Source organism: Rhinolophus hipposideros, assembly GCF_964194185.1.
Source record: "Rhinolophus hipposideros genome assembly, chromosome: 2".
Taxonomy (NCBI): domain Eukaryota; kingdom Metazoa; phylum Chordata; class Mammalia; order Chiroptera; family Rhinolophidae; genus Rhinolophus; species Rhinolophus hipposideros.
Window position 1 is genome coordinate 97,229,771 of NC_138048.1, and position 126,921 is coordinate 97,356,691.

The window sequence follows — 126,921 nt, forward strand, 5'->3', positions numbered from 1 at the left end:
TCTTAACTTATACAAATGTCTAACCACTATGCTGTACACTTGAAAATAATATAAAATAATATTTAATATCAACTGTAATTGAAAAATATAAAAGGGGGGAAAGGTGAAGGGGAATAAGGGGTCCAAATTTCCAGGTATAAAACAAATAAGTCCTGGGGATGTAATGTACAGCATGGGGAATATAGTCAATAATATTGTGATAGCGTGGTATGGTGTCAGATGGTTGCTGGATGTATCATGGTCATCACTTCTTTAGGTATATAAATGTTGAATAACTATGGTGTACCCCTGAAACTAATATAATATTGTATGTTAGTTATATATATTTCTTTTAAACTTTTTTTTTTTTTTATTTCAGTGTGTTTTTCCAGAACCCATCAGCTCCAAGTCAAGTAGTTGTTTTAATCTAGTTGTGGAGGGCGCAGCTCACAGTGGCCCATGTGGGGATCGAACTGGCAACCTTATTGTTAAGAGCAGGGCAGTTAGCTATATTTTTAATAAAAATATTTTAAATCATCAGAAACAAAAAAATGGATTTAATAGTTTTTAGATATCTGCATAGCAAAAAATATTGTAAACAAAAGTAAAGGCAATAACAAACTGGAGGAAAATAATTACCAACCATATATGAGAAATTTCCATGTAGTAGACATTTTGTGTTCTTTGACCAGCACTCATGTCAGCACCGTAGTTTTGCTCTGGGGGTACCCTTCTGGCTGTCTGGTTGTGGAGAGGCCCCATCCCAGACCTCAAGATCATGTTAGCTGTCTGGGTACAGGATGGATTTAAATATGAGCACGTGATCCATTTGAGTCCAATAAGAAAGAGTGAATGATAGGACTTTCGTGCAAGCAACTGAAAAAGACTATTCCACAGAATTTGGTGGTGTGAAGCAATAATAATGCAGGCATCTTGGTAGCAGAAGGAAGGCTAGCCTAAGGATGGAACTGAAGAGGCAAAACCAAGGGATGAACCCCACAGACATATACTGGTCCCTAAATAGATTAAATAGAAATAATCAGAATGGTCAGTGTCTATTAATGTTCCGTGTATTGGAGTAGTGGGTGGGCAAGGGGTAAACAATTAGAAGAAATTTGGGGAATTCCAAACTGTGATATACAAAAACTATGCAAATGAAAAAGTAGTTATTAATAGGTTTTGTGCGTTAAATTGTATTCCTCAAAAAGATATGCTGATGGGGGGAGGGAGATGAGGGTAAGGGGGATCAAATATATGTTGATGGAAGGAGAACTGACTCTGGGTGGTGAACACACAATGGGATTTATAGATAATACAGAATTGACACCTGAAATTATGTAATTTCATTAACAATGGTCACCCCAATAAATAAATTAAAAAAAAAAAAAAGATATGCTGAAATCCTAAAATCCCCATCCCTATACATATGTGTCTTCTTTGTAATTAGGGTCTTTGCAGATGTAACCCTAAAAAGTTAAAATGAGCTCATACTGAATTAGGGTGGGCCCTAAATTCAATGACTAGTGTGCTTGTAAGAGATTTGGAGATACACAGACATGAAGAAGGCCATTTGTGGACTAAGGCAGAGACAGGAGTTATGCTGTAGCAGGCCAAGGAAGGCCAAGGATTGCTGGTGACCACCAGATGCGAGAAGACGCAAGAAAAAATTCTTCCCTAGCGCCTTTATAAGGAGCATAGCCGTTCTGACACCTTGATTTCAGACTTCTAGCCTCCAGAACTATGAGAGAATAAATTTCTATTGTTTTCAGGCAACCAGTTTGTAGTAATTTGTTATGGCAGGCCTAAGAAACTAATACACTAGGTAATTATTAACCACCAGGTGATGAAAGTGAACTGGCATCTTAAGATGCTTAACCATAGAGCTGGGAGGACTATGGGTGGAGCTGGGCTCCGTGTTAACTCTCTAGTCCTAACTTCCTGTTAAAACTTTGTAACTATTGGGGGAGAGATACTAATAAATAACATAGCCTTCTTGGAATTGGGGCTTTTCTTTTTCACATGGGGGCAGCTGGTTGGAGTGCAGGTCGGAAGTGTGCATTTGGAACTGTCATCCTGGGGTGACTTCGTTTTCTTTTTTCTTTTTCCAAATAAACCGTTCTTTTGGTGAATTTTCTAGTTATTTTTTGCCAGCCAACAAAGGAAAAGGAAAAAGTTGTATAAGAAAGCAAACGTAACTGGCATAATACGCAGATCAGTTTTGAATAGCATTTATATAGACTGAATAATGTAAAAAAACATTGGGAAGATGAGGTGAGGGGGACTGGCAATTACACTTATTTATTGGAAGCAGGAGAATTAAATTCTTGCCTTCTCTCATGAGAAGGTTATCTTCTATCATGGGAACTCAACAGATAATGCTAAAGTTAAGAAATCAAGTAATATAATAACCTTGGTATACAGAGATATAGAAAAAAATGGCTGGAGAAACAGCTAAAAATTGAAAATGATCACCTCTGGAGAATGAGACATAAGAAATAGAGTGGACTATTTTTCCAAAACAAATCATCTATTACTGTTTGGCTTATTAAACTCAAATGATATCAACTTTGATGAAAATAAAAAAATTTAAAAAGAAAAATAAGCAAAATTGAACAGACAATTCACAAAGGAAGAAACTCAAATGATGAACATACGAACACATGCCTAATCTCAATTAGCAATTAAACAGTAAAGTTAAAATTGTGTAACACTACAATCCTGCTGATCTATTCTGGGTTGAATCCCAGAAAAATTTTGTACAAGATTAGATAAAAACACATTTAAGAAAGTTAATTACAGTGTTGTTCATGATAGTGAAAATGGATATTTATCTATTCCAGATAGAAAAATGTTTTATATTTTATAAGACTAAAATACTATATGGCAATTAAAATAAGTAAACTAACTTCATATATGTGTATATATATATATATATATATATATAAACATAAATCTCATAAATCTCATATAATGTTGAATGAAAAAGTTTAAAGAACAGTATGTCCAACCAGGTACCAGTTATACAAATTTGAAAACACATAAACTACATGTTATTTATGAATATGTGATTGTAAAAGCATAAAAACATGGGTTAGATGGATACACACCAAATCTATGAGAGAAGTTACTTTGGAGTGAGGGTTACAAAATGGAACTGAAGGTGAGTACAGAAAGAACGTCCATTTCATTCGTAATATTATAGTTCTGATATTTAAAAACTGTTTTAAGGGAACATGAAAATACTAATAATTGTTGATTCTAGATGGTGGGTACTAAGGACTTTAAAAAATGTAATCCAAATACTTTTCTGTATTTTTATTTCTCAAATTAAAAAAAAAAACAAACTAGATGTAAACATGTTTTACTGGGAAAGAAATTTCAGAAATTGACTAAAAAAGAATGCAAATACCTGAATAGTCTAATAACTTATAGACAATAACCCAAAACATCTGACGACCGACCACCCATGAACAATGGTACCAAACCCAGCCAGTTTTATGGCTGAATTGTATCAAACGTCCTAGAAACACTGTCCTAACTCATCCTCCGAAGATAGCATAATCCTGATACAAAATAGAGCTAGATTATTAGCGTTTGAAATTCAGCAGTGTATTAAAAGAAAAACGCATCATCTTGCTTGAGTGAGGTTTCTAAAGAGAGTGCATTGATGCGAAAATCATAGAGTGGAATGGTAGTTTGCAGGGGCTGAGGGGAGGCGGTGTGGGGCGTTCTTCATCTGAATGAGATGAATAAGCGCTAGAGATCTGCTGTACTACACCGTACCTACAGTCAACAATAATGGCTTGTGCAGTTCCTATTTGTTAAGAGGATAGAGCCCATGTTAAGTGTTTTTATCGCAAAAAAAAAAAAATTGTTAAAAGAAAAAAATAAACAAGGCAATTTTTTTGTAATATACTAAACTAAAAAAATGAGAAAAAAAATTTAATCTTAAACCTCAAAGTATGACGTTTAATGGTGTAAAAAATAAATAAAAAGTACAATTTAGTAACCATTATATATTTTTTCAATTCGTTTAAAGTAGGAACAGAAGAAAACTGTACCATAAACATTCCCCTTAGTCAAAAACAATTGACGCATTCTGTCAGGTACTGACCCACAAACTGAATTTAAATAGTCTAAAGAAGAAAGCAAATGTCAGTCCTGTAACAGCTTATACAGGTGTTGACTTAGAAATTCAAGGAGCATCAACTGACAAACCGTTAGAAGCCAGCAGGCCGGAGGCCACTCTCCCCCGGGCGCCCCGCCCCTACTGCCAGGCGAGCGTCCGAACACTTGCGCATGCGCGGTGTTGACGCATGTGCGTGGGATGGAGACAAGAAAAATGGCGGCGCCCAGCATCCCCACGCCACTGTACGGGCACGTGGGCCATGGCGCCTTCAGCGACGTGTACGAGCCTGCGGAGGATACGTTCCTGCTTCTGGACGCTCTCGAGGCGGCGATGGCCGAGCTCAAGGGGTGCGAGGAGGGCGAGCGTCCCCGCGGGGGAAGGCTTGAGCGTCCTGGAGAGGCGGCGGCTGCAGGGTCTAGGAAAGGACTGTCGCGTTCCGCCCGGAGAGGAGGCGGTGTCAGCCCACTTAGCAAAGATTGACAGGAGATTGCCGTCACTGAGGATTTTCCTGTAGACACGCGTAATGAGTGTGCCAGGGCTCTATCTGCTTTTTCCGAAGTATTGTTTTGGTCTCAGGAGCTTCATACCTCCTTGTCATGGCAGGGTGCACATACTTCTAAGAGCAGCAATATAATACATTTTAAAACAAAAATATTTCAGAAATATTGCGTATTAATATAATCAAGAAATATTAAAAGCATTGTGACGTTATTTAACTTACTCAGTGCACAAAAGCACCCTCTAGCAACGGCAGGGCGCAAAAATGAAGTGAGGTTGTAAGATACTGGAATGGGGAAGTATTTTTAAAGCCACTGAGTAGCCCCTTACTCGAGTCTGTAGCAACAGCCATGAGCCACAAATGGACACTGGGCACTTGAAATGGGGCTAATGCGACAGCAGAACCGAGTTTTTCATTTAATTGTAAAAAATTTAAATAGATGCAGCAAGTAGCCTAGACAATTTTCCCTAGCACCCTACAAATAATAAAATTGATTTGTTGGAATGCTTGCTATAAATTTTAATAACATGAAAAGAATGAATACCTACATTGTAATTTTTTTTTGATGAAAGGAATTTGGGTAATTAGATGTACTTAAAGATCAAGACTTGAAACGGATTTTCTCAGGATGAAAAAAAAAAGCTGTCGGACGCCAAAGATCTATCTTGTGTGTTTTTATCCCTTTTAAACTCGCTCAGATTTTTCCATGTATAAAATGTCCCAACTCTTACTAGTTTTTCATTGTAAATGATGGAACCTTTGGATTTACTGGAATATAGAATGGGACAGCACTGTTTTATTTGTCTTTTATTGTCAAGATATCCCAGAACGATTTACAAGCACAAATTGCATTGCAAAGTATGCTGTAAAAGGAGCTGCTTTTGTTATCAAGTTTGGGATATTTCTGGTCTAGGAATTTTAATTATTTTTGAGACTATGATAAGTTATTTTCAAGTAGAAGCCACCTGGTAAAGATTCAGCAGGCCTTTGAACAGCATAATAAAAGCTTGTCAGATGTGTGAACTGGTCCCAAAAGTTAGAAACCCAAATAGTTTGTTGTTGGATAGTTTGGGGAGTTAGGTGTTAAGAAACCCCTAAATCCCATCAAACTTTGTAATGGGGATAATTGGTGCTTTTGATGTAAGATTATAAGCAAGGAAATTAATTGAAGGACAAAAATACAGTAGAATGAAGAATATATTCAGTAGCATTCTTAAAATTACTAATATTCTGAGATCAAATACTTCAGTATTTTCCAAATTCAGTGCATACGTAGCTGTACAAATATGAAATTTCTTTGATGCTCTAAATCTATTATCCATAGAATGGGGGAACTTTCTTTCCCTCACATATAATGATGGGTTATTGTTATATACTTTTAAATGACAGAGAAATGTCTTTCGTAAATAAGTATTGTAATAATACTAACCCTATCATTTTAAGAGATACTAAACTAGGATCTCTTTGTGGAAAAGGCTGATGGCTTTCATATTGAAATTTCCAACCCTAAATTAACATCATTCCATAGTTTTTATGTAATGTTTTGTAGAAATTAATTGAAAGCCATCTATTATATTACTATTTTATGGACTTAAATTACCCCAAATTTTAACAATTTTGAATGAATGCAATATTAAATGAACATAAAGTAGTGAGACATTAGCTTATTTATACATTTATATTTCCATAGATTGCAGGTGATTGATAGGTGAGTGATAATGCTGGAGAAATATAGATTACAAATAGCATGAGAGTTATTTTCCGTGATGTGTATTTTAATCCTACTGTACTAATATTATTTTGTTTTGTTTTTTTTTAGAGTGGAAATATGCCTTGAAGTAGGTTCAGGGTCTGGAGTGGTATCTGCATTCCTGGCCTCTATGATAGGTCCTCAAGCTTTGTACATGTACGTGTAAGAATATCAAATGCATCTACCTCTTCCAGAGATACAAGTACTATAAGTATTGCTTGAATGAAATCATTTTTGTAAGTAGATATTATGTATCTGATAGTGTCGAAGTATAGTAAGGACTCAAGACTATGTAATTATAGAAGCAGCATAAGAATTTTAGGTCAATCTCTAAGTTTGAATTATTTTATGTAAATAGTTTATCAGAAAAAATTGAAAGTTATTAAAATTAATTTTTAGAAAATTTGGGAATATAGAAATTATAAAGATAAAAATCACCTATAAATTTTACCCCACATGATCCAACTAGTTGCCTTCAGTTTTATTTTTCATTTCCTGTTTTTCATTTAATAGTATCATGAATATTTTCCTTTCAAAGATTCCTTTTAAATTTCATTGTTGATGGCTGCATAGTATTCCTTCATTAGATTCATAATTTAATAAATTCTTTCAGATGTGTGTGCAGTTATATGTATTCTACTCTTGCACATCATATAACAACAGTCCTTTTCATCAATATAACAGATCTTTTTTTATTTGCCATTAAAACATTTAATTTTTTTTTTCTAAATCTGCTTTATGTAAAAGGAATGGAACATTCCTTGAATTTTTCAGTAACAGATTTGTCTCTTCTTTCTTTTCTGTTTATAGCTGCACTGACATCAACCCTAAGGCAGCTGCTTGTACCCTGGAGACAGCACGTTGTAACAAAGTTCACATTCAACCCATAGTTACAGATTTGGTGAGTCATGAATCTTTGCCCAATAATAATTAATTTCCTTTTCAAATAAGGTCAAAATGATTTAGGTCAAAGAAACTCGAGTGGTTAATTAACTTTTAACCCACTAAACAGTATACCCCATAATTTATAAAGTAAATTCTTGACTGATGTAATCCTTCTTGTTTACAATTCACAGGGAATGTCTATTGGCTTGTATAGATCAGACATCTTTCTGTCAGAAGTGACAGAGAATCCAGTTCAAACTGGCTTAAATAAAGAGTGGGTGGCTTTAGGCACAGCTGGCTCTAGGAACTCAAATGATGTTACAGGCATCTTTTTCTTAGGTCTGAATTTCTCTCTAGTGGCTCTATTCCTAGGCCGTCTTTCCTTTCCTGGTAACAAGATACTTGCATGTCTGTATCTTATTCCTCAGCAGCCCCCCACCCCCCACCCCATGGAAAGAAACTTTCTACTCAGTTAATCTAGCAGAAGCCCCAGAATGTGTATAGTTTGGATCAATTTGGGTAACGTGCCTATGTCTCTCAGTCTCCCACTTTGGCCAATGGGGGTTGGAATGTGGAAGAGATTGCCTTAGGCCTGTGCCATGGTCCCCCCAACCCCTGGGTTGGATGAAACCTTCTCCAAACCACTTGGATTGAGAATGAAAGAGGTAGAGCTTCCCCAATGAAAAAGTGAAGGAGAAGTAATCAGAAGAAATGGGGAGTGGGCCCTAGGCTGGTGACAGCAACAAATGACAACTACAGAATCGTCATTTTATTTTAAGTTATATATCATACATTTTTCAGTTGCATATAAAATGTCTTCAGCATTTCTTGACCTGTAGTCTAACACTGATAAATGTTTTTGTTTAGCTTTTCTGCTTTATTAAATTCACAAATGGTTTTGCAGCTTAAAAGAAATTAGGCCAAAGATGTAAGAAATTCTTTACATATTACTAGAAGTTGCTACTACTGTTAAAAACTAGATTATCAAGAAAGGTATTCAAGTGACTGACATGAGACCAATTCGGTGATTTTGCTGTTTAAATTTTTTAACTGGTTTCTTTAATATAGCTGTAATTAGTATTCACTGTTTTTGATAGAACCATAAAACTTTAGAGATAGAAGAAATTCAGAATTTTTTAACAGAGGTGGAAGCTTACGTAAGGTACGTTTTTGAAAGACATATAGTTAAATGAAAAATCCAGAATTTAAGGCGAGACCATATGAATCTAGAGGTCCATGGTGTCGTTCATGCCAGAATCAGTTCTTTCATAGTAAAAATTGGCCATGATTCTATTGATTTAGGGCAGAGAAAAAGCAGCCATAGCCTGCAGTGCTTTGGAGCTTTTATTTTCTCTTTGTCTATCTTGTCACTTGCTCTATGGTGTCTGTGGTGTCATAATTCCCCTAACCTGTTGATAGCACTTCCTCTCTCTCTTTTCATGTGCTGTGTGCTAGAATAACAAACAATTAATTTAGATTTGTATTTAAACTAAGAGTTAAGGGACTGAATAAGTGCCTCTCATATGAGTCAAGTATATGCGTTTTGCTGTGTGGATTTTAAACTTTCTTGTCAGAGGCCTGTTGTGCTTACTTCTCAGTTCCTGGACATGTTCCAGTGCTCTGAGACGATCCAAACGCTGAGTATGGACGATTCATATTCGGGTGAGGGATGCCTGTAATCAGGCTTTATATCCAGTCCACTGTGACTTTCTTCTTTAAATCCATTTTCTTTATAACTCCAAAATTTTCTATTTGTTTTAACGTCAATTTTTTTCTGTATTTAAAATCCAATGCCACAGTGATTATACAGTATATAGTACCTCAGGGCCATCACAAAGTTACAAAGCAAATTATTTTCTAGTTTGCTGTCAAGATTTCTGCAAAATTACATTTTGGATTTCTTTTTATAATTTGAGAAACTTAGTATCTTTACGATTGAAAACAAAGCTTTTTTTTTTTTCCCCTCAAATATATTTCCTTACTTTCCAATGTCGTTACTAGCAGATTACCTAGTCACCTTTCTACTTATATACATCTGAATTACTTCTCCCCCAAATGGTTATCTTTTCTCTTTTTAAATGAGTAGAGAAAGAAGATTTACCTTTGTAAACATCTCTTCAGAAGTAGTACTCCTGTGTTCTCTTTGATCTGCATAGTTAGCAGGCTTCTGAAGATAATAAAAATGGAATTGCTTTTTAGAAAACTAGGTAAAATGGAAATTCAAAGGCAGTTTCACAATATTTGTAAGTGGCTCCACGATATGCCCAATACTTAGATGCTATGGCTGAGTATTAAATAACTTTTAATCACGTAATGTGAAAGCTATTCCCTCTTTAATTTTGTTTTGGCCAGTCCGATTGCATCAATGAGGTCTACTTGGTGTTATTCTTTAACATCTTTTATAAGCTTAGAAACGCCCTTTTGACAAAGAGAAAACGGGTCTGGGTCACTCTTAGATTGGCAACAGTAACTGTAACAGTATCCTTTTTTCATTTATATTGCATTTATTCTTGTAGTCCAGAATGTAATAGTGATTTTCCATAGTAAGTCTCCCTTTAAAGCAAATTCATTTAGCAAATAAAGGTCCATTTAAAGAAAAATATCCAGCAAATAATGGTATGTAACTGTGCAGATGGTGAAGAATTATGAAAATGTTAATAGTTTTGGACACTGCCTTGAGATATGTCAATATTCCATCTCAAGATACAGGCTCAAAATTCATGGGTAAGAGTCAGTATCAAGAGGTAACTGAAGGAAATAGCTTTAAGGTGAGAACTCATCCTGACACAGTATTTTCACTTTATAGTGCTTGTGAAGGTATAGGATAATAATCAAACATGATTTTTAAAATATTTAGTTATTTAACTCAATCAAAGGAATACTTTAAATGGCATTTTACCCTAAATATACTTTAAGACATTTTTCTTCTTGTTCAATAGAAAATTGTACTCAGTTTAAAGATTTATAAAATGACAAAAAAAAAAAACCCTGATGTTTTCAGTGTCTCCTCTCAGTATTTCCAATTCTTTCTTTGATATCTCATTGTTTTCAGTCAATACAATTTGCAAATAGTTAAATAGAAATTTTAAAAAATCCATCTTCTGATGTTTTCTGTCATCTCATGAAACATTTCTCTTGGTTAAAGAAAATAAATGTTTAAGTTAGAGGCTGTAGCTTTAAAGTTGTACACAGATTTGTGTAGAACATGTGCTACAAAATGAGAGCTGGCCTCCTTATTTTATCTTCTACAAGTGAAACCAGAGTATAAACATATGAGCTGTTGGAGAGAGGAGACTTTCCTGAGCATTTTATTTTCATTCTGATAGTATATTTTTAGGTAAATTCATATCTTTATCTGCATGAAAAGTAAGAATATTTATCTCTATTTCCGTTTATTAGTGTGGCCTTTTAACACATTTTTTTTTCTAAAAACATGAGAGATATTTTTAAAGATTGATTGAATGTGTATTCTGGCTTAAAAGTCTGACTGTGGTTGAACATTTAGGTCAAAGGCTTGCTGCCAAGATTGAAGGAAAAAGTCGATCTGCTGGTGTTTAATCCCCCCTATGTGGTGACTCCACCTGAAGAGGTACATAGAACTAAACTTGTTAATATTTTCTGTTTTCTTTCTGAAGTCAAATGAATTTCATCGTATGACACATCAGTAAGCTGCTGATTAAAACAAATTGCTCTGATTTTACTCCGAATTGTGATTGGGTACTACTGGTAGATGTAGGAAAGGAACCTAAAATGGAAATCCAAGCTGACCCAAATCTATCCTTAAAAATCCCATCCAAATCAGGCCATGGTATTTAAATCCGTGCGCGTGCACTTGTATCCTGCATTATAAATGACAAATTTGCAAAACAAAATATTTTTAATCAACCATAGACCTTAAATTGACAAAGGAATTCTTTCTGAAAGTCTCAGGTTCCCTCCTTTCATGGGTTTTATCAGGAGTGGGGGTGGGGAACGAATTCCCATTTCAGGTGGGGGAAAGATTCACCTTGAAGTGTATGATTTTTAAAATCTCGTATTAAAGAGGTAAAGCATATGAACCATTTTCCAATTTAAAGAGAGAATGGTCAAGGCAGACATTTTAATAATGGACTAAGGCTAACTTTCCTTTGAATTGTACGTATTTTATTCTTCGTTGATCATTCTCTGGCAAGGCTGATAAGCATTGTATTCCTGTCTACCCAAGATGGGGCAGGCCTATTTAGCTGCTGTTGCTACTAATGGCTGTTAAGCAGCTAAGAACTCTGCTGACTCGTGAACTCATATGAGAAGGAAAGTCATTGTCATAATGTGAACAGCAGTTGAGGGAAATGAAACTTAATACAACTCTCTACAAGCACCATGGGAATAAGTCTCAAGAATGATAAAAAATGTTGCAGTCCAAATCTCAGTACTTGAGATCTGATTTAAGGAAATCATTGAACAATAGAATATTGGAATTCACAAAATTGTTTATTGCTTCTTTATTGAAGGTGGCATATAATATGAACCTATATATGCAACAGAAGAGAAACAGTTAAGTAAATCATGGCCTATCAGTTCTACAAACTACTGGGAAGACTAGTGGGTGAAGAGGAGTCTCTGGGGACATGGGGACACGGGTGGGCTTCCCTTCTCCCATATGCTGGGTACTAAGCTCTGTGCCTGCGTCTCCTGAGCCTTACCGGGGCCAAGGCTCCGGAGATGACTGAGTGTGGGCGGCCTGGGCTCTGTCCCTGTCCCAACAGGGACAGTGAGTATCACAATTCCTGTGAGCCGAGTAATTAGCTGTAGAGCAGGGTCCAACTGCAGCACAACAGAGATTTCCTGGAGCTTAAAAACATGTTTTACAAAGTAAAACCTAAGGAAATGAATGAAAAGAGAATGTGGTCTCTGTCAAGACTTGAATCAGTGGTCTGAAAACCAAATGCAAAGAAATATTTTAGTGCATAGGGCATGAAGAAAATCAGAAGGAAATCATGAAGGTAAAAGAAGAGACTCAGAGGATAGATGCAGGAAGCGCAAAACATAGTAGGAGTTTGTACATAGAGTTGTGTTTGTACTCACGAGAATATCCAGAAACAGGTTAGGTGCTCGTGGTTTGTGCTTGTGACCTACGAAGGGTCAGGAGCTGACACAGCAGTCAACCAACACGACCCCTCCCTCACGAGGGTAGAAACCTCCTTTCTGTGGCCTGTGAGAATGTGGCTGGTGCCAGCCCATCTTCCTGGAAGGGCATCTCTGGCTGAGCCTCACTGGGGCGGCGTGTAAACAGGGTCCAGCACACGGGTCCTGGTCCATACTGGAGCAGAATGCGAGACAGGCTTTCAAAAGCTGCCATTGCCATACGCTCTCTCCACAGACCACTTTCCCTGATGAAACATCCAGAGAATGGGGGAGTAAACCAAGGAAGAGGAAGACAAGTACCCCAGAGAAAGAAGGAATTATAAGAATGCCAGAAATGGGAAGTCTGCTAGAGGAAAGTCTTGACAAAAACAGGAACTGATACATTTCCTAATATGACTCATTTTGTGGAAAGTTGTATTGAGAAACCTATGATAAGTATAGGAATAACTTAAATAGATACAAAAATTGTGCTCACTTCGGCAGTACATATACTAAAATAGATACAAAAATTTAAGCAAATGACACATTGAATGCCCATCAGTAGCTAAATAAGATTTGATAATTTTCCACCAAAAAATATTATAGTTATTAAAAGAGCAAATTAGAACTATGCTAGATGAAGAGATTTCCATAAAGTATTGTGTGAGAAAAGCAAAATATAGGTAGGAAAGTACAATATAATCCTATCTTTGTAAAACATGAAAAAGAAAAATGTGTGTGTGTGTGTATGTATGTACATGGGGGAGGAGCTCACTAGCAAAGCACTAAAAGGGAAAAGTGCAGTTTTTTTTAAAGCTAGTCTATAAACATTTCTCTTATTTGTAAAATTTATATGGTTATAAGTATAAGGAAGCAAATACCACGTTAAATGAATAAAAGCAGAATTTATGATTGTATGTAAATCATAAGAAGTCATGATTGTATATAAATAATTTAAAGTACGGACAAAAACCATTGAAGGAAATAAAGAAAATACTTGTGTTAGGGTTAGTTATTTTTGAGTGATTTCTTCAAAATATTCTTTAGTTTTGAAAACAATATACAATGGTAAGGATCTAAAGATTTTTTAATACTGTATACTCTCAGGGGTTTGTGTCTACAAAATAATTAGATTGTTATCGGAAAAAATGTGATAAATGGGTTCCTAAAAATGGTCTATGTGTTTCATACTTTAAGTAATCTAGAGACATCCAGGTGCAGTGGTACGTTTTGAAACTTTGTTTCTGCAAAGTAAATCTCTTACAATACAAGCTATTTTCTTCCAGTTGTTCTATGTTAAGAATTACCTGTCTCTCAATATATGCATTGTATTAATAGTAACTATTATTAAGCCCTTAATAATATGTATAGGGCACTGTTTTAGAACTATATTTCCTCACTTTTTTCTAACAGTGGACAAAGTAATTTTTTATCATTTTTCTAATTTTACAGATAGTTGGAAACTATTGTTTTTTCTAATTTTACAGATAAGGGAGGGAGTTAATTCACAAAGATAAAGTTACACAAGATCACAAGCCAAGAAACGGTGCGGCTCAGATGAAATTTCACTGCCTCCTGGACAGCAGTAATAAAAAATACATACTTGTTTGGTGAATGTTATGGTGAACGTTACTTGTCAATGAACGTAACTTGAGTCAAAACATTCTTTCTTACTGGTCACAGGTAGGAAGTCACGGAATTGAGGCAGCTTGGGCTGGTGGCAGAAAAGGTCGTGAGGTCATGGACAGATTCTTCCCACTGGTTCCGGATCTCCTCTCACAAAGAGGGTTATTCTATTTAGTTACCATTAAAGAAAACAATCCAGGTAATACAGGCCAGTTTATCTTTTAATCACTTACTTTGCTAAAATCAGAAGTTAATAATGTCAAAGATCGTAATTTATAAAGTAACCTGGGATGTTATGAATATAATCACTGACGACTAATATAGACAACACATGTTGAAAGAGAGGGATTTTTTTAGATTTGGGTTTTTTGTAAAGTATTGTCTTGGGGGGGCAGTTTCCCCAATTCATAAACTAATATTCAAATGCAAAATCTACAATTTCTTCTTCCAGCACCTCACCCTCAATATTGTGAATTTTTTTCTCCATCTCATGCCCTTGACAATTCTGCTATATCCTCTTTAGTCCATCTGAAGTTTTATCATGAAAGCTATCTCATGGTATAGACTGTTGTATCTTAGTTTTCAGATTCCTTTGTAACTAAATTGACCATAGTCTGTCTTCTCTTTTTCTATATACCTCAGTTTGATTTTTATCTTACACTGTATATTATCCCCAGCCCCTCAAAATCACATCATGATTACTAGGTTTGGGGTGTTTTTTTTTGCAACTCCATTTTCTTAGTTCAGTCATTTTAGTGTTGTTTATAAAAAGAAAGGTTTTGCCTTTTTCAGTACTCCTGAAATGAGCTACTTTATATTTACTACCACTGTGCAGTGTTACTGTACAATTTGCCCATACCTTCACTGATACTTTTATCCAAAAAGGAGGATATAAATCAGAGGTTGCAGCCAAGCAACTAAAAAACTAATTACCTGCTGTAATAATAAGTAAGTATAATTGATGTTTCTATTGAGTCCAGAGTGGGCTACCACTACAAAGCAGGCCATTCTATCTGATTAGAATTCTCAGCAACACCTTGAAAATACAAAGTGCTCCCGTCTGACACCCAAGTTCATGTTAGTAGAAACTTAACTTGGTATTCGTTGTTTACTCAGATGAACAGTTTGTACACTCTATGTTTATCATTTATTAAATTGTTTAGTGATTATACACACTTCACCAAATGATTTAATTGGATTTTACCTTTTGCTATAATTTTCATTTTAGAAGAAATTTTGAAAACGATGAAGATGGAAGGTCTACATGGGACTACAGTACTTTCCAGGCAAGCAGGACAAGAAATCCTTTCAGTCCTAAAGTTCACCAAGTGCTAATATACAGTGTGTGCTCTATATTATATGGAATGTCTACATATTGAATATATTATATTGAATATACATGTGAACACATATTATCTTGAGTACACGTGAACAGTATAGATATATAGATATATATAGGTATAGATATAGAAACTGAATGTATTCAGCATATTTCAAAACTGAAGTCATTTCTTGGTTAACAAGTAAAATTGTCGGAAATAAAGTTACATAAAATGGTGGAAGGGTTGGGCATTCTCTTTTCCTCAGGAATTAAACCTACAGAAATACTTGCATAAATGCTAGTAAATACATATATTTTATATCTATAATTCCATTTTATATATGAAAGGTATTTACATATGAAAGAATATTCATTTCAGCATTGTCTGTAATAGCAAAACAAGGACGTCAACCTAACCACCTATCAGTAAAAGGACTGGTAAAATAGATTACAATATATCCACGTCACTGAATGGGAGTGACATCCAGCTATTAAATATGAGTAGGATTTGTGTACACTGAACCATAAGGGGGCCATGATGTACTTTTCAGACAGACACACACGAAAAACAAGTTGCAAAACAATATTATCCTATGTGTATATTTTTGAAGGTAGGTTTGTATGTGTATATAAGAGGTTTCAGAAGATACCAGATGGGAATGGAGGAATTTTCACTCTTTTGTGGTACCATTTGCTACCACAAAATAATGTTATTACTTGTATGATTTTTTAAACTTTTTTATTAAAAAATTTTTTATTTACTTTCACTTGCTTATTGTCTTCATTCTATTACTTAGTATGCCTTCTGCGTCCATTCTTCTCCCGGGTGAGATTTTTTCCCTACGTTTTATCCTTTAGCGTATATTTCTGTTTTCTTCTTGCATATATGTTGTAAACTGCTGTACATTTTTCTTACATCGAGAATTGTATATAAACTCACCACTTTTAAGTTAATCACCTTTTTAAAAACTTTGCATGTGTCTTTCAAGACATGTCAAATTACCTTTACTAAATTTAGAAACCTCTTCTTCCGTAACTTCCGTACCATTCAAAATCAATGAGCAGGACTGTGTAGGACCAGAGTGAGAGGAATCCAAAATTTACTTTGTATTTGGCTACCAGAATCACTTGTGGATCACTTTCAGAATCACTTGTGGAAGCTTTGGAGGATTATAAACTCCTAAATCCCACCATAGACACATGGAGTCTTCTGCTGAACAGATACAAAAACTGTGTTTTTAAAAACATACTTCCCAATATTTCTTAAGCCTGCCAAATTGTATGTAGAACTATTGCTTTCAATAGCACTGTCATTTAACCCTTTGGACAATCTAAAGAAAGAGTGGAATTATCTTTCTTTGATGTTCAGAAAGGTTAAATAACTTGTTGAAAGCAGCACAGTAATAAAAGGTAAAGCCAGTATGGCAGCATTCATACACAGATCTGACTTCAAAAGCTTTTTATCCATTTGCTTATGCTTCTTTCAGCAGCAAAAGTGTCAAAATTAGTATTTACTTGAATGTGATACCTGTAAATGGATTCCCCTTCCCAGAAATAGATTTCTCTGAAATCTTCAATAACCTCTTATATCCCAGGGAGGAAAAAAAAAGATAAAAAAATCTTAGAATGTTATTAATGGGCTTTCAGTCATAATTTGGAATAGGGTCTTGAATACTTTTCAGTAACTGTTTGAAACACTTTAAAATTAGCATAGAGTACTTCTAGTGACATAGGAGACTAAAAAGCAGAGAAATGATACATGAAAGGTACCCAAAAACTTCACGTACTATAACTGTCATGGACTGAATTGTGAACTCCCCAGATTCCTATGTTGAAGCCCTAACCCCCAGTAGCTCAGAATGTGACTGTACAGGAGACAGAGACTTTAAAGAGATAATTAAGCTCCAGTGACGTTACTAAGGTGGGCCTTGATCCAGTCTGACTGGTGTCTTTATAAGAAAAGGAGATAGGACGGAAAGGGACACACCAGGGCTGCTTGCACACAGGAAAGACCATGTGAAACAGGAAGCTATCTGCAAGCCAAGGAGAGGCCTCGGGAAAAGATGGACTGGCAACACCTTGATCTTGGACTTGCAGCCTCCAGCACTGTAAGAAAATAAGTGTCTTGTTTAAGCCACCCAGCCTATGGTATTTTGTCATGGTAGCACTAGCAAACTAAAACAGTGGCCAAAGACAGGGGTGTAGCACATTACAAACCAAGGAAAGAATACTAGTGTGAAAAGTAGATGCTAATGCCCTGGTGATCCATGAGAACTGTGGCCAGGAGCCTTACGCAAGAGAGCAGCAAATACAGCTCCTTCACTGTTAAAAAGAGCTGTTAAATATTTTAAACAGAGGGCCTGTAAAACATCATTTCGCCCAAGGAAAGCAGCAAAAAATTAACTTTGGACCTTGAATGGAAAGAAAAAGTAACAATCTGTGAGAAATAAAATCCCTCATCTATGCTACACTCTGTTGTAGGATTTATATTATCTGTGTGGAGTAAAAACATTAACACGAAAAAATTAACATTAAAAGTATCTAGACACATTGATCACCAAGAAGTAAAACTACAATCAGTAAGAACAGAAGAAAAAACAACAGAATTGGACACCTAAGGAATATAAATAGAACTGTTATATTCAGATTACAAATTGTTGGAAATGTTTGAACAATTAACAATCATAAAGCACACAAGAAGATACTATCTGGAAAGAACAAATTCAAGGCAATTTTTAAAAATGAGAACTAGAATTCCCCAAATCAAAAACCACAAAGGACAGAGTAAACAGATCTAAGAAGAGACTTAATGATCATGAAGGATAGAATGACAAGGTGTAGCAAAACAAGAGTCCCAGAAAGAATATAAGGAAACATTTCGAAAGATAATGGCTAATACTTTTTCCTGAATTGACTTTATACAAAGACGATACTCACAGATTCTGGAAGCATAAACAGATAAAGGGAAATCCACCCCTAAACATACAGTAAAACCGCAAAACACCAAAAGCAAAGATCTTAAAAGGCAAAGGGAAATCACTGCTAAGCAGGGGCTGGCAACCTTTCTGTAACTATAATGTCAGAACACGGCCCTCCCCACTCACTGACTAGATCGCCTAGGGCTGCTTGGCTTACGCTGGCAGGGCTGAGTAGTTGCACCAGAGACCACAGAAACCACATGGCCCACAAACCACAAAATACCATTTGTCCCTTTAATACAAAGAAATGATACTTAAAATAACAGATTCCCAAACAGCAACAATGGAAACTAGAAGCCAGTGGAAAAACATCTTCAAAATGTTGAGAATAATGGTCGACCTGTTGTGTTCTGAGAAAAACCCACAAATGAGGTTTTAAAAAGTAACATTTACAGATACAAATGAGGAAGTTTACCAATAAGAGATCGACAATAAATTAAGTTTTAAAAGATGTATTTCAGGAAAAAGGAAAAACATCTCAGGAGGTAAAGATATCACTTAAGTATGTGCATGTGGTAGGCTGAGCAATAGCTCCTAAAGATAGTCACGTTCTAATCCTCTCAACCCTGTGAAACTTGACAAATGCAAAAGGAACCTGGCAGAGGTGAGTAAATTGAGAATCTTGAAATGGGGAGAATATCATGGATTATTCAAGTGGTCCTAGAAGTAATCACAAATGTTGTATAAGAGGGAGCCAGAGGGAGATCGTAGTATTATTAGTAAGGGTAAGATAACTGCTGTAACAACCCCAAGAGGTCCATTGCTTAAGGAAATAAAAGTTATTGTTTGCTTAGGTCATGGTCCAGAATGGTTGTGGGGAGGGGGTTGAAAGGAGGGGCTGTATTCCATGGAGTTTGGCAGGAACCCAGAACCCTGCCATCTTGCGATGCTGCCATCTCCAACATTAACTTCTGAGGATGGGAGATTTTTAGGGGCTGGTTTTATGAATGGCTTCCCTCACTTCATGCTTTATTACATTGACCAGAACTCTGACATAAGACCTCAACCTAATTGCCAAGGTCTGCACAATTAATTCAGCCATTTCAGGAAGGAGAAGAAATAAGAGGATGCTGTAGAGCACTAGCAGCTTGTGGTCTCTGGGAACAATTCTCAATCATTGTTCTCTGGGATTCAGTTCTGCCTTGTCTACTTTTCCCCTTGGCCACGTTTGAGATGGGTGTTATCTGGTGCCACCACGACATACAGCATCGAACCTCTAAGTCAGCAAGGAAAGGAAAAGAGAATGGAGGTCCGTGCATGGGAGAGTTTTATGGGCCAGTCTTGGAAGCAGCAAACATCACTTCTGTCCACATTCCAATGGCTAGAGCATCTTGGGAACTGGAAAATTTTTGCTGTCGGTCTCCTGACCAAGGGTTGTTTTAAGATACATTCAAGAGTCACAAGGTCTGTTTTGGGGGGGGTTAGGCTCTGGGTTTCTTTGACAATAGATTTCCTTAAAAATTTAGTAGGCTTCTGATACGTTTGCTGACAGTCTCATATGCCAATCACTACATCAAGTTTATTTTATCCTAAACAAGGTCTCAAAAGAGCTTTGTATCTTTACTTTTTCATACTCATGCCTTTCTCTCAAAAAAAAAAAAAAGGGTGGAATTGGATGGAAGATAGCATTCTTAATCTGATTTTAATAAGTCTATTTATTCTACATTTGGGATCTAGAAGCTGTCAGATTTTTCATTCATTCGTCACCTTACGTTTTTACACTCTGACTTCCCATGATTGTTAATAAACTGGTCCATTTTTTCCTGTTAACACCTTGCCAAATACAGTCAATACTACTCAACATCCACTGCAACCTCTTTCCTTAAAGCTCAGCTGGTACTTAAATATTACTGGTTACAGTTTTACTAATTGTTTTGTCAATGTTTAACATAGGTTACATTGTTTAATGTAACCTAACCTAATGTAACATAGGTTACATTAATGAAATATTTCCAGTTTCTGGTCTCAGTTTCCTCACTTCTTCCCATTACCCAAAAGACTAAACCAAAACCATATGTTTTATCAAAACACTTCGATATACTAAGTTCTTTATTAGACACAGTTTAAGTTTTTTTTTTTTTATTGCTTACTTATTTTATAGTCCAATGTGTTTCTCTAGTGGGTGAAGAGTACTCTGTGCCATTCAATCCTTTAGAGTCAGGCAAGATTCTTCTATTTTATACCACCATCACATTCAGCTTCTAAGTCTACATGGTTATGGGGGATGGGGGGGACGACAAACAAATGGTGGATCATGCATGGGAGATTTTTATGAGCCAGTCCTGGAAGTAGCATAAATCATTTCACATTCCACTGGCCATATTTCAGTCAGATGTTACTAATATAGTTGAACAGTATGCCCAAGAAGAGACAATTCTTCCCCCAACTAATTGTATGAGGCAAGTATAACCTTAATAACAGAACCAAATAAGAATTTTATAAGAAAGGAAAATTGCAAGCCAATCACATCAACATAGAGGAAAAAAATAGAAGCTTCAACAAACTAAATCTAGCAGTCTGTATTAAATCGTGATACACCATGACCAAGTTGAATTTATCTCAGGAATATAAGCATGATTTAATACAAAAATCTGTAAATTCCATTTATCATTCTAATAGATTACAGTAGAAAACACATTATCACCTTCAATAGATGCGGGAAAAACATTTGTGAAAATTCAATATACTTAGAAAAGTTGGATGAGGAAGAACTTCCTTAACCTGATGGTGGCCTATGTACCAAAAACTATGGCAAATATTCTTAAAGGAGAAACTCTGGAAGCAGTCTCTTTACAAATCAGAAACAAGACAAAGATACCACATATCACCACTCCTTTTTAACTTTTTCAGTGGAAGATCTGGCCAGCAATTAAGAAAAATAAAAGGATAGGAAGGATGAACAAAATTGAGATTAACAGATGATATAATTTACTAGGAACACCCAAAAGACTCTATAGTGAGAGCTATAAGATCAACATTCAAAAATTATTATTTCTATGCACCAGTCCCCCCAAATGAGGAAAATGTACTTTAATACCATTTACAATAATAACAAGTAATAAGTCACTGGAATGATTCTAACATATGAAGAAGACTGGCACACTTCAAGTTTTAGAATTTGATTAAAAACATTTTAGAGACCTAAATAAATGAAGAGTTACTTCATGTTCAAGAATAGGAAGACTTGTTATTATAAAGATAACAATTTTTCCTATACAGTATAATTCCAGTCAAAATCCCAATAGTTTTTAATGAAACTTGAACAAATGGCCAAGAACAGCCAAGACACACCCAAATAATTAGAGGAGCATAGAGGAGCTTGAACTACCCAGATGTCAAATATTTATCATTAAACAACAAAGACAGTTTTGTATTGGCCCAAAGATAGACAAATTGACACAGAACAGAACACCCATAAAGAAACGTGTACATATATAGAAACTTATGTATGATGGAGATGACACTGCAGATCAAATGGCATATTCTGTAACTAGTACTGTTATAAGTGACTATATGCGAATATGAATATATATATATATATATATATATATATATATATATATATATATATATATATAAATTTGGATCCCTAACCTCACACCATATACAAAAGTCCACTAAATGGATTAAGGAATAAACGTGAAAGGCTGATTTTTTTTAAGTTTTAGGAAAATATAGATGAATATCTTTATGACATCAGAGCAGAAAAAGTATTTCCATAAAATGATTAGAACACATATCCTAAAGGAAAAGATTGATAAATTCAGCTACATTAAAGAGTCCTGTTCATTAAAAAGCACAATAAAGAAAATGAAGGCGTTCACAAAGTAGAGGTTTTCAACATGTGGAGAGATTAATAGCCAGAACAAATAAAGAATTCTTGTAAATTACCAAGTACAAAAACAAACAGTAGAAATCCAATATAAAAATGCTTAAATGACGAGAAAAATATGAATGTCTAATAAATACATGGAAATCCCAACCATATTGTTAATTAGGAAAATGCAAATCAAGACTAAATGAGATAGCATTTTAGACCCACTAAATTGGCAAAAATGAAGTCTGACAATCCCAAGCACTAGTGAAGATATGCTGCTGAGCATCTCACTACAGTTCACAGCAGTCAGAGAGCTGAGGGGGGGGCGCCAGCCTCTACTCACAGGAGGTATGACCGGTGCTGATGGACCAAGTCAGTCCTTGAGCACCCACTGGACCTATTTACTTAAGGTGCAAGTGATCAGATGTACGCTCATAAAAGGTGCAAGATGCAGCGGATTGGGTGTCACATGGCACTGGTGCAGAGTGGGGGGCTAAACCTGCCACAGCTAGGAGTGCTAACAACTCAAAAGTGATGTACTTTTGAGAGAGGGTCATGAGAGGAATTAGAGCTGTCTTACTGTCCTGAAACACTCACTGGAGGAATCCAGATGCCATGTCTAAGGACACTTAAGCAGGTCCATGGGCCCATCCACGTGGTGAGGGACAGCATTCTCCTACCCAAAGCCATGCACGAGAACCATCTGGAAGAGGATTCTCTAGCTCCCATCAAGCCTACAATGAGTGCAGGCACAGCCAGCATCTTGACCTCACCTTCACGACAGACCCCAGTACAGAACCACCAGATAAGCCCTCCTCAAATTCCCAGCCCACAGAAACAGTTAGACAATATATGTTTGTTGTTTTAAACTGCTAAGCTTTGGGGTGATAATAAAACCATAAACCTTAACAGCTTTCTAGTAAGTGTTAAGTTTAAACTTAATTTGTACCATGTACAATATTGTCAGATGTATCTTCAACAGACTGAATTTCCAAAAGGTTTATTTAGTTCCTTAAATATTAAAAATTTTGTATCAATTGTGGCATTGACTTCACTGATTTCTTTTGAAGTACCTGATAACACTGATATAAAACTGGCATCATTTAACTGTAACATTCTGCTATTGAAATGCATCAGTAATTATTTCTTTGCTTTTTATGTGTGAAATAAAATATTCGAGCAGGAAATGAATGAAACTATTTCACAGTAATCACTGATTTAAAGTCAAAGCTTCAGTGACACATAAATGCACTCTTTGCAGTGGCATGTGGTAAAACCACTGTCTTTGAGCACAGATATCTAAAATAATTACGAATTCTGGAAGCAGACGGGGCTACTTGTTTAGCAGAGCCGGCTACCAGGTGTGACAATTAAGTTCACGAACTTGTTGCAACAATGTTGCTTGCTAACCTTTTTCGATATCAGAGGGATTATTCATTATGAATTCCTACCAACTGGACAAACAGTTAACCAAGTTTATTATTTGAAGTGATGAAAAGGCTGCATAAAAGTTAGACAACCTGAACTTTTTGCCAGCAATTCATGCCTCTTGCATCAAGACAATGCACCAGCTCACACGGCACTGTCTGTGAGGGAGTTTTTAGCCAGTTAACAAATAACTGTATTGAAACACCTCCCCATTCACCTGATCTGGCCCCCAATGACTTCTTTCTTTACCTGAAGATAAAGGCAATATCGAAAGGAAGACATTTTGATGACATTCAGGACATCAAGGGTAATACGACGACAGCTCTGATGGCCATTCCAGAAAGAGTTCCAAAATTGCTTTGAAGGGTGGACTAGGCCCTGGCGTCAGAGCATAGCTTCCCAAGGGGAGTACTAGGAAGGTGCCCGTAGAGATATTCAGCGATGAGGTATGTAGTACTTTTTCAGGACAAGTTTGCAAACTTAATTGTCGCGCCTCGTATGTGCTGATCCCTCCCTTGTTCCTATGGTGTAGAGTAAATGTTACTTTCTTTCATTAAATTTTTCCGACTGAGTTTAAGCAGAATACAACCAAAATGTAGAGGACTTCTTGGAAAAGGTTTGATGCTGTTGCAGCACACTGTTAAATTACACAATAAGCTCCAAAGGTTCAGTGTAGCTGAACTCCATTTATGATAGGCAGCAAGAGTAGAAGAATGCATTGCTTTGCTGAAGTGTAATTTTATTTTAATATCAGCTTAAGTATATCAGTTAGTATAAAGTGGGTGTGTGTAAATGGACTATTTGGTAGAATATCACAGTTACAGTTTCAAATCCATGTGGCTTCATACTCTTCTTATATTAGAAAGAACATTGTTTTTAGCACAACACTGCGCTCCACTAAAACCTGTAGGTGCATTATCTCCATTGTGGGGATTTGAAGTGTGTCTACAAACTCACTGATGCTCCTCCTTTCAAAGGTAGAGCCTCCTTCTCTACCTGACTATGAGCTGGACTAAGGGTTTCATGTCTGAGGATTAGGGTATGCAAGGGGAAAAGCAACCACAGTGAAGCAGAAATCATACCCACAGTGCCATACAGGTAGAAAAGTATGTCCGAAAGTGAAAATAAAAATGATAGCCAAAATGCTTCATATATTTTGTGAAACAAACGATTAAAAAAAAAACCAAAACACCTCACTTTTAGATAACTGGGTCAAACTGGGTCAATCACATTAAAAATTAGGAAATGAAAAAGCACCACATATCAACACTTGTGGAATATGGTTCAAGAAGTATAGAGAAATACATTCCTCAAAGGCATCTATCTATTAGATGCCTAGAAAACAAAAAAGGAAAATTAATTAGTAAACATTCAACTCAAGAAGTTGTAATAAGAATAAACTATCAGAAAGTATAAAGAAATAATACAAGAAATTAATGAAACATAAAGCTGAAGAATCTTAAGTGGTTAATGAAATAAAAACCTGTTATCTGAAAAGATTAATTAGATAGACCTCTAGCAAGGTTGATAAAAAAAGAGAAACATCGCACAAACAATATTAAAGACGAAAAGATCATATACACAAATGGAGTATAAATATTAAAAACCGTAAGAAAATACCATGAATAACTTTATACCAATAAATTTGAAAAAAATGAAATGGATAATTGCCTAAGAAAATGAAACTTGCCCACTCATGAAAAAAGTAGAGCTTAAAGAGTCTATGACCATTAAAGAAACTGAAGGGCCGGCCCGGTGGCTCAGGTGGCTGGAGCTCAGTTCTCCTAACTCCGAAGGCTGCCGGTTCGATTCCCACATGGACCAGTGGGCTCTCAACCACAAGGTTTCCGGTTCGATGCCTAGATTCTCCCAAGGGATGGTGGACAGCGCCACCTGCAACTAAGATTGAACACAGCACCTTGAGCTGAGCTGCCACTGAGCTCCCAAGATGGCTCAGTTGATTGGAGCGTGTCTCCTCAACCACAAGGTTGCCAGTTCGACTCCCACAAGGGATGGTGGGCTGCACCCCCTGCAACTAGCAGCGGCGACTGGACCTGGAGTTGGGCTGCGCCCTCCACAACTAGGACTGAAGGGACAACAACTTGAGGCTGGGCGGCACACTCCATGGCTAAGATTGAAAGGACAGCAACTTGACTTGGAAAAAAGTCCTGGAGGTGCATACTGTTCCCCAATAAAGGTCCTGTTCCCTTACCCAATAAAAAAATTTTTTTAAAAATGTTAAAAAAAAAAAAAAAGAAAGAAACTGAATTAGCTGGCATCTGCCAATTCCATCCTCACCCCACAAAATAAAAGCACCAGGTCCAGGTGATTTTACAGTTGAGTTTTACCAAACATTCAAGAACCCTAACTCATTTTATGATACTAGCATATCATTGATACCAAAACCAAACAGAAACGATACAAAAAAATTATAGGTTAATCTCATTTATGAATATACCATACAATCTTATCATAGGTTGATTTCATTTGTGAACAAAGATGAAAAACTTGAAAAAATATTTTGAAATCCCTAAATACATTATTAGTTATAATAGTATTGATCATGACAGAGTAGGGTTTATCACAAGAACGCAAGAATGATTAAACAGTAGAAAAATCTATGTAATCCACCATGAGGATAAAGAGAGGGGAAAATACTTGTTATTTAAATAGATGGAGAGAAGCATTTGACTTTAAAATATAAGCAAATAATAGACAGCAACTTCTTAATACAGAGTATATACCCCAATTCTATAAATATATATCACATTTAGCACTTAAAATATTCCATTTCAAAGTCAATCGGAAAACAAGCAAGACTGATTATTGGGAAGTCTGGTCAGCATGGTAAGCTGAGAAAACAAAACGTGAAATTCCATGGGCACTGTCCTCAGAATTATTGTCCAGCACGCTATGACCAAGCTCGCATCGGAGGGTATTAAATTAAGAAAATGCTTCCCAAAAAAATGTAACTATTTTAATTGTGACAATTAACTACAAAACCATTTCTAGTATTTCCAGTAAGATGTCAAAGTATATATTCATTTGTTGATAGAAAATGTAACCTTCCCACTTTGTAAAAGCTGTCAGTTCTATTATGAGAGAAAAATCAGACTTTGACTACATAGAGTTTTGTTTGATTTCTCTTTTCCGGAAATGGCTAGAATCCGAATCACCGCCTTTGGAAGATCTGACCTAAGCAGTGAAGCCGTTTCTTCAACATCTGTAGCACCATGACTTGGCCGGCTCACTGGAAGAAAGAGTGTGACATACTATTCACAACAGACCCTCTAGCACCAAATCTAAAGTTAAGAAATACTTTTAAATCTCTATAAAACTATCAGTAAAGATCTGTCTGTGTGGGTCTATTTAACTCTGGTCTGGAAACCTGCCAGCCACCTTTTCGCTTACCATCTGCCAGAACAGTGTCTTCAAACTTTATTGTTTGCATACCTCCTAAACAAATTTTGGGAAAGTACTCATATGTAACACTTCACACGTTTTTAAATTGATAACTAACATTTATCATGATAAATTTAAGTAAACGTAAAAAAGACAATTTCCACTGGCATACTATGAATACTTACATTAAAAAAAAAAAGAAAACAACAGAAACTGTTCTTTTAAGGTACCCAACAGAATCTAAATAGTATAGCAATTTGATTTCCACAATCATCAGTATAATAAACTGAGGATAACTGGGTTGTAACAACCTAAGGATAAGATCTGGCAAAGCCAGAAGAGGCCCTGGTCACACAATAAAACCTAAGATGGACACTGGCCAAATTCTTCCATAAGACAACTCATTCCAGTAAGGATAAATTGGCCGTGCCAATGAACAAGCAGGGGAAAGGGAGTTGCTAGGTAGCAGAGGATGTGCTATCCAAGGAAAGTCTTGAGAAGAACAAGAGAGGAGGACTAGTCATCTACTCTTCAATATTAATTATAAAGCTATTTTTTAAAGAAAAACAAAAAAAACTGTGTAGAATTAACACAGATAAACAGATCAATGGAATAGAAGGAAAGCCCCCAAACCAATCACACATACGGGAGGCACTACAAAGTTAACGGGGAATGGGCGTACTATTTAATCAACGATGCTATGAGCACTGGCTATCAATGTGGGTTAAGATCTTTACCTTACAACAGTCACAAAATTTAATTCAGATGAATTAGGCATATTTTGAAATTTATAACTTCAGACAAAATTGAGTATACCATTTTTTAAACGTCAGGGAAGGAAAAAAATTTGAAGGAAAATGATGAATTTGACTGAATTTAATTAACTGGAAAATTCTGTATAATTAAAGACAGCGACAGACCACATTAAAGTCAAGCCACACACCAGAAGCCCTGTAACAGATGAAGCATTATGATCAGTAAGAATTTAAGTAATCCAAGAGAAAAACAGGCATATAGGAAATAAATTCACAAAATAATGACCAAAAAATATATGAAATGAAGTGAAGATTCTTGGTAGCCAGGTAAATATAAATTAAAACAAAGACCTACTATCTCACAGTTCTGACTGGAAAACTTAAAAAGTCTGATATGACTAAGTGTTGGTGATGAGACAGGAAACCCAGATTCTCTTACTCTGCTGCCACAGGGAGTGCACACCACTTTGGAGAGCAATTTGACACCATCTAAAGTCACGGAGTATAGCTATCAACTACCTGAAATTCCATCTTAGGGCGTATGTCCAGAATATCTAGCACATTTGCATGAGAAAGCATTATCAAGAACGTTCATTTGAGCACTGTTCAAAATGGCAAAAAATAACAATTGAAATGACCATTAGTGGGGGAATTGTAAGTAAATTGATATAAAGTGATATTACACAGCAATTATGTTGAGAGAAAAAGCAAGTTACAAGATTACATACAATAGGATATCAGAAATATAAATAAATAAAAAAACTGCTATATATTTTTCATGGATACAAACATGGGGTAAAGTATAAAATCTGAAATAGAAAGAAGTCACACCAACTTCAGAATAGATTAGCTCTAGGAAGGGAAAGAGGAAATGGCGTCAGGGAGGAGTACAAAAGAGTAACATTTTATTTTATTTTTTAAATCAGAAGCAAATATGGCAAAATAGATTGTGAAGAGTACAAGGGCATTTATATTATTCTGTACATTTGAAATATTTTGTAATTAAAACAAATTTAATGGGCACATATGGTATAACAATTAAATAATAACAACATTCACAACACAAAAACTTACCTAGTAATAACATTAATTATTTAAGCCACAGAAACTTATGTACATACATTAGAGCATGTGATAAATTAGAGCTAAAAATAAATTCTAAAATTTGCAATGTACATTAGGGTTTTAAGTTAATAATTTTGCTAATAGGCTTTGAATCTCATGCACTTTTAAAATGTCCTGATGCTAAAATTTTAAGGAATGCTCTCTAGAACTGTCAAAGCTATATCAATAAAACTTCAATTAACGTGGCATTCTGAATTTTAGTCTTATTTTCGAAAGCTTTTTCTTTAGCATGTAAACAGTACATTTATATTTACAAGTCTCAAAGAAATGTGTTAAGAGTCCTAAGTATGAAGAGCTGGTATCCTACTTAATTATAGTATTATAGTGTTTCACCAAGAACCTGATGCCTAAATACTACTGTGGAAAAACAATGCTCCATTATTCCCTTTTCTTTTCTACTTGGGATTTGGGTCAGAAGCCAAGAAGTACCAATACTGGAAAAGTTATAAACAAACTCTTATTATAAAACAGTTTTTAAAGAAAAAGTATGTAACTTTCACAGAGGAGTAACACAATCCTTTGGGATTATAATGTCAGAGAGAGACATAGAAAGAGAGACTATTTTAAGAAAGGAGTTAAGAAGAGGTAGAATTTTGCTATCTGCACTTCACTTACTGACTCTGAGTTTCAAGGCTGTAAGGTAATACTACGGAAATAAATTCAGGAGACAGACAGAACTGGGTATGACACTGCGTCTACAAATATAACTCAAGAGATTTGTAACTTACACGTAATACTTCACTCTCGACTATAATACTCTGGCCACATTCATATTATTTCAATAATAACCATTTTACCCATTTGATGGTAAGCAGTCATTTTATTCAACATGAGTTGCTTTTTGCCAATTAAACATTTGCAACAGAGATGATCAGCTAATCTTTCAAGTAACCTTGCTGTTAGATATGCTAATATTTTGCATGTAATATAAGACAATAAAATTACTCTAAGTTCCAAATTTTCACATTTATGTTTTGGGCACAATTTTTAAGGGTAATAATGCTGTGGCAAAAGGCAGGTTTCACCTACTCCACTTCAGCCTGTTAGTCTACCTTTTACTTAGTACTAAAATTCTTTACTTAGCTGGAAAAATTAGCTCCCCCAAATCTCTAATTCACTGTAACTTTGGACAGTAAGAATAGCAAATTTCGCTTACAAAATTGAAAGCCATCTACAGCATTTACATTTTTTCCCCCCACCAATCTTAAGTTTCAGGAATACCCATTTTATTTCTTCCCTCTCCATAGAGGGGTAAGTACCACTCTGCTTCATGAATGAAATAATCTAATTTCTGTTTCTTTCAAATTCTCATCCTCTGGAGACTCAAACTGACTAATAAATTCACTGACAAGTCTGCAATTCAGTTTCACTAACACGTGGAAATCCTCCTTCCACAACAAAAGGTCCGTGTCATGAATTTAATTCTCTGAATTTCATAACCCTTGATAAATGGAGGCACCTTAAAGTTCAGTTTACACTCTCTTATATAGGATTTCACAGCATACTTCAAATAGCTTAAAGTAAGCTATCTTAATAGCTTTAGTGTCATTTTTATCGTTAAAATAATATATAAATACGAGAATACTAATTTCGTTGTCATAACTAATAAGTAAGTCTTAAAATACCTGGAGGTATAAATCAACCCTCTCAATTCATTTGCCTCACTTGGACTGTTCTAGAACACAGATCAATAAACTGAATGCGTTTATCAATATAATACAGTTGTACAACACTTTCACAAATTCCAAATCTGTACCTTAGGGTTATTCCATATTTATTTTTAACTATACAAAGAGATTGAACTATTAATATAAATATTTTCTCTCAAATATGTTAATAGTCATACGTAAAAGAAAAGGCTTCCAAACATTTACAAAGCAATCTAAAGATACATAAACCTGATTTTAGGATCATTACATTAACCAAAATAATTTTCCAGAGAAGGTCCTATTTAAACGTAAAGCTCACTGGCCTCCTCATATCAACACTTAAAGATGGATTCAAATCCATTGCCTTTGCGTGACTTACTTCAGGGATTACTTCCAATGGGACAAAAAAAATCTCAGAAAAAGGTCTCACGACAGAGTGGACAAGTGGATTTGTTGCTGGATGTAAACCATTTGTACTGAAAAAGAAAAGATTTTAAATGTTAAAAGAACTTTTTAAAGATGTCATTTTACATATACATCTAAAGTAACCTTAAAACGATAAAGTAAAAAGGGAGAATACTGAAATTTGTGCTTCCTCCATTCATCTCCAAAATCAACACAACTCGGTATTACTTCCAAAGGCTACAGTCTGATCCTTTCCACCTTGGCTCAGGCACACAACCACTAAGATATATAAGAAAGATCTCCTGCAAAGCAACTACACAGAGGGTGACTTTCTTTTCAGTACGATGTTTAAAAAGAGCTAAGAGCTCTGACGCCAGATGGCCCCCAGTTCCAAATTTCTCTGTCTCCTTTATGTTCTAAATCTTATAAGACCATCTATTTTCTGAAGGCTGAGACATATATTAGCAACGTCCAATTGTTAAAGTACTTTGATGCTACAATTTTCAGTAAATTACTAATTATCATTTACAGATTGTGAAAAATCATTTTTAATATGTTTCCCACTAACTAAAATTAAGAGTTTAACATTGTTTTCTTTTCCAAAGTTAGGTATCATTCAGATAATATGCATAAAACATAAGAAAGTTAATTTCTCTTTAGACTTACCAAGCAGGCTGAATGGAACTTTTTCTTGCATGTTCTACAAGCTTTTTTGGGAAGAGAATAGTTGAAACCATGAATGACCGAGAAACAGATCATGCAATCTTCAACACCCTCAAAACGTTTGTCTACATTATTTTTCCACAAGGCTAAGCCTTCCATAATGCTGCCATTCTGTTAAAAAGGAAAGAAAACATACATATTGAAGGCCACCAATTAGCTACTTTTACTCAACTTCACAAATTTTAAAGTTGAGTTATACTTTGGAGAGAAGACAATCTGCTTCGCTGTGTTCACATCTTCTAAGTTTTCTGAATGTTGGTTTTTTAAATGACCACTCAAGTTTTAGGAACCAGATACGGTTTTTCTCCAGTAAAAACAGACTTGAAAAAAAGACTTTTACATCAATGATTCAGATTTATAGTCTCAGCCTGTTGCTTGAAGAAACTCTTTCAATAATTAAATCATTTAGGTTAGTTCTCCCAATTTTCAACTAAAAATGATTAAATTAGTCATTGCACCTTCTCAACTGTTAAATTTGTTCCAGCTTTACAAACTGGTGAATACATTTGTTTTAAAATAATTTTCCCACGCTGTGCAATGTTCACAATGTGCAAACAAAACTAAAGACTTGTAAGCTGTTTAAAAGTCAGTCTTTGAAAGTACTGGGATTTCTGTAACCACAGAAGGAGAGTTGAAATGTAAAAGTAGCTCAGAAGACAGTCACCTGTCCAGTATCTTACAAAAAGATTCCCTCTCAACTATGTCAATGAAGTCAATTCCTCTCAAACATCAGAAAAAAAAAAAAATGTGTAGAGTCTTAAAAATTAAAACAGCTTGGCAGGTTCAAGACATTTAGGCATACATCTGTGTTCATCCAAGCAAATATAACCTCTATTTCGACCATAAGCAGAAGAGACGTCTTTTACACTTTACTGCCCTCCAAAGAGCAGGTCGGGAGGACCCTCGGTGTGGAAGCCCTGTGTATGCAGACCCTTACCTGGTGGGTGAGGTAAGTGCTCAGCTGCAGCATCCAGTTCCTCCACTGCTGAACAGCCACCCCGACTCTTTTCCCACTTTCCACTGTTATGGAACCCAATGGGTAGTTTGAAGGCAGTTGTATTATAAGTTCAATAACGATGTCCTCAATACTATAGGTAGCCATTACTTCTCGAGTAGTAGCTCGAGCTTTGACCTGCAACACATGAAAATGTAATTTTTTTTTTTTTGCTAAAGTTTTCCTTTCTTTCCTTCAAAGAACATCTCAATCGGGTGACTACAGCAGCCAAAGTTTTCATTCAAAGAAAATGCAGGTAAACACATTCATTTATTTGATATATTTAATAAATATCTGACGTACAGTTATCTCTCTGTATCTAAGGGGGACTGGTTCCAGGACCCCCTCGGGTATCAAAATCTGTGGATGCTCAAGTCTGCCTACCTGTGGGTTCTACATCCCTGCATCCAACCATGACACTCAATCTGAGGTTGGTTGTATCCATGGGTATAGAACCCACAGATAGGGAGGGCAGGCTATATATTATAGTGATTTTATGACATAAAAGTTTGTCTTAAAAGATACACACTGTTCATACAAAATATGTTTTATTATATGAGGCTTACTACATAAGTTATAGTTTTTAATAGACAAATGACAGAATGGGTTATGAATTATTCCTTGTTATCCATGCCCAGAGTATCAAAATCACTTCTATATGGATGTCTCCCAAGTCTTTCTCTACCACAGAATTCTCCTGAAAGTTAGAGCCAACCATCAATAGCCAGAATAGTTAAACCTGGTTGTGGTTTTCATACTTGTGTTGCAAACTCAATATAAAACACAAACTACCATCCTTTACAAATTTATTCTTCTGACTTTCCTATTTCCAGGCTAAAAACCAGAGCGTCATCTTCAATTTCTCCTTCTGCCTTATCCCAGATATTCACCAGCTGCAAGTTTGGATAAACCTCCACAAAATTTCTCACACACACCCCCTTTTACATCTCCCCTAAACTGGCCCTATTCGGGCCCTCCCCAGTGCTCATAATTCTATTCCAAAGTCTCGCCTAACTATTCCTCTGAACCCAAGCTCCATGCTACTAATTGCAGCCAGAGCAATTTTACAGATTATAATTCCTATCGTGCCACTACCTCAAAGGAAAATTTTCAGTGGATAAATAGGACCGAATATTTCAGACTGTTATTTGAGACCTTTTCCAGTATGGACTTAATTCATCATAGAAGGTGCTTGTTCTCTGACTATTCACCTTCAGGAATCCTATTCTATACAAATACTGGGTTGGTCATCATTTCTTGGGCAATCACAGAAATTCTTATTCCATGCCTTTTGCTTTTACCATATTGTTTTCTCTGTAGCAAATACCTTTCCCCACAACAAAATCCTGCCCACCTCAAAGTAATCTTCCTCCCTGAAGTCTCACCTAATCCCCTCAGCCAGATGAACCCTTCCCACTCTGATGACAGAGCACTCTGCCTCTTCAGATGCCAGTTTCGAACGCAAAAAACATTGCCGGGGAGGCCGGATGGCTCAGTTGGTTAGAGTGTGAGCTCTTCACAGGGTTGCCGGTTCAATTCCCACATGGGCCAGTGAGCTGCACCCTCCACAACTAGACAAAAGACAACGAGCTGCCGCTGAGCTTCTGGCGGGGCAGCCAGATGGTTCAGCTCATTAGAGCGTGAGCTCTCAACAACAAGGATGCCAGTTCAATTCCCACATGAGATGGTGGGCTGTGCCTCCTGCAACTAAAAACTGAAAACGGCGACTGGACTTGGAGCTGAGCTGTGCCCTCCAAAACTAGAATGAAGGACAGCTGATGGGCCCTTGAGAAACACACTGTTCCCGAATATTCCCCAATAAAATAAAATTAAAAAGTGCCATTAAAAAACAAAACAAAAAACAAATATTGCCAGTATCGTTCTCTTCCCTTTATTAGATTGTATGTTATATAGTACAGGAATCTGCCCTATACATTTCCTAGGTGATTGGCACAGAGACTGGCATCAGCAGGTATTCCAATATATACTTTAAATGAATTAATGAATGTTGAAAAACTATTGGGGGGGGGGTAAATGAAATTATACCACTGTTTCAATCTACATATTGAGATTTGATACACAAGAATCAAAAAATACAGTAAGTAATTTCTGTAAATTCTGACCCAAGGGCCACAAGTGGGATGACATGCAAATGTCAGACATAACCAATATTTAAACCACTTTTCTAGAAAAAATTCAAGGTTATACTAACCGTCATGCCATTAAATAGTTGTGTACTTGTTTGCACAGAAGATATTTCTTGAAAAGAAAGAACATTGCTGACATACTTGCTTGTAAATCTATCTACAATATTGAAAACACGTTTCTCACTACTGTTCCACCACAGCCTAACCATGGCAGGCAAGTCTTTTAATGTCATATGATAGACGGAACAAGCCAAGTGGGGGACATGGTATGGAAGAGTTGTTGTTTCTGAGGAAAAAGCAAATTCTTAGTTAGTAACATGTATTTCGTACATAGAATAACAGACTAATATTAGTATTTTCCTTAGAAAATGAATTTTAATTCCTCAACATTAGTGCTAGAGCTCACAAAACAAGCATACCAAAGAAGCCAGAATTCTAGAGTTGGCTTTCTCCCACATATTCAAAAGGAACCATTAAAATGGCAAAAAGAAGTAAAAAGATCTCAGTTGACTCTGAAAATACTGCCTAGAAATAGCATTCTACCTATATTTCACATTAAAGATCACAAATAAAATGGCACACACATATTTTTAAAAGGAGGGAAAATTAAAGGTTCTCTTTCACATAAATAATTACAAAGGGTTTGGCTTCCTTTACTTTCCTCAGCGTTCACTGACGTATTATGCAGAAGTCATACCCACCTCAGTACTCACAAGACAGTCCTATGCTCGGAGCTCTAAGACACTTAAAGAGTTATTCTCAGGAAATCACTTTCAGTACTGTACTACAGCCAGACGTCTATCCCCTCAGCTAAAATCTGAGCTCCCACAGTGAAGGAAAGAAATTGTACTATTTTTGTTTCCCCAACTAAGCTACTTAATTTCATAGCCCTACAAAACATTATCACATAACAAATATTTGTTTACAAAGTAAAAGAAACAGTCTCAGCAAACTAGGCTTCAAAAATATATTAAATTCTTAACATCCTTCTCCACAAGATCTCATTCTATATCGTAGTTAGAGAAATGTGGAAAATCCTGCACTTCAGCATTCTCAAAGCTGGGGCCCCCCTATAGGGCTGTTCTCCACACCCTCGGGGTAAAGCATAACACAACCTAGTCTGAACCTCGTCTCCAAGAGGGAACATAAACGCACATCTCACTGACCTCTAATACTCAACTGCAGCTCTTCCGTAAAGAAGGTTTTAGGTTCCTTATTTGAGAGTTCAATAGTTGTCTCTGCATAGGTTGGATTTTCTGGCATAAGCCTGAACAGGTGATATAGCAATTTATTCAAACTCTTTGTTTTCCGAAGGTACATCGAATACAGAGCCCGAAGCTGGTGGAAAGCAAAAAAAAAAATTGTTAGTAGACCCAATTAAACCTAGAGAATCAATAGACTGCACAAGAACATAAAAAAGTTGCATAAATTTGAACACTTAGAATTGCATGAGAGTCCTACAAAATAGATGCCACATTTTCACTTTCCAAATGTGCCATTTGATGGCACTGCTCCCTTTCTTCATAAACTAGCAGATGTTTTCACTACCCCCTCATTATTTGACCTGCGCTTCTAACATCTTTCGGAAACTGTTTAAGTTCACCTCCACTTGGAGTCTCTGAACCATGGAAATCTATTCACCATTCCCCACGGTCGATGCACACACTCGCCTCCCAAGTCTTCCACACGTTCCTTCCACAGCCTAGTCCTTAATCTTTCAAAATCCTGCTTAAAATGAATTCGATTTTCAAGGCTGACACCACCTATATAAAACACTCCAGCGTCCCGTTAGGACAGAGAGCACAAACCAGTACTCCAAAATGTCTTGGGGTCTTCTCACAGTTGTTTTATAAATCAGCATATTTCACATAAAAATTTGGATTTCTGTTTCTTTTTTTGAAAAAGTAGGAAACTCTGGCACCACTGGGTGCACTACAGGCATCTGTGTGGGACCTGCACTTTAGAATTCCTTGACCCTCAATGACACAGTAGTTTCCATTTATTCAAACTTACTTTGCAGCTCTTTGGTAGTTGTACCTGCTTTAAAATGATTTATTCCACTATACCATACATCTCCTCATAGTCCAAAGACACCGTTTTGCAAATATTATGAATACTCAATACAAGGATCAAGCCATAGGATTTGGAATTGATTCTTAAATACGTTGATCAAAGTACGTTTACAATGGAGACATCAGGAGAACACTACCTTTACTGAGTAACCAGACTTAACATCACCAATAAAAGGACACAGGGACATTGTGGCCTTGTGTGGTAATACAGTGAGGACACATCACCAAGGTGCAGTAAGTACTCTCGCTGAAAAATTAACCAGAATCTAATCATGAGGAAGCAATAAGACACATCCAAATTGTAAGACTGTCTACAAAAGTAATAAATGACCTGGTGAGTGACAAGAAAGAAAAGAAGGGTAGGGAAATTATAGGTACCAACATATAACAGGCAAATGCAAATATGATCCTTGATTAAATCCTCAACAGAAAGGAAATAAAACTAGAAAGGACATTACTGGGACAACTGGGGAAATATGAATACAAATTAGATAATATTTTTGCATCAACATTAAATTTGAGTCTAATAATTACATTACACTAATGTATAAACATGTCTTTGTTCTTAGGAGATACATTTTGAAAAATTTTTGGAAAAGCATCATGATGTCTGCAACTTACTTTCAAATAGATCAGCAGGAAAAAAAGTAAATATAGAGAAATCATGTACAAATGTAGCAACATGTTAAAAATTTGTGATTCTAGGAAAAGGATATATGACTTCTCATTGAATTAGTCTTCTAACTTCTCTGTAAAATTTGAATTTTTTTTTAAAAAGCAGGAAGAAAAGTAGAATTTAAAAAAGTAATCACACATATAAATAGACTTTTAAAAACACATACATATTACCCAGTAATCCCACTCTTAGGTATCCAATACAAGAGAAATGAAAATGTACGTCCACATAAAAATTTGTACATGAATGTTCAAAGCAGCTTTATTTACAATAACCTAAAAAGAGGAAATAACCTAAATATCCATCGACAGATGAATGGATAAACACAATGTGGTATATTCATAAAATGGAATATTATTCAGCCATAGAAAGGAATACAGCACTGATACATGGTATGGCATGGATGAAACTTGAAAACATCATACTAAGTGAAATAAGCCAGACACAAAGGACCATATATGTAATGTCTGTAATAGGCAAATCTACAGAGACAGAACATAGATTAGTGATTGTCAGGGGCTGTACGGTTTGAGAGGAAATGGGAAGCGATTACAAATTGAGAAGGGTTTCTTTCTGACGTGCTGGAAATGTTCTAAAATTAGATAGTGGCCAACAGTTTAATACACACACACACACACACACACACACACACACACACACACGGTTTAGTTTTAGTCCAATCTGATTCACTAGTTTTGTTGTTGTTGTTTTTGAGAAGAATGTTAAAAACAACCCAGATTTTGGACTGATTAAGGTTTTTTTCAAAAATTCTGTTTCAGGATTCATTTAATCAGTGTTATTTAGTGGATTATTCTGGTTTATCTGTTCAGTTCAAATTCCTGGCTCAACAAATGCTACTGCATAGCTTTTGCACTCTGTCCCCCACTCTGGCTTAATGAAAAAGATGACGCATAGCCATTTTCTAAATTTCTAAATATAAGAGGACAAGAACAGAATTCTTACATATAGAGACCTTAATTTGCTACAATTTTTTTAGAGATCAACAACAGTTTAAGAATGAATGCAAAAGCCCAACAATGAGCTCTTGAAGTATATCATCAGCAAATGAAACCGGCTCAAGTCACACAGGTTGCAGGCCTGAAGAGAAATCAAATGATTTAAACATCTAGATGCTGCCTCTATGACTTGATTTTCCCCTGGTATATACAAATGCAAAGATGCATGTTGATATATTTGACCAAAATATAGGTAATGTGCAACAACGTAACTGTAATGTAAATGTTCTGAAAAATCACGTTGGAAATGAATGCCATGATATTAAGTCACCCTTTAAATATGAAGTAATAAACTGAATCTTTTTGTGTTGACCTGTCAAAGAAGCCATACTTTATTAAACTGATTCAAAGTCCGACAGAAATTTTTAAAGAGGGGATTTGCCTAAAAAAAACTAAAAAAACTGAAAAAGACAACACTGGAGTAGATTTTTCCAGCTTCCTTCCTGGACAATGAGGTCTTCCTAAACATGAGACAACAGAGACATCTAGTGGCTGCAGAATAATTTGGGCAAAATTATTACTACAAGGTATTTTCACCAGAGATAGTAATAGTTTGAATTACATAGGTAATGTTTCATAGATCTTTTTCTAAACACTAATTTTCAAATAAGGTAAATTTCCAAAAATAATTGAAATCTACAGAAGTCATCAGAAATTGACCAAAGAAAAAAATAGCAAGATAACAATTCTTTTGAAATTATTACTGTGGTACTACAAAATTAAATCATACACATCTTACGTACTGCAATAAAAGGATTTGGTGGCTACATTCAGTTAGAAAGAAATGGATTCAGGAACATTCCAGAGACTAATTACATTTGCAAAAACTGGTTTTGTGTCTGTGTGTCCGTGTGTCTGTGTGTGTCTGTGTGTGTATGTGTGTGTGTGTGTGTGTAAAAACTGTGGGAAAGTGAGGAAGCACAGAAATCAATTTAGCAGAATGGCTGACGTTAACCGGATAACATTATATTAAAACGTGAGTCATTCCCCCTTTTTTGTCAAAAGGAGGGGAAGAAAGGGGTTTAGGATACTAACAGAAAAACACATACAGGGCAGAACTGTCAAAAGTTGTCACATATTTATTTACCTGAGATGAAGAAGCTTTGAAGAAAGTAAGTATTAATTTCCAAGTGAGGAGGTATCCCAGGACATAACAGAAGTCTTCACTCAGTGGTTTAATAGTAACTATCTGTCCAACAGGAACACACCCCAACACATTTTCTAGTAAGTCCTCTTGAGTGCTAAGAAGAGACATCAACGCGGCTGGCGGTGACCTAAGAATCAATGATGAAACACCACAATTTTCTTCATAACTCATCCCCTTAACAAACTGACAGCATGTATAAACCTCAAGCATTTTAGAAGTATCTTTTTCTATTTTCCAAAAACCGTTTTAAAAGTCCCCCTTTATGTGTTCAACTTGGACTCCTAATTTCACATAATGGCAATGATAGAAAGATAAAAAAAATATAAATATATATGATCTGATATATGTGAAAATATGTATTATATATTTTTACATTTATAAATATGTAAATATATAACACATATAAATATAACATATTACAAATAATATATTTTTAAACATAAATTTTATGTAGACTCTAGAAGTTAGCACTTAAAGACCTTTTTATAAAACATGTATTTCAACTTTGTTTTATAGATGGAAAAAAAATCACACATCCAGAGAAGCTTAAAACGATTCAAGTCCCTCAGCTAATCAGGGGAATGATGAGGGATACCAGGCCCTTTATCATTCTGTAATGGGTACAGAGATCACAAGACTGTATGTCTTTTCAGGAAAGTAAATTTAACATTCACATTAAGTCATGACAACGTTAGTGAAATTTCTTCTTTACTGCACTTACTAACACAGGTGAACTTAAGAGATTCTCAAAAAGTGAAATACTTGATTAAATCCTGTCAAATTCTGTTCTCTATGATATTTTAGCTTGTTTTTTTTTTTTACTTTCACCTCTGTGATCTTTTTTCACTGTGATTTCCTTCTCCCAGCCTATAAACATAGGTCTACAAGCTTCTGCCCCTAGGTTTTTACCTTCAACACCACCATCTCATGTGCCAACCCTTCTCTATTCCATACCAGTAGTCACTAGATCTTATAAACACCGGCTCAGATATCTCTCCACTTTCCTCCACTGCCTCCAAGTTTATAAGTTCTGGAATGGTCTCTACTTCTGCTTGCTTCTCTGTACAACGTATGCTTGACACTATTGCCAGAATCAGGTAGTGATATCCCATCTTTTACCAAATAATGGCCCAAATCCTAAACCATGGCATTTGTAAGGCCTCCATTAACTTAAGTTAACCCTTCCAGCTTTATCTTCTACTATGCCCTCCCTGCTTACTCCACACATATTTGTTCATCTATTCTTTCCTTCAACTATTCATGAGTCTGTTTTAGGCCGGGGATTGATTCTGGGTGCTATGGACAGAGTCAGGAACCAGAAACAAACAAACAAAAATCCCTGCCTGCACAGAGCTTATGTTGTAGTGACAGAGACACAGACAATAAAAAGAAATATGTCAAGTGGTGACTGCTTCCCATTCCCCAAGCACATCCGGAAAGGCTGTGGCTCCATGCCTCTGTACATGGTGTTCCCATAACTTACATTGTCTTTCCCGCCGGCCAAAATGCTACCTAACCTGGAAGGTCTGCATAAATGTCTCTTCCAAAAGAGAAAGTCTTCCCTTCCTGGCATACAGCAGTGGTGCCCCCATAGTATGTCATCTATCCTTTTTCCTCGTACTTGTCTTCTATTATAGGATAATATTGTCTGTCAGATAGCAAGCTGCTTAAGAAAAAGAACGTTTATTAACACTGTATTCTTCCCTCAGCCTTTAATTAATACTTTTCACAAAATGGGTGCTCAATAGATATTTGAATTAATCTACGCTTTCCACAAAAACTACCATGTGGCCAAAGAAAGTTTTACTAAATAGTAGCAAACTAAAAATATGATTTAGGAACAATTAAAATGAGCAAGAAACAACCCTTTTTGGGTGAACTCTAGATTTCATTGATATCTTACAGATAACTTTAAAAGATCTTTTGAATGAATATACACTCTGTATTTACAGTTTTTGTGCTGCCTCAGTCTTCTAAAGTCATTATAAGTGAAATGGGTTATGAAAAGTGAATTAAACAAATTATTGAGAGAAAAAAAAGAAACTTACAGGGCTGGTTCTTCTTCTTCATCTCCGTATGACTTTAGATTATCCTGATCATATTGTGGTAATTCAGGCATCAACCTGGAAATTAGAACATTATTTTATATTAAATTGTGTTTTAGAGGAGAAAGACCAATACTTATTTTTTATTTTTTTTTCTGAAATAACTACCTATGGCCAAGACTATCTAAATGTAAATTGTATATGGAGAACCAAAAGACCAAAATCTTGGCATCCCTGTCATTAAAATATATGGTCAAGTTTACTTTTTTTTTTGCTTTTTCAACTCTGACCTCTTTTAATGACTAAGAGCTAAAACTAAATATATATTCTATTTTTTTTTAAGACCATCGTAACCCGATTCAGAATTCTTACTTGTATAGCATATGATAAACAGCAATTTGCACAGGCCGAGCTCTAAAGAGGAGTAACGGGGCCAAGGTATTCAGCAAAGTCTGGAGATGTTCCGGCAAGTTTGTTTTTTGGCCAGCAACCAATCTTGCAGGGAGTTTGTAACTCAAGAGCTGATCCTTTGGGATATATGTTAATGTTTCACACATGGGCTTCAGCATTGCATTTTGAAAGGATGTTTCAGATGTATCTTTGTTTTCTCCTGATGACAAAAAGGAGAAAAAAAGTGCACATCCCAAAACAAAATGAGTAAATACAGCTTGACTGATTAACAGATAATCAAATGTTATTTTTTAAAAAATTAAATAAAAACCTGACAAACATTACACTAGTCCTAAGTAGAAACATGAATTGAGTATGTATTTCAGATAATCTCAACTGTTCAATGACTTCTATTATCTCATCCTTAAAAAGGAAACGTTCAAGTTACAAATGACCTATTCACATTGTCTGAAACCCTGTTACTTCACTTTGCAATGATGGTCTTTTGATACCTTGCCATTTTTCAATTCTTGTCATGAACTGAGTATATATGATGCTGCTGAGATACTTTCTGGCTTTCTCTCTGGCTCTTTTCTTTTACTATTCTGTACCTTTTGACTTACACATCCAAAGATTTTGTTTGGAATTTTTCAACAAGTCATTTTTAATGAATCTCACTATTATTCCCTTTTTCACTTGCCTGCTGTAACAGTCACCAAAAGAGGTAAAAGCAAACTGTGGATGCCCTGGGAGAAAAATTCTTTCCATTCACTGATTAGATTTACAGGAAGAGCACCAATGGTATCCCGACTTGTGGAATCAAAGAAAGCACTGAGTTCGCAGGCCAAATCACAGCTGACACAGGCAAACAATTGTACAAGTGGAACAGAATACAAGGCATGATTCTCACTTGTTGTCTGAAGAAACAAAAATGAAATAGGTAAGCAGACTTCTACAAGAACATCACAAATCAAGGCAGTAAAGTCCCTTTCATTTCTCTAAATTTTAAAATAAAAAGCAGTTGAAATGTATTGTTTCAAGAGACATTTACATATTTCACATCAAAGTACCTTTTTTCAAAATTAAATTCTGGAATTACAATCAATGCATTTATTCTGAAATGTTCTGTTTTATTTCTAAAACTACAAAAGAAAAATATCAAATATCAATTACCAATTACCATTTACTAATACATGATAGACACACTTATCATCTTCTCAGGAGCCCTACTAATTGGTTAAGTTATTTTAAAATAAGGAAACTGAGGGTCAACTAAATTTAAAATCCCAAGCCACACAGCCACTAGCAGGCAAAGCAGACTCAGACCAATTCAACCCTGACTGACTTGCTGTGTTGGAGTCCACAACTATTATACATCTGGTCATAAAAAGAACACTAATTCCCTTTGAATCTGCTTACTCTCTAATGCATTACTCTAGCAATACTGACACAGCACAATTTAAGAGTAATTTAATTAGAACCGAAACGTCCAAAAACTTGTCATGAAAAGACAAAACCCAAAAGGGCTGTGTGGTGAATATATTAGAATGAGCTAATGGAGAGAACACTTTAATAGCAGTTAGATTTGGTCACTGAATGATACTGGCAAATGTGAAACCTCTATCATTTGACTAGTCTGTGAAACAGTAGGTAAGGAGTATATCTATAAAATGTGCACATGTTTGCAAAGGTGCTAATTACCATCTTTACTTAAATAATGAGATTAGTAAATAGTTCTGATACACAGATACGCGCGAAGACCCATCACGGCTCATTCATCATCATCACGGACCCATCACACATGAGGATCATTTACCTCCAGCCAAGCCAGCATGGAACACATGATGAAGTCCCACTCGCTCTCCGCCAGAGGAGATGAGCAGTATTTGAGAAACAGGGAAAGGAACCGGATTATTTCTATATTTACTCCCAGTATCTCTGGACTTACTTCTGATAGATTACTGTGATAGAGACAAAACGGAAGCAAAGCAAAACAAAAGCATTAAAGAATTACAGACATTTAGTTAGAAAATATTCTATTTTAAATCTTATATACTTATAAAAGATTGACCTAAACGTCTACCATGTTGTTCCTCTACAAAATACATAATCTGGGTCCACACTGTATATAGGGGGAAAACAGAGTATAAAGTATCACTTACCAACTGAAAAGAAAAACATCTTCATGATCTTTCTTCCAGCATATTAGAATTTTTAATATGCCATGTAACAGCTCTCCATCATCTATGCTTCTGGTTTGCAGACAAGAATTGAAAATGGCAAGATGGCCAAAACCTCCTAAAGTAAAATTCAAAATGAAAATTAAAAACTTTTAATTGATTTACTATAAAAAAAGTCTACTTTGAGACAGAGCAAAACTTTCTTGAGATGTGCCAGGGGTGGGGAGTGTTAGGGGCACTGACCACGCAGTCAAAAATCCGCATGTAACTTTCGACTCTCCCCAAACTTTAGCTGTCTCTGTTATCTGTGTGGAATTGGTTCCAGGACACTCCCACCCCATGGACACCCAAGTCCCTTATATAAAATGGCAATTCCCAACCGTGCGGGTCAAAGATACTGATGAGAAACCCAGGGATACGGAAGGGAAACCGTATATTTATTGAAAAAAATCTGTGTATAAGTAGACCTACGTAGCTCAAACCCGTGTTGTTCACGGGTTAACTGTATAATGCATTTAATCTTCCTTTAAAGGTAGGGGAAGATTTGTTTTTTAAATCTTCCCAGCAAAACAGAAAAGACTCAAGTGTAATCAGAAACAACGGATTTTCTATCAGTTAAAGTGTATTTGTTAGCTAACTGTGTTTCATCACTTTGTCTGAAAAGAGTAGCACTGGTTGACAAATCTCAGAATGATTTGTCTTTCTTCAGGTGCCCTCCTGTCGGGTGTCGGCACAGCTGTGCCCCTTCCGGTCTGTGACCAGCACACAGCTGTGTGACACAGCAGCCCTGTGTCTCCCATTTCCTCGCTGCCATCCTTCGGTTACAGCCTGTGCTGGAGAAACCACCTCCAGTACTCCTCTCTTCTATGCAGTCAGTTCAGCTGATTCCCTTTCCGGAATTGCAAATCCCAACCTAATCCACAGTGTAACTCCGTAAGTGAATTCAACAGTAAAGTTTAATCCCAGAAAAATTGATTCTTGACATCTGCCAGTCCTTGGTGCCATTATGGCAATTCTTTTAGTGTGTTTAGGCATGTTATTCTTCCATTATTTCAGACTTTCACTATGCTTCTTCAATGCAGTTTCCACTCCTCAGAGACATGAAGCTTGTTAGTCAGGAACAAGTGAAGTTCCCAACCCACTATGTCTGCATCTGTGTTTATCCCATGCCTCTCATAACTTGTCTCAGAAGAAAGTCTCTACACCTACATAAGGCTGATGTCTCCCAACCATTCTCTAGATCCCATCCTACTTGCCCTCCCCTCTCATCTTCGCAGTGGGAACTTTCAACAGTCATTTGGTCTCTATTTTCTATTCCTCCTTCTCCCTACAACATGTATTTTCCCTTTGACTTTATATTCATCTCCAGCCTTCACTTTTTTTCTACATCCCTTTTCGTCATTTAACAGACTCTCGGCCTGCCCTTTCTCACCACTAGTCATTCCAACAATGACAAAGCCAATGGACAACTTTCAGTCCCTAATTTCATTTGATGCTCTGTGGTATTTAACAAAGGTGAAGAATATCCCCTGAAAGTGCTCCTTTGCGTTTTTAGTCCGTATTCTCAAGGCTCCCTCCACCCATGTCTCCCGTAAATTAAGTACTCGTGTTCCCTTGGTATTCTTTTCACTCTTCACTCTACCTGAAGCTCGTCCTTACGTACAGATTGATTATACTACCACCTACATGACGTGGACTTCAAGAGCAGCATCTCTGTCCAGTGAATAGGTATTGCTTACTGAAAAATCTCCATTTGAGTATTTATTCCATAGGCATCTTAATCTACTACATTTAAAACTAAACATCAGCTCCCTGTATACTCCCTTCCCCATGCTCCCCTAACCCTCAAGTCCCCTATAGGATTTTTTATAAGGGTAATGGTACTTCCATCTACCAAATTCAGAGATATAATACCAGAGCGCCTTCAATTCTATTTCCCGAATCCCTGTCATTCCCATTTCCTCTCTTGCATCTATGCCTTGACTTAAGCTCTCTTTATCTCTCACCAAGACTATGCTAATAGCTCCCTATCTGGTCTTCTACTTCCAACCTCTCTTCTCTCACATGTACCCTTCATATGTTGTCAAAATAAGCTTTCTAATGTAGGTGTGACAGTGGACTATTCGCCTACCTAATTTGGGCCAATAGCTCTTTACTGTCTATAGCTTATAGTCCATACTCCTTAACCCACAACACTAGGCCTTTATGATCTATTCCCTTCCATTTCTCAAAATCTATCTTCCTGAGCATCCTAACATCCTTTGTCCCAAACCTTCTACCTTAAACACCAGCTAAACTGAACTACCTATACTCTTTTATGTTTTTGTTTAACTGGAATGAACTTCCCAAAAGGTGGCTATCGAAACCCATCCTTCAACTCTCAGTTGAAATATTTCTCTTTGTGAAACTGCCACTGACAACTCATAACAGAATGGAAAACTCCTCCTCCGCCACTTCACACATAGGACATCTTTTTGCTATATCAGTTATCACATGATATAACTTTATATATATATAGTCTCTACAAAAACTGACACAAAACTAGTGCTCAATAAGTGTTCATTACATAAACAAACAAATGAACTAATAGATGTCAGTGTTTAAAAACATTTAGAATACAACAAAAGTTATTCCCTCTTTTGCTTTTATATGTTCAATCAATCACTGGCTGACTAGGGAGAAATGAGGCGTAGCTAAAAAAGCTACAGATGAAAAGAAATGATTAGAGGGTATTTACGGTTGTAAATCTTCCCTTAAGGCTGTAACATTTTTATACCACAGAATGGTAACAGTCACTCTCCAACGACACTCATCCTCTGACTGTCAACTCATTAGGTAGCAAAGTAAAAGTAGGAATAAATCGGCTACAATTCAATTTATCTCCGCTAGATTTGGGTTTAGACATTAAGACACATCTTTCATCTCAAGCAATAATTAAATTAATAAAATATTTATTATCAAGAAACTAACCGTTAGTACTGCAAAGATCTTCCTTAGTCCAGGCCAAAAGAGCAGGTATACACTGAGCAATGAATTCTTTCTTGTCTTCTTTTGACAAAAATGGACAGAGACTTTGAATGGTATGCATATTACCTTCTGTTAGTGGGAAAAAACTGTAAAGAAAAGAAAAAGTGTGAATTCTATTTATCCTAAATATGCCATTATTTCAGAAAATTCCTCTTATTCAAACTATTCAAAAGGACTAATAATTCCATTCCAAAAATAATTGTATAGAAAAAAATAATAAAAGAAACTATGAAAAGAGATTGATAATTGCTGATTCTGGATGATGAAATTGTAAATATTTTTTTTTTTGCTGCTTCTTTCTCTTTTTTACATGTTTCTAATTTTTAAAATGAGCATACATAACTTTTCCCCATGTATGATTTTTTTGGAATTACAACCAATACAATTATGATCTCTTTAAGAGTCAAGTAATTCAACTTAAACAGTACCATCTGCATGTCCTTTCTATGAACTGATATTCACATATGTGTACGTATATAGTTGGATTCACATAATGAGATCGCACTAAACACATTGCTTTATATTTTAATACAATGTATGTAAGTTGTATTACCTGTCACTTACATAGTTTGCACATTTTTCTACGTCAGAACATATAGGTATAAACTACTCTATTTTAAAACTATATAACACATCAAAAATAAAAATATTCCATACAATGTATGTATCATAATTTAACTATTCCTGTTAGTGAACATTTAGGTTTATTCCCCTAATTTTTGCCTGTATGAATAATGATGCAATAAACGCCCTTGAGCAGATATTATTTGGCATATGTGCAAATACCCCTATATGCTAGATTCCTAGATTAGAATTGCAAGATTAAAGGACTTGAAGTATTGTAGTTTGATCACTTCAAATTGTTTCCAAAAAAGTGTAATCAATTTATACACTTTCACAGAAATGTATACGTGACTGTTTTGTTACACACGTAATGAATCTTCTAAATTCCTGGCAATATAGTAGATAAAATATGCTTCTTTTAATTTGTACTACTGTCACTATAATAAGGTAAATTCTTTCATATTTCACATGTCATAAATGAATTACCTTTGACTATTTCATTTGTGAATTACTTGTTCAAGTCTTTGGCACATTTTTCAATTTGGATTGTTTTACTGATTAATAGAAGCTATTTATATACTATGGACATTAACTGTTAATTTGCAAATGTTTTCACCTATTTGTCACTTGTCCTTTAACCTTTGTTTACTATATTTTTGTCATACAGAAGTTTTCTTTTTAAGAAAATAATTGTAGTAAAATATACATAAAATTCATCATATTAACTATTTTTAAGTGTACACTTCAGTAGTGTTACATATATTCACATTGTTGTGCAACCAAACTTCAGAACTCTTTTTGTTTCACCAAACAGAAACTGTACCCCCAACCCCTGGCACCCACTCTTCTACTTTTTGTCCCTATGAATGTAACTGTGCTAGGTAGCTCAAATAAGTGGAATCATATAGTATTTGTGTCTTTGTGACTGGTTTATTTCACTTAGCATAATGTCCAACAAGGTTCATATTGTAGCATACGTTAGAATTTCCTTCCTTTTTAAGGCAAAATAATATTCCATTGTATGTATATACCATATTTTCGTTTGCCCATTCATCTGTTGATGCATATAGGTTGCTAGTTTTCATTTTTACAAAATCAAACATCTATTATTTCTTTTACGGACTTAGGTTTTGTGCTTTGCTTAATTAGATCACCTCCATGCCAGGATTATCCAGTCTCTTATTTGCCCCCTAATACTTTTATTGATCTGTCCTTTATAGTAGCTTTCATCCAGATTTTACTTTTATGTATAATGTAAGGGAGGAGTCTTGCTATGTTTTTCAAACACATACATGTCCAATTTTCCTAACATTATTATTGATTCTGCTCACTAACCTGAAAGGCCACCTGTGTCCAAAACTAAATTCTCATGTATGTGTGGATTGGTTTCTGGACTCTATATTTTGATTCACTGATTTGTCTATTCACCAATTTCATACAGCTTAATTACTATATTTATTAGGTCAAATTCTTTTCACTTTTTTCTATCAGAAATTTCCTAGCTATTCTTGAGCATGTTTCCTTCAAGCGTATACTACATTTAGAAGTTTGTCAAGATTTTCAAACAAATGTTGCTGAAAATTTTGATTGAGATAGCATTGAAATTGTAAATTGAGAGGACCATTTTTACGATTTATCTTCCCACCTTCTTTTGTGATGTTTACTAGAGTTTTATAATTGTAATATTTTGTTAAATTTAATTGTAGGTATTTATATTTGTTAACATTGTGAATGGAATCTTTTTTCCTATGCCATTTTTAATTGATTAGCACTGGTGAATAAGAAAGTTACTGATTTTTGAATGTCAAGTATATATCCATCTCAGCAGTAGTTAGTTCTACTAGCTCCTTAGTTAATTACCTATTATTTTTATAATCAGAAAAAATTAAAAGATTATGCTGATTAAAACAGCCAATATCAAAAGATCAGATACCGTATAATTCCATGTATGTAACATTCCTATGTGACATAATATAAAGAGGGAGAACAGATTATTGGTTACCAGAGATGAGGAAATAAGACAAAGGGAGGTGACTGTGGCTATAAAAGGGATCTTTATGATTAAAACTGTTCTGTATCTTAAATTTTGGTGGTAGCCACACACATGCTCTACACAGAACACACACACAAACAGATGAGTGCACGTAAACCTGGTCAATCGTATCAATTTTCTTGGTTGTGAAATTATATTAAAGTTATGCAAAATGGGACTGATGGGGAAAACTGAATAAAAGGTATATGGAATTTCTTCGTATTATTTTTTACAATCACATGTGGATCTACAGTTATCTCAAAATAACAAATCTATAATTATCTCAAAATAATGTTTTATACATTTTAAAATAAGATTTTAAAAAATTAAAATTTTGTTTACAATTCTACTGTAGCAGAACCTATACGTATCTTTCCAGAATTCTTCTGGGTAAATCAGTAAATTCAAAATGGCTCTTGGTAAATTTCAGCTAAGCGTTTAATCGGAATGCTCAGCTTCTCTAGTATGATCAACTCTAGTAGATCTCTAGTATGTTCAACCACAAAATGTATTTCTTTGTCTTAAGAACACATTTATTGCATTTGCAGAGTATATTAGATGATCCTTACTTAAGAGGAGTAAGTAACTTTCCTTATCACTTCCATATAGCAAATAAAGTGATGCAAGAAAGATATTAGGGAGGGGAAAAAGAAAGATTTCTACCAGAAAGATTTTTTGGGAAAAAGAGAACAAGTTTATAAAATGCTAGTTGTTTAAAACAAGTATAAAATTCCACAACAAAATGTTACAAAGTTAAAAATACTTATTACAAAAAGGTGTGTCCTGAACCTAAAACAACTGAAAGTTTTTTGAAGTCTTTAATTCTCATTTCCTTTAATATCTTCATCTCCTATACCTTGTTTTCTTGATTCATTAGAGATTGTTCATTAGTTGGGGGTTGCCAAGGTGACCAATCACAATAAATTACAAAGTAAAAACATTTTAAGTAAGAATATCATTCTTGGCTTTTATCAACAAGACAAACAGTAACAAGTGTTGGAGAGGCTGTGGAGAAAAAGGAACCCTCATACACTGTTGGTGGGAATGCAGACTGGTGCAGCCGCTATGGAAGGCAGTGTGGAGGTTCCTCAAGAAATTACGAATAGAATTACCATATGACCCAGCAATCGCTCTCCTGGGTATCTACTCAAAAAATCTGAAAACATTTCTATATAAAGACACGTGTACTCCAATGTTCATTGCAGCTTTGTTTACAGTGGCCAAGACATGGAAACAACCAAAATGTCCTTCGATAGATGAATGGACAAAGAAGTTGTGGTATATATACACAATGGAATACTATTTGGCGTTAAGGAAAGATGATATAGGAGCATTTGTGACAACATGGATGAATCTTGAGAGTATAATGCTAAGTGAAATAAGTCAGACAGAAAAAGCAGAGAACCCTATGATTTCACTGATACGTGGTGTATAAACCAAAAACAACAAAAGAACAAGAAAAACAAATGAGAAAGAAAAACTCATAGACAGAGACAATAATTTAGTGGTTACCAGAGGGTAAGGGGGTTGGGGGATGTGTGATGAGTGTAAGGGGGATCAAATATATGGTGACGGAAGGAGAACTGACTCTGGGTGGTGAACACACAATGGGATTTATAGACGATGTAATACAGAATTGTACACCTGAAATCGATGTAATTTTACTAACAATTGTCACCCCAATAAATTTAATAATAAAAAAAAAAAGAATACCATTCTTTTCTCCTATAATGCCGTTTTACTTCTTCAGATGAAACGCTTTGGGAAAGGATTAATTTCGCAATAATAAGAGACCACAGAGTGCCATGTTCCCTGGATCTAAAAAAGGGAAAAACAAACAAAGAAACCCATTTTGAAAATGTACTTAAGATTTGTAAACACTGTTTACCTGGATTCCTGTTACAGAATTAAACAAATCACCTTGTGAGGATATCAATTCACACAGGACTTTTGCACACAAACAACTGCCGTTACTGACAGGCCTGGGAGCCTGAGCTTCACACTGGTACCAAGCTCTCATCCAAGGCAACCCCAAAGCCCCTCAAAAGTCCCAATAGAGGAAACGGCCTTCAAGATTAGGCCTGGGGTTGCCAGAGGCTGCAGCTGGGAAAAGGACACATCCCGGAGGACACCTAGGCCAACTGAAGTACGGAATTAAGGAGGTATTACTGTCCCCTGAGGAAAGTTCTGGGGGTCAAGTATGTGGAGTGGGGCTGGAGAGGAAGACCTGCTCAGCCTGACGCCTCCGAAACTGGCAAGCAAACTCCCAATATTACAGGCAAGTGAAAAATTCTTAAAAGAGAAAGCCGTTCAACAGAGTAATTTCAACAAGCTAAACATCAAACTGCTATAACCTCTACAACGACTTGTTTTCATACCTACTTCCTTATCTAGGGGAGAGCGTTTGTAGTTGTAATATTAAGACACACCTGTAACAACATGCAAGATAAAAAGATTGAATTTGCGAGCAATGAGAGGATGGGTCACAGGTGACAAGTGAAAACTACTCCAGAGGCTTCTATTTTTTCCATCATCTGTCCCTTGAACATGTTTCTGGATCTAATAACACAGGCAGAGTCTAAATACCTCTCCAGAAAAGTAAATCAAGTACTTAGGATCCACAAAGTATTTATCACTAAGACTTGGGATTAATTTAGATCAACCCTCTGACTGAAAATTTAGCATAAAGAGGGCTTACATTTCACAGAAACAAAATCATACACTAGTAAAATAGTCATTAAAAAATGGGAATTGAAAGGGATTTTTACCTGTTAAATAGCAGCTGCAGAAGGCCAGAAGTATTACCAAGGCCACATAAGTTATCATATGTAATATTCATCTTTTGAAGCATTTCACAAAATCCAGTTAGAAAAATAGGTGGATTGTCTAATTCTTCACACCAGTGCAATGAATAGAGCAGTTCTGCAACTAACAGAATGGATGACACATTATTAAGTGTACTTTGTGAATAGACCTTTCAGTAATTTTCACTTCTCTGCCCTATTTTCTAACACTGCAATGTCCACTAATCTCAAAATATCTATGAACTGATTTTCAAATCTGCTTTCAGATATTCAAGATAATGAAAACTGAGAACATTTGTCGGATACAAAATGCCATTCTTCTCCCCCATCTTACTTGGTCCCTTTTCTGATTAGTTAAGAATCTGACAGGGACCTTAATTACCAGCGATACTGAAAGAATCTTCCTATTACTTTTGTAACAAGTGATGAAAAGTTGCATTCAAAATAAACAACTAAGGAATCCGAGATCTGAAGTGAGAAGTTCAAGCCGGTGTGGTAAGAAATGGGAGCCAGCATGATACAGTAAACGGCATGAGCCATCCTCACAGAGTGCTCTGTATTCAAATGAGCTGTATACATTGTTACGATGCGGATACTACAATCTACCTCCTGGGACTACTGTGAAAATGAAATGAGCAAGTATCTATCACAAAACCTGGCATGTCGTAGGTGTTTAATATATAATTAGTCACTACTCTCTTTTAAGAAGCCATATATGGTATTAATTTGGGAGTCCGAAGACTTGAGACCTGGTTTAAAAATTTAATCCTATCCCTTACAACCTAAGCAATTCTAATCAAGTCAAGACAATAATATCTAACAGAGAAGATTGATGAGAAGATTAAATACATAATGTTGTCAGTTTGTAATTAGTAATACAATTAACAAAAATAAATTATTACCGAACTGATTACTCTAATTTCCAGTTTTGTTTCTGGACAGAGTCCCTCTGTGAGCAAAGCCCATGTCCTTGCACTCAGCTGCCTGTGCGGCTTGCTAATCAGCAGAGGTGTCCCAGCTTCCTCCCACAGGATGCACATTCTCCTCTGCAGGAACTGGGTCACAGCTCCCAGCCTTACAAACAAGACTGAGGCAGAACTGTGCAAATCCTCTGTGTCTAATACCATCATGTACAGGTGACACTGCTGCCTAGAATTCTATACTATTTCCTAAGTCCTTCTAGATTTCAACATTTAAATCTCCACTTGCCCAGAAAAAAAATTATAGCCCAATAAATACAAAGGAATAGTGGTTCAAAAATTAACTAAAAGTTCAGAATCCTTGATGAAACACCAGATTCCCTTGACCATTTTCTTTAGGGCTGTGTGCCACAGGATCTGCTTTTACCAATGTCATGTCAGCTTGAGTAACTCCTCTTACACCAAACTCTGCTCTACGGCTAACAAGGCTATATCAAAATTTTAGTGTATTTCCATCCAATTTGCAATTTAACATTCATTACTTAAGTAACCTCAAGTTTCTCATCAGTAAGATAGTTATAGGAGCTAAAGATTCTTGATTCTTTAAGAATTTAAATTGCAGTATGATCAAAATTATTTCAAAATTATATTATAATTATTTCAAAATTGTATTTATATTATATCTGAAAGCTCACATATACTTACTTATTTTCTCAAGCTCATTGTTTTCTAGGACTATTTCCTTTTTCAGTGCAACTAGTATCATTTTACTCAATAATGCTGAAGTGCACAGATGGCTGGGAAGTTTCTTTGTATCTTCTTCTTTAAAATCTGTTTTGAAACACTCATAATTCAAACTCAGTCTCCCTTCTAAAAGAGGTCTATGCAACCACTGTAGAAAGAATAAATTATATACAAAATCATTAGATATTCTATTTGCTACCTAAACAATTAAGACAAGGAAAAAAAGTCATTAGAATATCTTCAAAATGTCATGAAATAACTTTAAAACTGAATTCATCACTAGTTTTATTAGTAAAACCACAGAAGTCCAGAAGTCTGGTTTCTTCTAAAGAAAATTACAGACATGTATATTTAAGACTCCTCAGGACAGAACTAGGTCTTATTCACCTTGTACCATGGCTACTGCCAATGTCAACTGGAGTCTAGCAAATCACAGACATACAATATCTGAGCATTCAGAGGCATACATGCAAAGAAGATACTCACTTCATTTACTTTTTTTCTTCCCCAGAATAAAAGAAAAGACAGTCGTTTCGTTTACTTATTTTTCTTCACCAGAAATAAACAAACATACTTAAGCTTGCATGGAATCCAAACTTCGGAATGAGATATGTGCTCTCCGACTTCAAACATACCTGTATAGGAAGAGACTGTCTCATCTTCTCCCATTCACTGTTGTTCGGCATTACACTTCCTACATAAACTCCCAGAAGGGAAGCATCTTCACTTTCTAGAAGTTTATTTAGCAAATCGTCAACCGCAGACAAGAGGCATTGAAGACTGAAAATAACGTAAAGAACTTAATTGTTGTAGTTGTGCTGTGACTGATTTGAATACCCCGGTACGCATGAAACACCCTATGACAGTAAACAGCTCACCTGAACAAAAAAACAAACAAAAATAAATGTAAGCCACCCCTCTCCACACACACACACACACACACACACACAAATTGGTGCTTAATCCACCATTTATGATTTGAAATCGAGTGCTGCTTCTATCTCAGAATAAAGGGGACCTGACCTACTTCGGATCAGAGATTTCTGAAACACAGCTCCCTTATTCCATGAACAGAGAGCATGATGATCAGAGCAATATCTCACTCAACCCCAGTAGCCTCTGAACGCATTCTCCTAATTTTCACTTTTACATATGGACTTAGGTATGAGGTGTGAAATATATTTACAACTCAACACCTTGAAGCAGTAGCTGTCAGACCCCAAAAAAATAAACAACAAAGAATAATCACCATGTGTGCTGGCCAGGAGAGGTTATGGTCACAATCCATACCAGCCTAAGACACAGAGCAGCACCACCAGCATTCCATCACAGACCATAAATTAGGACTTAAGCAGATATTGTTCAATTAAGTGAATTTAAATGGATGAGCATTGAAACAAATCCTTTTGGAAAAATCTGGATCTTCTCTGAAGAATCCTATCGATTTCTTACATAACAAGTCATTTTTCATAGGCTCTCACACTAATTACAGACTTTTATTTAAGGACAGTGATCAAGTATTAAGAGATACTGTGCAACTGGGCACAAAAAATGGTTACCTTTTGATGTCCAAAGATGAGGACTGAACTTGGTTCTTCAGCCACAGAGCAGACAAACGTAGGAAGGTACTCTGCTTATCTGTTGTACTGCCAGTTTGATGGACCAGTAAATTCACACCAGAGAGCCAAGTATTTTTCAGTTTACAAATAATAAAGTCTAAAATCAAGATGTCAACAGTAATTTTTAATCCCACTGCAGTAACTATAATCAGTACAAAAGAATTCACTGCAGGACTCAGATTTTTAAGGTACCATTTAAAAAAGAAAACAAAAATTACTATTCAATTGTCAAAATAACTATGTCATAAATATGCAATAATACAACCTAGCTCATGTCATATAAACATAAAAATGGTAAGATTTTTGAGTTAGCTTTTTTGTGCTCTGAATGTATTTACAAGAGACTTCTCCTTTCGGAGATGTGAAAAAAATAGTATAGCTTTTCCAAATAGAGAAGTTAGTACTCAAGAAAGGGTTGGAGAGGACAGCTCTCTCTCAATAGTATTTTGTTATATTCCTTTCATAAATAAGTCTGCATTAACAAACACACAAGGCAAGAATATAGTCCTTAAAAAGGCAATCTCAATTTCATTTTGATATACACCAAGACTGAATGTTTTCAACTATAAAAAAAGGAAAAAGATAAGATATCAATATCCTCCTTTATGAATGCAGAACTGAGGCATGAAGCAATTAAGTAACTTGCCAGAGCTGAGTAAAGAGGCTAAGATGCTATTCTAATTCATTTATCACGGCCTCTTCAAAAACTGTTTCCTTGATGTCAAGTAAGAACTTTAGACATAATATCTACACATGTCTTCAACTCAGTTTCTAAAGCTGAAAGTATTTAAGATCTGTAGTCCTTTACTCAAAATGGTTTCAAGTTTCAAACACATTATGATTCAATTAACAAAGCCCGGCACTTACACGCTGAAGGTCAGACCCAGCGATTTCCCAACAAAGCATCTGAGCAGTAGGCTCTTACCTGGCAAGTGTGTTTTCTCTTTGCTCTGAGCACATAACTGAAAGACAGTTAATAATAAATCTTCAGATGATGGCAACAGCAAGCATCCTTTGGCTGAGCTGAAATAGTGAAAGGCCACGTCACAGATAAAAGACACTGAAGAATCATTATTTTCAGCTTCTGACAATTTGGTTGCTTTGGATAAAGTTTCATGAAGTTTAACAATAATTCTTTCAAAATATACTTCTCCAATCAAGTAATCTAGAGAAAAAAAATACAGAGAAAAAATAAAAAAATATTAACAGTATAATTTTGAATACCTTATTTTGGGTTAACTACCACTGGATTTTTTCCATATATTTTTTTAAAAAGTGTTTGTGTATTCACAAACGAAAATCACATCAACCAATCTGTTCTCACACATAAAAACCCTCTCATTAAAAAAAAAAGCAGTTTTAAATTAAATTAAAAAAGCAATGCTCTCTAAAAAAAATTAGGGTGAACAGCTATGCTAAATTCAAAAACCTTTAGAATGTAAAATTAAAATTTTAAATGTCTCCCAAATCATAAAGATTAATAAACATTTAGGGTACTTACAAATTAACATTTGAATGAATTACGTCTCATCATTCTCAACAAATATTAGCAAACTTAGCAGCATCAAATGCACACCCCCCCCCAAATGAAAGGATTATTCCCTACTGAAAAACAGACGCCTTATTTTTGCCTACCATTTTTAACATGTTGGGATAACACCAAGCTTAAAAGAGTCCATCCTTCTGAGAAGTGAGATTCAGAAGACACTGTAGATTCTAAGTCCTTATTGCAAAGATAGTCTGCCAAGGTTACCAATTTCTCTCCAAGGACATCTCCTTTTAGCCAAGGAATTACTAAAGCATGTTTATCTGAACTAGAACATGCCTAAAACCACAAAATTAAAGCAAAGATTAGAAGCAAGATCAGTAAGTGCATCTGCCCACAATATTACTTGTACCATACAACCTTCCTTCATGATAAGGCCCCAACCCTACCCCCTCTACTTACCCTCAAGTTCTAAGGCAGGTATCTGCCCAGCTCCCCACTAAGCCTTGCTTATGTACACTTCCATGCTTTACTCATGCTATTTTCCAGGCAGTAACTATTTCCCCTCTTCTTCACTTAATAAAATCTCATACATTCTTTGAGAATCAGTACAAATCCCACCTGCTTTAATGAAGTCTCCCATCCTCTCCAGCCCATACTCATCACTGATTTTCTCTGAATTCCTAAAGCACTTACGGGATTGCATTATTATTTATAATGTTTCATCTGTGTATGTCTTGTTTCCAATGACACTGCAAGTTCCTTGAGAGCAGAGACTGCCTTATACTTCTTTGATACCTTCTATCAGCATTTGCAGGTATGTTCAAAGAATAATGAATAGCTGAACTTTGAGGACAGATTTAAATGCTCTATAGATATTAAATTTTTGTTCATTAATTTTGCTAAAATTAAAGAACAATTAATATTTAATGATGGTAAATTACTTCAATATGAACAATGGCACTTATTTCCACAAATTCTCTGAAATAGTTACTGGAGCCAGGTATCTGATAGCAACTGATTTATTTTCATGGGGTGGGGAAGCAAGAGAAAGATACTGTAAATCCACCCCCAAAAGCGTGCTGATCCATGTTCCCAGAGCTTCTTTTGCTTTAAGGGCTAAGAAGAAAGGCTTTTGCAACTTGGTTCATTTCAAAGCAATCTGGAAAAAAAAAATCCAAGTGTGGATTGGGTAGTGCCCAAAAAACTGTTTATCCTTTTATTTAAAAAATTGTAGGTAACCAGAGCTTTTATGTTAGCTCAGGATCTACCAGTATTCTGGCTTTATGACCTTGGACAAATCTTTTAACCACCCTGGGCCTATTTCCTAATTTGAAAACTAAAGATTAACCTAAAAAATCTCTAAGGTCCTTTTATAGACCTTAAAATTCTGGTTTGTTTTTCAAAAGTGACCTCAGACTCTGCTCATGAAGTATGAGGTGGCATAAAAACAAGAAAAACTAGAGTTTAGATGGCTATAAAATTGCCTTTTCTAATATAGTTTACCAAACAAAACCAATCTATTTTATAGAATCCTACAGAATCCAGATAATCAACTTCTGAATAAAATGTTTCTCAGGTTAGTTAGCAAGACATGAAGTTCAACTTCTCAATGTTTTAACACATCTACGGAAAGAATCTGACCAGCGTTAAGATAGGAAGCGAGTCAGTCATGGAAGTATAGGAGGTAAATACCGGCTATGAACTTCCAAACACTACCCAGGAAGAGGACAGACTTCCAAACACAGGCATCTAAACTACACCGCAGGTATATTTCTCATCTGGAAATAGATGTATCTGTCTTCTCTTATCAAATTTTTAACTTCCCTTACTCTAATTCTATACCTATCAAGCACCTTTCTGATAATTTGGCTTTTCAGGTAGTCTGTCTACGGGGAGAGAATGTACTGGATACTCTGATGCAAATCATGTGCCTGACAAGTTGTATTTCTCATTGAAATATAGTAAGTTAATATTCTATATTCATTTTTAAAAATAAACTATTGGGAGAAATGGGGAATTATTGTTTGATTGGTATAGAGTTTCAGTTTTACAAGATGTAAATTTTCTGGAGACTGCATAATAATGTAAATAGACGTAACACTACTGGTCTGTACATTTAGAAATGGTTTAAATGGTAAATTTTACATTACGTTTTATATCACCATTTTAAAAGATAGAAAAAAAACTTGTAAATTAAAGAGTTATCTGTGTAAAAGTTTTAAATAATACAAAAATGCTAAAAAGGAAAGAATTTTAGGTAGCTAGTCATAACATTTCTATGATTGAAAGTGTGGTAAGTTATATCATTTACATCTTCATTCGGAAAGAATACTTAAACCATTTATTAAAATTTCCAAATTGTTTATGCTCTTTGATTTATTTTCATTATTCTTACCACTAATTTTCTTATCGAGTCAAGTGGCCATCAGACAAACGCTAGGAGATTTTAATTTGCCAATACAGTATTCCAGAATAGGGCGATGTGTTCTAGCCAAAGCTAAAACTACTCAATCCACTTCTACAGTAGGACAAGAGACTAGGAAAGTAGAAACCGATAGCCTTAGTTTAAAAGACAGTAAAATGTTTAACTCTCCCTTTGTTACCTGCTAGGGAAGAAACACTGGATTTTACACAGGCTGTTCATTCTTCCCTGATATTCCTAACTAGAAAAATAATACTACAGAAAGGGAAACACCAAATGTCTTCCCAAATTACGGGACGTAATAATAACAAGGAAGTTCTGTAACATACACACCTGACCACATCCCACCGTGTGACTATGACTGTGGTTTTAATCTTTCTTACTCATAAACACAAAAAGAAAAAAATCCCTAAGATACCTTTTCAATGATCTGAAGAACAGAATTCCATTTCAGATCCACCTGAAAGAGGAAAAAGAGTTAGAAACAATCTGCTATAGAAGGAATAGTAAAACATTTTACAAGTAGATGAAGTAACCATGTAACCACTACAAAACTAAAACTTGTAGAGCTAGTCCAACTTTAAATAATGTATGGACTGAAAGAACTTACCCTTCAATTACCAAACTTTAGTCATCTTAACATATTTACTTAACACCTACCCGGAAGTCTCCCACACTTCCCAGACTGTAATCAAGAAATATTGTTGGGCTTTAAACTGACATTCAGTTAAGAAACAATCCCAAAAAGCATCCCTATGCAGGTCTCATTCTACTCATCCATAATTAGCGCGCCAGTATAAACCACCATAGTTTAAAAGATACACAATAGTAATACCTCAGTTAGGTTATCCAAGACATCTTTTCTTTCCTTATTATTGTCACAGCAACACAGGGCACTGTACAAAATGTCCACCAAGAAACTAGCCTCCTTTCTTTGCTCTTCATTTAGCCAACCTATTAGTTTCTGGTATAAAAACTGCACTGCGGGATTTTTTTGTATCAGTGTGGCTATTTCAAGAGGTTTGGATTTGATGATCCTCTCTTTTTCATCACCTAGTAGCACTTTAAATACTTGGGTTGAAGAGAAGGAGATGAGCAGAGTGGAAAGAAACCTTAGATGCTTCTCTGACTTTTGGTCATTGACATAATTAATACTCATCTCTGCTAGTCGGCAGACTAAGTCTTCCAAAGCCTTTTTCCGGAGAGGAGATATAACATCTGAACAATGATGGGAGGCAGGAGATTCAGCCATTAGTGCAGAGCCTTCACTGTTCTCTCCTTCTGAGGAGACACATTTTTCATTCTCTTTATTACTTTCAGGCATCTCATCAGCAAATCTAACCTTAACAAATTTTTTGTTTGATTTCAGTGAGCTCTTCGGCTTCTGAAGGACTTGTAATAGGTCAGATACACCCAAAACAGATTTAACATCAGCTTCTGGCTCATCAATTTTCTCGGCACAAATCTCTGATAGTCTTTCCCAGAAATTTAGTAGCACTTTCTCCAAGTTAGGAGCTATTTTATCATCTTTTTCCATATCTGCTTTGGTTTCCCAAGAACTTAAAGTTTCTGCTAAATGGTCAAATAGCTGCCCATCTTGCAATCTTGGGTCTTTGAGAACTTCATCAATAAAAGGAATCAACTGAAAAAGAAGGTGAAATACAAAACTTCAGTTTTCAGGAGAAATAAGTTAAACAAGGTATTTGTAAAACATTACAAACTTTCATATTTAATAAATGAAAAACGGATTTTTTTCCCAACTCTGAAAAGAGTTAACTTGAAAATCATTTTCATATCATATAAAGAGCTTAACGATTTCACTGTATTCTCCCTGAATTACATCCTTTTCATGATAAAATTGACCAAGATTATTGGTCATTAACAAATAATAGTTTTCTTACGTCAGCTGAACTTATTCAAGTTTTGTTCCTTTTTTTCTAAGCCAATATGAAAGACATATAGGACCCACAATTCAGAAACCTTTTACTTAAATTACAAAGATAACAGAAGTTAATTATCTGAGATAGCAAGTAGGATCTGGGCTTATATAATTTCATTAATTAATTTTCTACCATAGGAGCCATAGCCTAGAACCTGCTCTCATTACAGGTTTTAAAAGCCAAGTACAACTGTTCAAAAAGGATACACGTATTTGAGTATTTTAGAAGTAATAAGATAATTATTGCATGATTTAAGTTTAATACAAAAGATCACAAATAGCACCTTCTAAATTCTGTCTTGCATTTAACTCTCTAAAACAATCAGGGATTATACGTCTAAGACTGACTAGTACTCAGGCATTATGGTATTATACTAGGAACCATGAAAATCTTTACAAGGAAGGCTAATTAAAATGGCAGCAACACGTAATGAGTTTGATTCTTTATAGTCAGTGTGGAAAGGCACTGATGACTTTTACATTATAAATACCTGATCATTGATGAGCATCTCTTCAATTTCCTCCTCACCTAAATTCTGTTGCATTATAAAACGTAAGCATTCAAAAAAAGCAGATACTACTGCTGAGCACTCTGAGAAGCTGGTTTTGATTCTCTCTGTTGATAGCCTAAGAAATAATAAATAACTATGGCTTACTCTTTCATGAAAAAGAAAATAAACAACTCAGAAACACCAAAATAAAGAGATGGAAAAGACATCATACTAAAAGGATAGGCTTTTTTAAAAATAAAATTCTTAAACTGAAAACTTAAGAACAACCAACCAAAATACAGCCCGATTAGAATATGAACCTGAAGAACAGAAAAAAAAGCATATTTTCAAAAATGTGTCAAAACAAAAGATAACAGATATTTATTTTCTATTCACGAACCAATCCACCTACAAATTTAAAAGAGAGGACTTAATCAAATAAAAAAATTGTGTGAAAAAAAGTTTTTAAATCATTAATAAAATTGGGTATCTATTATTATGTTCAATAAATACACTGAAATAATTTTTTAAGTATGATTTTAAACAGCTATTATATAAGTTCATGGAACTTTTAAAAACTTCACTGGTTCACTTTCTGCATTTGTATTTATCAACATACCAAAAAATGGCTCATTTGAAAACTGGCCTATTGCCATCTAAGGGCCTTACCAGATTTAACTCACTTTGTGCTGTATACTGGCACTGAAGCCTTGAAAGTACCCAAGGAAAAAATTCCAATTTCATTCTCTGAAAACTTTAAAAGTGTTTAATGAAAAGAAAAACAATGTGGGGAAATTTAAATTAAACAATAATGTATATGTCATTCTACCCATTTGTGAAAACAAGAAAAATCTCTTTTGCTTTAAAGATCAAGAATTTAAATTCCTTACCCTGAAACCAGAGAGGTGAGGAAATTTTTGAAGAAGTCCAACTTTGGAGCTGTGATGGACTGAGGGAGTTTACTGATAAATGGCAGAAGATAAGGATATATGACAGTAGCCAGACCCCGACCACCTTCACGAACCACAGCTGACAACTTGGGAAACACACTTTTTTTTGCATTTACATGAAGCCAACAGTCCTAATCAAAGAAAATATTATAATAATAATTAGAGATCATAAACATACTTTCCCCAATTAAGACAGAAGACATATAGGCCTCAGAAATACAAACAAGTACCATATTTCCCTGAAAAAAAGACCTAACTGGAAAATAAGCCCTAGCATGATTTTTCAGGATGACATCCCCTGAACATTAAGCCCTAATATGTCTTTTGGAGCAAAAATTAATATAAGACCCGGTCTTATTTTCGGGGAAATATGGTATTCTACCTAAAGTGGCTAACATCTCTCATTGCCATTAAAAACTAAAACTCTGAAATTATAAGAAATTTATTACATACAGTAATCATGTATGTAATAAATAATTACATACAGGATAATATTCATCAGAAATAATTATTTAACTAAAATTACAGAGGGTGACAAAAAAATGTATACACATTTTAAGAAAGGAAAAAACTGTATTAATATATACCGATAACCAAAGATGAAAACAAGTCACGTTTGACTTCTGCAATTATAAGAGGTGCTCAAAGTGGTTACCATCAGCGTCCAGACACTTCTGATTAAGGCAAATTACTATTGAGTAACATTGACTAAAGTGTTAACATCTCTTAAAATGTGTATACATTTTTTTGGCACTCCAGGTATACCTATAAAAACTGCTTTATAAAAGGGACAGCAATATTTAATCTTAAATATAAGATTCAAATATGCTTACTTCAATGGGACACATAAGGTTTAAAGAATAATTGATACTGGCTAAATTAAAAGTAAAATGAAAACTCTATGACATTTTATAGTCAGTTTGAGATTTATACTAAGTTTTGGATTAAGCATTTTAATTTTAAAAAAACATTTTTTTCCAGTAAATTTTAGGTATTATAATCTAATAGGCTCCCTATCACACGCGCTCTAAGGTTTCTAAAATACAACTAAGACAAGTATTCAGATGTACTAAATGCATCTCTCTCACATACCTCAATCGTTGTAAGTGTATAAAGCACAGCTTCCCAGAGAGCTGGGCACACAATGGGGTCGCTGTCATCAATGCTAAGTAGAACAGATGAGCTCACTTTCGACGCTTCATCTTTCATCAAACGCGGAATACGCTGGCACAAGGCGGAAACTAATTCAAAATAGGCTGAACGGATCTAGAAGGAAAAATGAAAAGCTGAATTAAATTAAAACCTAGTAAAACTATGATAAGCTTTAATTTATGGTAATGGCAGATAAGTTATTGATACAAACACTCCTTTTAATAAACTAAAAGGGCTACAAAAATACTTTAAAATCTTCTTAAGAGTATCAAATGGCTGCAAAGAAATTAGGAATTACCAAGCCACAAGTGAAGGCAGAAAGAATTCGACTTTCTAGTTCTTTGGCTGAAGCCAATACAAAGCCTCTCTCTAGTGGCAGCATTCGGGGCCTCTAATTATCCCTATGAATATACTAGGCAGCACAGAGTTAAATACCCCCAAATAAAAAATAAGACACTCTGAGCCACTATCAGCAGCAACCAGAAATAACACAGAAATCTGTGACATGAAATCTTAGAATTATCGATTACAAACTCTGCATCAACAATGCTTATGATATTTAACGAAGATTTAAAGAAATTTGAAGGGAAAAAGATCCTAGAAAAAAAGCATAGCAGATGGGAAAAAGAAGCAAGCACAATTCCTAATCTAAAAATAAGTAAGAGCTCAATTCATCGTTTAAAAGCAGATTAGCTACAGACAAAGAGAAAAATCAGTGAACTGAAGATAGAACAAAAATATTATCCACCAAGGAGCATGAAAAGACAAAAAGATGAAATAACACCAAGTAGAGCATAAGACACATAGACAGAGTGTGAAGATTAACATATATGTAATCAGAATCTCAAAGGGAGAGAAAAGAGAGAATAAGGCGAAGGAAATATCTGAAGAGATAAAACTGAGCGTTTTGTACAACCAATGAAATACACCAATCTACAGATTCAAAGATTCCAACAAATCCCAAGCAGGATACATAAAAATAAATCTACACCAAGACACATGGTGCAAGGCTGCAAGTGCAAGAGAGGGAGGGAGAGAGAGCGGGAGAGAGAGAGAGAGAGAAAGAGGGAGTGGGAGAGGGAGAGAGAAATCTTAAAAGTAGCCAGGGGAAAAAACAAACTACCTTCAAAAAAAGGACACTAAGACTCACAGCTGACTTTGATAGAAATAATGCAAATCAGAATACAGTGAATATCTTCAATACAAAAATAACTGCTGATATTTAATCCTGTACTTAGTAAAAATGGCTTTCAAGAACAAGAGTCAAATAAAAACATCTTCTGATAGAGGAAAAAAGTCTATATCACCAACAAACCAGCACAAACAGAAATCCTATGGGTGCACTCTATGCAGAAGGTAAATGATTCCATTTGGAAGGTAAGAGATGAAGAAAGGAATAAAGTGCATACAAAGCAACAAATATGTAGGTAAATCTAAGTGAAGATTAGAGTATAACAACGTTTCTGGGTCTAAAACAAAGAGACAATACATATATTTAACCCCACAAGGTATTTCATATATTTTATATATACTTTATTACCACATAAAGGCAGTGGAATATTTAAAAAGATAAACATAAAGCAGGACTAGGTATGTGTATCTCTTAAATGCTAGGCTGAAAAATCATGATTATATAAAACATCAAAAAAAGCAATCAAAAATAAAAAATATTTTAGCATTCAGTTATGACAGAAATACTCAGCAAACTGAGACTAAAAAGGAAATCTTGAATCTTAAGAAATACAGCAAATATCATACTTAACATTGAGAGTCTACAAGTATTTCCATTTAAGTCAGGAACAAGGATGCCTGCTATCACCTCTTCTACTCAACATGGTACTGGATGACCTAATTAATACAAAGAGACAAGGGGGAAAGAAAAGGAATTGGAAAGTACCCAAATAACTACCTATAATTGTAGCAAAATAACAGACTATAAAAAAATATTCAAAAAGATCGAAAGACAAACTATTAAAACTAACAGGAGTTTGGAAGAGTTGATGGATATAAAATTAACATATAAAAGCGGAACATTTCAATAAAAAAGTAGAAACAAAATAGAAAATGTAATTGAAAGAAAACCCACTTCACAGTGACAAAAACCATAAAGACATGTTCAGTATAGAACATATTACACAGTGTTATTCTATGATGCAAAGTGCCTAAAATAGCCCTAACAACTTTTAAAATGAACAAAGTTGGAGAGCTTCAAGTCCAACTACAAAACAACAATAATCGAGAATGTGGCACTGCTGAAGGGATAGATAAATGGAACAAAGTAGAGTCCAAAATTAAAAGCCCACATATATGGTCAACTGAATTTTCACAAAGGTGCCAGAGTAAGAAAAGGATAGTCTTTCAACAAACGGACACTTACATATTTAAAAAAAAAAGATTAATTTGACTCTCACCGTTATGCCATAAACAAAAATTAACTCTAAATGAACCTAACCTATCAAACTTTTAGAAGAAAATATAGAAGATCTTTGAAACATTAAGGTAGGCAAAGATTTCTTAAGTTTAAGATATCAAAAGCAGGAACTATATATAAAAGAACAAAAATGACAAACTGAACTTTATCAAAATTGAAACACCTACTCTCCAAAAACCATTAACAAAAATAAAAAGGCAAGCCACAGACTGGAAGAAAACATTCATGATACTTTATCTGAAAAAATACTTGTATGCAGAATAAAGCACATTTGCAACTCAAAAAATAAAAACTAAAACCCCAGTTTAAAAACGGGCAGGGGGTGGCCGGTTAGTACAGTTGGTTAGAGCATGGTGCTAATAACACCAAGGTTGCCGGTTCGACACCCACATGGGCCACTGTGAGCTGTGCCCCCCTAAAATGAAAATAAATAAGTAAATAAATAAATAAATAAAAATGGGCAAAAGAATATGGAGTGTAGTGAGAGAGTGACACACTGATCTTCCTACAACCAACAACAAACAATAGGCTCCAGGAACAAAACTCAAACAACTGCCCGAGGGCTCTGAAGACTAAAATATATGTGGTTTGGAGGGGATGCAAACTTAGAGTAAGCAATCCAAACAGACTGAGTTCCCATTTTGAGCAGTATTGCCCTGAAGGTGGCTGCAGTCTCCCCCACAGAGGCACAAAGGCGGCTACAGCTCCAACAGAAAGCCTGACATCCTTCTGGTTGGAGGAGATGGAAGAACCAGGGTAAGGAACCCAGGGTAACCGGTTGCAAGAGAGTGATGGAGAACTCTGGAAAGCAGAGAGCCAGAGAAGGGAACCCTCACATTCTATGTTTAAACGACCTAAATCTACAGCTGAGCCTTGAACAATACATGCAGAGTAAACTGAAAGCAGCTTAAAGCAAAGGCTTAAAGAACAACTGAAATCTGAGACACTACCCAGTGCAGGCCTGACAGTTTGCTGTCAGAGTCTAATCACGTTAATTGTTTACTAATATAAAAACATCAATACCCTTTGGATCGATACTGTCTAAAATTATCCAGTCTCCAAAACATTCCAGAATATAATCTACATATCTATGTCCAGGATACAACCTAAAATTAACATACAAACAGCCAGGAAAATGTGATCCCATTTCAAGAGATGAGGCAGTTGACTAAGCCAATCCTAAAATGACCCAGATATTATCATCAGATCTTAAAGTAATTATAACTATACTCAGTGAGGTAAAGGAAAATATGACAACAATGCATGGAAAAAATAGGAAACAGATACATATGTCCAAATCTATAGTAAATCAACCCTCATGCAAATTATGGACTCTGAATGATAATGATATATCAATGTAGGGTCATCAGTTGTAACAAATATACCACTCTGCTGAGGGAATATTGATAATGGGGGAATCTATGCATGTGGGGGGAAGGGTAGGAGGTATATGGGGACTGTACTTTTCCTTAATTTGCTGTGAGCCTCACACTGCACAAAAAAAGAATCTTTAAAAAGATAGGAAATTTCATCAAAGAAACAGAAAATACAAAAATCCATGTAGATTTGAGAAATAAAAAATACAATATTAAATTAAAAATGAGCAAAAGGTCTGAATAGACACCTCAAGAAAGAGGATATACAAATGGCCAATAAGCACATTAAAAGATGTTCCACATCATTAGCCATCAGGGAAATGTAAAAATGAAAACCACAATAAAAAATCTCTATACCAGAGGTTAGTAAACATTTTGTTTAAAAAGTGAAAGAGGAGCTCTCAACAACAAGGCTGCTGCTTCAATTCCCACATGGGATGGTGAGCTGCGCCGCCTGCAACTAAGATTGAAAACGGCGACTGGACTTAGAGCTGAGCTGCGCCCTCCACAACTAGATTGAAGGACAACAACTTGGAGCTGATGGGCCCTGGAGAAACACACTGTTCCCCAAAATTCCCCAATGAAATTTATTTTAAAAAAAAATCTTTAAAAAAAAGTGAAAGAGTAAATGTATTTTAGGCTTTGTAAGCCATATGGTTTCTTGCAACTACTTAGCTCTGCTTTGTTAGTACAAAAGCAGCCACACACAATACAAGAAACAATTTACAAAGACAGATGTGCCGGACTTTGACCCATGAGCAGTAGTTTGCCAATCTCTGATTCCACACCCATGAAGGTGATTTAAAACAACTGACAATATCTAAGTGAGGATATGGAGCAACTAAAAATCTCACACATTGCTAATGAGAGTGTAAATCAGTACAACCACTTTGGGAAACATTTTGGCAGCTTCCTGTAAATTTAACATATGCTTACCATATGATCTATCAACTCCTCTCCCTACCAAAGGGAAACGAAAACATATGTCCATACAAAGACAATATGAAACTAAGCAGTAAAAAGGACTAGACTAGACTACTGATACAAGCAACAACAATGAAGGAATCTTAAAAATATTATGCAGAGCAAACTAAGCCAGACACAGAATAACATACAGCTCCATTTAAATGAAAACCTAGAAAAGACAAATCTAATCTGTAGTGACAGAAAGCAGATCAATATTGCCTGAGATAAGGGGAAGAATGACTAGCAGGGAATCCACTTTTGGATGCAAAAAAAAGTCTTATACATCTTGATTGCAATGGTTACGTGGATATATACATGTAGATGAATGTACACATCTATCTATTTGGCTTAGTACACACTTAAGCCAAACTGTAGGCTTAAGTGGCTGTGTTTTAATGTGTGTATATTATACCTCAATAATGTGTGTAAATTATACCTCAATACAGGTGGTTTTATAAAATATTCTAGGATATTTTTTTTTTAATTGGGGAATATTGGGGAACACTGTGTTTTTCCAGGATGTCAAGTCGTTGTTTTTCAATGTAGTTATGGGGACGCAGCTCAGCTCTAAATCAAGTCATTGTTTTCAATCTAGTTGTGGAGGGCAGAGCTCATTGGCCCATGCGGGACTCGAACCAGCCGCGACCTTGGTGTTATGAGTGCTGCGCTCTAATCACTGAGCCAACCGGTCGCCCACTGTCGGCTCAGCTCCAAGCTCAAGCAGTTGTTTTCAATCTAGTTGTGGAGGGCGCAGTTCACTGGCCTATGTGGGAATCGAACCGGCAACCTTGTTGTTAAGAGCTCGCGCTCTAACCAACTGAGCCATCCAGCAGTCCCTAGGATATTTTTTAAATACCTGAATAAATTGATAAGACAGGTTCATCATAACATCAGGTTCAATAACATAAAGACAGCAAAATTCCCCAAATCATTCAGTGCAACCCCAATCAAAATTCCAGTTAGAATTTTTTGAGGAATTCAATAAATTTACTGAAATTTATATGGAAGAATAAAATTCTAAAACAACTTCATCAATCTTAAAGATAATGATTAAAAAGAGTGACCCACCTGAGCAGTTATTAGGAAACATCATGTCCTATTAACAGTAGCACTGGCATAAGAATAAAACAAAGACCAATGGATGAGAAGACAGTTTAGAGAAAAACTTATGAACATATGGGAACTTAATATGCCAAAATAGCAGGACCACAGATACACAGGGAAAGAATGAAGAGTTTACTAGGTGATGTTAGGAAAACTGGTTCACTATACATGAAGAGAAATGTAACTAGATCTCTAGTTAGCATCATCAAAAGGTGGATTATTGATGGATTAAAAGATAAAAGGTGAAAGGTAAAACTATACAAAAAGATATAACTGTTAAAAAAAAGATATAACTATTAAAAATGTAAGAATATCTTTGTGGCTTAAAAGTGGGAAAGGTCTTCACAAGAAAAAAAAAAAATCCGTGGCTTTGATTACATCAAAGTGAAGATTTCTTTGTAACAGAGGGCACATGAAAGGTAACAAAATGGGAAATTATTTGCAATGTCTAAAAACAACAGGACTCATATTTAGAATATACAAGAAACTAGTAAAATGAAAGAGAACAACTTCAATAGAAAACAAAGACATGAACAAGCAGTTTACAGAAGAAACACAAAAATCTAAAAAGCTTATAAAGAGATGCTAAAAGTCATTTAGCAGAGGAATTTAAATTAAAACCAGGAATTATTTGAACTCCTATTAGACTGATAAAAATTAGAAAGCTGAATGATGGATGCCTAGTCATGGCTAGAACATAAAGCTATAGAGGTTTCATCCCACATTGAAGGCTGAGGGTAGAATAACAGCCATTCAGGTAGGCAATCTGGCACTACTTCAGAAAATTAGGTATGTACACATATACTCTTTGACTCAGAGATTCAGAAAATAAGAGAATTTCAGAAAAAGAAAGACTCGTGGATGTGAGGACACAGGAATGAAGATGTTCACTACTGCATTAATTGTGAGGTCAGGAGTGGAAGGCCATCAGGGCATCTATCACTGGGGAATAGGTAGGTACAATGGAATGGATGTCAACTTCTGAATACTACACAGCAGTTAAAAGCCATGGACATACATATAGGAACATGATAGATTTAAAGTATTTTAGTAGCTTAAAAAAAAGTGCTGGAAAAAAGCAATAAATGAAATATAATACAGTATCACTTATGTGAATTAAAAACATATGCAAGAAAGCTGTGACATGCCTAACAGAGAAAATACGTGTTAGATAAGCTTCATTCAGGCATGACTTCTAGTGGTATTGTCCATGAATTCAATGTTAATGAATCAACAATATATATTTTGGGTCTTTAAACAGACCCAAAAAAACAAGGTTATGTATTAATCAAGTGACAAAAATGCTATGACCAGACTTGCAGGAACCTAAGCCCATGTTTTCCCTCTCCAGAGAGCAATCCTTCAGTGTTCACTGATTCAGTGTTTGTTGGACGCTATGGAACATAATTATTAGGAGTAACGAGAATCGACCATACATACAAAAGGACATACATTAAGCACATTTAGAATAATCAGTTGGTGCAGGTGGAGAGTGGCGAGGGATTAAGAGAAAAAGGGAAAAAATAAATACATCAAATGAGAAGAGTCTTGTCCACACCAACAATTTTAGGGTACCATGAATGGAGGAGTATGATAATCCAACTCTGAAGTCTAAAGAACTAAATAAAAAAGTGAAAATACAGTAACATTCTGGTAAGAGAGGCAATTCAGTCCTATGGCAAAGATGTTCGTATTTGTAGAGTTTTAAACATAAACAATAAACATAAAGCATAAACTAACAAGACTGAGGGGAAAAAGGAATCAGAGAAATGTTTAAACTAAAAAAGATAAAGATACCTGAGGTATGCTGTGTTTTCCATACTTCCAAAATTTATTCTGTGATAAAAGAGACTTAAATTTCTCCTCCAGAGAATCAAGCTCATTATCAGGTAAGAGGCAAAGCAATTTCTTTAATGCCAATAAGGAACAAGTCACAACCCGAAAAAATTTAGCTTCTCTCTCTTCCTCTGGAACAGTTCTTGATGTGAAAAGAAAACAAAAATGTATAAGGATTGAGTTCAAGCCAAACTACATTATTTGGCACTTCTATTTTAAATGTTTACCATTAAATACCTACCCAAGTTGCTTTATTTCTATATTCTATTCTTCCTGTGCCAATCCCCCCTTCAAAGTACAAACATTCTCAGAATTTTAATCACATATGTTTCCCATAATACAAGGTGAAAGTAGACAAAAAGCCAAATTTGAAATAAATGCAAGTGCACTGCTCTCAACAGCAGTTAGTAGGGAACAGCTTCAATGCATCTAAGATAACTGACCCTCAGGGACTCTCGAGAGTTTGATTAAAGCATGACAATAAAAGTAAATGGAAGGTGTGACTACTCTTTCAATAGAAATAATCATAGTTCTTCAACTATTTTTTTTTTTTACATGAAAAGAAATCACAGCTGGCAGAAGCATCCTCCGAATAAACCTCAGCAGACCCTTGGATGTAGAATTTGCAGAGGCAATGTTTTATTCAAGGGCTTTGTGGGTCACAGGGAGTTTCTACTGGGGTTTCATCCCACTTTGCAGGACTTGATTGCCTTTGGGTTTGCTTGCCTACCAAGTAAAGAGCCCAGTTAGAAAATCTGCTTTATAACATAAGGCTCTATGAATCCTTGAGAACCTATATCTGTATTATAAATAAATAGAAACACAAAATTTTAAATATCTATGGGGACATTGCCATTTTACAGCCTTAACTGAGTAGAGTTCTTAATTGCATAGACTACACTGTTACCTAAATTATAAGATTATGTTATCTTAATTATCTGTAATTATCCCTTATTTCTGTCAAAGTTTTAAAGACTGGGGAAAAGTCTAGATATTGTCAAAGTTTAGGGGGGTGTGTGTGTGTGTGTGTGTGTGTGTGTGTGTGTGTCTTTTTCTGTAGACTAACTGCGTATGTTTACGTGGGTAGGTTTTTACCTAGAATACTCATTTAGCCAAGGCATTTTTACACATTTGTTGTACACTTGCTATGTTCCGAGCCCTGTGAGAGATATTAGAATAATACAGAGATGCCTGTGACATTCTTCAACAATTTTCAATCTGACCTTAACATGGTTCCTGCTATGACTGTCAACAGGTAAATGTGGGAAAAATCTAAAAACATCCTTTTTTTTTTTAGAAGAACCAAATATGTAGCTCGCAGATAATTCAACTTAAATAGCAGGACAGCTTGCAGGTAGAAACAGAGAAAACAGCACCAGGCATACAGCACCATATAAAATATTTTCATCTCTACATTTAGAATCCCCTTTTTAAAAGTGTCTCATTGAATTTATCATCTTATTACCTATGAGTGAAACAAATCCTTAACATGAGTTACATAGATACAATAGATACAATACAACTTACTGTGGGTCACTGAGTGTATCAGGTGTTTCTCTTATTAGATGATCCTGCAGCACCTACAGAGAGGGAAAAATCCCGTAGCCTTGAGATTTTATTGAATTGTCAGTGGTGATCAAACAGAGCACAAATGGCATCTTACCTAAACGTTTTTACCCCTTCTCCACAAAAGTAGCAAAATTAAATAGCAAAACTAAAAAGTTTGAACTTTACCTATTTTTCTTTTCCTATCAAACCCCAAGGTTGGCTGCTATTAGGATAAGAAGGATAGGGCACTTTTTCAAAACACCTCCAGTTGCCATCAAGAGGAATTTCCCCCTAAATACTCCTGGCCTCTTGCTTCTCCATTCCTCTTGCAACCAGCAGCAAAGGATGGGATACCTGCTTAGTAACTTGGGGAGAGAAAGAGGCTCTGCTTTCCTGTCCCCTCTTTTTGAGCACTCCCTTTTCACACAGAACACAAGCTACATTCAGCTCTACCTCAGGAACATCTAAGAGTCCATTTGAAATATTGGGTAAGTCCGCCCACTTCTGGAGTACAGTACTTGGGAACCCAGTGTTCTAGTATCAACATCTCCAGCAATCACTAACATTTTTTTAACTTTTCCACATGCTAGATAGTGCTTTGAGCACATTTTATGCATTAAATTAACCCTCACAACTACTCAGTGAGGTACTTTATTGAGTACTTTATCATTCCCACTTTAATAGATGAGGAAATGGAGGCACGGAAACTGCCAAGGTCACACACCTAACAAATGGAAGAGTGGGACTGGAACTCCATGGTATGACCCACAGCCCATGTTCTTACAGACAAGTATAAATATACTGTCAATAATTTTAATATTTTGATCTTCATTTGCCTAACTCCTCTCTAGTAAATTGATTTTGTACTTGGAAAAGTTCAAACCCAGTATCTGTAGTGAACTGTGACATAGAAAACTAAAGGAAAAATATCATGGAGGAAATAATCTACATGTTCAATGATCAGTTATCCATCCATAACAAAGCCAAGAACAAAAAAACCAAACAAACAAAAACCGTGAACAGCCAAATTAGTCGTCTCAAAATCTGTTTTCTAACACTCTAGTGTCCCAACTGTTTGAGAATATGATTAAAGCAACAAATCCTCTCCCTAGAACAATAAGCTTGGTACACCTGAGATGTGAAGAATGGAGAAACCTAGAACCTAAATGGGGACGTGGTATATGTGTGGGGGTGTGGGAGAGGTACTGGATGAAGAGGTCAGATAGGTAAGCAGGGACCATATCCTGGAGATCCCTGTAGTCCAAGATTAAAAATCTGGACTTGTAAGGAAAATGAGAAAGCACAGGAAGGTTGACTGGTTGACAAGAGGGAGAGAAGGAGGGAGGGGTGGAGGGAAGGCGGGAGGATGCTTAAGTAGGGTGATACACAGGGTGCTATGGAAACACAGGAGTACTAAATAAGGGAATGAATGCAAGCATAAAGTTTTTTAAATCCTCAATTCCCCCCTCACTCACAGTCCATCTACTTTTATTTCTTCATATAACACTAAGAAGCTTGGTCATCTGGTTTTTCCAGTCCATACATTAGGAATAGCAAAAAGGAAGGAAGAAATGAGGAAGACAGTTATTAGATACAAATAAAAATGAAAGCCACAAAAGTTATGGCTGATATCAGTCTGGCAAAAGTGTTGACCAAGTGTTGAAGAAACTTTCATATCACTTAAGGGAGGTATAGAATCGCATGGCTTGGAAGGGCCATTTATCAATATCTATAAAATTTTTTAATGTTCTTTATCTTTTGATCCAACATATGGTTACTAGAAGTTCTGGTAACTATCAACCCCCCACAAGGTATGAAAAGATCTGTTCAAGAATGTTCACTAAAGCAGTGGTTGTGATAACAAAAAAAAATAAAAAGTAAAAAAAAAAAAAATTGTGGCAAAATCCCAAATGTATATTTTAAAAAGAAAAATAAACCGCTGTACACCCATACAAAGGAATAACAGAGAACAAAAAAGTGAAGTAGATCTGAATACATGGAAACACAGGGCGGGGGGAGAAAAGTTTAGACTTAATTTGTACATTTTTTTTTTAGATTGTATATCATAAAGCATATATCTAAAATTTTGATATGATAAATTAACATTTACAAATTAAAGATGGAAAACTTAAATAATTCTGAAAGCTCCAATCCAACATGTTAATTACACTAAAAATCCAAAATCAGCAATTGGGTTAAACACTTATCTTAAAAAGACAAACGTCCATTGGAAATATTTCCCGTACTCATTCCCTCACAATGCCAGGTAAAATAGCTGTCACTGGAACATGCCTTATATTCCTTAAACACTTAAGAAAGAAAAAACGAACCACAGATGCAGAACAGCGCCAAGAACTTACACTTATAACTTCGTCCTTACAAAATGCTATGGCCTCGGGCTGCCTGCTGGGAGGGAAGGCTGCTTCAAACGCATCTTTCGCTGCTGAAGCAGCTGGGGCATAAGCATCACACTGAGCCATTAACCAATAGCCCATCACGGTTTTCAAATAAGGAGCCAAGTGTTTCTTCACTTTAAGGATAAGTTTTTCAAAAGCTTGCTGTGTGGCTTCTCGAACCCTGCGGTCGTGATCCTATTGAAAGTATAATATGGTTTAAAATAGATCTAGCCCATAAAAACAAATACAGACATTTCTATGATGACCTATTAATAAGAGTTCAGCTATGTACAGAGCTAAACTAAAATCAATAACTATGTGAAATAATTTTTCCTTTTTCCCTTCTCCCTATAAGAGCAATTCTTTTCCAGATAGAGTCAATGCTAGGCCTTCAACAGTTAAGCAATTCGCTCGTATTCTTCTGCAGCAAATATACAAATAAATTAAACTGCCGAAATGTATTACGACTGGAAAGCATCTGGGTGATTCTGACCTAATTTTAGAAAATACAGACTCCCTCTATACTTTATACAACCCAACATGATCCAACCTGTGTAGCAATACTGACATAACATTTTATAACCTTCACCAAAAAATAACATGTAAATATGATAGTCCTCATGACTTCAACCAAAAACTACATAACAGAAATAAGTTAGTAAAATCTTAATACTTACAAGTGAAATTTTGCAGAAAATTCTTGGCCAGTATGGAAGAACTCCTTTTACAATTTCTGTGTCTCTCTCTGTACACATGGTTCCAAACTCCTGCATGGCCTAAAAGTAAATTAACATTGTTAAGGATCAACAGCCATGACATTGTCTATTGATTATATTTACTCTGTTCTAGAAGCTTAGTCTATTTTATGTAATGAGAGAATACATTGTTTCTGTTTGTGCCCCATGGGACTAATTCTACCAAATTAGTCCCATGGGGCACATGGGACTTTCTTTACAGGTTAGTATGGTAGAATCTTTTCAGATGTTATTTAAAAAATAAAATATATACAAACAAAAAGTCCCATTTAAAATTATAAGGTCAAATTACACTCCCTAATGGGAAAATACTATATAGCCAGAAATCCAAGGTGGTTCAAAAAAATGCAGAGCAACAAACTAATTTCTAGAAGAAGATAAAGTAAGCTCAAGTATATGTTACAAAAATGTACAATTATTAAAGAAATCATTAGCAATGATTCATTTTTCTTTAAATAAAATATGCCAATGACATTTTGTCTTAAAAAAAGGATTATGTTGACCATTTTTGTGAAAACAATAAAACTTGCTTTTAATTTTGTTGTGACATCTTTCTTGGAAAGCTTCCGTAGCACCATTCGGAAATCAGAATCTACAAGACTGTCTATTTCTTCAGCTCCTTGAATAGCAGGAACATAGCCCAGGTCACTCTGAAATGTTCCAAAACCAATAAATCCAGGCACGGTTCCCTGTTCTTTGGCAAGAAGTTCTGCAGCTCGACCACTGTTTGAAGGCTGATAAGAAAGTAGAAAAAAGAAAAGTCAGAGTCCTGGAAAAGCTCAAATTTAACGTTGAGTTCTTTAGAGTAATTCCTTAATAATTCCCACAGTGGAACAAGCTTTTATTTGAGGAATTTTTCTTCTTAGCCTAAGATGTCATATACTGCAATGTTCCCCAAAGATGAATGTTTCTGTCACCAAGAATTTATCAATGATCCTAGAAGTTATTTCCTAAAGACCAGAAAAATGTTTTTATAAACCGGATACAATCAATTAGTGACTCATGATATCAATTTAATGGGTTGTAACAGTACTTCAAAAAAATAAAATATTTAAGATCAGAGAATGCATCATGTATGAAAAGCCTAAGCACTGTTTTATAGATACTGTTATTTCAAAATTTATATAAATAGTATGTATTCACTCATATGTGTGCTGTATGATATATAATTAACTCATAAATGGATTATATCTTTTCATTCATCCATCCATTCAATAAATATTTATTACCCAACTAGGATAAGTCTAATGATAGCTTCTCTTCTAGACCGGGAGTTTAGTTCCTTGAGGGCAGACACACTCATTGCCACATACTCAAAGCCTAGGCTAACCTCTTTGAGCTAAAATGATTACAAATTGATACAAGGTATATTTTTTATTTTGAACCATAGTCAGTGGTTTGTTTGACTGATACACAATATAGTAGTAGCCTCCTAGTACTAAAAGTTAAAAGATTAGTTGTGACCAGAAAAATAATATTTGAACTGTTAAAATAAATTAACATATCATTATTTAATAACAAAATGCCTCAGTTCGATGTCCAGGGTAACATAACCCGTCTCAACTCATCAGTTTCTTGTATCTCTATGTTATGAATGACCAGAAATGAAAATGATAGCCTGAATCACATTTTTTCAAAACAGTAGCATTTAAGACTAATTTCAAAAAAGTTTCGATATTTTAAAACTTTATTAAAATAAACATTATTCAGTTTGTCTTTTTCAACAGTCACATGAACAAAGAGCTACAAAGACAGTTGGTGAATTACAATATAATTCTGAAAACTATGCTGACATTAGGAGATCAGAATTTCATCTATAATTCCATTTGTAAACAACTTTATTGTGAAACAGAATAATGAAATAGTATAAAAAACTAATTACTGCTAAAAGCTAAAGGGGTCAAGGCTGAATTCTGAACTGATCTGAATTACCAGTTTCCAATTTAAAAGTAACAAATTATTTTTAAATATACTAATTGCACCTTATTCGACGTCTACTTCGAATTTAAAATATAGTTACTGTTGCTCATTACTTACTCTACTGTATGTTAAATGTTTATACCCACAGTTCAAAACTTAAGAACCTTGATTCTATTTCTGGCAGTTAATTTTCTTATACTACACGTACTTCATTCTTTCGTGCCTGTCTTATAGAGGTACTTGAGGTGGCAATCTTGTGTCGACAGTTTAAATACCTGGAACCCTTAAAGATCTTTCACCATCTGTCCTTAACCTTTTCCAGTCTTCTGCCACTCTTTTCTTCCCTTGTCCCACACTTCCTCCTCCCCTCTCCCAATTTTGCTGCCACTATTTGTTTCAATGCCAAATTGAATTCAAGGTTCCCTGAAAATGCTGTGCCCTTTCATAATTTGGTCTTTGCTTATCTTTTCTCTCCACCTGAAAACACTTCCTTCTTTTTCATTGCCTGACAAACTCCTACTCATCCTCAAACCACAGTCATGTTTTCAACATTTGCTTCCCTCAGGTCAGTCTCTGTTCTTTTCTGTTCTCCCACTTTCTTTCTACTCATACCTCTGTCAGACTTCATTAACATATTATAATTATTTGCTTGCTTATCTGTTTCTATCATCAAGATAAACATTTGTCTATCACTTTTGAATACATGGCATTCAAGATGCAATGGCATTCTGTTAATCAGTGACTACTACTCAAATACCAACTCTACAACTTCCTGGCTACCTGAGCTTAGGCAAGTTCATTTCTCTAAGCCTCAGAACCGTCATCTTTAAAATGAGATAATTGTAGCTGAATGATTACTTGGGTTGTTGCCAAGATTAAACATAAGTTTTAAACCATCATACTAATAACTGATTCCAGCAAGAATCATCAAAGGATGCTAAAACCATTAGGTGAAAATTTGTGGGAGAGAACAGGATATTCCCAGACTCGACATATTATTTGTCAATAGTCAATGGAAAAAGATATCTTAACCAAGTGATTAAACAGATGCCACCAATAATGGGACAAACAGGTATCATGTGCCCCTGGTTTGTGATGCACTAAGACACATCAACTATGAAGCATTCCTGTCAAAAACTGGTAACCTGAATCTAATCATATGGAACAATTAGACAAATCTAAATTAAGCAAAACATTTGGCCTAGACTCTTCCAAACTGTCCATGTCATAAAAGCACCACCCCCGTTTTGGGGGACAGGGGACCCACTGTGAAACTCTCAGGATCTAAATAACTAAATGGAATGAGTGAACCCTGACAGGATTGTGGATGTTTTTTAAAATATTCTATCTAAAGAAAAAAAAACAAAAAATGTTATAGAGAACATTGAGATGATTATAGAAATCTGAATACAATGCTGTATATTACTAGCTACTAGTAGCATACTGAAGTTAAATATTTTGTGTGTTATAATTGCTCATGGTTATGTAGAAGAATGGTATTCTTTTTTGAATATACATGCTGAAGTATTTAGGAATTAAGTGTTATAACTTCTGCAACTAATTCTCATAGGGTTCAACAAAATACATGTATTTAGAGAGGGAAGACAAATGTGACCAAATATTAACAATTGGTGAATCCAGAATACATGGGCTGTCTCTCTACTATTCTTGCAATTTTTCCTTAGGTTTGGACTATATCAAAAATGAAACGTTGAGAAAATTTTTTAAATAAAAATGTAAATGAGAATGCAAGCCAAGCACTTGGCATAATACTGGCAAAAGGTGAGCTACCATTATCGTTGTTGATATGATCTTCCAAAACAGACTGACAGATCTAAGAAAACGTGGGCTGATATCACTAGAACTGGATCAGAAACAAGAAAAAGCATCCTCATTAAATTGGGTTGTGCCACAACAGACCTAGTACCATACAAAATACTATTATAAACATCCCTAATCATGTCGGTTGAATCCACTTTGGGGTCTTCTTTTAAAACGTATGTGGAGAGCTTCTGTTCTACGCCAGTCCTTGGCCTAGGCGCTGAGGCTACCAGTAGCAGACAAAAACATCAGCCTTCGTAACAAACATGCGCCTTCGTAACAATTACCTCCCAGTGAAACAAGACAGTAAATGCAGCGAGACAGGCGAGTGCACAGCGTGTTAGGAGTCACAAGTGCGAGGGAGTAAAGCAAAGCAGAGCAGGAGAAGAGAGAGCCGGGGAGGGCTGCAGGTTAAAGGAGGGCGATCATGAGAGACCGCCCGGGGGTGTCCCGGCAACACTCGGGGGCACCTAACGACGAGCGTGGGGCGCCCGACAGGCAAGGTCACGGCTCAGCGAGCAGGCGGCGCGGCTGGACGCAGTGACCAGGACGGCGCTGCGGATGGGGCCGGAGATGGAGAGGCGCGGGGCGGGTCACACGTCGTGGAGACCAGCATCCTACGGGCTCTGGCCTTTACCCCGAGGGATGTGCGGCGCCACCGTGGGTTTGTGAGCACAGGAGACCCGATCCGAGAGGCCACGCACACCGGGCTCCCTCCGCTTCCCACCCAACTCCCTGCGCCCAATGCCACCTTCTCTCCGCCACCAGTTGAAACCGACACTTAACCGTTTCTTAATGAAAAGGGTGTGTGTGAGGGGGGTGGGGGGCAAGACAGGGGAAGAGCTCTGGCACGAAACACCTTCTCTTACAACTGCCCAATGTGCTCCGAGGTAACCCAGCCGCCGGGGGCACGCACACAACAGAGAGGTCACACTCAACGCGCACACACACAGCCGCGCGGCACCCGGGACCGCGGGAGGCGCGGATTCCCGGCTCGGCTAGGCCACCGCGCACTCACCCTCAGGTTCCCCTTGGTCCGCTGCTTGTTCTTCCCGCCCATGGTCGCGATCTCAGCCGAACGGTGCCCGCAGTCCCGGCTGACACGGCCGGGCCGCAACTTCCGGCCCTTCCCGCCGGAAGTGGGCTCCCTGGAACAATTTCCCCCGGCCCGCCCCTTCCGCCGCCCACCCCACCCGCCGCAGCCCCACTTCTGCTCCCGCCTCCTGCCGCGGGCTTAACTCTCCGCGGGCAGGGACGTCACAATTGGAGCCGCGCCTGAGCGACGTCATTCCTCCCAATAGGAAGCCAAGCGTCGGATCCTAGCGCCAAATCCTTCCTGCCTGGCTTTCCCGGAGCGAGATTTGTTCCCATTTGAGCGAGTAGGAGAGTGGCACGTGTTAGAAAGTGACATTTTCACACAGGCGTTGCAATATAATGATATGGTAGTGGCCGTAGGGACTTAGCAAAATGTTAGGCCTTTTAAAATGCAATCAGCATCATTTAGGCAGTTGTTAGAAACGCAGACTGTCAGGCTCACTTCGGGACAAATCAGATTCTGCATTTTTAACATTCCCAGGTCTTGTTAAAATTTCAGAAGTAGTGTTTTAGGTAATATCCTCTCTAAATCCTCTCCCCACCCCTCCTTTTCCCCCCAGATCATGTATGTGTTCCGTGCAGTTTTTAGGAAAGAGGGTAATATGGCAGTCTTAAAATTTGAAACACAGTTCTCGACTGATTTTCCTTCTCAGAATCACATAGAGAAACAAGCACATCTTGCTGGTTGTCTCACCCTTTTATACTCAACTCCATGGTACTCAGGCGCTGCGGACTATTTCTCCTTTGTTCAATTGATTTCCTGTTTGGTTCCATCAACAGAGGTGACTAGTCCTGTTAAAAGCAATATGTGTATCACCCGGCCTCTTTGGTGGGGGTTATCATCCAAATCTAGTAGTAACTGTGGGAGTCAGAAACTCTAGACAAACAGCTGGTTGTGTGGTGGCAACAGAGGAGGCACTGGCATTTCCAGGGCAACTTACATGCAATGGGGAAGTGGGCAGTAGGGTGGGAATCGGAGGAGGTACATAAGATTCGGATCCAATATAGTCACTGCTGTAAATACCATTCTGATTCTTACCTGTGTTCAACAGCCTTTATATTAGGTTGGTGCAAAAGTAATTGCGGTTCTTGCAATTATTTTTAACTTTTTAAACTGCAATTACTTTTGCACCACCTAATATTTAAGACCTATCCACATTGCCTTGCTAGTTCTACTTTACTGAATACTATGTGCCATAGTGTACTTACTGATTCATTTAGTGATAGGCACATAGTTTGCCTCCAACTTTGTACTAAGATAAGCAATGCACTGTGTCCCTCCCCACCCTCAACCTCATTCCTCTAACCAAGTCTGACTCTTCATGGAATACCCAACACATAGTACCAACCTGTGTGCTAGCAATTAGTTATTATTTAATAAGCACTTTTGGAACTGGCTTATGAAGGGCCTCAAAAACTAGTTAGTGTGTGTATTGACTCTAGGTCGATTTGCTGAAACCAAATTTATAGAAAGCCATTTCCAGAATTAAAAAAAAAAAATGTGTCAAAATGCAATTTGCCAAAAATGAATTATCTAAATTACAAATTTGACGAACCGTTGAGGCCTGTTAAAATGTCTGGGCTGTGCTCATGCCTCAGCCCAGGGGCAGAGGCAGAGCATAGGTGTACAAAAATAGAAATGAACCATAAACTCCATTTACGAAAAATTTCACCTATTTGTATCAAATGACTGGGGTAGATGCAAAACTCAACCTTTGAAAAAATCTGTTTGGCAAACTAGCTTTCACCTGCTAATAATAGGGACAGAAATATAAATAAAACTCATTTTATTTCATGTCATAATAAGGTGTCTAGAGATAGGCAGGGGCTGGTGTTGGATCAGGAACTCAACAACATAGGAGACTGGCATCTCTGTGGTTCTCTTGGCCCTTCCTTCCTTCATAGTTGAAAGGACGGCTGCAGCTCCAGCTATCACCTTGATGTTATGGCACAAAGTGGGGGAAGAGGTGCCCTAGCTGCATCTATCATTTTAATCAAGAAAGCAAACATTTTCCCAAACATTCCCTAGCCAAAGCAGTGGCCTAAGGCCACCTTTGTTGCAAGAGAGATTCGGAGAATGAGTATTTAGCTTTTCCAGGTTCTTTAGTGAAGGCAGGTAAAGGGGGTTGGGAATGGATGGCAACTTGTACCACCAACATTATCTAACTCAAGTCAAATTAATTTGTTTCAAAATGGGTAGTTTATATGTCAAGAAATTTGTCAACAATTTTAAGATTATAATTTAAAATTCAGTTGTTTTCAATCATGACATATTTTGAACATATGCATTTCAGCTATACCACCTTTTCTCCCCGCCCCCGCCCCAATATTCTAGCATTGGACTAATGTAAAATTAATTAATCTTTCAAGAAAGAGTGGGGGGAAAAATCAAAGGCCAACAGTGACAAAATACTTTCAACTATGCCACTGCTCAGTCATTGTCCTTCTACACCGAAAAGCATCTGGAAAACATCCCCACATCCCTTGGCATTTAAAAACTGATATAGCTGACCAAAGTCCATGTGGTTTCCTCTGGCTCCATTAACACTGAACACTTTTTCTTCAAAAACTGAAAATTTTCTTAGTCTTTCCATTTCATCATTTGTACCATCAAAGGGAACATCTTCTCGATGGCGAATCAAAATTCTCTTCCAGTTTAATTTTCTAAGTCTGAAAAAAATTTTTCAAAGTAGAAATTTTGAAACTGTGTTGTGCATTCTAGAGCACTGAAAAGAGAAGTTATAAAACTGGTTTATCAATGCCTTTTCCTAGAAGGGAAGAAATCTACTTTTATCTCACAGGGAATAATTTTAATTAAATATGATCCTGGTCATAATCCCATCCCATAATCCCATGAACTCACGCATTGCCATTATCATTGCCTCCTATCAGCTTTTTCAAAATGTGGAAATTGCTGAATCTCAAACTCCCAAAGCAACTTTTCAAAAATTCATTTAGGATATCAGAAGAGAAATGAGATTAGAAATTCCCTTGTTTCACAGGGTATGCACAGCTTACAGCATCACTGATGGGGGGAAATTAGTTCCATGGAAACGGAGGGGCTAGATTCAATATCTATTTACAGAACGTCTCCTGTGTGCACTACCAGATGAGGAAAGTAATGCTGACCATACGTGAGTTCAACTCTGCCCACTGACCTGACACTGAATCCTCATAAGATACAACCCCAGGGAGATACTATTGTACAGCTCTAGTATCTGGTTTAGCACTAAAATTATTGATACAGCATACAAAATTCATGAAAGCAAACCTTGACCAGAATTCTTCACAAGCACTTTGCGGGCCTTCCACACAAACAACACCAGGTTTCCCAGGCATGCTGAACCCAGACAGGGAAAGCTCCTTCGCCCACTCTAGAATATCCTTTCTTTTGCATTTGTTGTAGATGTGATGGCTATAGATCCAGAGTCTCGTGAGAATGAGATCGATCGGCTGGACTGTACTTCCTGGAGGAAGGGAAGGGGTGGTGTCTCTGCTGACATAGCCAGAGGCACGTTCTCTAACCCAGTCTGTGGCATTCAATATACAGACGTCTCCAAGACAATTCTTTTGCAGGTATGTGGTCAGATCTGTGTTCAGCTGAGTCTGCTGGGATCTACTTAATACTACTGATCTGGTGGAAAAGATAGAGGATAACAAAACTAAATCAATTTTCTTGGAACAGAAAACAAACTCAATTGCTTTCCTTCTCAGATAAATTTTGACTTCTAAAGTTGGCCAGTTTCTGTAACATACCTGACAGTAATTTCAGGCAGAACTGCAGGGTATTGAAAGGGAAGAATACAGGCCAGAGAAAACATCGCCTGATCAAAAAAAGAAGAAAAATGCCCTAAGTGCTGTTTTACAACTTGACATGTTTCAATTCTTCCAAAAGCAAAACCGAATTACCATTGCTTCCTCAGATATGTGCAGGTTCATATTGATAGTAAAATAAACTTTTGAAGATCGCCCCTCCATTGTGCTCTTTTCAACACAATCTTTCAGTTCTGCTAAAGCCAGCTGGTCATTCACTATGAACTCACTCTCACCAGGGAACATACTGGCTAGCAGGTCTAACTCGGAGAGCTGGGCCTCAGCCTGTTGAATCTCAAGCATTTTTGGATATCTGTAAGTTTCTAAGGAGGTAAGAATAAGAAAGACAATTTACATATGCACTATTGGGAGAACTAAGTATATTAATATGGGTACTTATTGAAAATGTACATGATTTCTTCATAAAATGTGAAATTTAATCAGAGTATCTTTCCCCGTTATTCTACTTTGTAATGTGTTGTAGTACCATGTTTCCCCGAAAATAAGACCTAGCCGAACCATCAGCTCTAATGCATCTTTTGGAGCAAAAATTAACCTAAGACCCAGTCTTATTTTACTATAAGACCAGGTATAATATAATATAATATAATGTAATATAATATAATATAATATAATATAATATAATATAATATAATAAATATAATAAATATAATAAATATAATATAATAACATAAATATAACATATAAATATAATATAATAAATATAATTTAGGGTTTTATATTAATTTTTGCTCCAAAAGATGCATTAGAGCTAATGGTTTGCCTAGGTCTTATTTTCGGAGAAACACAGTATATATGTAAAAGATGTCATATGTTAAGGATCCAAAATGTGGGACAATCCAGTGAGAGCAATAAAACTCTAATAATGACGAGGCACCAAATTCCTATCTATCTTGATAGTTGATCTGGCATCTTGACCTACCACACCAAATTCCTATCTATCTTGATAGTTCATCGGGCATCTTGACCTACCACTATGAGCAAATTCACTGAAATACTCTAAGTATGTAGTCAAAAGCCATATCAGTGATATTACCAGGAGAGGCTTTGATTGGTTACCTTGAAAACCTAGAATGAACAGAATAAGAGAGCTTAGTTATATGATAGTTAATTTTTTTTCCTAACTTAATATTAAGTTTATTAATGTTTAAACACCAGAATGTGAAGAGAGAAAATAAAGGCTGCTAATTATCCCACAGCTCAAGTCCCTCCTATTAACAGTTTTTTTGAAGTACAAGATTAGAAAATTCAAATAGTAGAAGAAAATTTTTAAATATAGTTTCCTGCTGATACTTTCTTCTCCTATCTACCTAGGTCCCCAATCCAAGGCAAAGAGTTTTTCATGTTTCATAATCAGACAAAAATTTAAGCACTGTACATAAACACATGTGGAAAATATATGCTGATATAATGCGTACGTATATGTAGAGAGTGAGATATATAAACATAATTAAAATATGTCCATATCCACATGTATCACATATACATATCTTTTTGCCCCCTACTTCTACTCTTCTGCCCAACTATATTTTGGAGATGTGTTCACTGTCAGCACATGGTGATCTATCTCATTCTTTCTAGTGGTTGACTGTCATACTTAATCATGTAGATATCTCATAACTTATTTCATTTTTTACCTTGGACATTTGAGTTGCTTCTACATTTTTGCTATCTGAACAATTCTATAATAGAGGTTATTTTTATATATGCTGTTTGATTAATACTGTATATTCACGAATAAGTCTGTAGAGGTGGCTTGTTAGAAAAACAGGTACATTTAAAATTTGGGTCAATATTGCCAGGTTGCCTTCCAAAAAGTTGCCATATAGTAGTTCAAAATTTTTACATAGTTCCCTTCTTTAAAAAAAAAAAAAATCTTGTTTTCCCATTTACTTATTTTTTTATTGGGGAAGGGGAACAGGACTTTATTATTGGGGAACTTTTTCCAAGTCAAGTAGTTGTCCTTTCAATCTTAGTTGTGGAGGGTGCCGTTCAGCTCCCTTGCAGGAGTCGAGGAATCGAACTGGCAGCCTGTGATTGAGAGCCCACTAGCCCATGTGGGAATCGAACCAGCAGCCTTTGGAATTAGGAGCATAGAGCTCTAACCACCTGAGCCACCGGGCCGAACCCCCAAAAAATCTTAATACATTGTCTTTTTATGGTGTTTTGTCTCTATGTGTGCCATTCAAAAAAAGGTTTTAGGGACATATAGGAACTATAACAAAAGATCTAACATTCATGTCATCACAATCCTAGAGGAGAAGAGAAAGAAGAGAGCTGAAAAAGTACTTGAAAAAATAATGACTGAAAACTTCCCAAATTTTTCAAAAAGCATAAACAGATTCAATAAGCTGAACCTATCTCAGGCAGGATGAATCCAAAGAAATCCATATCAAGACACATAGTCAAACTTCTGACAATTAAAGATGAAAAAAATCAGCAAGAGAGAAATGAACCTTAGCTACAAGGGAAAACCATTCAAATAAGAGGATATTTCTCATCAGATACTATGGAGGCCAGAAGGAAGAGGTGTACTGTTTTTCAAGTGCTGAGAGTAAAGAACTATTGACCCAGAATACTATATGCAGTGAAACAACTATTGACAGTTGGTGAAATGTGGGTAGAAAGAAGGGAAGGACTTTTACTTTTCAATTTGTATGCTTCTGTATCATTTGAAGTTTTGTGATTAGCCTGCAGTACTAAATTCATCAGAAAAAAAGATGGGTTACACTTCTGAAAAGAAACAGTAGAGCTCAATTCCATTGCTATAAAAGAAAATATGGCTTACCTTCCCAAAGAGAATTTACTCTGTCAAGTCAAACACCATTATTTACATTGACAGTGTCTTCATGGAATTCTTTCTCCTCTTTGGTACGGTTTATCTATCAGCTACTATATGTAGAGTTTCATCCATCATTCCTTCCTGGAGCTTTCTATTTAGTTTGAGGGTCAGGACATATATTTGATAAGATCTACAACAATGAAGACAAAAAGACTGGATGTTAAATAATCAGAATAGGTATTATCACAGGGATTAGTTGACGGCATAATCAATGGAATGGGCCATTAGGGATGATCTGATGAAGGCGGCAGGATCTGAGTTGAGCCTTGAAGGAAGAGTAAGACTTAGACAAGTGGAGTAGGAGACATAGTAGGGAGAGAGAGGGAAGGTCTGTGAAGCAGGAGAGCACAGAAAAATAGCATAGGCCTGAACATGTCCCTTTGTCCCAACCCCAACTACCAAGGCCTAATTCAGGGGCTCATGATTTGGACCATTTTCTCGTGTGCCAGTTACTTTCTGTTTGTCCCCTAAACCCATTCTTGGCCCTTCTTTGCCCTGTCTTGGACTCTGGCCCCCTGAACCCCATAGCCTATAGCACCTGACTCTTCTGCCTTTTCTGTGCTTGGGTTCAGCCACTGCACTGGCAGGAAGTGGGAGGATGGAAGAAGAAAGAATCCACAGTATTTCTTCACTACTCTTGTCTGCTTTGGTGGGATTCAGACAATGGCTGTGACCCGCTAAAGACCACATCTTCTGCAGGCAGCCCTTCTTCCTCAGCTCCAGCAGACCTTGCAGGCCTAGGAGTAGTCATAGTTCCTTTCAACCTGGCTACACCTCTGTAAATAGTCCCTTTATTAAACAGTCTCTTCAAAGTTGAGTGTGTATGAGTGTGTGAGTGAGTGAGTGTGTGTGTGTGTGTGTGTGTGTGTGTTTCCTTCCAGGACCTTGCCTCCTCCTACCTGGACTCTGCCTCTAATGTTTATCCATCAACTCACACACCACACTTTCAGTACACTGACTGTATGCAATAGCTAATAGATGTATACTGAGACAAGTAAGAGAGACATCTATTAGAAAAAAGTTCGGGCCGGCCCGGTAGCTCAGACGGTTGGAGCTCTGTGCTCCTAACTCCGAAGGCTGCCGGTTCGATTCCCACATGGGCCAGTGGGCTCTCAACCACAAGGTTGCCGGTTCAACTCCTTGAGTCCCGCAAGGGATGGTAGGCTCTGCCTCCTGCAACTAAGATTGAACATGGCACCTTGAGCTGAGCTGCAGCTGAGCTCCCAGATGGCTCAGTTGGTTGGAGTGCGTCCTCTCAACCACAAGGTTGCCAGTTCAACTCCTGCAAGGGATGGTGGGCTGCGCCCCCTGCAACTAACAACTGCATCTGGACCTGGAGCTGAGCTGCACCCTCCACAACTAAGACTAAAGGGACAACAACTTGACTTGGAAAAAAGTCCTGGAAGTACACACTGTTCCCCAATAAAGTCCTGTTCCCCCTCCCCAATAAAATCTTAAAAAAAAAAAAAAAAGTTCCCACATTCTGTGACTGGGCAACCGTGTTGCAATGTGAAAGGAAGGAGTCCTGCCATGCTAGATTCCCACAGGGGAAGGCAAGCTAGCTGATGACGCTGACAGCTACCCAGTGGAATAAATTTACCCCAATTCACCATCTGGCTGAGTTAAGTTTCACAGACTCAGACGCATGAAATGCCAACACATTGAGAGTAGATTCCCTTCCTAAAAGCTGCCTTGGATGATCCATTATCAAGTCCTCTAGGAATATGTCTCCTTTATTCAAGTTTTCTTTGTTTCATCCAATATGGTTGGATCATTTCTTTACCATCAAAAAATGGTATTTGGCCAACAATTTAGCTAGTTCATTGTATGGTTCTTTTAAAGGGGAAAAGGAGTTCTGCTGCTGAAAAAGAAATGAGAATTACAGGTGACAGACAAATCGGTAGCTACAATGGACCCTGTCAAAAACACATCAAAGATTATAGGAATGACTAAATGTGGTGGGGTGTTGAATTCATTAGGATAAACGATATGAATCAGGAAAATAAGAAGCACTCTCACACACACTGGGCTATCCCTACTGATCAGAGTATAAATCAATGCCAAAAGCACATCATTCCTAATTCCAGTGTGTTTTCAACTGATGTCCTTAAAACACTTTACCAGGGTGTCAATGCCACACTGGGAAAACAAAATTACACAAAACATTTCGTGTTTCAATAAGTTCTTGAAATGCTGAATGACACAAAGTTCAACAGGTTTCTTTAGGGTGACCATGGGTCATCTTATTATTCTGACCGATTTAGTGTTTATCGTAGATTTAATCTATTGTCCTCTTTTGGACAATAAAGTATACAGGCACTTTTTGTGGGTGGCTTTTTAGTCTTTATTGTTAGATCCCAATATACACCATGAATTCCTAAGAGGAGGGTATGGTATGTGTAGCATCCCAAACCTATCTGACCCCGGAACACTTTTCTTTTTCGAGACCTAATGATACTAGCTCTTCTCTACATACAACAGATCAGGAATCCCTGTTTTGTCACCTATCAACCGCAATGTATGTAGTTTAAATATTACCAAGGATACCTATCATCTTCATCTTGAATCTTTTTCAAATAACTGTTAAAGCTACCCACTTCTCCCTCCTTTAAACACAATGTTTACTAGTGATTTCATGTCCTACTATTTTCACTTGGCATGTTAAGAATTTGCTGTGTTATTAAAAAAAATCTTCATATAAACATTTAAAATTCCTGGACTTATTAAAATTCCAAACATATCTTTTCTACTGTGTTTTGGAGTTCAGGAATCTAAGAAACAACTCATTCGATGGTTATTAGAGGAAATGAATTTACTTTTTTTTTTAATCGTAGCAGTTTAAGTATATACTCTGTTGCCAGATTGTCCAAGTGCCATTTACCAACTGTGTGATCTTAGGCGTGTGGCTTAATTTCTCAGTCTTGCAATCTCTAAAATGGGAATGACAGGGTTGCTGTGAGGATTACATGAGGATGTTAGAAAGTGGATAAAACAGTGCTTGGCAACAGAGTAAGTGCTATAAAAGTGTTTGCTATTATTATTATTGGTCATTCATTCAGCCAGTGTTTCTTGAGCACCTATTGTATGTCAAGCATTGTCCTCGGCACTAAGACTATAACAACGAACAAAAGTACAAAAAAACTCTGCTGTCATAGAGATTTAATCTAGAGGGAGGAGACCATGACAACACAAAACAAATATATATGGTCCGTGGGTAACTGTTATGGAGAAGACTGAAGAAGTTAAAGGGGATAGGGAGCAAGTGCGTGTGTGGGGATAGTTCAATTTTACACAAGGTGATCAAGGAAGGCCAATCCACTAGGGTGACTGTAAGGAAGAGACTTGAAGGCAGTGAAGAAGAAAGCATGTGTTTATCTGGACAGGTTCCAGGCGAAAGGAACAGCTCATTCAAAGGCCCTGAAGTAAGAGGATGCTAGACCAGGTGGCTGGTGCACACCGAGCCCAGGACAGCGTTTTAGGAGAGAGGTTAGAGAGGAAATGTGCAACAATTTATGTTGGAACTCACAGGGCATGGCCAGGACTTTGGATATGGAAGGCCACTGGCGGGGTTTGACTTACATATATGGAGACCCACCCGCACTGCTGTGAACAGTGCAGGTGAACAAGGATGAAAGCGGGAAGACCAAGTAGGCACTTCAGCGACTCCAGCAGAGATGAAGGTGGCTTGGATGAGGGTACGGTGGTGGCGGTGGTGAACAACGTTCACGTTCCAGACATACAGAAAGCGAAGAACCAACAGGATTTACCAATGGATTACAGGTGATATGCAAAAATGATTCCAAGGCTTTAAGAATGTAGAAGGATGGATTTGCCATTTATATGAAGATGGTAGAAATCTGAAGCTTGGTTTTAGACATACCAATGCAGTGCCTAGAAAGACAGCAAGGTGAGGAGAGGCTTCCAGCAGGCAGTTGGATGTAGTTATGGGGTTTACGAGAGATCCCCATGGAGATGCAATTTTGGGAGTAATCAACATTGATTTAAAGGCACGTCTGTCTCATCACCCAGGTAGTGAGTGGGGTTGGGAGAAGACACCATCGAGTTTGGAGGTCTGGAAGACAAAACGGAACAAGCAGTGAAGTTTGGGACCAAGTCACCATTGGGGGTGGGGGTGGGGGGCAACTACGGGAGTGTCGTCACAAGCAAACCATTTATTTGTCCAATTATTTCCGTAGATGAGATTGCAGTCTAAGAAAAAAACCTGTAAGAGAATTTCCCGACTGAAGATTTCCGCGAATGCTGTGAGACCGTAGAAGCACACGCGTTTCCTGGGAGGACTTGTTCTTTCTCTCGCCTCGCGGGGCACAGGAGCCCTCGCACCTCACGACGCACTAGGCCCTGCAGGGGGAAGGGTGGTGGTGGTGGTGAAGGTGGCGGCGGGAAATGCCGACGCCCGTCCTACCCAATGAGCGGAGTGCAGCGCGTGGGAAGGCGGTGCCACGGCGTCGCCAAGTTCCGGGGACACGGAACGGGCTGCTGCAGCGACCCTCAGCCCCTCCCCCTGGGGTCTCGCGGGCAGAAGACTCACCTCGGCCGTGGGCCGCCTTGGTGCTGTCGCCCCGGGTTTCCTGGCTGCGGGGACAGTTCACTGCTCACCCGGCGGGAGCCCCAGAATGCCGCAGGACGACCGGAAGCGGAGGGACCGCGCCTGCGGGGCGGCGCAGGGGAAGCGGACGGCGCCCGCCCGACGCGGCGCGTGCGCGCTGGGCCCGGAAACGCGAGCCGCCGCTACCTGGGAGTCGCGGGTCGCGGTGGACGCCTGGCGTTCCTTCGCCCCATCGCGTTCCTCTTTTACCCTGTGGCCATTTGCCAGCCGCTGCCACTGTCGGGGATAAGTGTAGCCAACACTGGCTCCTGGGTCAGGGAATGGTCCCTTAAAGGAACGCTCCTCAAATTCGGACTTGGCGGAGGAAACGTTTACGGAGCTGCGGATGGCGCGGAGCGGGACCGGCAGGCAGCGGTGGGGTCCTGTATGCCTCATTCCTAAACTCCTCCTGCGCTGCCGCGATCCTGGCGGCCCTGGGCGACACTGAGGAGCGAGGCTTTAGGGAAAGGGTGAGCGTGGATGGTGGCCGTGGCGACTTCAGGAAGGACCCGGGGCATACACAGAGGTTTGTGCCGGCTACTAAAAGGACAGTTGGAAGGCGACTCCCCACGAGAGTAATTAGAAATGTTTTCCTTCACAATCTAAATACACCCAGTGCACTTTTTTTCTTTGTGTTACGTATTCAGTTTAGAGATCTCCCATAAGATATTTTGTAAACACTGGTATTCATTGGTGTTGGTTATTGTTGCTAACCTCTGCGATTTCTTTCTTTCTTTTTTTTTTTTTACAAAAATGAAATTAGTACATAGGTCTTTATAGCTGCATCTTCTACTTGGTATTTTGTAGGTATTTTTCAACGTCATTAAATCATTGCTGTTTTCCTGCAACTTGTAGGAAAAATTTCAAGCACACAGCCCCGTTGAGAGAATTTTACAGTGAAGCAATAGAGCGACTCAAGAGAAGGGGAGCGAATTTGCTCCCCAGGGGACATTTAGTAATGTCTGAAGACATTTTGGGTTGCCACGACTGGAGGGATGCTTCTGACGTCTAATGGGATGCTGCTCAACTTCCTACAAAGCACAGGATATCCCCCTACGACGAGGAATTCGCTGGTCCAACATGTCCATAGTGCTGGGGTTAAGAAACTGACCTGAACACTAGCATAACTTTTTATTCTATTAGCTTTGTCATACATCTATGCAGACGTTAGTATACATTTCCCTACGTACTTCAGCATGCATAACACTAGTATTCAAATTCAGTTTCTGTAATGACCAGTGGAGGAGTGGGGGAAGGAAAGGGCTAATTAATTTACTTAGCAATACCTAATCAGTTTATTTGGCAATATGCAATAGCAAAAGACAAAGGCAATTCAAACAAGGTGCTAATGAGAGAAAGTAAAGGCTGTTAAGATTAAAATTCATGCCAGAGAAGCTCAGCAAATGGATAAAACAGCACTGGAAAAGTCATAAAACAAAACCTTGTCAGGTCTGTGGCTGGGAAAGCTGAGGCGTCTCCGGGGCTGCTTGCTAGTTCCCAGGAATGCTGGAATGATGAAGAATCACCAAGGACGGATGACGACATTACACTGCCAGCTGAGATCTGTCTGATATATTTTTCCAGATGTACCTTAGAGCCAAGCTCCCTATTCCTGCCTCACGCTCCTGGAATGGCCAGTTCCGGGAGGGTTCAGCAGTTACTGTCATAAGAATATTGCTTATCTGGCCGAAGGGCCAGTTCATTCGGACCAACAACACTTAACTGTTCTTGCCTGGGACCATCGGCCCAAGGCCTTGGCAACATGCCTGTCACGTCATTCCGATATAACTTAGTTACTTCTCTACCTCATCCACGGATGCAGGAAAATAGACAAAAATCCAACTCAGACGTAGTCTGCGACAAACCTCACATGCAGTCCTCCACGTGAGAGAACAAAAAGCTAACCAGTGCCTCGCGTGCAGTCTCTCACGTGAGGGAACCCCACATGCAGTCTCTCGTGGGGCAACAAAAAGCTAGCAGACAAAAGATAACATCAGCCAATGAAGGCAAAGTTTCCCAACATCATTCCAGTTTCTTTTGAGGCAAAAATGAAACGTATATTTGCTGAGTTTTGACACATGCATACACCTGTGTAACTTAAACCCTATTAAGATATAGAATATACCAGAACCCCAGGAAGTATCTTCACGCTCCTTCCCAGTCAGTTCCTACCCAACCCCCAAAAAGCAACCACTGTTCAGATTTTTTCCCACAGTCGTTAGATTTGCCCGCTCCGGAATTTCGTATGAATGGAATTACACAGCATTTTTGCTTAAGACTTCTTTCAGAATACTTTAGAGATTCATCCATGTTCTTGTGTGTATGAGTACTTTTTATTGCTTAGTAGTAGTCCATTGTGTGACTAGACCAGTTTTTCCATTCTTTTGATGAAAATGTGGCTATTTCCAGTGTTTTGGCTCTTTTGAGTTAAGGCTGCTTATGAACGTTCTTGTGCAGCATTTCATCTCTAATGACTTTCTTCAGTAAGTATTCACTAGGCACGTACTATGTTCCAGACACTTCTCAATACCAGAGCTACAGCAATGAACAAGACAAAGATGTCCCAGGTCTCAAGGAGCTTACATTTGCATGTTTCTGTGTATGTAGGAGGCGGGGACAGGAGATAAATATACAGGTAAATGTGAAAGAAAATGACCAGATAGTGGTAATGGTTAGGCAGAGAAGCAAAATGAGGGGAGTGATTGGGTAGCTATGTTATTTAGGTTGCTCAGCCAATTTCAAACCAGAAAGTGACTTTCAAGGTGTGAACATTATTAGGAGAAGATACCAAAGAGGGAAGATGAAGGGGAACAGCATTCCAGGCAGAGCAAGCAGGTGGTACCACAGATACGGCTGTGTTCTAGAATAAAAACAAACAAAAAATGCCTGTGTGCTGAGTGACGATAGCTTAAACGAATATCAGCAAAAAGGGCAGGTGAACCAGTTTCCCCCCAAATTTAGCCATCGTTACTCTGACCGATTCAACAGGTTAGGAGGCAACGTTCTTACCCTCCTTTTATCCGATTACTAATAAGGATGAACATTTCTTCCTATCTTTTATGACCAATTGCTCTTTTACTGTGAATTATCTTGTTTCTATGACGTGCCTATTTTTCTGTTGGCACCAGCACCTTTTTCTCTCCATAGCGATTATTGTGTTTTCTGTATAAGACTAAACTCCAGGGCAGTGAGGCCTATGTTTAATTCACTCCACAGAGGGTTGGGCACAAACACATTCTGGACGAAGAAACAGTAAATGTTTGAACACCTTACCCTCTGTGGGCAAGGTCAGCTCAAGACAATTTACAATTTTAGAAGTCGATTGGATAGAATCAAGGAAACTGCATGAGATTTAACTGTTTCCCTCTTAGCCAGACTTCAGATGTCATGTGAGTAATGTAACCGCCACGAGACTCCAAACCTCTGACTACCACCAGGCACCCACAGTTTAGAAGCATTTAAATCCCAGTAAGGAGAACTCAGTGGCAACCACAGTCCTGGGCGCCGCTGCATCTGCGCTTCCGGGGTCAGCCGCGCGCAGGCGCCGATTGACTAGCGTCAGCGCCTCCAGACCCGGGGGCCAAAGCCACTTCCCATAATGCCCCGTACCGGAAGTTGTTGCTTTCTAGTGGTCACTGTGGCTTTGGCTCTGTCGCTTTTTATTCGTCACCAGGAGGAAGACAGAGCTGGCTGCCCAGCCCAAAGGCCTATTAGGGGATGCAGTTATGGGCGCTGTCGCCGTGGGTGAGTTCTGATCTCAATGAGTCGCAGTCACAGCTCGCATGACTTCCTGTGCTGGGAGAGCCCGAATTTTCTGCCCTGAGCTCGTTCTCTTGCCCAAGGCCCCTCTTCCTTAAGCACGTTACCCATCCTCGGCCCGGTACCGCGTTCTCATTGGCTTTATGTCCTGTCACTTCCAGGAGCTGGCCAATGAGTTGTCGGTGGTGGCGCCTCTCTCGACCTGGTGGACCCCGAGGTTCCCCCAAGGGCGCGGAGCAGTTGGGCTGAAAGGGGCGGTGTGGCGGGCGCCGCGCGGCGGGGGGCGCCCTGCGGCTTAGAGCTGGGTTTGCTGCCGCGGCCCCGGGTGGGGCGTAGGAAAAGCAGGACCTCGCCGATTCAATGACCCTGGACAGGACACATCTGCACGAAACTTGAAAGCCCCGTTTCAGACCTGCTGACAAAGTTTTCCAGACGCTTCCATTTTTAATGGAACCGAGCCGGCTTGGGAAGACTGGGAGGGCATAGATGGTAGGGAACTGGGTTAATCTGAGAACCGGCAGGACCAGCTTTGCTTGGAATTTTGTGTGGAGTCCTGCAGAGAGTAATTTGGCTAAGAAGCTAATTCCCATCTGAAGAATCGCCTGAAAAACTTAATACGATTCATTGATGTTTTATAGCTGATGGTACCCACAGTACTCTCTTATGACTCATTAGATGTCCTTCATACTTGTCAAAAATTTATTGGAACTCTATCCACAGCTTTAAAGTGACTCCCCTACTGTCTGTCCTCTGCCTGCAGCAGTTACAATTCGTCTTTCAACTTTACCTTTGGAGTCTGGGCTACTGCAGTCCTCAAACCAGATTCGCTAGTGCTGTCTTCACTGCTGCAGCCTTCATCCTTTCCCCTTTTCTTTTTCACGGGAACGTGGTTGCTTCGTTCTTATGTACATTCCTTTGCACCTTGTAATCATCCTTTTGCATCAGGTACTATTCTTTTTTTCCTATTTCTATGCAAGAATTATTTCTTGAGGACCTACTAGGTAGTAACACTATGTTAGGTGTTGTAGCCAAATCAGAAGTAATGCCTAAAACCATTTCTTTCTCCCAGAACTTTAGATTCCAGATAGAGGAATAATACATGTCCAGATTAAAAATGTCCCAGCTAGAGATCAGAGGCATAGAGGTGGGGCCGAGGTGTTTGGGAGTGGAGTATACCCAAGAGACTGACTTGATAGGCATGGAAAGAGTAGTGGTTTTGGGGGTAGGGAGGGAAGACCTCCGTTTTAGTTCTGTCTCTGACCTCCAGTGATCTTTCATCATTGTGCTTTCGAGTTTCCTCCTTTAGTGAAATGCTCTGTTTAAAGGGTTGTTGTGAAAAGCAAATGAGAGAATGTTTATGAAAGGGCTTTGGAGGTCAAAAGCATCATATAGTTAAACTTTAGTGGTTCTTTTTGAGAAGTAGTGAGAGTCAGAATTGCCAGCGCATTGGGGACAATTTATAAAGGACCATGAGCGCAAGGCTGAGGACTGTGGACTGGAAAACTTAAAATACTTTCAATCAAGAGAGTGAAGTGATGGAAATGGCATTATTGGAAGGTATATCTGGTACTAAAATGCAGCACAGATTAGAGGGAGTTTGATTGGAAGGAAGAATGTGGGTGCTGTTTTTTCTCCTAAGATCTACAATTCTGGGTATGATAAGTTAAATGTTGTCTTTGGGATGAGAAAAAGCACATAAAATATACCTCGTTTTATATGTACCTACATACTTTGTATTCTTTTGTTGTTTATTCATTTACTTTGTAAACATGGAAACTTGTTACGTTTTAGATTATCTTTGTAAAGGTTAGCAGTTACTTGATGTGGCACTTATTTTTCATGCAAACCTTTTTGAATTACCTTTAGTTACACTAACCCATTAAGAGCTAAAAGAGGAATACTCCTAAGACTAAGACAGCAGGATGACAGCTAAATTTCAGAATTAATCGGGAAGTGTTTCAAAACATATGTTCCAAGTCTTTCCACTTATGTAATAAGAATTTTAATAAGCATCCCAGTTCAGATAACATTGTAGAAATTTAAGTGGTTTTGACACTAAGTTACTGTAATGTATGTTAAATACAATTTTTCAAAATCATTGCTATTATTTAAAGCTACTTAGACCTGTATGTTCTTTCAGCACTATTCACATTTGCTGGAGAACTTTTGAATTGTTGACTAAAGAGGTGAAGAGTTGATGTGCAGCTAGATTTGTCATAGTATTCCAAACTGATTTTGGCAGTAATGTAATATAAATAGTTGAGAATGCAGTTATAATCAATTCTTGGTTAATATCCATGGGGAATTCTGGTATGGAAAATGCAGAACAGTGTATCACTTTTTGTATTTGGCCTTGAAATTATTTTGAAAAATTTTCTAACTCCTGGTAGGAGTTTATTTTCAGAATTTTAAATTTTTCTTAGAGACATTATCAATTTAATTTGCATAGACCATAGAACTAAGAAAGGTAGTTTAGAGAGGAAGGAAATCAGCTGAGGTTTAAACATGCCACCAGCATTCCATTCATTTATGTAGTGAGTTGAATTCCAAATAGTGTAAAGTGCTGAGACTTTTCAAGATCTGTATAAGAATACCCAGGTTCTCTCCTGACCTTTACATTTATTGAAAACCTATTAATCTTACTAAGAATCAGTTTTCTGAGCTATGAATCACAGGAGTAATACTATCTATTCTATCTACTTCAGAGTTTTTATTGAAAACCAGATGATGTATGTGAATGGCCTTTATAAATTATAAAGTATGATAGGCATGCAAAATATTATATGTGGCTGAGTTATATTACTTAGAGAAATATAAAACAAACTTTTTTTTTTGTCAAGCTAACTTTATCTTGTTTTCTAGATTGTTATTTTGTGTCAGTAAGTAATCCATAAAGTGCCAACATGGGAAAGAAACGGACAAAGGGAAAAACAGTTCCAATTGATGATTCTTCTGAATCTTTAGGTATATTTCCCCAATTGAACCTTTAAAGCAATGTTTATATACCTAAATGGACATATATTTAATATGTAAAACTGGGATCAAAGTGTATATTATTGTTCTGTAATTTGCATTTAAATTTATTGTTTATATCTATATCATTTTAATAGTCTTCAGCATTTTAATGGCAAGATTACTCCATTGATGTAAAAGACTATGGGTGCATAGTTCATGATTTATTTAGGTAATAAATCTATTATTATAAATATAGGTAACCTTTAATTTTTCAGTGTTAATGAATGGAGCGATAGTAAACATTTTTACAGCTAAATCTCTGCGCATATCCGCTTATCTTCTTAGTATAGATCCTACAATTAGAATTGTTAAATAACATAAATATTTTCAAGGCTCTTTTGGTTCTATTGCCAAATTGCCTTTCAGAAATGTTTTACTAACTTGCAGGCCCCCTAGCAGCATAATAAAGGGCCTACTTCCTTGAACTTTTTAAATACTGATTATAATATCATTTGTAAAAATCTTTGCTGATTTGCTAGTTGAAAAGGAGTGTCTTCTTTTTTAGTTTGTGTTCCTTTGGCTACTTACTGGGATTTAGTAATTTTTTTACATGATCTCATTTGCATTTATATTCTCTTGGTGCAAGTTCATTGGACATAAAGCTAATTATGCCCCTTGACTAGTTTCTTAACCTCCAGGGTTCCAGAAACAACTGAAGCCCTTTACAGTGGCTTTCAAAGCACTTTACCGATCTGGTCCCACAAGCCTTTTCAGTTTCAGGTCCAGCTGTTTGTTTTTACACATGTGTGACTGCCATTCTGAGGAGATAGCCTGCATTTTTACATTTTATACCTACATGCCTTTGTTCCTGGGATATGACCTTTTCAGAGTGTTTTTGCTCCTTGAGTAAAAAACACTTTAAACTGTGAGCTTTGAAGTGAAAAAGACTTGTCCAAATTCTGGCTTAGCCACTTAGTAGTTTTGTGACCTTGGGCACTAAAACTTAGTTTTCTCATCTGTCATGGAGGATGGCAGTGACTTCCTTCTAGGATGGTTGTGAGAATGAAGTGAGATAATGTATGTAAAACATTTAGCACACTCTCAGGCTCATGGTAAGTACTTCCTACCAGTAATTTTTATTACTATTAATATCTTATAAGACTGTACAGACGTTCAACTTTTGTTGATTGTACTATCTATAGTTGTGAAAATTTCGTTGACCTTAGCCTTCTCTTGTACTGCTATAAGGTGTTTTGGAGATTCTTATGCATTTATTTATTTATTTGCCTCTCCTGCCAGAATGTGAGCTACTCTAAGAGAAGAGCTCTGTAGCTTGGTCATTTTTAATTTCCTTGGCATCTCCCACAGTCCCAGGCCTTCGGTACTTGTATTGCTGACTAAACAAAAGACCTTCTCTACAAACCTTTTAAAATAAAGAGAATAATAAATATGATGAAAGACCTTAATTAAAAGAAAGAGTTAAAGTGAAGTGAATTTGGGGTGGTGGTGGTTATATCTAGGATGTCAAAACAAAGCAAAAATTCAAATTTGTATAAAATCTCTTTCTCATCTAATCATCTTATTATATTCAAGTATGAAGCAAAAATTTTAAGTTTTCAGATTAACAATGTGTGTATAAATTCATTCTTGAAGTTCAAATGAAGAGCAAGTTTTAAGATTATCTGAAGAAAACCATATTTTACCTCTGTACTCCTTCATTGTTTTAATAGAACCTATGTGCAGACACCTTAGAAAAGGATTGGAACAAAGTAATTTGAAAAAGGCTTTAGTGAATGTGGAATGGAATATTTGCCAAGATTGTAAGACGGACAATAAAGTAAAAGATAAATCTGAAGATGAAACGGAAGAAAACCCTTCAGTTTGGCTATGTCTTAAATGTGGCCATCAGGTATGCTTAGATTTTGACCTACATGGGATTTTATAAAACTGAACTTTTTTAGAAGTATTACCTAAGTACAGTATGGGTAAGGAGGATGCCAGCTGGTATAGGTCATGTTTCCTGGGGAACAGATTCTGAGACTGAGGTTTGTCAGATTTAGGTGGTTTACAGGGGTGTGTTCTCATTGCATTTTTACCAGGAAAACTGGGAGGGAAGCAGGACTGGGCAGAGGGAGAAGCTGAACAAAGAGGCAGGACTACGGGGCCTCGGCTGATCCCACAATGAACTCTGTCCTTCAGGGATGTCCTGCATCAAGGCAAGGGGCTAGGCCTTTGTGCTTGTGTGGAGACCCATCACTGGATCTGGGCTGCCCGTGGGGTGTGGGGTAGGCCACTGACCTTGGCCAAGGCAGCTCCCTGCTACTGACCATCATTCCTGGGGATGGACAGACTGAGCTGTGAGCTGTCAGGAGGCCACATTCTTGGCAGCTGCGGGAAGGAGTGCCTTGGACTTAGGGGTGGGAGGTATCTGGGTGGCAAAGCAGCTCACAGGTGTGCCATGGTACTAAGGGTCAGGACCTCCTTGTCACCCTAGTGGTGGCAAGTCAAGCTTATATGTTATATGAAACATATAAACTGGGCTATGAGCCAGTCCTGTCATGAAGCTTGAAGATGAGGCAGAATCATTTTCTTTCCATTTTCTTTTAAATTGAAATGTTATTGAGGTAATTATAGATTTATATGCAGTATAAAAAATAATACAGAGATGTCTCTGTACACTTTGCCCTCTTTCTCCCAGTGGTAATATTTTATTAAACTACAGTATATCACAGCCAGTATATTAACATTGATACAATCTATCAATCTTCATCTGACCTCCCAAGTTTTACTTTTCTTTGATTGTGTGTGCATGTGTGTTATGTGTGTGCGTGCATGTGTATATGTGTGTATTAAGTTCTATACAGTTTTGTCACCTCTATATTCACCATAGTCGAGATACTGAAGAATTCCACCATGACATGAATCTCTCATGTGCCCCTTTTCTGATCACACCCACTTACCCACTGCCATTCCCCAATCCCTGGCAACCACAACTCTGTTCTCTATTTCTAAAATTCTGTTATTTAAAACACGTTATATACATGGTACCATACAATATACAGCCTTTTGGGATTGGCTTTTTTTTCACTTAGCATAATCACCAAAGATTCATCCAAATTGTGTGTATCAATAGTCTCTTCTTTTTTTAATTGTTGAATAGTATTCCATGATACAGATGTACCACTATTTATTTACCTTTTGCAGGATATCAGGGCTGATCCATATTTTGGCAATTGTGAATAAAGCTGCTATGAACATGTGTTCTCAAGTTTTTGAATTTCAAATTTAATTTCTCTGGGAAAAATGTCCAAGTGTACAATTAAGAAACTATCGAGCTGTTTTCCAGAACGGCTGTCCTATTTATACTCTGACTAGCAATGTATGAGGGACGTACTTGATGTGCTTCCTTGCCCGCATTCAGCTTTGTCACACTTGTTTGTTTCAGCCATTCTGATAGGTGAATAGTGATACGATGGTCCGGCAATTAAATTTATATGTTAGCAAAGAACATACTTGTGTATTTGTATGTAAAAGGTTTCCGTTGAACCTCTTTAATACACCTGCTGAGCATGAATTTATTTTGCTATTTCAAATTTTCCAGAATACATTTCCTATTATAAATTTTATTTCTTTTGCTACCTAATTAATTCCTAGAATCAATCAATATTAACTGTTTACTTTTATTCCACTACAGTTATTTTTTGCACTGTTAGCAAGTTAACCTCAACAGCTGTCTTAAGACAGCTCATCTCATTCTGTTTCAGATGGTCTCAGATGGCGTGATACTTTTCAAAATTAATATCAAATTTAATTCCTTAATTTTAGAATCAAATGTTGAATGGGATAAGTTAAATGAGTAGTATTTGATAGCATAGTTAAGGAATTAGGAGACCTTGATAAATATTTTCCCTCCAAAGTATATTTTTAGCTACAATAGAAACAAGATCACTTAATGTACTATGGTCTAAGGTAGTTGGTGGCCTGGTTCAGATAGATACACAGTGAAGATGTATTTCTTAGCAGTGATTTAACTGGCTAGAGGCAGGAAATCTGGTCATGTTCTTTTATGAATAAGCCTATACATCTTGTAGGTAAAAAATCTCTCACTTATTTGTTCAATTAATACTTACCGACCTCCATCCATTTGCTAGATTATTTTGATAATAGATTATATTAATTTGGTTTTTGTGCCTTCGGGATTTATAGTCCAAGGGAGAAATGATGTAAACGTTAACAACTTTAAGAAAGAAAATAAGGAATGCCACCAGGAATTTACATCATGTTTGATAGGAGTGTGTTTATATCATGTTTGATAGGAAGAATGTGTTTTGTCATCCAGGAGGATAAGTGTAGTTCTTATGAGAGGAAATAGTCTTTGAGCAACATCCTGAAGACTGGGTGGGAATCCATCAGTGGCAGGAACAGTAAAGGATTCCAAGACAAGTGGCATAATGGGGACAAAACTATTGTGAAGGTGCTGAGTGTGTTTAGTTGGTAGATGGTATGTGAATAGGTGAATTATGGGAGCTAACCCTGTAAAGGTAGATTGGGGTCAGAGGGTATCAGGGTTGTTGATTAAGAGTTTAAGATCAATGTATAATTTTTGAATTGAGTATATGAACAGTGCTTGGTTTTAGGAACAGTAAACTGAAAAAATACGCATGTTAAGAAAGAGGTTGAAGTTAGGAAATATTTAGGAAGCTACTAAAGAGTCCAAACTGGACCTAGCGAGTGACTGAATTAGCATGGTTTAACTGGGACTGGAAAGGACAGGCTGGAGACGAAGAGGACTTTGAGTGCATGGTTCCCTAAGGACCTTCCTCAGGTGGCCTCAGTTGCCTATTCATATTTAAATTTTAACAAAAATCTAGACTCTCTTTAGAGTGGAACATTTTATTTTCAAAATTGTGAGAATGTCAGAATTTCTTGAGCCACTTTCTTGTTTGTTATAGATTATGAGTTCTTTCCTCTCTGGGTGAATTTGTGTGGCTTTGAGATTGATGGTTATGATTCTCTAGGGCTGCGGCAGAACTTCGCAGGAGCAGCATGCTCTGAAGCACTATTTGACACCAAGATCTGAACCTCACTGTCTGGTTCTTAGTTTGGATACGTGGAGTGTATGGTGAGTTTCACCTCCTGTGCCCATTGACTGAAAATTATTTGAAATATTGGAGAGTGGAGGTATTTGAAATGTTTAAGGAGCAAGAAAGTTTAAATTTTTGTGTTTGTTTAAGTCCCATCACTATCAGAAGGCTAGAGAATGTGGTGTTATGAAAAGCTTTTGCTTAGTATTGTACAAACACAACCATAGTGTCCTGTAGAAAACTTAGGAGTCTTCACTCTTTTTTCTTGCTTATGATACTATAAAGCATATGGTAGGTTTTTAGTTTAAAAGTTGGGACACGGAGAACAAATTCCAGAAAAACTGAGAATATAGGAAAATTTTGGCAATGAATTTGCTTATAAATAAATGTCAGGCTGGTATGTGTATTTCTTACGTTTTAACACCATTTAGCACAAATTTTCACATCTTTAAAAACCACTTGCAGAGCAGTGTTCACTGAACATCATCTGTCAGTTATAAAATTTGTTAATTTTGATGATGCAGGGTTTGTGTTTTGTATAGAAAAAACTTTTCACTTTAATGTTATAAATAGCCATTTCAGTAAAATGTTTGGGGTCTTGTCACAGTATTTAAATGTAGCCATAATTTGGGCTAATCTTATTAACAGTAAACCAGAGTTAATATGGAAAATAGTTTTATTTTCAGTTTCTCTAGTAGAATAATGTAATGGTTACACACTTTGGGTTCCAGGAATAATAATTTGTCCCCTTTTTTGGTTGTCACTTTGTCACTTTTCTTCTCTGTGGTCTTTTGGGACACAGGTGTTACCTATGTGATGATGAGGTCCAGTATTGTAGTTCAAACAGACTGGGTCAGGTGGTTGATTATGTCAGAAAACAAGCTGGTATTGCAACTCCAAAAGCAGGTAAGAAATATCAGTTATTTCCTAATATCTACTGTAATGTTGATTTATATATATCTGCTGATATTTAGATTAATTTACTGTATTGCCCAGCATTACATGTAACTGAATAACATTAATTATGGTTGATTTCAAACTATGAAACTATTTTTTTGTTAAGAATGTAGAACAGAGAGAATGTAGATAATTCTAAGGTGTTAGAATTAGAAGGGTATCTGAGAAATTGTCTAGTCAGATGTGATGAAGAGTCTGGACTAAGTAATAGGCAGGGCAATAACGTCCTGTTCCCATACCCTAGCACAGGGGCTTAAGATGGACTTTTTTACTTAATTTACTTTTCCTGCTTTTATTTGGATGATATAAAAATAAAGTACTTGTAACTCCTTCAAAAGGCCGGATACTTCTCTGGTATTTTTCATGCATAATTAAATTAATTGGGTCAGCATGCCTCATGAGCATTAACCTTGTTTAGACTATCCTGGTTACAGAAGTATCTTTGGCAGAGCCAGAATTGTTTGTTCTTTTTTTCTTTTTTTTTTTTTTATTAAATTTATCAGAATTGTTTGTTCTTAACCTCAGGATTTGTTTTTGACCCACAGAATTCATTAAAAATTTTATTTCATGTCTATATTCTTTCCTTGCTTGCTTTATGTTCCAATTTCACAAGGTAAGGGTATGCTCATTTGTAAAAAAAAAAAAAGAATCAAAAAACCCCAAAAAACTTATGCATAAAAAAAGGGGTTTATGCTAAAGCATATCCTGCTTGGTTTCATTTGTCAAATGAATGCTGCATCAGTTCTGAATATTTTTTATTTATTAGCTATTCTCTCTTGATGGTAATTTACTTATATTTATTAGAAAACATTTAAAAATCAAACAGGTGGCAAATAATATTAGGAAAAATTCACAAATTCTAGTACTTTGTCCCAAGAATAACTTTGCATTTGGCATGGCTGTATTACATGTTTTGCTAAATCTTTTCTCTTTCCTTTTTTTCCACCCTAAAGCAGCAAAAGATAATGGCAACATTGAACTTGAAAATAAAAAATTAGAAAAGGAGAGTAAAAATGAACAAGAGAGAGAAAAAAAGGAAAACATGGCTAAAGAAAATGCTCCTGTGAATTCTACTTCCCAAATAACTGTGAAAGGACTCAGTAATCTGGGAAATACATGTTTCTTCAATGCAGTTATGCAGGTGCCAGTGTTAATTTTTTCCCCCTTTAAAAAGTCTAGTGTTGGGCAGCCGTTTAGCTCAGTTGGTTAGAGCACGGTGCTCTTAACACCAAGGTTGCCAGTTCGATCCCCACATGGGTCACTGAACTGCGCCCTCCACAACTAGATTGAAACAACTACTTGGAGCCGATGGGGCTTAGAAAAACACATTTAAAATAAATAAAAAGTTAAAAAAAAATCTAGTGTTTTTCTAATATTATAGGATGTTTTTGCATATTTATTACTTACAGTATTGAGTTATTGAGGTTTTTTTCCCTGTAAGTAATTTATTTCTGTGTTTTCAAAGAAAACTTAAGGAATGTTTACATTGCATGCCAGTAAAACACTGTGCTATATACTAGGGTATAGTGGAGTTCAAAACAAAATGACCCCTGCCCTCATAGAATATGCTCTGGGGTGGGGGAAGCACAGGAGAAGCTCTTGAAGAAACAATTATGTACCTAGTTACAGGTGGTGGTAAGTGGTGGTGCAAGAACCATCGTAGTGGTGGTAGGGTAGCTGCCTCATGTGGGGTGGTGAGAGAACGCCCTTCTGAGTGATGGATAAGCTCAGAACTGAAGTATTTATGACCAAATAAAGTGGGGACCACAGCATGCCATTACTTTTTCTTTCCCAAGACATACAATAAAGATTGCAGTGTTGATAGGGATTTTCTGTTTTGGTAGACTAGACACTTGAAAAATATCTGAATGAACTGATTTACCTTTAGATAATTTTCCTTTTCTTTTCCATCTTCCAGAATTTGTCACAGACACCAGTGCTTAGAGAACTACTAAAAGAAGTAAAAATGTCTGGAACAATTGTAAAAATTGAACCACCTGATTTGGCACTAACAGTATGTACTTTAAAACTTTATAATCTGTAATTTTCCTATCTGAATATTAAGGAAAATATTAATTTTCCTCTCGACATTTTAAATTATTTTAAAGCATTGATGCTCATTTTCATCTTTTTTGTTTGTTTTAGGCTACCCAGTTAAAGATTTTCAGACCAGTAGAAATTAGAAAGCATCTTTAAATTTATTTGCTATGTGTATGCCATGTTCTGCTGTGCTCTAGTAGCTTCTTTCTTCTGAATGTTGTTGATATTTGTGATGCCCTGGGCGTTCATTGTTATTTTTAGCATCTTTTAGGAGACTTAGATGCTGGGTGACCAAATTAATTTTATCCATTTTTGTTAATAACATTTTGCTTTGGCTCTTTTACTTTTTAGATAGTAAATTCCTAATAATCCAAATTATAATTGTAGAACTGAAGTGTTCATAAAGCATTTCATGACTAGAAACTTACATCTTTCGACGTGCATTTTGAACTTTTAAATGGACAGCTCTGTTAGGAACATTGGCAGTATAGATTGACTAGTTACATTGTGCTGAAATAAACGATTCCAAAATTGGACTGAAGAAGATTTTTTTTTTTTAATTCCCATATTCAGGAACCCTTGGAAATAAACCTCGAGCCTCCGGGCCCTCTTACTTTAGCCATGAGCCAGTTTCTTAATGAGATGCAAGAGACCAAAAAGGGAGTCGTGACACCTAGAGAACTCTTTTCTCAGGTCTGTAAAAAGTGAGTATCCACTTTGATTGTGCTTTCAGTGCATCGGTAAGATGCTGAGAAATTATGTGAAAAAAATTAATAGCATTAGAGTCGACCCAGGACATATACTAAAGCACTGTTTATTTCATTTGGATTAAAAAAAAACATACTTTATGTGAAAATGAAATCTGCCAAGGGCGTTGTTGGACTAACCAGAAATTCTGAGAAACTAGGACACTCCAAGGTTTGGGATGTCCTAAGATTTGGGGAAAACTCGTAAGATTTTGTAAAAATAGTTTCATATTTTAGTCGACTTATCATTGGTTTTTTTTCCCTTTCTTTTTTTCTGTAGAGCAGTACGGTTTAAAGGCTATCAGCAGCAAGACAGCCAGGAGCTGCTTCGTTACTTATTGGATGGGATGAGAGCAGAAGAACACCAAGTTAGCATATTTTGACCAGTGTATTTTATAATTCCATCTTCAGTAGCTTGTCTGTCATTTGATTTATTAAGCGTTATTAAAGCAATGAAAACTAGTTATTGAGGCTATTGTATTTAAGATTCTTTTCTACACCAGCCTTTTCAACCAGTATGTTTTAATCATTAGAATGAATGAAAAGAATTAGAAACTATTCTCCTTTTCCTGATGTTTCACATTTCTAGCATCATTGTCTAAGGATTCTGTTGTACAGGCTTCTACCAGGAGGGCCACCCAGTACTGGGAAATGGCCTCTCCCAGAACAGGTCCCAGTTGTAACACCCCTTTACTCTTACTCTGAGGTGATTTAGCACAGCTGTTTGAATCTACGAAGTACAGCAGGTCCTCGAATGATGAATAACGTCGTTTCATTTAATGTTGTTTCATTATAACATTGGTGAGCTGCCTTAGGAGCTTAACTCTTGTTTATATCAATTAGCCTACAGCAAAATTGGTTTCTTTATACGTCATTTTGCTTAAAGTCACAGAACCTACTGACAACATTAAGTGAGGACTTACTGTATATTCATTTTGTAAGAGTTGGAACATTTGTTGTATTTTTAAATGTTTATTAATTGCCAGGATATAAAGTAATATGTTTGGGGATATGAATATAATTAATAATAGTAATAATACAGTGATAACTAATACTTATTTTGCTCCTGTTTAATGTCAACCACTGTTCTTAGTATTTTATATGAATTACCCACTAAGGTCACCCACTAATGATGGAGCTGGGCTTTAAGTGCTCGAGTCTGTCCCTACAGCTCTCATTTAACCATTCTCCTTCTTGGACATGATATTTCAGTGATCTTTCCAAAGGAGATAAGCATGTTTTGTAAACATTGGTTTGAATAGGTTAAAATCTTGAAGTGATAAGACAATGCTTTCATTCACAATTTAGTGATTGTTTTCTAATTCTTTTTTGCTCCACGAATTAATTTTTAAACATGCGATTTTTGAATTATTAAGTTTTATTCAGTAAGTTTGCAGAGCCAATTCTTGATCACTTTCTTGACTTGAGTACATATTTTCTAAGGAAAATAATTATAAAATTTTAAGTTTAATAGTTTTACATATATCCATTTTATTACTTTTAGAGAGTGAGTAAAGGAATTCTTAAAGCATTTGGTAATTCTACTGAAAAATTGGATGAAGAACTAAAAAATAAAGTTAAAGGTAATGTCTGATTTTTGAATTAAACCACTATAATTGAATTCCTTTATACTTTAGGAGAAAGTTACTGGCACGTGTATTTTGAAACCTTAATTATTAACATATACTTTCTCTTTATCACCAATGATTTAAAAAAAAAATTATTCAATATTCCAACGGTGAATATTTTAGGAAAAATTTGACTTTTGGTATATTCTTGCTATGCAATATTACAGTGAAATTTGTAAAGATAGAGCTATAATGACACCACAGTTTTATTTTTTCATTAGACTTCGCAATAGTGGTGATAGGTGAATTATACTTGCTCGAGTTATCAGTGGCTGGTTTATTAATCACGGAGCCCACTTCTTTCTTATTATTGTGTGACATTTTTAAAAAAAGTTTCAGCATAGATCTGTCCAGTAGAACTTTCTGTGATGATGGAACTCTTCTATACGGACTCTGTCTGATACAGCAGCCATTAGTCACCCGTTGGCTCTCGAGCCCTTGAAATGTGATTGATGCGACTGAGGAGCTAACTTTTTATTTTTCTTTAATTTTTATTGATTTAAATTTAAGTGACCACAAGTGACTAGTGGCTACTGTATTATAAAGCACAATTTAGAATCAACATGTAGTAACTCTTTGTCTCTTTGGTGCCCCTTAGGGCCTAGCCAGTAATGGAGAGATCATTCCTGCTCACACTGTCATAAAATGTGTTTCTGTATAAATAGTAGACTTTTTTCATTTGAATAAGGCTTATAAATTTCATGTATTTAGAAAATGGAGTGACCAGGTAGTAAAATTATGTCACCTTATACTAAATTTATCAAGGTTGTTTCTGGGAACACAGGAAAATAAAAAGAATTTTGTCTGAAACATTATCCTGAAACACTTTTTTTTGTTTGTTTTGGTTTTGATTTTAAATGGAGTTCAGCCTCAGAGTTCACAAAGCAAGTTACATGCATTCTTTCCTAAGTTTGCTGCCGAATTTTATAATGTTAGAACTGGATGTGAGCTAAAATATCCTCCATCCTAGCCTGATCTGCTCATTTTACTAATGGAAATAGTGATACACAGAAAGTCTCACTGACTTGTGCAGTTTATTTTCCACTGACTAGATTTTGAATAAGAACTTTTTTCATTTTCCGGAGATGTGATTGTGTTATATTTTGTTACACTCGAAAGTGGAGAGTATATGCTACTGACTATAGCATAAAAATAAAATTATGGGAACGAATAGAGGAAAACAAGTCTGAGATAGAAAATTAAAAAGTTTTAGGGTTAGATAGGTAAGCAAGTAGTTTTAGCTTATTGAGTTAATTATATAAGGGTAATTGATAAACTTTTTCCCCTTATAGATTATGAAAAGAAAAAATCTGTACCAAGTTTTGTGGACCGCATCTTTGGTGGTGAACTAACTAGTACAATCATGTGTGATGAATGCAGAACTGTAAGTGCATGTAGTGCTGATTTTATTCATTAAATAGAGTACAATCTTTAAGTTGATTCTTTTAAAAACAGAAACCTTTAGTTTCATAAGATCATCTTTTTTGAACTACCCAAATATTCATAGTTCTTTGCTGGAACTATGAGCTCTCCTTATATCTGGAAGAATTCAGCTTAATATTTTGTTTTATTTCCCCTAACCCAGAGTCATCAGTGCTGTATAGTTTTCACTTTATTTTCTTAAGCCTTTAGTTTAAAATGTAGCTCCCCCTTACTATTTCCCCATGATCTTACTACATAATGTTTAAAGTAAATCTTTTTCCTTCCTTTTACGTTTTCTTTTTTGGTTGGTTAAGGTCTCCTTGGTTCATGAATCTTTCCTTGATTTATCTCTACCAGTTTTAGATGATCAGGTAAGACAATTGAGTTTCTTTTATTTAAGCAGATTTTTGTATCCTGTGTTAGATTTTATGGGGGAAGCCTTGTCACCTTTTCCAAGTTTATACATTACTAACCCATAGAGATTTTTCTTAATGTATTTGAGATAGAAGAATTTTAAAGATTTGAGTAAAGGATGAAATAAATATATTTTTTTAAAAGGATGGTGTGTCTAGAATTCTTTATAGATAATTAACTTGATTAATTTACATATAGGAAAGTATTTTCTTCACATTAAAAGTTACTATTTATTTTCATTAAGACTAACCACAAATCCTTTCACTCTTAAGTTCATAAATGTTAATAGAGACTTTCTCAGTCTTATGCCATATTAATTTGATTCCTATCCAGTAATAGTAGGAAAAAAGAACATGTTATGAATATTGAATAAATTATTATTCAACTTACTATGAATTTTAAGGGTCCCTTTAATTATTGTAACTTAGTGATTAAAGCCTTACCAAATTTAGTTTATTTTCTCTTTCTCTAAAACTATCATTTACATGGAAAGAAAAAAAAAAGAATAAGAAGAAATACCTGTATTGGGACATGTAAATCACTTTTATAAACAGAAAGTCCATTTAGAAATGGGCATAATCACAGCGTGATACTCCATGTAATAAAATTTGTTATATATTTTTTTATTATACTTGCATGTGAAGTTACCTTTTTTTACTGTTTTGTTTGTTTACTTGGTTTTTCATATGTGAAGATTGCTTTTTAGTATTTGAGATGAATGGATTTTATTCTGGATATATTTTCAAACGTTGTGGAAAAATAAATCTAGTGTTAAATAGGAATAGAAAAATAGGTAACATGAAATCTCTTCACTAAATAGTAGTTGTACAATTTTATTTTTGGCTCATATTCTCTCCATATTTTAAGAGTGGTAAGAAAAATATAAATGATAAAAACCTGAAAAAGACAATGGAGGATGAAGATAAAGACAGCGAAGAAGAAAAGGATAATGACAGTTACATAAAAGAGAGAAATGATATTCCTTCAGGAACAAGTAAGCACTTACAGAAGAAAGCGAAGAAGCAAGCCAAAAAGCAAGCCAAGGTGGGTCATTTGGAACAAAACCATATTTTTCTGATTTTATATTTTGAACTATTGAGTTTGAAGTCTGAATGACATTTCTAAACATGTCTCTTATTTTATATACAGCACTTCCATTTAGCAATTAAAGAATTCATTTAGTATTCTCTGTTGAGAAATTTCTTTTGAGTGTATATAAAGAAAAGGTTGTGTTTGTTTTTTTAATCCCGCATTATTTGTGACAACTTAAAAAAATGTTTTAGTTCATTTTTAACAATTTTTGAGTTGTTTATTCATTGACATTCAAAATGTAAAAATATGTAAATGTGTATACTAAAAGTCACCTTCCACCCCTGTCCTTTTATGACACAGATAACCACTTTCATCAGTTTATGCTTCCTTCTGGAGTTTCTTTTGAAAAATATGATCAAATTAGGTAGTCATGTTTTTACCTCCTTTTAAAAATCATACATATTGTTCTGGACCTTGTTTTTCCTTTGTTTCTACTTAATTAGATTATTGGAGATCTTTCCATTTCAGGACACAAAGATTTATTTTTAACAGCTGTATAATATTTCATTTTGTAGATGTACCAAGTTCACGTAACTATTTCTCTATTGATTTATTAGGTTGTTTGTGTTCTTTTGCTATAATGGCCAGTGCTACAGTGAATAGCCCTATGTAGTCATGTGTCTCTAAATGACAGGGATGCTTTCTAAGGAATTGGTCATTAGGCTATTTCGTCGTTGTGCGAACATCGTAGGGTGCACTCCTACAAACCTGGATGGCATAGCCTACTTCACATCTAGACTCCATGGTACAGCCTATTGCTCCTAGGCTACAAGCCTGTACAGCACATTACGGTATTGAATACTGTAGGCAGTTGTATTTGTGTATCTAAACATAGAAATGATATAGTAATACAGTATAAAAGATAAAAAATGGTTCACCTGTGCAGGGCACTTACCATGAATGGAGCTTACAGGACCAGAAGTTGCTCTGGGTGAGTCAGTGAGTGAGTGGTGAGTGAACGCAAAGGTCTAGGACATTCCAATACTCTACCGTAGACTTTATAAACTCTGTACATTAGGCTGCATTAAATTTATTTTTGTAAAAATCTTTCTGCTTTCTCTAAGAATAAACTAGCATTAGCATACTGTAACATTTTTACATTACAAAGTTTTAAATGTTTTTAAGCTTTTTGACTCTTGTAGTGACATTTAACTTAAAATACAAACACATTGTACAGCTGTAATAAAAATCTTTTCTTCCTTTATGTCCTTATTCTATAAACTTTTGTTCTACTTTTAAAACTTTTTATTTTTTTACTTTTTAAACATTTTTGTTAAAAACTAAGACGTACACACCCTAGCCAGGCCTACACAGGGTCAGGGTCATCAGGATCGCTGTCCTCCACCTCCACGTCTGGTCCCGTGGGAAGGTCTTCAGGGGCAGTGACACAGGGAGCTGTCCCCTCCTGTGATGATAATATCTTCTTCTGGGACCTGCCTGAGGCCCCTTTTGAGGATGTGTCACTCTTTTCAGAAACATGTCCATGGTGGTTTGCTTGGTTGGTTTCTTTTTTTCATCATTGATTTGCTTGGGGCAGTTAATGCACCATGAACATTCCTCTTTGTTAATGTAAACCTTTCTGTGTTGGGGTCCATGTTTTCAAACTTTCTAAGGAGCCTGTTGAGGTCTGCAAAAGCTTCTGCCAAACCCTTCGCTGAATTTCTTGGGGGTTCTTTTTCCTCACCCGCAGTTACCTTTACTCTTGCCTCTTCTTCAGCTATGCGTTCCTGTTCCAGTTCCCTCAACTCCTCATTGGCCGGTTCCTCAGGCACCAGCTCTAGGAGCTGCTCCAGGTCATACTCACCCACACCCACATTAAGTTGTTCGCCGTGTCAGCCACAGCCTTGTGGATTTTTCCAGTGTTTGTACTATGACATTATGATGGCTACAGCATCACTGGGTGATAGGAATTTTTCAGTTCTGTTATAATTTGATGAGACCACCATCATGTGCAACCATTGTTGACCTAAGTGTCGTTATGCACCACACGACTGTACAAATGTCATCTGTAGGGTACATTGTGAGAAGAGGGATTGCTTTTGTAGCTTTGATAAATATTACCTAATTGCCCTTCACAAAGGTTCTACCAACTTATGTTCCCACTAGCAACTTATGAGACTTGTTGTTTCTCCTTATCTTGACATCAGTGTTATCAAACTTCTGGATTTCTTCCAGTCTGATAGGTGGACAGTATTAACTTAGTGCAGTTTAATTTTATTATAAATGAAGTTAAGCATGTTTATGTTTAAGAGCCATTTGTGTTTCTTTTACTTTGAAGTATTCTTTCCCCATTTTTCTTTCCCCATTTTTCTTTCATGTATTTTTAACTGAAGCACATCAGACAATGTTTATGTCTTGTGTCCTCTATGCTGCCCTTGAGCCTTCTGCTATTACAGATTTTCCTCATGGGGATGACCTTTTAGTTATAACCAAAAATGCTAATCCCTTGAGTCTTTGCCATTCCAGTAGCAGGAATCTTGATGAAATCCACCCCACCTCCACCCAAATTGGGAATAGGCTGAAAATAGCAAAGAAGTGATTTTAGGGGAGAAAGTCCTTTACTGTCTGCTGTACATGTCGCTTCCTAGCTTTCTCCCTAATTTGGGGCCATTCATTTCCCAGAATGTTGTCCTCTGTCCTGTGGAAAGTAACCTTGTACTTGTTTATCCTTGTGTTTTCAGTTTATTTTCCCTTCTTTTTCGTATATATAGTCAGATTCCTCACATGCTTTAATAGTTGGCTGCTTGGGTTGAACAGTTTTACTCCTCTGACTAGATCACTTCTCTTAGAACACAGACCATGTTTTGCACATTTTTATTTGTCCCCGAGTGATAATTTTTTGACGGTGAGTAATGATTTATAACTGCTTGCAATTAAAGAACTTTTCTTCATAATTTGTTTGATCCCTCAGACTAAAGGAACTTTTAGGATTAGAATTCTGGGAGTGAACTCTTTCTCATTAACTATTTTTGATTGATAACCTGATATGGTACATGTATGCTCTTTCTCTTCCTCGCACTCTAATTTTTTAAAAAATGTTTTGTACTTCCTCAACAGAATCAGCGAAGGCAACAAAAAATTCAAGGAAAATTTCTTCATTTAAATGATATCTGTACCATTGACCATCCTGAAGATAATGAATGTGACGTTGCAATTTCACCTCAGGGAGAAGTGGATATTAAATCTGACCACATCTCAAAAGAGAAAGTTACAAATAAAGAATATTGTGTTAATCAGAAAGATTTGAATGGCCAAGAAAAAGGGATAGAAAGTGTAACTGACAATCAAAAATCCACAGAGGGAGTAGATACGAAACTTGTCATCGTGGATAATGATGGGGAGATTTTGTTGTCTTCTCCCAGTGAATGTGCTAGGAACCTAAATGGTGCCTACCAGAAAGGGAGCAATGGAGAAGTGGACATTTCCAGTGGTTTGAAAAACCTTCACTTGGATGCTGCTCTTCAACCCGATGATATAAACGTAGAGCTTATGAATGACAGTCATACTGGGACCCAGGTGTACGAGTTTGTAAACGAAGATCCAGAAACTGCTTTCTGTACTCTGGCAAACAGGGAGGCTTTCAGTACTGATGAGTGTTCAATCCAGCATTGTTTGTATCAGTTCACCCGAAATGAGAAACTCCGAGATGCAAACAAACTGCTCTGTGAAGTATGCACACGGAGACAGTGTAATGTACCAAAGGCAAATCTGAAAGGTACTGCGATTCTTTCCCAGAAAGCACAGTTAGTGTTCAGGGGCACACACTGCACGACATAGGTGGGTGTTCCTGTTTCATTGGATCTGCTTTGGATGGCATCCTTAAGTCCCCTCTTCTCCGTAAATATTATAATGGAAGGATGGGTAAGCAGAACTGTATTGAAGGGGCTAGTACTCTGTCACATCCCAACAGCAGCTAAGGTGGGACACTTTGCTCTCAGAGCCCTGTCCCTGTTGGGTGAACCATCCCACTGGCGTGTTACCACAGCAGGACCCTAACAGCGGCTACGGCTTTGTGTCCTCAGTCTCTGGTCAGCGTTTGTGATGGCCCTCATTCCCTGGAAGCCAGACTTTAATTCTTCAGTGTGCTAAAGTGACATGCCCAGTGCAAGGTGCTGGCAGGACAGGGCTGTCTTACAATCTCCCGCAAATACAGAACAAAGATACAATTTCCTTCCTCTTTTTTGTTTTTTCCCCAGCTTGGGTAAGTGGGATAGGGAGAGATCATGGATGCCTAATGATTCTTACTAGAATTGGTGAACCATTTTTAAAGTCTAGCTTTTAATATCTTTTTATGTCAGTACATAAAGCAAATTATGTTAATTTCATAGCAACTCTGTTTAGAGCAGGTTTCAGCGAACTGCAGTCCACAGGCCAAATTTGGCCTGTCGTCTGTATGGTCTCTGAGCTAAGTGTTTTTTATAGATGAATACTTGAAAATGATTTTATGGTAGAAAATACTAATTTTGAATCCCAAGTAATTAAATGTTATTTCTCCAAAAGTAATTCCATTCTTTTGTCATACTCAAATATTACTAGTTTTTGAATTCCATCAGTAAAAATTTGTGGAAGTTTTTCTCATATATGAATACCTACAAAATATCCTTGATTTGGTCTTGGTCCACAAAGCTAAAAATATTTATCTGGTCCGTTCTAGAAAGTTTACTGATCCTTGCTTTAGGTGTTTGAAGTGATTTTATAGTAACTGAATGCTTTAAAGTTCTAAAATGATTTTCACACTGCTAACATTTTTTTTCTTTCTTTAGGTGAAAAGAAACATGTTTACACTAATGCCAAAAAGCAGATGCTAATTTCTCTTGCTCCTCCTGTTCTCACTCTTCATTTAAAGAGATTTCAGCAGGTACCCCTTATTTGTTTTAAAATTTGTCTTCTGTGTGGTATATTATTGGACAAAAAGACATCGGTACTTTGGCTTTTCACTGTTTTGGTGACTCCATCTCTCCTGGAAGACTTTTGCTAAGAGCAGTACAATTTTCAAGTTCAGTTCTAAATTCCCACAGTACCTTCAGCACATTTTCCCTCCTATGGTTGTTATGAGCTTGACTAATTGGGTGGGGCTCTGTGAACAACTCACTGCCCCTGGTTAGAGTGTAAGGCTGGGAACGTGCGCTTCACAGAAAAGTATTCCGTGATTGCTCAGGTTTAAAAATCTCTGGTCTAATCTGGCTTTTCTGGATGGCTTTAAGCAGAAACATCAAGAATTTTCTTTAAAAAAAAAAAATTTCTCACAGGAGCAGCTTTCTTAATGTGTTGGGTTGGGGTGGGGGTGGAGTGTGTGTGTGTGTGTGTGTGTGTGTGTGTGTGCGTGCACGTGCACACACGCATGTGTTACACTGAGCAAAACGAAACCAACTTGAAATCGATTAGTGATCAGGGAGAGTCACCTAGGAAGACTGAATTAGCACTGGATATTGGTATTCTTTTGGGCATCAGAGTGAGACTAGTTTATTTAATGTGTACAGCTTTTCCAAGAAAAGATCTTCATCTGCTACCCCTCTTTTTTAGGCTGGTTTTAACCTACGCAAAATTAACAAACACATAAAATTTCCGGAAATCTTAGATTTGGCTCCGTTTTGTACCCTTAAATGTAAGGTAAGTAACAGTAGTCTTTTTGGGAAAATCCTTTAAAGGGAAATCAGAGCTTATCAAATACTACAACAGCAACTCGCATTAAGTGTGAACTTGGTAAGAATTACTGAATAGAGTGGGTCTTTGATTTTTGTACCTTTATAATTTCAAAATCTGAGATGAATCATTTTGAACATTAGGTTTATTTCAGTTCAACATTTTTTTGAACCCCCATTATTGTAGCAGACATTGCTTTGGGAGCTGAGGGTACAGAACTAAAGGTGAGCAGGCATATTAATGGATAATGTCAATTCCATATGATTGTGTTAAGATGCGTCTATTTCAGGGGTGGTGAGCATGTAGGTGGTTCAGGGGAGGCTCTGTGAAGTAGACCATGTCTCAGCTAGTTAGTGGGATGAATCAAGAGTAAACATGTTTTCCAGGCAGAGGGAACAGCAGGAGCAAAGGCAGCAGTGTGGTGGGTGCCAGGGATTGGCAGGATGAGCAGATTTAGAGTTTACAGGGGAATGTTGGGAGTTGAAGCCAGAGACGTGGGAGAGGGATGGTTTTGGAGGATTATCATGGTGAGGAATGTGGGCTGTATTAGGTATGCAGTGGGGAGCCACTGAAGAGTTGAAAGCCGTGGTCATGGCCAGATGTATTACACGGGTTAATTGCTGAAGCATGGAGGGAGGCTGGATTTTTAGGAGGAAATGACTAGAGGCAGGGAAACTATTTAGGAGGCTATTGACTTAACTCAGTCAGTAAATGAGGGTTTAAACTAGGGCAGGAGAGGGGGAAATTGAAGGAATATTTCAAGAGGTAAAATTAAGCAGGCTTAGGATCAACTGGCTCTGGAAAATAAGTTAGGGCCTTTAAGTGGATGCTGAGGGTGACACAGAAAGGAGTTCAGCATGATTCCCAGGGCCTGGCTGAGTGACTCGGTGTATGGGCCGAGGGGAGTGCCATAAATTGAGGCAGGAAATCCAGGAGGAAGAGCATGTTGGGAGCTGGAGAAAGGATGAGTTCAGTTTTAGATACACTGTCTTTCAGATGTTTTTGAGATATTCATGTGGCTGTTACGTTTAGAAAGCATTTGGATATACCCGAGGCCCAGGGCAGAGAGGTTAGGGCTGGAGATGAGAATCTGGAAATAAATACATTGGTGATGGTTAAAACTGAGAGGAGAGGATCTCATGTAGAGCATGGAGAGGGAAAGAAGAGGTGGCTAAGGTAGAACTCCAGCGAGCATCTGAGTGGAAAAGGCATAGCTAGAAGAGAACCAAGGATCTTAGCAAGTCTCTTATGTTGAATAATTTGGGGAGTCAGGATGAGCAAATTTAGAGCTTACAGGGGAACGTTGTGACTATTACATATTCACGTATCAAATATTTCAGTATAAACATTAAAAATCTTTATCTACATTTGAAATGATGGAAATCCCTTCTCCCAAATTTAAAATTTTCCAAGAAAGGTATTTCAGAGCTGGTGGGTAGTGAATTAAGTTATTTTTGTGTTCTCACCAGGTAATAAGGAATCCACCTTTAATGTAAATGCCATTTCTGTGTTCAAGTTTCAAGGAAAGGGCCAAGTGCCATCATTAAGAGTATCGGTGAAAAAGACTGACAGTCTAGAGGTCTAGACTTGTTGGTAACTTCAGTAAAGATTAAGAAATGAGAAAATTGAGAAATAAATGAGTATATTGGAGGTAAAAGCATGTAGATATGTTAGAGGCTTTGTTGAAAAAGGAAAGTAGTGGATCCATGAAGATTTTTTTTTTTTTTAAAATCTGGGAGATTTAAGTACGTTTGTAGGTCAAGAGGAAAATCTAGAAGTTGAAGGTACAAAGAAAATAAAAAGAATTGATTAAGACCCTAGAGGAGGCCAGAAGGGCTAGGATGAGGATACCAAATTGGAGTGTCATCTCTGAACCAAAGGGAGAGGATACTTCGTCTTCCTGAGAATGGGCAACTTGTAGTTGGTTAGGTTGTTTTCCTGAAGTGGGAGATGAGGGCAGGGCAATAGTAGAGAATTAAGAGGTTGGGGTGAGGCGAGGCTAAATGAGAAAACTCTCACAAGCTGTTGTTTCTAGGCCAGGAAACTGATCACATCAAGCGGCCTTGGTTTATGGTTCTTCCTGTGGGAAATGGCAGTGGCACCTTTCTAATAGTGTGCCACTACTCTGTAGGCTGAGACAAGGTCGGGAGAAAATAGTCAAGTTCAGACTAATGATTTCTGCATTCTCAGAGTGAAGGTTAGAAACCCTTTGCTTCGTTTGCCAACAGTATCTGTATAAATGGGACTAGAGCTAACTTATGAATTCTATTCATTTCTAAAGAATGTAGCTGAAGAAAACACAAGAATACTGTATTCCTTATATGGAGTGGTTGAACACAGTGGTACCATGCGGTCAGGGCATTACACTGCCTATGCCAAGGCAAGAACAGCGAACAGTCACCTCTCTAACCTTGTTCTCCATGGTGATATTCTACACGGTAAGATGTCGTGCAAAATTCCGGTATTCAGCACATATATGGCAAAACCAAAAAATAACGAACTTGTTATCTTTCCATGTATACTTACTTTTACATTTCCTTGACAGATTTTGAAATGGAATCAACCAAAGGGCAGTGGTTTCACATCAGCGACACACATGTGCAAGCTGTGCCCACCACTAAAGTACTAAACTCACAAGCATACCTCCTGTTTTATGAGAGAATACTGTAACGATTTCACTAAGTGTTTCCTCTGGAAACACATTCATGGCTTTTATAACGGCTGTAATAATAAAGAAGTAAAGACTGACTGTAAATCATGTTCACTTAAAATTAAATGCCAGAAGAAATCATGTTTATTGAAATATTGAAGGGAAAAATACCTATAAATTTACACTGGCCTTGTGGTGTCATAGTGGTTATTTCTACTTGCAGTTTCTGGGAAGGAGTCTGAAGTAAGTCCTCTGTGGTTAGCACGTCTGGGTGGGGGGTTATAACACATCAATAAACTGACTTATCCCCAAAACTTGTTTTATTACTTAGAACCCTAAGTTTATTGACTTACCCCACTAAGTAACATTTTAAAAAATGTTTAAACTGTCTAGATAATGAAAATTCACTATAAGGGTGTTAATTTTATAAGCATAGCTATATTGATATTGGAATTCTTCTGATGCCGTACTGTGTGCATGAGCTGGCGTGTAGGCCTAACTCAGCACTTGCTTAACTGGCTCAAGGTAGAAACTTGTGGGACTCAGTAACTGGGTACCAGGTCCCCTTAATGCCAGCATGCCAGAGAAAGCCTGTGAATGTCCACCTAATAAATTCCTTTTCACCTAGCCAGCCAGTTTGAGTTGAATGCAGCCCTAAGAGCCATAAGGATACCAAGCCTATCTAAACTTCCTTAAGGTTCTATTAGGATTTCTTTGATGTACATTGAATCTTTTTTGTTATAGTCAAGGGAGAGGTACTGTTCTTAACACATGTTGAGTTTATTTAAGACCTAGTCAGCCATACTACTTCCAAAATTCCTTTGAAATACTTAAAACTATAAAATTTCAGTGTTATCCAACAACCTTATATAACCAACACAGATCATAACACACGTCCCATAAAATCAGGTAATTTAACTTTTTACAATGTTCTTTGCTTTTTCAAAACTCCTTACTGATCTTAATGAAAAATAAGATCTGCTTTATGAAAACTGACTTGCTTAATTTCTGTATGTCAAGGTGTATTTTTCAGTTGTACAACAAGCATCTTTGTACTTTGCTACTACATTTCAAATGAGCCATTCAACAAGTCATTCATTGCTAATGAAACAAGTTACTTTGAATAGTCTTAGGATTCCAGAATTGTGGGAAAAACACTGAAAAATCTAGTCCAAGGGTCAACAGACTACCTGTAAAGGGCTAGATAGTATTTTAGGCTTTGTGGGCCAATTGGTCTGTCACAGCTACTCAACTGTGCCATTCCCTTATAGAAGGCAGCTGTAGACAATACACAAATACATGAGCATGGCTGTGTTCCCATAAAACTCAGATAGGAAAGCAGGCAGCTGGCCACCTGATACACTGGAAACAGGCCCCATTACTTGGGTGACTTGCCTCAAGTCTCACAGCTAGTTTCATTAAGACAGGTCATTTAGATCCAGGAACAGTGGTCATCAGACAATAAGGCTTTAATAGTAACAACATGTTTATTATACCATCTAGCTGAGTATACAAACACAAAACACTTCTTAATTTAAGAATAGGAAAACACTAGGCAATTCCTACAGTACTACTACAACTATAGCCTTCACCTATGGTAAAAATTAAACCATTCAATCATTTTGGTCATCATCCCAGTCTTTCTTCCCACTTGGAGGCTTGGGCCCACCGGCTGGTTTTGCCATGATGATCTGCGAAACAAAAACCACAAGCTTATACTTCAGCATGAGGAAAAAGAACATTTTTCTATTAGCCTGATTCAAGATTAAGCCATCACCTCGACAGAAGCAATCTATTTTATAGAGCATATAAGACACTATAGCATACAGTTAGCTTCCAGCAGTGAGGTTCCTGCTTTTGCGGACATTAAGGCAACAAAATCCACACACATTAGTGAAGGGCATTCCTTCATCGTAAGACATGCACTTCAATAACTAATGAGCTGAATTTGCATGCATCGCTGGCATAGATCAGTCTGGCACCTGATTTGCTATTTTATATATGAGGTTCATCTTGCCAACCATCTTTATCCCAATTTCCTTGAGGTTTAGGAACTTTAGGTCCACCTGCCAGTTTTGCCATTATAATCTAAAGTGGTTGATACATAAACGTATATATTAAATTCAACACTGAAAACTTCTAGTACCTGTATATGAGAACCACTCAAGTGGCTGGAAGTGTGTGTTCATAAACAAAAACGCCAAGTACCTAGTCTCTGGTAACAAACACACCAGAGCCTCTAATTTATCTACAGGGCACTCACCCAGCATTTTCTAAGTATAACTAGCATTTTTAAAGGATTTATGTTTGGGGAAAAAAGGGGAAGGTAGCAGCTTTGGGCTGAAATTAATTTGGGAGAAGCTAAATTAAATTAGGTGGCTTTCCTCAAAGTAGAACTCTCAAAGTTTAATATATATTCTGAATCTCAACACTGGAAACAGTATTCCATGCTTCCCAAATATATGATTAAGAGATCTTTCTGTATTTTAGCTTGTGTCTAAAGCAACACAAACTGTTAAGATGTCTTTACTACCACCACCAAAAGATTCCACACCCCTTTTCAGAAATTTCTATAAGAAATCTAAACCTAAAGTTCTTGGAATACCATTTTACTAACTGAGGGCTAAGTTCAGATCAAATTAAAGGAGTTAAGTATAATTTTAGGACCTAAGTGTAGCTTGATTTTTATACCTAGAATAGTTCTCAAACTTTGGTGGTATCATATAACCATGGGCTTATTGAAAACATTGTTGTACCTCCTCCCAGGGTTTCTGATTCAGTGAGTCTGAGGTATGTCCAAGAATTTGTATGTTTAACAAGTTCTTAGGTGATGTTGACGCTGTTGATTTTTGGACAGAAATTTGAGAACTATAGTGAAATAAACATTTGAATAAAGATTAATCCAGCCCTCCTACATTATTCAATGCTCAAAACTTGATTTGCAAGTTCCTTCCCAGAATATACACTACACAAAATTAGGTACACCTGTCTTCTTAAAAAACAAGTTCATTATAGTAACACAATTTGGTTAATACAGTCAAATGAGCTCTTCAGATACCTATTTTACATACAGAGCACGTAACAATGAATATCTTCCTCTACGATAAAACAGGCTTCCAGCTTAAAACCAAAATACAGAAGTACCTTTGTTACCGAGACACTTATGACAATTACTGTCTTGCTTGGATAATTGACATTCAAAAAGTTCCTCTGTTAAGGAACTTCCACTGTCAGAATTTCTGCTTACCTCATGCTTCAATCTACTTAGCATCTCCTGTCCCTTTCTATTTTTGGTCTCCCTTTTTATTCTTAGCCACATACTTTTAGAACAAACATTTCCTTCGGTTTCTATTATCTTTATTTAATAACTCAAACATACATATATATATTCTTCCACTGAAAACTACCTAATACATTGATATAAAAATAGCCTATTAATAAGTCCAGTACACAAACATCCAGTTCCATTTTTGGTCATCTTCAGGTAGGAAAAAAGTTCCTTTTACTGAGATGAAATCTATTGCCATAACTACCACCAACAGGTCCTTATCGTGCTTAGAGTAAGTCCAATTTCCACCTATGAACTGCTTCTCCCAAGATTAATTTGGCATGAATGGATTTATACTGTGTCTCTAGCAATTACAATTTTCTATTAAGTACTTACAAATACTTCATTGCTTAACAGTTACTTCTAGAATTTTGTAGGAAAGTCAATTTCATTTTTTACAAGGTGTTTACTAGAAAACACCTTGAGAAATTATAATTTTGTTTTATCTCTGAACCCAGAATAGTTTTTACCACTTTTCCTCTTTGCCACAAGGGAGGGGCAGAAATACTATGACTTTTAATACCTTTAAGATCTTTTATTAGGTTGGTGCAAAAGTAATTGTGGTTTTTGCAATTATTAACCTTTTAAACCGCAATTACTTTTGCACCAACCTAATAGTAGTACCTCAAGGCATAATTTGTCATAGCAGAAAAAAAATTTAAATACCCAGGTCCTATCACCTCCACAGATGACTAAAGGCGTCACTTTCCTTAAAGCTGGCAGGGCGCAGTGCCTGCTTCAGGCCTTTATGGTCCTTCCATAGCATTAGACTTCCTCTCCAGATTATAAGGGGTTCTTAGGCTAAAACAAGGTCTGAAAACTATGACTCTAAATCAGATTTGTTTTACCTATTCCAGTTTAAAAGTGGCAAAGGTTTCTTTTACAGGAAAGGTCTTCATTTTTAAATGAGTTGATTGATATACATTCAATACAATTTAAAACTAAAATAGGCAAGGAAATAATAAAAATGTTTTTTAGGGGCACTTTGGCATCTTTCAGATGAAGGTAAAGGAATACTCCTTTGAGTAGAATGACAACTGTGCTATGTTCTTGTTCCATGAAACTGTACTACTGAACCATAAGAAAATTATTTTTAAAACCCAAAGTTTCACTTTCACTCACCTGGTCCACCCTAAGGACAGTGACGGCGGCGTTAGTGGCCAGTTTGATGGCCCAGGATTTCCCCAGGTAGGTATCTAGAATACCAGCCTCCAACATGTCCTTTACAGCAGGAACTTCAGCCTGTCAACACCAATTTTCATTCTTTCAGTTTACATTGTTTTATGGGAAAATGTTCATATTCAAATATAAAAATGCATGGAAAAATACTAGAAAAATAACTAGGCAAAAGTACTACCCTACACACCCTATAAAAGGTTATTAAAACAGAAGGAAAACTAAAATCTCTATCAAACTATGTATTAAAAGCTAACTTACAGAAATCATGTGCTTACAATTCAAAAGATTTTCTCACTGATTTTTCTTTGAAGCTCACTACTTCTATTTTTAGGTTGTACATTCACAAAATAAAACAATTTATGTTCGTAGTGTTTTTTTCAAATACCTCAATATCTAATCCAACATTTTTATTTCCTTCTTGATGTACTGCATAAAGTTTAGAGATTACTTCATTGGCCTTAACCCCCGAATTTTCTGCCAGTGCCCGGGGAATAGCTTCAAATGCCTCAGCAAACTTCTTAATGGCATACTGTTCAAGTCCAGGACATGTCTAAGACAAAAATGAGTTTAGTATTACATTTTGTTCAAACAACAAGAAGAAAGTCAATTTATACTAAGAAAGCTATACCTCTCCATATGATGTGATCTGTTTGGCTAACTCAATTTCTGTTGCTCCACCGCCAGGCACAAGACGTTTATCCTATAATATGTAGTTCAAAAACAAAAAAAGTCACAAAGAAGCCATCTGCAGTTTTGTAATCTTCTCAGATGCCAGTTCACCACCACCAGTTTCTGGTCAGGCCGTTACTCAAATTCTAATTACAAATTTTAGACAAGTGTAGTGAGTGATTTGGGCAAATCATCTTATTGTACATCGTGTCTGGTATATGAAAAGGGAGTACCAAAGTGAAGAATGGGGACAGCATGTTACCTTATCTGCATTTCTATATAGCACTAAAAATAGTGCTTAAGCAACGGAAGGTACATTATAATTAAAAACCGTGGGCCAGCCGGGTGGCACAGGCGGTTAGAACTCCATGCTCCTGGCTCCAAAGGCTGCCGGTTCGATTCCCACATGGGCCAGTGGGCTCTCAACAACA

General features: G+C 36.7%; 5 protein-coding genes across 22 annotated transcripts in view; 2 read left to right on the forward strand and 3 right to left on the reverse strand.

Annotated features, from left to right (window-relative positions):
• The first annotated feature begins 4,280 nt into the window (after positions 1-4,280).
• Positions 4,281-17,685, forward strand: HEMK2 (HemK methyltransferase 2, ETF1 glutamine and histone H4 lysine). Of its 4 annotated transcripts, none has more exons than XR_013995057.1 (7): positions 4,300-4,455; positions 6,427-6,513; positions 7,168-7,258; positions 10,748-10,831; positions 12,602-13,930; positions 14,029-14,170; positions 15,200-16,058. XR_013995057.1 is itself a non-coding variant. In XM_081075679.1 (6 exons), the coding sequence occupies exons 1-6, from the start codon at positions 4,307-4,309 to the stop codon at positions 15,304-15,306; spliced, it is 660 nt and encodes a 219-aa protein (XP_080931805.1). In that variant the 5' UTR covers positions 4,281-4,306; the 3' UTR covers positions 15,307-17,685. The 4 variants fall into 4 exon arrangements, 2 of the variants coding, with proteins under 2 accessions (XP_080931805.1, XP_080931806.1); XR_013995058.1 differs by having other exon boundaries at positions 13,833-13,930; XM_081075679.1 differs by lacking the exon at positions 12,602-13,930 and having other exon boundaries at positions 4,281-4,455; positions 15,200-17,685.
• Positions 17,686-25,848: 8,163 nt separating this feature from the next.
• On the reverse strand, positions 25,849-81,717 carry LTN1 (listerin E3 ubiquitin protein ligase 1). Of its 2 annotated transcripts, XM_081075720.1 has the most exons (31): positions 81,566-81,717; positions 77,337-77,540; positions 76,729-76,827; positions 76,016-76,246; positions 73,635-73,687; positions 72,069-72,249; positions 64,335-64,508; positions 63,183-63,373; positions 62,293-62,428; positions 60,698-61,504; positions 60,281-60,322; positions 57,587-57,776; positions 56,877-57,116; positions 55,892-56,048; positions 54,968-55,112; positions 54,294-54,480; positions 52,633-52,792; positions 51,578-51,682; positions 47,212-47,354; positions 44,224-44,359; positions 43,878-44,022; positions 42,762-42,978; positions 42,044-42,281; positions 41,675-41,749; positions 39,567-39,753; positions 35,882-36,053; positions 34,781-35,001; positions 32,512-32,706; positions 31,518-31,685; positions 30,826-30,922; positions 25,849-26,765 (listed from the first exon to the last, which is right to left on the reverse strand). In XM_081075720.1, the coding sequence occupies exons 1-30, from the start codon at positions 81,605-81,607 to the stop codon at positions 30,860-30,862; spliced, it is 5,304 nt and encodes a 1,767-aa protein (XP_080931846.1). In that variant the 5' UTR covers positions 81,608-81,717; the 3' UTR covers positions 25,849-26,765; positions 30,826-30,859. The 2 variants fall into 2 exon arrangements, with proteins under 2 accessions (XP_080931846.1, XP_080931845.1); XM_081075719.1 differs by lacking the exon at positions 25,849-26,765 and having other exon boundaries at positions 28,561-30,922.
• Positions 81,718-83,414: 1,697 nt separating this feature from the next.
• On the reverse strand, positions 83,415-93,035 carry RWDD2B (RWD domain containing 2B). 4 transcript variants are annotated; one of them, XM_081075845.1, is made up of 9 exons: positions 92,868-92,964; positions 92,541-92,677; positions 92,199-92,390; positions 91,898-92,002; positions 88,265-88,448; positions 85,552-85,778; positions 85,399-85,466; positions 84,914-85,276; positions 83,415-84,312 (listed from the first exon to the last, which is right to left on the reverse strand). In XM_081075845.1, the coding sequence occupies exons 6-9, from the start codon at positions 85,756-85,758 to the stop codon at positions 84,078-84,080; spliced, it is 873 nt and encodes a 290-aa protein (XP_080931971.1). In that variant the 5' UTR covers positions 85,759-85,778; positions 88,265-88,448; positions 91,898-92,002; positions 92,199-92,390; positions 92,541-92,677; positions 92,868-92,964; the 3' UTR covers positions 83,415-84,077. The 4 variants fall into 4 exon arrangements, with proteins under 4 accessions (XP_080931971.1, XP_080931970.1, XP_080931969.1 ...); XM_081075844.1 differs by lacking the exon at positions 92,541-92,677 and having other exon boundaries at positions 92,868-93,035; XM_081075843.1 differs by lacking the exon at positions 91,898-92,002.
• Positions 93,036-93,385: 350 nt separating this feature from the next.
• On the forward strand, positions 93,386-121,624 carry USP16 (ubiquitin specific peptidase 16). 11 transcript variants are annotated; one of them, XM_081075736.1, is made up of 19 exons: positions 96,532-96,668; positions 97,444-97,628; positions 99,546-99,647; positions 101,369-101,547; positions 104,657-104,760; positions 105,525-105,628; positions 106,633-106,820; positions 107,598-107,693; positions 108,293-108,423; positions 108,746-108,833; positions 109,970-110,048; positions 111,386-111,477; positions 111,830-111,886; positions 112,797-112,973; positions 116,079-116,736; positions 117,785-117,879; positions 118,545-118,631; positions 120,946-121,102; positions 121,210-121,624. In XM_081075736.1, the coding sequence occupies exons 3-19, from the start codon at positions 99,587-99,589 to the stop codon at positions 121,332-121,334; spliced, it is 2,478 nt and encodes an 825-aa protein (XP_080931862.1). In that variant the 5' UTR covers positions 96,532-96,668; positions 97,444-97,628; positions 99,546-99,586; the 3' UTR covers positions 121,335-121,624. The 11 variants fall into 11 exon arrangements, with proteins under 11 accessions (XP_080931865.1, XP_080931863.1, XP_080931868.1 ...); XM_081075740.1 differs by having other exon boundaries at positions 96,535-96,668; positions 106,636-106,820; XM_081075739.1 differs by lacking the exons at positions 96,532-96,668; positions 97,444-97,628 and adding an exon at positions 93,386-93,450.
• Positions 121,625-122,868: 1,244 nt separating this feature from the next.
• Positions 122,869-126,921, reverse strand: part of CCT8 (chaperonin containing TCP1 subunit 8) — a 13,648-nt gene continuing 9,595 nt past the window's right edge. The window contains exons 11-15 of the mRNA XM_081079467.1: positions 126,753-126,787; positions 126,450-126,521; positions 126,207-126,371; positions 125,765-125,884; positions 122,869-123,005 (exon numbers count right to left, since the gene is read on the reverse strand). Of these exons, the coding sequence (XP_080935593.1) occupies positions 122,928-123,005; positions 125,765-125,884; positions 126,207-126,371; positions 126,450-126,521; positions 126,753-126,787 (470 nt within the window). The 3' untranslated portion in view covers positions 122,869-122,927. The remainder of the gene's footprint in view (positions 123,006-125,764; positions 125,885-126,206; positions 126,372-126,449; positions 126,522-126,752; positions 126,788-126,921) is intronic.

Coding starts and splice junctions, on each gene's coding strand:
- LTN1 (XM_081075720.1), bottom strand. CDS start 81,607: ATGGGCGGGAAGAACAAGCAGCGGACCAAGGGGAACCTGAGG. Junction 56,049..56,876: donor AGAGAAAACACACTTGCCAG/GTAAGAGCCTAC, acceptor TCTTGATTTTAG/ACTTTATTATTTGTAAACTG. Junction 36,054..39,566: donor TCAAAGCTTCTTCATCTCAG/GTAAATAAATAT, acceptor GCTTTCCACCAG/CTTCGGGCTCTGTATTCGAT.
- USP16 (XM_081075739.1), top strand. CDS start 99,587: ATGGGAAAGAAACGGACAAAGGGAAAAACAGTTCCAATTGATGATTCT. Junction 99,648..101,368: donor TGATTCTTCTGAATCTTTAG/GTATATTTCCCC, acceptor TTGTTTTAATAG/AACCTATGTGCAGACACCTT. Junction 108,424..108,745: donor TTTTCTCAGGTCTGTAAAAA/GTGAGTATCCAC, acceptor TTTTTTCTGTAG/AGCAGTACGGTTTAAAGGCT.
- HEMK2 (XM_081075679.1), top strand. CDS start 4,307: ATGGAGACAAGAAAAATGGCGGCGCCCAGCATCCCCACGCCACTGTAC. Junction 6,514..7,167: donor GGTCCTCAAGCTTTGTACAT/GTACGTGTAAGA, acceptor TTCTGTTTATAG/CTGCACTGACATCAACCCTA. Junction 7,259..10,747: donor AACCCATAGTTACAGATTTG/GTGAGTCATGAA, acceptor TTGAACATTTAG/GTCAAAGGCTTGCTGCCAAG.
- RWDD2B (XM_081075844.1), bottom strand. CDS start 85,758: ATGCTTGAGATTCAACAGGCTGAGGCCCAGCTCTCCGAGTTAGACCTG. Junction 85,467..85,551: donor ACATATCTGAGGAAGCAATG/GTAATTCGGTTT, acceptor TTTTTTGATCAG/GCGATGTTTTCTCTGGCCTG. Junction 85,277..85,398: donor CTGCCTGAAATTACTGTCAG/GTATGTTACAGA, acceptor CTTTTCCACCAG/ATCAGTAGTATTAAGTAGAT.